Consider the following 110,536-nt stretch of genomic DNA (forward strand, 5'->3'; position numbering starts at 1 on the left):
ACTGGTTTCACACACCCACTGGGTGGAAGACAGTGTTTCCAGTGGTATTTTGGAGAAGCGGCCGGGCCGGCGGGCAGCGGCGAGGAGCATCCTGGACTTGTTAGCTTACACCCAGACTGCAGCTGTGTCAACAGCACGGCCCACGCCACTGACTGATAACGAGTCAGTGTTTCACCGAGGGCAGAGATAAGAGGCGTAATAACAAGTTTTAATGTGGAAGATCAAGTAAGTGTGTCCACAAAACATTAGACTTCAATACGAAATGTCTGGGTATAATTTACTTATTTTTCTTTATCGTCCCCATAAAGTTTGGCAAGTTTTACTTATTGATTTATAGATGGGGTCAAATGTTTGAGTGCCTCCTCCTCAGTTGCCATATGGAAGTGATCTTACTCTCATATTAAAGCGTTAATCTCAGGTCAGGGGTCACTGGGGATATTCCTTATTTGACTGAAAAGCTAATACAATTGATCAAACTCAGCTCCTGTCGTGTTTATCTTCCCAAATCACTTAGTGGCCAGCGTGGCGAAGGTCAGAGGTTAATCCAACAAGGCAGCATGTCCTTGTGTATCTTTAGTATTTCTAGTATTCATTCAAGCCTTTTTCAAATCCAAGTCTGCCAGGTTTTGAGTTTTTTGGATCACATATCCTGTCCGGTCACACATGAACCAACCTCTGTTTGATTTAAGATTTAATAGTCTGATAGCAGTATTTGTGAAAAAGCAAACTTTGTCATTTTGAATGAAATTTCTCAAAAAGTGCTGATTCAAAACTACAATTTGTTGACAAAGACGCGTGTGACGGCCTGCATTCTGGAAACCTTCACCTGTTACGTCTGTCAGGACATCAGCACCAGGCAGCTCAAAGCCTTTAGTGTTTAGAACGTGAACACTGTTGTGTCATGGAAAGTTAAAGATGTAACCATTTCTTCTATTGGAATCATTCATGATAGAAGAAAGTGAAGCTGTTATAAATAAATCAGAAATGACACACTAAACTATTTTAGTGTAATTAAAGAAATAAGCTCCCACAAGCCATTTTTTTTAATTCAAACTAATGTGTAAAACATTATTAATCACAAGAAAGGTATGAACTGGTTAATTTTGAATTAAATGTTTCTATATTTATCCTGAATATCTTCTTTCCCTAATATTTGATTGGAAATGCGTATTAAAATCAACTAAACCAATATATCCATGACATTAAAGCCACCAGTGCTGTCCGTGTACATGCTGACACCACACATGACCCCCATCAGAGGTCAAAGTTCAGTGTTTGACCTGACCAAAGCCATCCAGTGCAGTGTTTTTACACACCAAGGAGGGGTTTTGTAGTATACACAATAGGAAAACACAGTCACAGCTTTGTTCCTTTTACTGCGACATTCACTCTCCATTCACCGCTTCCTGGGCATCTGGTGTTATGAGCAGGCTGGACTTCAGTGTTTGTTTCTCTACAGATTTTCCAACGGCTACAAACACGCGGACAAGGCTGACATAGACAAACACATGAAGGGAAACGCACAGCGCCAGAGCTCACAATCACCCCCCCCCCCCCCCCCCCCCCCTCCCCCCCAGCAGACCTGAGCTGTTATCAGCGCTGGACGAGATCACTCTGGGAGGATCAGGAAACCGGTTAAAGAAAAGAAAATGTTCTCTGAGCAGAGTGAAAGAACACCAGAATCAACCAAACTCAAGTATTAAACACTTCAATTCCTCTGCGATCCATTTATAAATACTTCAGTGAAATATATTTATTGAACACATTCGTCCATAAATATTCACATTATGACATATATAACAATACTTGGTGATAAGTCATGAGAGCAGTAACAAGTCATGTGCACTGTCTGCATCATCATGCTGCTGTGACAGCTGCTCGCTTTTCTGGAAAGGTATTTCACAAGCTTCAGTGGCCTGGAAGAAAGGATTTGTGCTTGCTCACCTTTGAGAGTGTCACCGAGGTCAACCGGGGACGTGAGGTTTTAGATCCAGTCTGCTCGTCTCACAGGATGAGGCTGAAATTAGAACTGAGCGAGTGCTGGTGGAAGTCAGTGTACGTACATTTCCACATATAACCTCCACAAATTCAGAAATCTCTACTTATTCAATAAAGGATAAGATCGTGATAAGTCAAAAGTGACATGTGTGCTTGTAATTTCATTTTCACAAGGAGGTTTTATGCATTGTTTTGTGTTTTACATGCATTATGTTCAGATTTGAAAGCGATAGAGCCAACGAATATTGGCCACTTTGGTTTCTTTAATCTTAGTAACAGATTAGTGTTTCATTGCAAATGATCAGTAAGCTTCACTTTGGTTTCCTATACAATGATGGATTTTAGAAAATAAATGTTTTGGCTTTTATTTCCAAAGAGATAAGCCCTAGTATTTCATGAATACAGAGTCTCTTTGGAGGGGGTTGTAAAATCCCTTTATTGGGCCATTCTGTTTAATTAACAACATTGTGCAGCATACGTATACAAAACCAAAGAAGCAAAGGCTAAAATCAAAAACCAAAAACTAAAAGTCAACTCTTCATCTTCCCCCACTGAGCACAAAACTCCCCCAACAGCCCAGATCTTGTGAAAGTCCAGCAGATTTCCAGTTAATTTATAAAAAGCATCGATTCTCAATCTGGCCTTTAACAGACCCCCTTTGGAGGTGAAAGGTTCACAGACTCTTCATCCACATACCACAAAACTTTAAAGAAAATCTGATGAAGTATAGCTTGTTAGGGTAAGATTATAAATGCAGGAAGGCCCTTTGATGCTTGTAGCAGCAGTCATGAAGTGTTGACAGTGAATCCAAACGCAAATGCAAATGAAGCTACATGAGTCAGTAAGGCAAAGAAATAGAAGAGGGAGATTCAAAACAAGAGGTCTAAAAACAGAAGAGGGAAATAGAAGTCTGAACCAGTAATTGCAGCACAGGACAAGTTGAGAGACAAACTAACAACTGATAAGACTGAAGACACACACATCTAACACAGGGAGTGAACAATAATGAGAAACAGCCGGCAACAATCAAGAATCAGTCAAAGTGAGACACACGGTGACACATCCCAAATGAATTGTGTATTATTTTACCAGATTTAACCTCCTCTTTGCCTTAAAACTGCAATTAACAGTCACAGTTAAATACAATGAAATACAATTTTCATGAGGGAGCTTACAGTATAAAGGACAAACAAAATAATTCCTTTTGTTTGCTTGATTTTCTTTCCTGCTGAAATGTGAAAATAAACAATTTCGCCTTAATTTGATTGTTCTTGTGTGTTGCACTCTCTATATCCAGATGAGCTCTTGTGATCACAGTTGCATTAGCAGTCTGACAGTGTTTTGGAGCAGTTGTTGGTTGAGCCTGCTGCCTCGCCGCCTGAGGCCTGGAACGTGTGCCTGCTGTCTGTCGGCTGGAGATCCCGTCATGTGTAATTAGCGAACGCTGTGTTTGCCGCCACATGTTTTCTCTGTCTGATAGCAGTTACAGTCGTCGCAGCTCTGAGCTGCCCCGAGGAGAAAACCCCTGCACCTGCCTCTGTTTCGGCCTCGTGTAAACAGGATGCACGTGGAGGGAGAAGACAGAGATTATTTTTGATGGGATCAAGTTGTCAGGGCTCGCTGAGGCCGCGGTACCTGAAGAGAGGGGTTGCACTGCCCTGATTAGACTTGTGAGATCAGACGGTTCACTAATGCAAATGTGTCTGAAATGCGTTGGGAGATTACTGTGGATTACACACTGCGTGTTGGAGCAAAACAATATCATTTTGGCATTCCACCTCCCTGGAGAGCCCACCTCTGCGCTGAAGAGAGCCCAGCACCAAACAGAGCAAGAAAAGTTTTATCACTGAAATCGTCTGTGCTGCATTTTAAATTAGATGCAGGGGATGTGATAAAGGGATTAAATTACCATACAAGCTTGATTACTATGAAAAAATCAATAACAAATTAAAAAATGAAATTATACTTATTTTATTTTAATGAATATATTAGTGATTTTCAGTTTTGATAAAGTAGTTCGAAAACTTCAGTGAGAAATCTGCAAAAAATAGGAACCACTTTGGATCTCATCTATGGCAGAACAGAGATTTATGTTCAATTCAGTTCAAGAAGAGACGCGTTGTGATGTGCAACAGAGTCCACATGACCATTAGACTACCACAACATGAAGAGAACTGAAACATGACACTGAATCTCGGTTTTAATGGAATTACAGTGTGAAACTGACCAAACAAGGCAGACAAAGACAATTGGAAATTGGAAGCTGGAACTGTCAGAGCATGAAAACCACTTTGTTTACAGATGCTAGTAAACTTGTTTTATAAAACTACGAACGGTCCTCATCTATTTTGCATCAGTTCTTTACAATAGCACAGTGCTAGAGGCCGTCGCTGAAGAAAACATTTAGATTTCTTTCATATCAAGATTTGCTCTCTCTGTGTCGAGTGATTTTCTGGGTCTCCACAGGCTGTCATCAGGCAGGAAAAATGGAAACCTGCCAAACACCAGGCTCTGATTTGCAGAATCCTGCCTCAGGTTAAAAGACAATGAAGTATAGCAGGCTTTGATCTGAGTTCATATCCAGGCTGAATAACGATGACTCCTTTGGCCAGAGCTAATGATGTGTGCGGCGCGTTAACACACTGCAGAGGAGGATTTGTAGCCACGCCGGCACCTTTGATGAGTTTTATTTGTTGATGCTTTATCCCCCTCCACCTTCCACTCACCTCAGCGCACAGTAATGATGAGGGCGGGGGTACTAGTTAAGAAACATCTATTTCTACACCTTTGTGAGCTAATTATCCGACCCTACTGAGGATCATCTCACAGTTTTACCTAAAGCGAGAGATTTCGGCTCCCCTTCGGACACACGATTCTGTGTCTGCCTCGTTAGTCTAAATTGGTGCACGTCTGTTTTCATGCTTATTGTTATTGAGGATGGAGCAGTTTGATGCTAACGATTCCCATCCACTAGATGCTTTCCCTCTTGAACCCTTTATGGAGCGCTCATTCAAATAGATTGGTAATAGAAAAGTTCACCACAAGCATGTTATGCAAGTTGATTTTCATATTCTCTTTTAAACGTGTGTGATTTAAGACAGACAATAGAACTATACACATATTTCATAAGCCTTACAGATAAAACATATGGTTAATAACAATGTTAAAATTGAACAAAATCACACTTATTCTGCAATTTATGGCCTCAAAAACTATTAGAGCTAAATTTTCAAAACCATTTACATATCAGACCCACATGATCTCATGAATAATATTAAAGGCATCATTCAGATGCAATCATTGGTAGTTATTAATAAACTAATGTCCCAAACAACAGCATTTATGGGGGTTTTGAGAAGAGTGGTTCAAAAAGTGTTGAGCATTTTCATGATCACCTCATATTCCAGAAATCTAAGCACTCGTTTCAAAGTATAGTTGAAGGTACAGCTCTGTGTTGAAATAGATGCAGACCATCAACATGGTTTAGTTCTGTCTTTATGGTATTAAGCCACTCACACTGTATTGAAGGAATTTCTGCTCCTACCTCAGAAGAACCTGCAGATTACCTTCAGTTATTTTCTTGTGAGGATCTCCATCAGTGCCACACACATGCATTGTTGTGAATTTTCAGTCAATGTAGCGTGTAGCAACAGCCACACAGTGCAGTGTGTTGAGAAATTATCTGAGGATCGGTTTATACAACAATCTTTTCAAGTTAATATGGACAACTTCAGTTTCGGGTGCCCGTTTACATGACCTTGGGGCTTGGAGTCACAGAAAACACACATTTTCTAAATCAAAATGGATTTATGCCTGCAAACAGAACTAAAGTAATGTAGTGAGGCAATTTCAAAATTTTTACTGGTGTCACGATACTTTTTCGAAAGTTGAAACTTTGCTAACTTTTGCGTTAATGCTGCGCTGAAGTAAAAACACAGAATCTCTTCGGGGCTCAGCATTGAACTTTAATCCATCTGTCCCACTTCAGAGTAATTTTCACACTCTTAGAAGTCATAATTACGAACGCAGACATCGCCTCGTGTGTGTGTGTGTGTGTGTGTGTGTGTGTGTGTGTGTGTGTGTGTGTGTGTGTGTGTGTGTGTGTGTCTGTGTGTGTGTGTCCTTTAACAGTCTCGGTCACAGCACCTATCTTTGCCGTCGGACCCAGGTCCCAGTCATCCCCTCCTCATTAAGCATATGTCTCATTTTCCATTTCAGACAAGAGATAGCATAGAAGTGCACACAAAAGCACTATTTTCAGGCCGTTCTGCTCATCTCGTCTGAAAGTCTAATGAGAGCAGATCAAATATAACTGACACCGCGGGGAGACAAAGGGAGCCGAGGCCCCGGGTGTGAGATGAAGCGAGGCAGAACAATGGGCCTGGATGTGCCGTCACTGCGGCGGTATGGAGCGGGACCAGAGAATGCAGATGATTCTGTAATGAGGGATTAAGTGGAGGATTATGGGTCTTTATTAAGATGTTTCTGATCCTCATTAGGCTGAATCTTGTATCAGGGCATCGATTCCCCTGCTCACTTGCTGGATCGGCTGCTCTCTGGAGGAAGAGGAGAGAGGAAAGAGAGGAAGACATGTGCTTCTAATATGCTCCACTAAAGTATGGACTCTACATACATATAAATGAGATGGCCATGCATCTTTTGCATAGAATTTCTTAAGATTTTCACTATAGTTCTCAAACTGAAAAGAGAGGGGGCCGATTGTTCTAAACATCTGAGCATATCCTCATTTAACCCCGAACATCTGCTCTTAACTTCAATATTTAGTCTACAGACATCTTGAAAAGTTCATTAAAGCACAGCTCAGGGGCCATTTCCAGTCAATAATTTTTCAGTTAACCATGATTCAAATGTTACCAGACAAATGTAACTGCTCCATGGTTTCATAATTTAATTGCAAAACAGATATTAGGCTTTTGTCTGACCTCTATTGGCCGTAGCAGTTACAACAGAACAACAGAAGCAATCCAGAGGGGCAGAAAAAAAAAAAAAAAAAAAAAAGAATTAAGTAGGAGAAGAAGCACAGGGATAGATTAAGGATGGGCTTTTAACCCACAAACTCCAAAACATGCTTCAAAATGTCATTTTTTTGTATATATGGTTGAAGTTACCAGAATAGACCGCCTGATTGCAGAAGTACCAGAAGGAATAAGCCATAAGATGAACTCTACTGTTCAATACTTCATTTTGTAATGAAAAGCAGAACAATCTGAAAGGACAAGAAAGGAAAGAGATCCAGAAATTGTTGTCAGATAAGGATTGTTTTTTTTAACTCGGGACTTTTAGTTTTAGAACTGTGAGTTTGATAAAGCAGTATGATGTCAGGAACTCTGAAACAAGTGTTGCAGGTTGTTCACTAAAGATATTTTGCATACAACACTGACACATTGTTAAATTAATGATTTCTCATTAATCCAGCCCTGCATACAAAATGCTGGAAAACAGTTTTCTCAGAGTTCATAATGTGCAAACAATTCAAAATTGACTAAAAATATTTACATTGCAGTTCTCTCCTTCACATGACGGCACTAATGTGACAATCATAACAGGGAATCACTCTAATAGCAACTAACAGCTGAACAGTGAAAGATCTGAATCACTTACTGTCTGTTGTTTCTCCAGATCCTGATCATATAAAATCTCTAACTGTACAAATATGAGAGGGGTTCACTAAATTGTATACCCAATTGTACACCAGTACCCAATTTTAAAATAATGGAGAAAGCATCAGTAAAATTTACCCTAAAGACATTATACATGTCTCCACAAAGGTTTTATTGAAATCCTTCCAGCAATTTGGATTTTCAACCAAAGTGATAGTTCAACAAAGCAACCAAAAGCGTTCATTTGATAACTCTCTTTAAATGTTTCCATGCTAGATTTCAGCTTACTCTCATCTATTCTGTTGGATGAGTACAGCTGCAAAAAGATGAACGGTAACAACATTTAGATCTCATTTTAACTCTGAGTGAGTCTGAAGCCAAATGGGAAAAGTGCTAACACACGCCAAGACCCTCAGCTTTACCACAATTTACAGTATGAGACAATGTCCATGTTTACAATTCAGACACAAATATTTAAGCACCTCTCAGATCGAGACTAAACTTCCTCCACTTTGCAGCAACTATTTCAGCTGACACAAGTCTTTTTTTTTTATAACAGGAAATGATCAGTTTGGGTTTTATAGCTGTGCCTTCGCTTGTGCAGCTGCAAGACTAAAGTCTTACAGATGGGAGAACTGCTGAATCTCCTCTGAATGATAAATCTCCTTACTGTGAGAACTCGTAGAATTACGTTCTATTATTGTTGACATTTTACAATACAGTCTAGAAGGTTACAAGTGATTGTAAAGCCTAAAATGCAACCAATACAATCAAAATGGCCACATTGAAACTATCGTATGCCTGAAGACACTGAATGACAATAAACATCCATCCTGCTTCAATAGAAAAAGACAGGGTGCTCACGATAACAAAGACATTTTAGTCAAAGATTGTCTTTACTGACTATAGAATTCAGTGACTAGTATATTAAAGGTTCTTGTTCAGAATCAAATGACGAGAAAGAAAGAAAGACTCAATCACAGACAGTGAATACTTTCTCAAAGTCTGACTTCCTCTTGTAAATTTACAGCAAAAGAAATGTTCCACGACCAAAGGCATTTTTACATTGTCATAGACATGATGCAAACATTTTGAATCTTAAAGTAGAAGTTGGTAGATCCATTTATATATGTCTCCAACTGTCTTCATTAGTATTATGAGTCACTGGCCCCTGGAAATGGAGAGAATCCCTCTGTTTTCTGTGCACTTCTGTGACGTTGCTGCTGGCTCAGGAGGTTTGGAACAAAGAGACAATCTGTGAGTCAGGTATAAAAGGAAAGGGTTAAACAAGGTAGAGGTACAGTTCAGTGCAAGTGCAAGAACAGCAGCAGCAGCAGCAGCAGCAGCCCACTGACCAGCAACATGACCTCCACTGGAATGAACATGATGAGCAAGGTAAGAGTCAATTTCTTTAATCTGGACTGTCTCTGGGCTTATTGGTCCAATCCAGTGTTGGAGTTATATGAAACAACTGTATTTATAATTGTTGGTTTAAGAACAACAATTCAACATCAAAACCATTATAAAAAATGAATAGAGTCCCAGGTATACTTCTCAGCTTTTAAGCTTTTTATATGTTTTCAAATTACATGCCAAAGATTTGGCATGTGATTTGTTGCACAATGTGGAATTCAGTTGTTAGATCACTTATAGTTGTTCTAAAGTTGTTAGAACAGTCAACTGTTCAAAGATGCTTCTTCATCTAATAAATTTAGAGAGTGAACCGAGTAATCTTTGTTCAGCGATACCATTTTGTACCACAAGATGGGATGATGAGATTTTCTGAGATGAACAAGAAGAACTCATACAGATTCTAGTTGATGAAATAGTGAATCAGTGGAAAAGCTTTGGACAAAAGATATTTTGCTCAAATTTGCTAATTAAATTGAATCCAAGTTTTAAATGTCTCAGTTCAAACAGAAGTGAACAGGTATTTCAACCAGTCTTTCCACGTCTCTCCCACTCAGATCATCTTCTACGAGGACAGGAACTTCCAGGGTCGTTCCTATGAGTGCATGAGCGACTGCTCCGACATGTCCTCCTACATGAACAGGTGCCACTCCTGCAGGGTGGAGAGGGGTTGCTTCATGGTGTACGACCGCACCAACTACATGGGCAACCAGTACTTCATGAGGAGGGGCGAGTACGCCGACTACATGAGCATGATGGGCATGAGCGACTGCATCAGGTCCTGCCGCATGATCCCCATGGTAAGACGTCAGGCCTGGACACATTTGCTTTAAGTGATGCATGTGAGCTCCTCTGACATGAAATATTCTTGTGTTTTGCACAACAGCACAGAGGATCCTACAGGATGAGGATCTACGAGAGGGAGAACTTCGGAGGTCAGATGTACGAGCTGATGGACGACTGTGACAACATCATGGACCGCTACCGCATGAACAACTGCATGTCCTGCAACGTGATGGACGGCCAGTGGCTGATGTACGAGCAGCCCCACTACAGAGGCAGGATGATGTACATGAGGCCCGGCGAGTACAGGAGCTTCATGAACATGGGCTCCAACGGCATGAGGTTCATGAGCATGAGGCGCATCACCGACTCCTGCTATTAGACCTGAGCAGACTCTGCACTCAATAAAGTCATCATAAACTGAGATACTGGTGTGTTTTAGTCATTGTTTCCTCGCTGTCTTACCACATTTAACAGCTTCAACAAAGCAACGAGGGAAAAAGTAGACTTCCTTCTAGAGAAACAATACAAGCAGGGAGGTTTTATTGTCTTATTTGCCTCACCTCAGCTCATGTCAGTTTTCTCCAGCAATGTTCAGTTTCATCTTACTTAATTTCAGAGTGACTCGTTGACAGGCCCGTGATCTCAGGTTTGCACAACTCAAGCATGGCTCCAGGGTATCGTAAGCATAACTGGGCTATACTATCTCAGCAGGGGTGTGAAACTGAATCCCTCAAGGGCTGGCATCCTGCATGTTTTAGATGTTTCTTTGCTTCAGCACACCTGAATGTCATGCTGATGTCATTCCCAATATTGTAAAAAGCCCATTCAGGAGCCTCTCATTGAAATCAGCTGTAAAAAGGGTAAAAACTATACTCTTCACAGATCAGCCACTCAGAAGAGATATCTCTTAGCATAGTTGATTTCCCAAAATTAAATTGTGAACAGGTTGAGGCCCGAAAAGCACCCCTCTCAACTGTAGAAATATCAGTCTTCTTTTAAAACTGAATAAAGACCATCTGGCTCTTGCCCAGTATCACTAATTAATTCAGATCTCAAAATAATCAGCAAAGCCCAAGCAAGCAGAACAGAAAAAAAACATCCAGTGACAACCCAAAAGCAGACAGAGTCATCGGTGATATTTTCAAAGAGTTTACTGAGAATAGTCAAATCAGTGCTAAAAAATCCATAACACATTTGGCAAACGCAAGACCGAAAGATAGGCACAAATACCAAGAACTGAATGATCACAAAACACAGAAAGAATACACAAAAAAACATTGGATGTTTGCATGCAAGCCAAACAGGAGGAATAAATACACAGAGGAGGAACTGAGCTAGAAGATGATAGGATAATTGGAAATGCGAGGAGGCAGATGGAAACATACAAACAAGGTGCACAACAAGACAAAGAGTAGGTGAAACTGACGACATACAAGGATTTCAAGGGGGAACAGGTGGAGCAGAGGAGGACCTGATATCCACATCATACACTCTCACCAAATTAGGTTTGTTGAAGACCACCACCCCTCCAGCGATGCATGTAGCTCATTTGATATTACAAAGCACTCCCATTTCAACATACTAACCCCATGATAACCCCTTTAAACGCTGAGACTGAGAAACTGGAAATTTCTACAGGGCAAAATTACAGAAAGTTGGATTCAGGGCAAATTACCTCTTGTGGTGCGAAGCATTGCATGGTTTACCCACGGCCTGTGTTATGACAACTGATCAAACTTGTCCAAGTATCAAGCTTCCATAAAACAAGGCAGGGTCATCCACTCTCTCCCTCTCTCTTTACAATTTTCATCAAACCACTAGAATGATCCATCAGAGAGAACATTAACATGACAGAAATACAAACAGCAAGTAGCAATCACAAAGTATACCTGTATGTAGATGATGTGCTACTCTTAACACAAAATGCACAGACTTTCTTCTAGAAATACTTGGGTTTATAGAAGAATTCTCTTCAATTTCAGAAAATTCAGTAAATTGAAAAAAAAAATCTTATTTTTTCCGATTAGCATCATATTTCAGTGTACATCCAAGACCCTGCTAAAACCAGATAAGACCAAATACCTTGGCTTTAACATGTCTGCCAAACTGTCAGACTCAGTACATTTGAAGCACCCCTGCCCCCATTAAAAGGGTAGGAGAGGACCTGGCTTGATGGAGGAAGCTTTCTATGTTAATCATGTGGATATTTGCAACAATCAAAATGATATTCCTGTTCAAAAAGGAATTACATTTTTTCCAATGATTCTCACCAAACCACCCAAACCCTGGTTCAACACTCTTAATTGTTGAATCTCAAATTTGTCATTGGGAGAAAAAAAGTCTTCTCATATGAGTTTTAAAATTCGACACAACACCGAAGTCCAAGGTAGTATGGCCTTCCATCAAAACACTTGGCTCCATGGGCTTTGATGGGTTCCCCCTTCCCCCTTCAGGTGTGAGTGAGACCCTAGCCCACTCGGTATGGGAGCTCTGGATCCTTCCTGGTCTCTCTGATAGCTTATGTTGGGGCCGGGGGCCCTGTTCTCCTTCTTCTCCTGCAGGCTCTTTCTGGTGTTGGTCTTTTCTGTACTCTTCCTCTGGTACCTCATGGGCTCGAGTTGTGACCTTCTGTGAGTTGATTTGCTCGAGTGTGACATGGTGCTGGGGGCGCGGATGTCATAATCTGGACCTGCTTGGCCTGAGTGTCAGGTGTGTTGTTGTAAATACAACAACAGCACCCTTACACAACACCGTTACAGCACAAGCAGACACAAGTGGTTTTCCTTCAATGTTTTTTGGCTTCTTCGTTTCTCAACTTCACCAAAGCAATCACATCAACCATGAAAACTCATTAGCTCCATGCAAAAGAGAATTGTCTTTAGATCCTCCCTGAGTCCAAACTTCACAAATTTTATAACTCAAAACAGGTAACGAAAAACAAACTCTGAGATTATTTCATTTGTTTGTTTTGCTCCCCAACATGATGTGAAGTTACCTCTCTTCATATAAGAACCAGAAGCTATTATCATATTTCATAATGAAAGCAGCAAAGTGTATACAATACACTAACAAAAACTAACTTAAAAAATAAAAAATTGTTGATAAATTCTCAAATAAATGAAATAATCCAGATGCATGATGATGGCATATACAGGCAGCCCCTCCCACATCAAGTTCCAATCATACTCATCAGGCAAACCACACACGCACGCACGCACACACACACACGCACACACACACACACACACACACACACACACACACACACACACACACACACACACCTTTATCCATTCGTTAATAATATTTGTTGCTGCTGCTCTTTGTTCTGAGACACGACTCACCAAAACTTAGAATTTAAGTTGTGTATCAGTCTTGTTTGCTTTGTTTATTTTGGATTTTTGTTGTTGTTTTGTAATTAATTACAGGTATTAGTCACTTCTTCAAAAAAGTAATAGAGTTTATCATTGAGTGATAATATTTTAAAAGGAACTAATTACTAGGTAAAGTAACTATTGCATCACTTAAAAAAAGCTGTTTGAATATCTCAAAGAATTTGGATCTTCTCTCACTGAAACTTTAAGATGCATGTTCAGTTATTTATTGCAAAGCTGAATATAAGATTAATGAAATAAATGGACTCTTGACAGAATAAATTGCCAACAAGAAATGCTACATTACTCTAAATTATTCAAATGTTGCTGTGTGATAATATGAGACAAGATACCAGTCAAATTTAATTTGTAACTGTAGATAGCATTTCTACATTTGTCCAAGAACAATAAAACACAATGGATGTATGTCAATAGATGTCTGTACACCCAATTAAAAGTTGCCTTTGAATAATCAGGGCTCTCTGTGGCTGTATGTCTGTCATGTCACATGCGCACTTTGCACCAATACCGTTCAATCTTTCTGTATGATGATGTCATTTCTAACTTTCCTGACTGAGCATTTTGCAACAAAGTATCATTTTAAATGACATCATCATGTAATTTGACCTAGATATGCAAATGAGCAACTGTACAAATTAGATGATGACATAATTTAGAACTTTCCTGACTGAGGAGTTGGCAAAAGTGTATCGATTTTAGAACATTGTTGTTATTGTTTTTTTTTTTTTTTTTTTTTTTACAAAACACAATGAAGTGATTAATATTCAATTAAATTATCAGGCAACAACACATCATCAGCAGGGTAAAACTAACCTGTCTCACAAAGGTCTAAACCCATCTCACATTTCCTATTAGTGAGTGAACAATCCAATGCTTGGTGAAGTATGCTTCACAATGATATCCCTGTAGTAACTTTTCTGATGCCTCCTGCTTAAAACCCAGAAAGTCAGAGGAATCATGAAGCCCCGCTGTCTCGGTCTGTATTCTTCAATGGTTTAAGTTGGCCGGGACACGCTGGTATGGATTTCAAAGAATTCTAAAAATGTAAATTGAGTGTCCTGGCACTTCAGTGCCAAGAATGTACCAGTATGCTCACCAGCACGTCTGCTTTAATCCTTCAAATACCTGCTTCACCACTTATCACGTATCAGCCTTCACATGGTCGAGCGCACGTTTACTACTTCATCTTGCAGCGACTTCATTACTCATGCTGCCCTGGGCTTTATGAGGGAAATGTCAACGTGCCATTCAAGCCGCCTTCGGTAAACATGCGAGTCCATCCAAAAGCATACGTGGAACCGTAGCTCTTCAGTTAAGAAAATACAAGGAAAACATTGCCATGCTCTTCTGGCTCAAGCGTCAAATAGAACACGGTCAGAATCAGAGGCAGACTGGCAGACTGACACAGCACCAAGCAAGTCTATTGTTGTATGTCAGACACAAGCTAACACAGGCAGCACTGTTGACACTGTGGACATTCTCACGAGTGATGAGGAGGAAGTATGTGAAAGTTTACAGTTTGGGCTCTGTTAGACCATCCAGCTGCCCTGTAACTCATATACAAAATCTTAAATATATTTTGTTGTATATGTGGTCTGCTAATTGCTGGGGAGGGAATTCATTGACATACATAGATGTCTGTATTTCCATTAAAAAGCTGCCTCTCTATGGCTATATCTCTGTCATGTCACGTGATACACTTGTTTCCTTTTTTCTGTACACAAACTTGATCCTCCACCAGCTCAGCTGGATGACAGCAGGAGAAAAACCAATCTGAAAGCGGTGAGTTATAGTAACGTAACTGTCCCTCATATTACTGCCAGTAACTGTAACGGTGCTGTAATACTTGGAAAAGTAATTAGTTTGATTCCTCGTTACGAAAAATAGTAACGGCATTACCTCCATCACTGGTGATAAGTGTAACACAACCCACACAGACTCTCCCAAAACTGGTGAAACTACGACAGAAATTTGGTCGTATTTATGTTTGTAAAATTAAAATGAACTTAAAGTCAAGTATTAGGAGCCCCCCAACCCCCACCCCCACTACCCACATAAAGTTTTTTAAAAAGATATTTTAAAATCCAAGTATAGCAGGGCTGTCAACTCTCTTGTCTCAAGACTTTACGCTCATATCATCAACGCCACAATTGCTGACACTGAGGACTTTCTCAAAAGTTGAGTAACAGAAATAAATTTTCTGTTGGATCCACGAGTAAAAGCATTTTATTTTTCTAAGAGGCAGAACACAGGTGACTTGAATTTTGATGTAGAAGTTGGTAGATCCTTTTTATATGTCTTCAACTTTCTTCTCTAATGACCTTAATATGTCTTTATTATTATTATGAGCTCACTGGCCCCTGGAAATGGAGAGAATCCCTCTGTTTTCTGTACACTTCTGTGACGTTGCTGCTGGCTCAGGGGATTTGGAACAAAGAGACAATCCGTGGGTCAGGTATAAAAGGAAAGGGTTAAACCAGGTAGAGATACAGTTTGGTGCAAGAACAGCAGCAGCAGCAGCAGCAGCCCACTGACCAGCAACATGACCTCCACTGGAATGAACATGATGAGCAAGGTAAGAGTCCATTTCTTTAATCCGGACTGTCTCTAGACTTATTGGTCCAATCCAGTGTCACAACAGTCTGGATATATATGAAACAATTGTGTTTAAATTTTTTGTTTTTTGTTCAAATATTTCAGAATTTCAAAGGCCAAACCAACAATTTTTGAGTAAAACAAAACCATTTTGAAAAGAAATATGGTTCAACTGTACTTCTCGGCTTATTAGGGTCTTTCACATTTGTACTTTAGTTTTTTGATCACTGTTATAGTTTGGACAATGTTCCATGTGACTTGTTACCACAGTGCGGCAATCACATACCTGCAAGATGGACACAAACATACACACTGGCAATGTGTGTGATCAACCAGTCTTTCCATTATCTCTCCCACTCAGATCATCTTCTACGAGGACAGGAACTTCCAGGGTCGTTCCTATGAGTGCATGAGCGACTGCTCCGACATGTCCTCCTACATGAACAGGTGCCACTCCTGCAGGGTGGAGAGGGGTTGCTTCATGGTGTACGACCGCACCAACTACATGGGCAACCAGTACTTCATGAGGAGGGGCGAGTACGCCGACTACATGAGCATGATGGGCATGAGCGACTGCATCAGGTCCTGCCGCATGATCCCCATGGTAAGACGTCAGGCCTGGACACATTTGCTTTAAGTGACGCCTGTGAACTGCTCTGACATGAAACATTCTTGTGTTTTGCACAACAGCACAGAGGATCCTACAGGATGAGGATGTACGAGAGGGAGAACTTCGGAGGTCAGATGCACGAGCTGATGGACGACTGTGAGAACATCATGGACCGCTACCGCATGAACAACTGCATGTCCTGCAACGTGATGGACGGCCACTGGCTGATGTACGAGCAGCCCCACTACAGAGGCAGGATGATGTACATGAGGCCCGGCGAGTACAGGAGCTTCATGAACATGGGCTCCAATGGCATGAGGTTCATGAGCATGAGGCGCATCACCGACTCCTGCTATTAGACCTGAGCAGACTCTGCACTCAATAAAGTCATCATAAACTGAGATACTTGTGTGTTTTTTTTATTTCATTTTGAATATTATATGTAAAAACTAAAAGTACAATGAATACGGTGAAATGAAAACGCAACATGCTTGAAAAGGAGTATCCAACCCACACTCCAGTCAATCTGTTGCATGCTGTGAATAATTATACAACCAGTTACACATAGATCAATTTAAATAACCACAAACCAAAGAAAACAAGCAACGCATAGCAAAAAGTAAATAACAGAATGTAAAAAAGAAAAGCATAACTATTGCTTGTTCCACCCTTATTCCTCGTACCTGCTGAACACAATTAATCTGTACCTCTGTTTGAATGACTGGATTCTGCCTTAGCTCCCCTTCAACCTACTCCACAGTTTAACTCCTAAAAAAGAAATGCTAAATATATTTTATGACATACGGGCAAAAGGATATTTGAAATAGTTCTCTCTGTAATTTATAGCCCCACTGTCTTTGACAAAAAAGTTTCTGAATTTTCCCTTAGAATAAGTTTTTTGTTGCGCTGTATGTAGCTTGTGCAAATTGAAAATGAACCAGATCAGTGTGTTTTAATATTTTTGACAGTAAAAATACAGTTGTGGGATTATATTTTACAACTTTTTTGCAGTATATACTGTGAATGTAGTGACCATTTGGAAATGTTGCCCCAAAGTAATTTAAATGTGATACTCGTGAATAGTAGAGAATGTTGATTAAATTATGATCAAAAATTGGTGTTACCTCAGTGAGAACTGAAATATGTAGGAGCCATTCATACCTATTGTTGGCAGGTCGTTTAGTTTATTTATTCGTTTATGTATATATTGCATGATTTGGAGACTTGGTGGCAGTAGCTGGGCAGAAGTTGCTGTATATATTAGAGGGCAAAGGTCACATGAAGAGGAGGGCTCAGGTAGTGGGACAACAAACAGTTCCGCAAAGAGAACAGGAACAAACTGGTTGGCAATTAAGAAAAGAAGTTACAACTTTCTATGGGAAAACACACTGTGAAAACACATTTTTATTTTCAACAAATAAACCATCAACTCAACCTCCAGAAAGACTGAGTGGAAGTTCTTTTTGGGTCTGTGCTGGTTCACTCCATACCACTTGAGCTGTATTTCAATTCAATTTAATTCAGCGTTTTTTATAAAGCGCCAGTTACAACACAGTCATTTCTCAGCACTATTAGAAAGAAACCCCAACATGAGCAAGCGTAAGCAACTGTGGAAAGGAAAGACTCCCTTTTCAAAGGAAGGAGCCTCTACACAACCAGGGTCATAGGTGTCGGATTTCTACTATTCCGGTTGGAGTGAGGGGATAGAAAGAGAGAATAGGATAGGACAGCCCCTTGAACACTGGAAAAGTCTTTACAAAATGCTCTGCGACAATTTGTTTTGTCCATCTTTGTCCATCTTTTCATCAGTATGACACAAATACATTTGAATTCTTGAGCTCTCATGTCAATCCGAGCGATCTGTGATGTGACATTAATTTTCGTTTGACAGTTTCCGAATAGCATATTTTTCATTTTGTTTAGATTCAGTGATAATTCATTCTTGTCAAGCCATTTCTTTATTTTACACAGTTCTGCAGGAATTGTCTCCAGTAGTTCCTTAAATCCCCCACTTCACAAAAAATAGTGCCGTCATCTGCAAATGAAAGCAATTTTAAAATGTTAGATAATGAAAATCTCATTTATGGAAAGGATGAAGAGTTTGGGACCAGGCACTGACCCCTGGCTAATGCCACAAGCAATGTTCAAGCATGAAGAAGTAAAGTTTCCCAGTTTCCCAAACTGTTTCCTGTCATTCAAATAGCCACCCAGTGTAACACTATGATCCCATAAGGCTCCAGCTTGTACATTAACATATTATGACTGAATGTGTCGAAAGCTGTTCATAGGTTGATGAATTTTCTAATTTTGTATAGTTTGTGATGTATAGCTTTCGTGGTTTCCTCAGTTGATACCTTTAATATCAATGTTGTTTAATCCAAATTCATAGTGACCATCAGACAGTCTATTTTTTTGTGTGTGTGAATTTGTTTAATCTGCTTCTGAATATTTGTATAGAATTTTTGACAGTTCAGGTAATTAAAAAACAGGCATGTAGTTTGTGATGGAGTCTATCCACAGTTTACTACAGCGGTACAGCTTAAGAAATTTTCGATTTGTTGGGTCATGTGCCAGTTTGGAAAAACGAGTTACAGGTGAAAGTGTGTGGTTATGGATTTCCCGAAATTACCATTTTTCACATTTTTATATCAATGTTAATATACTGGTAATCTGTAGATGCTTTTAGTTTGAATTTATTTAGAGTATCAATGATTTATTTTTCTTACACTGCTGTGAGGAATGTTGAGCTTTGTTTTGGTTGTTTGAGGTTTTCATTCTAGCCCTGAGATGAAAATGGATCAGGGATTTCTTCTGCTAAATTTGGTCCAACACTAAAGAAAAAGTGAATAAAGCTATTAAATACGTCATCCAAATTGTCCTTTTTTTAATGTTCTTATCAAAGAAGTAATGAAAATAAAGATGTCTGAAACCCATAGAAATTATATTATTCAATAGATAGCTTCCATATTACTTTTGTTATGATTTATTGTTTCACAAAGATATTAATTTCCGCTAACCCTTATACTCTAGGTTAACTTATTTTCCATCTTTTTTTTATGTAATTCTGCACCATTCTTTTTTAAAGTACTTTTTATAAAGTGAAATTTTATTTTCGGAAACATTGTTGTTGTCAACCCCTTGAGATCCATGGCCAATCTGGGTATTTTTTTTGTCCAAAAGTCATAGTTTCTGTTCTGTCATACTATATATCAACAGCCTACACCAACCAAAGATGGAAAAAGCAGACTTTCCACAAGGGATATGACATGATTGAAGTTGTAATATGTTACATGCTCAACCACAGCATCTCATCGTTAGAAAAACTTCACACCTCAGCCCACGTCAATTTCTCAAGGAATGTTCAGAGTTTCATAGAAATTCAGTTCTGACTCATTGATAGATCTGTCATCCAACTGAGGTTTGTACAACTCCAACATGCCTCGAAGGTATCAGAAGCATTTAGAAGGTATAAGAAGTTGTATTTGAAAAAAGTATTTGAATATCTAATATGCATGACACAGAAATTGGTTGGTCCTTTTACATATGCTTGCAATTGTCTTCTTTTATGGTCTTATATTGTCTTCATTACTATGAGCTCACTGGCCCCTGGAAATGTAGAGAATCCCTCTGTTTTCTGTGCACTTCTGTGACGTTGCTGCTGGCTCAGGAGGTTTGGAACAAAGAGACAATCTGTGGGTCAGGTATAAAAGGAAAGGGTTAAACCAGGTAGAGGTACAGTTTGGTGCAAGAACAGCAGCAGCAGCAGCAGCAGCAGCAACCCACTGACCAGCAACATGACCTCCACTGGAATGAACATGATGAGCAAGGTAAGAGTCAATTTCTTTAATCCTGACTGTCTCTGGGCTTATTGGTCCAATCCAGTGTCATAGTTAAATACAATTATATTACAATTGCGGTCAATACAGACTAACACATCATATGTGGAGTAACACAAAAAAAAAAAAAAAAAAAAAAAAAAGGATAAAAGACTGACGAATCTGTAATTTTAAATTTTTCAGGGTTTCTGAGCTTGTACTTGAGATTTTGGTTCACTGTTTTAGTTTCAAACTGGCACAGAATTCAACAGAGAATCAACATGTTATCTGTTGAGTGGTGCTTTTAGCTGCTAGATGGATAATCAATACACATTGACCAAAGATGACAATATTCAACACAGATTTTCAGGAACATCAAAACACCACGGAAAAAACACACGTGTGACAACATGTCAGCGATGTGCTCATAGCTTGATGCATCACTGCAGTGCAACAAATTAGCTACTGCGGGTTGAAGTAGAATTTTGCAAGAAATACAACAATGTGCAACAAGAAAACAACAACTTTTAACTGTTTCCATTAAAAAAATAGAAATAAAGCAAAAGTGAACATGTTGGTTAGCCTGTATTTTAACCAGTCTTTCCATGTCTCTCCCACTCAGATCATCTTCTACGAGGACAGGAACTTCCAGGGTCGTTCCTATGAGTGCATGAGCGACTGCTCCGACATGTCCTCCTACATGAACAGGTGCCACTCCTGCAGGGTGGAGAGGGGTTGCTTCATGGTGTACGACCGCACCAACTACATGGGCAACCAGTACTTCATGAGGAGGGGCGAGTACGCCGACTACATGAGCATGATGGGCATGAGCGACTGCATCAGGTCCTGCCGCATGATCCCCATGGTAAGACGTCAGGCCTGGACACATTTGCTTTAAGTGACGCCTGTGAACTTGCCTGACATGAAACATTCTTGTGTTTTGCACAACAGCACAGAGGATCCTACAGGATGAGGATCTACGAGAGGGAGAACTTCGGAGGTCAGATGTACGAGCTGATGGACGACTGTGACAACATCATGGACCGCTACCGCATGAACAACTGCATGTCCTGCAACGTGATGGACGGCCAGTGGCTGATGTACGAGCAGCCCCACTACAGAGGCAGGATGATGTACATGAGGCCCGGCGAGTACAGGAGCTTCATGAACATGGGCTCCAACGGCATGAGGTTCATGAGCATGAGGCGCATCACCGACTCCTGCTATTAGACCTGAGCAGACTCTGCACTCAATAAAGTAATCATAAACTGAGATACTGGTGTGTTTAAGTCATTGTTTCCACTCTGTCTTAGCACATTTTAGCAGCTTAAAGGTGCTGTAGGCAGGATTTTGCTAGTCAGTGCTAATTTTTCTGTGTTTCCTTTGGATTAAATGTTAGAGTATCCATTGATAATCCTTTAGGAGTGTAGTATAACTGCACTACCGCGAGGGCGCAGCGTTTCCATCTGTCTCTGTTCTGAGCTGAAAAGGAATCTTGACAGCTCCAGGTATCTTTGACCAATCAGAAGAGCCCCTGAGGCTCTAACCGTGATTGGTCGAGGGGCGTTTGTCGCATGTTCTTGTGGGAGGGGCTTAACTTGCGTAAGGGCGTGATGTCAGAGAAAACAGGACAGGATTGGCTGTGCTGGGTTTCAAATCGCCATCTTAGATGGGTCAAATCGCCATCTTGCTTAGGTAAACCTAAGCAAGATGGCAGAGATGCCAAATCCTGCATACAGCACCTTTAAACCAAGCAACCAAGGCTTCCCTCGAGAGAAACAATACAAGGGAGGTTTCATGTTGTCTCACATCACACCTCAGCTCATGCAAATTTTTTTGCTTGACTTGTCGACAGACCCCTTATAACTGATTGAGGTTTGCACAACTCAAACGTCGCTCTACAGTAACAGAAGCAAAATTGGGCTATACTGTCTCAGCAGGGATGTCAAACTTAATCCCTCAAGGGGCAGCATCCTGCATGTTTTTCTGTTTCTCAGCTTAAGTACACCCAAATCTCATGTTGATGACACTCTCAAACTTGTAAAAAGTCCAATCAGAAGTCCTTCATTGCAATCAGCCGTTACAACTAGGAGAGAAGTAAAGCCTCGTTTATACAGCACCTTTATTTGGTGGTGCGGCACGGCACAGGTTCTGGTAGTTGTGTGTTTCCATAGAGTAAAGTTATGGGTAGCACCAAGGATAGCACCAAGCACAGATATCACAGGGAGGAGCTGCTGCACCACTGCCGGTGTGCACACGCACCTCTCCGGAGCTGGAGAAGAGTAGCAGTTTGGACGGTGCTGTAAAGGATGAGAAAGTTTTTCAAGCTATATCACAGAGAATAGAGACTTACGGCTTCACGTTCGACTGAGCATCGCTGCTGAGGAGCGACTTCCAGAGAGTGAAGCGGCATGTTGATCGTTGACATCACGTTACCACTTCCTTACGTGGCCGTTCACAACACCGTCTCTCAAACTGCGCTGTGACCACAGTCTGGACACGTAACAGAGAAGCATTATGCAGAGTCATACTGTTGAGGACCAACCTGTACCGTGCTGCACCACCAAAGGAGGTGCTGTGCAAGCGCGGCTTAAAACATGGCAGTATGGCAGGAGGACTGGATTTCAACACATACTGTATTGTAATACTCCCACTGGACCAGCCACTCTTTCGATATATAATATTGAAATTGAAGTTTCCTGTTTGTTTGTGTTTTTTAGTTGATGCAACACTCTTCTTTACAGAATGTTATGAGTGGTAATGAAATAAATAATGCAACACCAACAAATTTTATGTTGTGTAAAATAGCTCACACGGAGCGTCGGGGTGCCCCTTGTACGGCGGCCCCCACCCCCACCCCCGGTACACTGCACCCTTGGCGGCCACCTAGTTCACCTATGCCCAGAACCGGCCCTGGTCACGACCCAAAATGTTGACTCTTATGTAAGTATATGGACTAGAGCCACCCATCTGAAGAAATAGACCAAAGAGATTGAAGCCACGAGAATAAATAAGATGTTCTCCACTGAACCAGTGAAGGTGGACTCAGGAAAATAATAACAGCAACAGATCAGACCAACCAAGATATGAGATGAAAATATACTGGAAAGGCATCTGGGAAAGGGAAGTGTCACACAACACTGAAGCTCAATGGCTGTGAACTGACCACAGTAACCTTCCAGATCAAGAACCAGTGAACATTTCTGTGGCAGATACCCAAGAAAGAGTGTTGAGGTTGAAGAGGTGAAAATTACCTCGCCTCAGTATGGTCAAGACTTGCTGACGGAAGAAGCTGGCTTCACTCCTAGTGAAATTACCGCATAAATCGGCGTAGTTTACTCAGGGTAGAACAGTGCTAATCATGAAGCACCTCCCAGATGGTAACCATACCATCCAACTACTGGCTATACAACATGGACACTCCTATCATTCATCAGAGCAGCTAAGATCAACAGGCACATGACCCAGTACATGCACGAGGCACAGAAAGGAGTTGGCACTAATACCAGAGGAGCCAAGCTACTGATTGACACAACAGCTGCCAGAGACGGCAAGAACAGACAGACCAACCTGTGCACCACCTGGATTGATAAGAAGGTCGATGACTCAGTCAGTGAGGTACAATGAGGTTCTTGACTGGTGAGGCAGAATCAGATTCATGAACTCGACAGAGATACTGGATCATTTTATTGGCAGCACTTAACGGGTTATGTTTCAGATCTCATGTCAGTATTCTTCAGAGACAGACCCCTGTGCCACATAGGTCTCTTCCCCATATTTGACTAAGAAATTCATTCATTGTAAGAAATAAATCAAGAATAAAATTACCAAAATTGTTTCGATTAAATATAAAAAATCCATCCCCCTAACAAGTGGATGGATTTCACAATTTATTTATATCTTAATCCATATTCTATATTTTATTCTATCCATGACAACAAGTGAGGTACTGCCTGCCCTCAGCCATGGTAGAAGGAGCTAATATGTGGTGAGAGGGAGGGGAAACAAAATCAGCATTGCATTGTTTCTCGAGGCCAGTTTTTCAATCTTTGCTTGGTTTTAGCTAAAATGTGGTAAGACAGAGAGCAAACAATGACTAAAACACACCAATAGCTCAGTTTGTGACAGTTTTATTTAGTGCAAAGTCTGCTCAGGTCTAATAGCAGGAGTCAGTGATGCGCCTCATGCTCATGAACCTCATGCCATTGGAGCCCATGTTCATGAAGCTCCTGTACTCGCCGGGCCTCATGTACATCATCCTGCCTCTGTAGTGGGGCTGCTCGTACATCAGCCAGTGGCCGTCCATCACGTTGCAGGACATGCAGTTGTTCATGCGGTAGCGGTCCATGATGTTGTCACAGTCGTCCATCAGCTCGTACATCTGACCTCCGAAGTTCTCCCTCTCGTAGATCCTCATCCTGTAGGATCCTCTGTGCTGTTGTGCAAAACACAAGAATGTTTCATGTCAGAGCAGTTCACAGGCGTCACTTAAAGCAAATGTGTCCAGGCCTGACGTCTTACCATGGGGATCATGCGGCAGGACCTGATGCAGTCGCTCATGCCCATCATGCTCATGTAGTCAGCGTACTCGCCCCTCCTCATGAAGTACTGGTTACCCATGTAGTTGGTGCGGTCGTACACCATGAAGCAACCCCTCTCCACCCTGCAGGAGTGGCACCTGTTCATGTAGGAGGACATGTCGGGGCAGTCGCTCATGCACTCATAGGAACGACCCTGGAAGTTCCTGTCCTCGTAGAAGATGATCTGAGTGGGACAGACATGGAAAGACTGGTTGAAATATCTGTTCACTTTTGTTTAAACTGAGACATTTCTAACTTGGAATTCCAAATTTGAACAAAGCCACCTCTCTCCAGATCTTGCCCTCTGCTGCACATCATTGAATTCACTATTTTATCAACTATATTCTGTATTAGTTCTTCTTCTTGATTGGAGACTCATCACCCCATCTTGTGGTACAAAGTGAGATTGCTGAACAGATGAGTAAATACACTTAGTACAGAAGCATCTTTGAGCTGTTGATCTTTTCAGATTACTGTTTTGCTAAAACAAACAAACCAGAAGTATTAGTTTTAACCTCTACTAGCCAATTTGTGGGCGCTGTATTGACACATATGAAGGCACTTGAGAAATTGCATTTAGAGACTAAAAAGATGTGTTAAATATTCTAATTCATTGCCAGTTAGTATTTTGTATCCACCTTGCAGCATCTTAATGCCACACTATGCTCACAAGTCATGTAGAAATTTTCTGTTGAAGGCAACATTTTGGAGGGTTTTTTTAAATTATTATTATTGTTTGTTGTTATCGAGTATAGGCAGTGAGATAAACTAAAACAGTGACCATAATACAAAAGTACAAATGCTGGAGGCCCTAACTAGCTGGGAATTTCAGTTGAACTGTATTCCTTTTTAAATGGTCTTGGGTTTTTTTTTGTTTGTTTGTTTGTTTGTTTGTTTTTTTACTATAAATACATTGGTTTGGTCTTTAAAATTCTGAAATATTTGAACAAAAACCAAATAAATAAATAAATAAATAAATAAATCCAACTGTTTCATATATATATGAAATATATCTATTGCTGTGACACTGGATTGGACCAATAAGCCCAGAGACAGTCCGGATTAAAGAAATGGACTCTTACCTTGCTCATCATGTTCATTCCAGTGGAGGTCATGTTGCTGGTCAGTGGGCTGCTGCTGCTGCTGCTGTTCTTGCTCTTGCACCAAACTGTACCTGTACCTGGTTTAACCCTTTCCTTTTATACCTGACCCACAGATTGTCTCTTTGTTCCAAACCTCCTGAGCCAGCAGCAACGTCACAGAAGTGCACTGAAAACAGAGGGATTGTCTACATTTCCAGGGGCCAGTGAGCTCTGAAGTCCTTTTCAGAGGCTGTTTCTCGCACAACACAGAGGTCACAGTCGGGTGAAAAGGGGTAACAATCAGAGGTCACACCTTGACACTGTTTATTCAGTAGGACATACATTTATCATCTGAAAAGTTATGGATTTTAGCATGTTTGAGGATACAGCTTTTGTAGTTTCATCATTTTTTCGAGCCTCAATAAAAAAAAAACATTAAAACACATACCATTTTGATTAGAAAGTTGATTTTATTGAAAACAAAAGCACAAAAATAGTGAAAAGTTATTAGCCTAATCTTTAGATAAAATAGGCTAAAATAGGAAAGAAAAATAAGCCTCCTTATCATAAATTAATTGCTAATTTTACAAAATATCAAGATAAAAACAGTCATGTCCATCAGTATATTCCAGTGTATTATCAGTAATCTGTTGATGAAGTGATGCTGTTACTTTTCTGATTTTGATACATTCACACCCGTTTTGTTTGTTACATATTTCACATAGGTTACATAGTTGCACATTTTGATGGGATTTATGTGTGAAAAGAAAAACGTACAAAACAATCCAGCAACTACAAAATGAATAGTATGATTTTTTTTTTATGATAGACCCTTTTATCAGTACCCTAACATTTTTTACTCCCTTACCTTGAATTAATTATTAATCATTTAAGTAATTAAATGGTTAATTCAGTGGTTGATTGCACTCTCGTTCTTCTCTCCACTCTTTTTTGTTTATTTCTCTTGCACTCTCTCTCTTTCTCTCCCTGTCAATATTTTGTTCCAGTATTCAAAACAAATAAAGTAAGAAATCATGTTGTCAAGGGGAACCTTATACTTATAAGCTCTGGGAGATGTTTTTTTTCTTTCACTGCTTTATAATACCACTGGCTGGGAATCAAAACATTTCCCTCTGTGACGTGTTTGAACATCTGGGACATAAAAGCCAGAAACTCTCAGGACTGTGAGTAGTGATGGGGAGACGAATCCTTACTGGAGCTTTTCATTAGTTGACGCATGGGCTGAAGCTTCAAGGTGCTTCATTTGCTCTACTGCGCCATCAAGTGGACTGTAAATGTAAAGCAGGTGGTTATTCTCACTGCAACATGCATTTGGAACCATTTAAGCTAACAAACAAAATGTGCTTGTGTTACTGTGCTGAGGGGGGTATTTATTTAGTTTTATTTGACACAACAGCAGCTTTTAAACTGTGGTTGGTTGGGATTATTTCACCTGCTTTCCTCACCACCTCACTTTCATACCAGTTTTTCATGCACGACACGAGGATGTCCAGCAATGAACACATTTTAATATATTGTTTAAATTTTTATTGACAGACCACTCCTTTGGTTTCAGACAAGGTGTAACAGTCCTTAAGTGAAACATATTGTCTATAGTTAATTACAAATATTGCACATGTATCCTTGGCTGTTTCACTAAAGAAGACACACATTTGAATCATTTCACTTAAACTCATCTGGAACCAGTAACACAAACTGAAAATCAACATAAATTAAAACACATAATAACAAAAGTCATCTGACATAAAAAGTATCTTACATTTTTAACACAATGAAATAAAAAATAAAGTGAAACACAATAAATATTGTAACCAGAACAGGAAGTAAATACAGAAAGTTCTGTGCTAAAGCTATGAAATACACACAAATAAAGATATGTAAATTATTGAGACGGCATCTTCCATGGTCAGTGAATTAGTTTTATTAAGTGTGGTATGAATTTCTGAGCGCTGGAGAAGATGATTGATGAGGCTGGTTTGAATATGCAACTGAAGACAGACGTTATCACAGCTCAGCAAAACCGGCTAAGGCAGTCAAGTTCTGTTCAAACTTTAACACAAAATTATAATAAGTTGAAATGTACGTTGATGAGCAGGGAGCAAATTCAGAACCTCTCATCCAGAAGAATGTTAAACAGCTGCTTTTTCAGGATTGATGCCCTTCCGCCTGCAGCTACTTAGAAGCCTGAAACCTGGCCGTCGACTGGTCATTTTCCTGACTGTTGACTAATGGCGGACTGAACAGCGGCGCCGTCATCGAAGTAGAGTTCGAGACCGAGCTGATGTGAGTGCTGCTTCCCACCGCCATGGAAGCAGTGGCTGCTGGGTAGAAGTGGACGTCAACGGCGACCGTGGTGAGGCCCATGGAGACGTGGTGGGACAGCAGCAGCGGAGAGTTGCCCCTGGAGATGCTGAGGCTGTGGTGGATGGGCGCCAGGCACGGCTCAGCGCTGTGCAGGGTTAAAGAGGAGTGCAGGCCCTCCTCGCGTCTGGACGGTGGAGACGGGGATGGGGAAGGGGACGGGGAACGGGAACGGGAGGGTAGGGACGAGGGGGGAGGCAGAGTGTCGTGGCAGGGGCTGTGGTTATCGCCTCTGTTGCTGCCCCAGTCCTCAGCGCAGTGCAGCTGGATGCTGGGCTGGGACAGAGTGCAGCCCTTCTCCTCCTCGAGGGACGGGTCGATCTGGAAGAAGATCACACCTCTTGATGGCAACAAATCTGTCATTTATCTACATTCATGAGACAAACTTACATCGGACCCATAATTTTGCATTCCACTTATATACAAGTGTTGGCTTCAATGAAATGTTACTGACAGGAAGCAATAGAGTTATACTAAAACCACAGAGATCATTTTCCATGCATAAAATGGGCACAGTGGCCTCCTGAGGGCTCCTCAAGAAGAGTCATTTTCGGCCACTAATTTCTAACTGAAAAAACAAAACAAAACAAAACATTTATTGTAGTTATCGGACCTTGGTGTCAGCAATGGGCTCTGGATACGTCTCTACAGTGACAGAGTGGTTGTCCAGAGCGGGCTGTATGTCCTCCGGATGGTCCTCAGTGGTGGGCTCCATCTGCACCGTGACCAGGCTGGGCCCTGGAGGTCTCGCTCGGGTGTCTGACGTGTTGGGACTCTGCTCAATGACCGCAACACACTCATCATCTTCAAAAGCTCTGCATGAGACACATCACATATCACATGCATACAAAAAGATCAGCTGTAAGGTCTTTTATGCATTGCTTTGTGTAGTTGTGTAAGTACCTGTTTTCATATGTTCGTCCTGCAGTCCACCGTTCAGCGTGTCGTTTGGGGACACCTAGATGTCTCTGGGCTGTCATGGACAAGTAATGTGATTACAGGTTTGATAGTCTCATAGTTTGACCCTCAGATATGAGCACAATTTCATCAGAAGGATAGAAGAGCACTCGTTTTTTTAAGTTTCATGAGTTTAACATTCAGAAAGACCAGTTCGTAAACTTACTTTTGCTTTGGGACACCTACATTAATTTGCAAAAGTATTCATACCCATTGAGCTTTTACACTGACTTTTACATTACAACCACAATTGTACATTTTTTCATTGGGACTTTACATGATAGACCAGCACAATGTGCCACATAACTCTTTGTAGGGTCACCCCTGGCAGCAATCACAGCTACAAGTCTTTTGGGGCATGCCTCCACTACCTCTGCACATCTAGGGACTGATATCTTGAGCTCACACTCAGTTATATGCTTTATGCTCATATGCTTTGATGTAAACCAGTGGTTCTCAAACTTTTCATTGTGTGTACCACCTGAGAAAATGTCGAGCTCAATGTACCACCAGTGTGGTTGATTTGCCACCACCAGGCTTTACAGTGATGATGGGATGTTCAGGGTGATGTGGACTGCTAATTTTCACATTGTGTTTTGCATTTAGTCCAAAAAACGACAGTTTTGTTCTCGTCTCACCAGAGCACCTCCTCCATGTGTTCACTGTGTCTTCGACATGGCAGGATAACTTAACCCACTTTAAACATCTCTACAGTTTCATTCCTGACCTGTAGTGACATCCTTGATCTTCATGACGCTGTTTGTTCACAAATGTTTTCTAATGAACCTCTAAGGTCTTCACAGAACAGCTGGAATTAAAGCCGCAAGCGGCATTGGACGGGACCTCGCCCTCTGGCAAGGTGGCCCCACTGAGGCCGTCCTTGCACCTTGATGACTTAAGTCCAGGCCACTGGGAACCTTGCTCCTCCATAGACTTCCAGCACCCTCTCACCCACTAACATGGAGTTGTTAGCATCCCCCATCCACTGACGTGGAGCTTTTAGCATCTGTCATCCGCTAACATGTAGCTGTTAGCATCTCCCATCTGCTAACAGGTAGCTGTTAGCATCTCTCATCCGCTAGCATGTAGCTGTTAGCATCTTCCATCCGCTAACATTTAGCTGTTAGCATCTCCCATCCACTCACATGTAGCTGTTAGCATGTCCTATCCACTGACATGGAGTTGTTAGCATCTCCCATCTGCTAACATGTAGCTGTTAGCATCTCCCATCCGCTAACATATAGCTGTTAGCATCTCCCATCCACTATCATGTAGCTGTTAGCATCTGTCATCTGCTAACATGTAGCTGTTAGCATCTCCTATCCTCTGACATGGAGTTGTTAGCATGTCCCATCCACTAACATGTAGCTGTTATCTTTTATCCACTAACATGTAGCTGTTAGCATCTCTCATCCACTAACATGGAGTCATTAGCATCTCCCATCCATTAACATGTAGATATTAGCATCTGTCGTACACTAACATGAAGGTGTTAGCATCTTCCACCCGCTAACATGTAGCTGTTAGCACTGAAGTTTAGGTAATCGGGAACCTTGTCAGTACATAAACATTCATTTTCTCTACTTGACCTCATTTTCTATTGTAAATGGGCTTTTAATTTGAAGGAATTTTGGGCTTTTATTTTGGAAAGGTAGTACACGCTGTCATAATCACCGGCTAACCCCTTGGTACTCCATAAACATACATTTTAATGACTCTACCTCATTTTCTGTTGTAAACGGGCTTTTCTTTGGAAGGAATTTTTTGCTTTTATTTTGGAAAGGTAGTACAGGCGACTTCGGTTTTTTGACACCTGGACATTATTTGTAGGTGTGTACATGCTCATTTATTCACTCAGACAAACATCGTGCAGCTCGGAGTCCTTCAGAAGTTATTTAGATCCAACCGATTCAGCAGGGGCCACGGCAATGGAGCTTCCCGCACTGCAGCTCCATTGCCGTGGCCCCCGCTGAATCGGTTGGATCTGAATAACTTCTGAAGGACTCCGAGAGTTACTTTTTACATCGCTGAAACTCTGAAAGAAGGATGAATTTGTTGTAAAGAAGCTTGAATACTATGTTTTAGGCCTTCAGACATATTTCATGTCATATGACATGTCATGTCATATGACATGACTGAAAAATAGCATCATATGTACCCTTTAATGACAGCTGCTGTCGACTGCACTGCATGCCCATATATGGTCAGTAGTGGACTTCCTGTTGGATTTAGGTTATTGGTGTCAATGAGACATTTTTAGATCTCAATGCGGTGAATACGTGAGCCATTGGTTTTATCTCTCCACGACATTCCTACAGGCCACAGCGGCCATTTTTTCAAAAATATGTCTTTTATTTTGAAGGGCTGATAAAATCCACACTGTGTGACTTTTGAAAAAGTTGTGCACATCGTTTGTAGAGACACTTGTCCTCTATCAGGCCATGCTACTCTGACATCTGTTCAACAAACGGTCTTGAGTGGTATAACGTTTTCATGAGAAGTGTTTTTTAATTTGAAAGGGAAATAGCGGACTTCCTGTTGGATTTAGGTCAGGGGTGTCAATGGATGATTTTTAGATCTTGATGATACAAACACTTGAGCAATTGGTTTGATCTCTCTAATACATTCCCACAGGCCGCAGCGCAGGAGTTATTTTTCTCCCAAATTTTACACTGAAAGGGAAATAGCGGACTTCCTGTTCAATTTAGGTATAGGTATGTCTCTGGGTAAATTTTAGATCTCAATGAGACAAACTTGTCCACATTGATTTGATCTTTCTGCGACATTCCTGTGGACCGTGGCAGCTATTTTACTGTTTCTAGGTGGCACAAGTGTGTTTTCAGACTTCAAACTTTAAGGGTTAACAGCATCCACACCCTGAGACTTTTGAAAAAGTTTTGAACATCGTCGGAAGAGAAACTTGTCCTCTATTGTTTGGCGCTACTCTGACGTCTCTGCGACAAGCGGTCTCGGAGGAGATAATGTTTAAATGAGGAGTAATTTTTTGCCAAATTTTACACTGAAAGGGAAATACCGGACTTCCTGTTTGATTTAGGTCAAGGTTGTCAATTGGTGAATTTTAGATCTTAATGCGTCGAACGCATGGGCGTTCTTTTGATGTCTCTACGACATTCCCACGGGCCGTGGCGGCTATTTTACTGTTTCTAGATGGCGCTAGAGAGCACATGGGGTAAATTTTTCCATTTTATAAAATTTTTCGCCAGTCTGGATGTGCCTGCCAAATTTGGTGAGTTTTCGTGCATGTTTAGGGGGTCAAATTAGAGGACAATGTGGTGTCAGTAAAATAATAAACACTACAAAAACAATAGAGGCCTTGCCCTCAGGCAAGGTGGCCTCAGTTGAGGCCACCTCGCCCTCGGGCTCGGTCCCTAACACAGCATACAGGTAGACTCTATTTACTAATCTGGTGACTTTTGAATGCACTTAGCTGTGCTGGATTTTATTCAGGGGATCACTGTGAAGGGGGATGAATACCTTTAGAAAAGAATGCATCATGTTCCTTCCATTTCACATTCATGTGGCACATTGTGTTGAATCCCAACAAGACAATTTCATACTTGTGGTAATGTGACAAAATATGGAAACATTCAAGGTTCATGAACTTCTGCAAGCCCCCGTAAACGACTCTGAACATTCAAATGTAATACAACTTAAAACTGACAGTCTTTTAACTGAAAGTTTGAAAAACAGGTGTTTGAAGTACAGAGGACTTCTTACCTGCTCTACTGGTTGGTGCAGGTTCATTTTTCTGGACCACCGAATAAAAGGTAACAGTAATGAAGATGAAGGCCAGAGATACACCAACTCCCACCACGATGGGAATGTCATGTTTCTCTAGTACAGGCAGCCATGATGGCGAGCGCTGTGTCACTCTGGAAAATATATATATAAAAAAAAGATAATAATAATTAAACACTTCATTTGTTTCTGTTTGCAGTTGATAAGCTTGTGACAACCAGTAATGGATCTTAGCTACCTGGGATCATTGCTGGTCATTGGTGACTGTGAGGTGTTCCTCTTCAGCCAGTCTGCAAGCTCTGTGTCATTGGCTGATTGATCTGACTGTGTTGATTGACCTTTCCCAGTAACATTTAGCTGATCAGACCTGTTAACTTCATGGGCCATCTCAGAGATCAGTGTTGAGGAACTGGATGTTTCCTCTGGAGAAAGGATGGTGGAGAATGACAGCCGTGAATTCTGCGCTGGAGAAGATGTTTGTTCGGTTTGTGGCAGGGAAGAACTGGAAAATGTTGATGAAAGTAGCCCATGACCACTGGACGTTTGGGGTTCGGTGACTGAAGACTGTGTCGGTTTCATGAAGGGCAGATGATGCTCGATCGTTGAAAACTCAAGATGAAAATTTGGCATCAAATTTAAGGTAAAGGATTGTTGAGAATTAATTTCAGATGCTCGTGATGAGGGTGCAAAAGGCAATAAATGAGTTTCCTGGGTGGGAGAAATCTGGATTAAGGATGTCTCATAGTTAGATGAAGGAAGGGGTCTTTCTGTAACTTTAGATAGATATGATTCATCTTGTGAGGTGTGAAAGGCTGAATGTCCCATCAAAGTGTTGGATGCAGGACTCGGTTTTGCTGACATCCGATCCAAATTCACCTCACTGGAGCTTAAGGGTCCATCCACTGGAAACACCGATGCTGATTGAGACATCTCTGTAATTTGACCAACACTTGAGTTGTGAGAATCAGCTTCTGTGAAGAATTTCTCACTAATCTGTTGCTGGGTTTGTAAACCAAACGATGTTGGTTTCAAATGAGATGGACTCTCTGTGGGTCGCTGCTGAAGGGTTGGGCTCAAATCTTCTCTGGTGATGCATCCTGGGCTGTGCGTTACTGGTGGTTGACTGTTTGAAATGAAAAGTGGATGAGTGGTCAGTGCCACTCTGGAGTACAGATCTACTGACTGGAAGTTGGGGTGAGGAGGAGGTGGTAATATAGGAGGCTGCATCTGTGTAATTAATGGCAGAGTTGGGCTGGTTGTTGGCTGATTTGTTCGATGGTGTAAGGCGTGGTTGAGAGACCCTGATGGCATCTTCAGTTCAGCGGCTCCTTTTCCTGAAAACTGGGGAAAAGAAGTCGCCCTGATGTGGGTGGAACCTGGAATAGAATTGACACTATCAGTATCTTATATCACTGAAAAATATTTCAGAATTTGTACAAGTAGTCCTTTGGTCTCTATGAATTACCACACACACATACACACACACACACACACACACACACACACACACACACACACACACACACACACACACACACACACACACAAACCATTTAACAGTCATATATGCCTTAGATAAATTTATTACATTTCATTGGCCTTATTCTCCGAAAACACTCAAATTGGAGTTTCTTTGTTAGTCAAGGTTTTTCAGAACAGTTCTGTCACGGTGCGGAGTGGAAGGACCCAAGTGCAGGCAGCACAGGTTGATCAAAACTCTTTTATTCCCAAAAACACACGAGGATCACAGGGCAGAGTTGAGTTGAGGCAGAGTTGAGGGATGGTACATGGGACGGAACACGCGGACAGACCCACAAGGAGCCGACAAGACAAACAAGGGGAGCAGGACTTAAATAGGGGAGAACACAGGTTCCACACATTAGGGCAGTAACGAAGCAGGTGACCGGGCAGGAGAACATGAGGAGCAGACAAACAGGTGAGACAGGGCAAGCACAAAAACAAAACTGGCCTTAAGCACCCCCATCTGGCTGCAGAGGTATAGCTTATGACATTTTCCTGTCAATCAAAATGTTATTCATCGTACTTTTGCTGCTAAAGCATATTATGCTCCTTTCATCATCACAAATCTTGTTTTCACTGCAGTTTTCACTGTTACTCCACATCTGTGGAAGTGGTGAAAACCAATAAGAGACATCCAGTTCCAGTGTTTGTGGTCACTGCACCAGCTTAACGTCACCATTGAGTTCCTCTCTACATAATTTCTCTTTAATGACTGAAATACCACTGTCTTTAGTGTTGTCAAAAGTCTTGGGCATTATTTTGACCACTACAACGATACCGCAGCATGAAGAACTGTTGAGTCAAATGGAGGAGATGTTTCCTTACGTTGTGCCTGTGCATGTGGAAATTCCCTCTTCAGATGTTGTTCAGCCAGTGAGTCGCTGAGCTTGTATATTGGAGGTTCGTTGCTCACATTGTTTGTCTGTAAAACATCAGTAACAGGTTCAAACAGCCTATAATGACACCATCAGACATTAAGTAGACTCCAAAGCAAATAATAAGCAGGTAATAAGGCACAAATGAGATATGACAATTAAAAGTTTGTACTGAAATTTAACTGATACATCATATAAAAAACTGATTAGCTTCTTCAAACTCTGATTTGGAAACAAAACAGCATCACAAGCCACAACAGAGGTATTAATCATATTACATACAGCAGACAGAATGGCTCCTCTCTGCCTGCTTCTATCAGCTGGATAATCTTCAGTTTAGGACAAAGAAGAGCAGGAGACAGAGAGTCAGCAAGGGAAATCATATATACAAACACTGGATACAAATATGCTAAAGCAATACAATTATATTCTGTAGATGTATGAATTTGTCTCTGTCATAAATATTCTCAGTGAATGAATCCTAAATTCTAAATCCTATGCTACTATATGTAGATGACAACAGTCTGAATTTGGAACTAAAGCCTAGAGTTTCATTATCAGTATAATTAAAGAAAAATAAATGGTTTTCTCTGAACAATCACAACCAACAAAAGTCAGGTTGGGGAAAGACACCTCCTTAAAAGAATACTCCGAAGATTTTGGACCCACGCCCTATCCCTATCATTTACAAAGTGAGATAAGCTCATAAATACCTTTTTTGTTTCTGTTCGTCCAGTGCCTGGCTAACAGCTGTTAGCATCGTAGTTAGCTTAGCTCAACTATGGCAGGTGAAGTGGAGACAGAGCCAGACTGAGAAAGTGGACAAAATACTCCTTCCAGTGGTCCAGGGGGCGGCGTATTAGCACGCGAAGTAAATCCGAATGGTTATAAAACTTTTTAAAAGATGTGTTTTCTTTTCAATCCCTTAAAATAGCGTTTTGACACACACAGATCTGCACAAGCATAGTGCGCTGCGGAAGGATATACCAGGCGCACAGCGGCTGAGTCTATGCTTCTACTGCTGTGCTCCGGTATATCCTTCCGCGGAGCACTGCGCATGCGCAGGTCTGTGTGGATCAAAACATTATTTTAAGGGATTGAAAAGAAAACACGTTTTAAAAAGTTTTATAACCATTCGGATTTACTACGTGTGCTAATACGCCATCCCCTGGACCACTGGAAGGAGTATTTTGTCCACTTTCTCAGTCTGGCTCTGTCTCCACTTCACCTGCCGTAGTTGAGCTAAACTAACTACGATGCTAACAGCTGGGAGCCAGGCACTGGACTAACGGACACAAAAAAAGGTATTTATGAGCTTATCTCACTTGTAAATGATCGGGATAGGGCGTGGGTCCAAAATCTTCGGAGTATTCCTTTAACCATCAAATTTGTCATCTCTACTGTCCAGCAGAGTGGATTCATCTCTCACTTTGAAGCAAACTGCTTTAAGAAATATTAGCTGTGATGTTGATCCCAGATCACTGTTACCTGCCACGGTGAGAACAGCTCGTCTCTGGTGTCGTCCAGCTCGGTTCTCCGCAGTACAGTAATACTCTCCTGCATCCGAGTGCTGCACACTGGAAATGTGCAGAGCTCCATCCTCTGCACATGTAGTCAGAGAGATCAGGCTGTCAGTTCAGTTCAGTTCAGCTTGGATCAAAATATTCATGGGTTTCCATCTCTACCAAGAGCTTCAAGAATTTGTGGCATAATACATTTACAAGATGATTCATTAGAGGTCACACTGACAGATGCAAAAAATGCACACACAATTTTTTTTTTTTTTTTAATTTAATTCGCCTATGTTGATATTGAGTATTGCAGAACTTTTTGTATTTTATTTATTGGTATTGTGCAGTGTGATTTACAATGTCAATTTTACAACACTGCATGTGTCTTTAACATGTTTGAAAAGGAGCTAGAAACTGACTTTTCCTGTAACGGAGACTGTTATTGTGTTGGGAGTCATTTCCTCAGCTGGCTCACCAAGACTTTTATTACAGGAATATTATGAGATATTTTCTATGTTCTACCTCAAACTTCTCAAAATCATCTCTCCTACTGTCATATTTTTTTTTTCAATAAATTCAAATATTTTCAGAAAGGATTCAATTTGTTTGATAACTCCCTTCACCGACACTTCCAACTCCATGGTATTCAGTTTATGTAAATCAAGCTCCCATTGAGAACCTGCCGTGTAATCCAGGTGATCTTTTGACTCACCTCCGACGACTCTGCCTTCTGTGGAGACTATGGGGGACTGAGTGTCTGCCCTGGTCCAGGTGTACGTGATTGGCTGAATCCCCATGGCTCTGCAAGGCAGGACCACTGACGCCTTGAGCCTGCAGGTCACCTGACCGACAAAGGTCACTATGACTGGGCTAACTGAGGGGAGGAAGACACACGGAGAAGGAAACATTAGGGAACATGATCTTTACAAGTCTTGTCTGATTTTCTTCTTCACAGCTTGTTCAGTCCCTGTCTTTACATTTCATAGATCAGTGCTGTCCTGTGTGTTTTCTAAATTCCAGTCCAACACAACTTTCTGTACTGCACAGATGAAGATTTTACAGTGTTACAGCAGTGAGGAATAACAACGAAATGTAGGACTTCAGTGAAAACCTCTAGCTCTATGCTAAATCACCTGTCCCGTCACTTTGAGGAATGATTTACACCATTTTACAACTTAATACTTTTTCAATCTTCTATAAATTAGTTACAAAAATATTATTTTGCACAAGAATAAATAGGCTGTTAAGTTACTTCCAATTTACTACTTTATCCAAATCATTGAGCTAACAGTTTATTACTTTCAGCTAATTCATCCAAAGCATGAGGAACATTCATTACCTTTTTTAACTTAATTACTTTAATTTGATCATTTATGATGTGACTTTTCACTTCTTAAAACTCTACTAATGTGTCACAGTTTTTTTTTTTTTCTTGCTTTAAGTTAACAATTTATTGATTTTTGGGTGATTCTCTGAATTCGGTGCACTTTGGCGTCCCACGCTTTTACCTCAAAGATTTTCATATAAAGTGAATCACAAAAGGCATTTTGAATCAAGAAATTGAAGGATCCATGTGTATTTGCATTATAACACACAAATATATTTTTAAAATTATGTTTAGAACAATTTTATGACTTGTTGAGGCCTAGAGGTCTGCCAAATGTAGATGTCCCCACTTACCAAAGTTACTTTTTCATTGAATATAAACCAAATAAAAATATCCAGTAACTATATATTTTTTTGCTAATATAATAATTTTCTTGTCTATGATTACCTAAATTGAAGAAATATAAGAAAAATACATTAACAATTTATACAATGGCTATATTTAACCATGTCCCTCAGTTTTGTTCAACCCCGTAACACCATATCAACCCTCCCCCTTTTCAAAATAATGGTTCAGCCCAAGTTCTTCAGCATCCAGAAAGTGACATCTCTCATCATTTTCCCGCACATTCTGTTAAGAGAGGAAAGTGTTAGCATACTTTCTTTGTGATATTTAATTGTTTTTAATTGTCAATCTGATATTGACATCGTCAAGCTCAACCTTTCAACTCTGTTACATACATAAATGATACTTACTATTGTTTGAGTAAAAGCAAATAATTGTCTTGGTAAAATACATGAATGTCTTGTTTTCCTCATGGTATATGATGCTCTACACCGTAGCTAATGTGGATGAGTGACTACTTTTAGCTAAAATCTTCAACCCCGTAACATTCAACCCCGTAACAAAAAAGCACTTTTACATGGTTGAAGCGCTGTTACGGGGTTGAATGTTGCACCAGCCAGTCCATTTTAAATCAATAATATTTCACATTCATTTGGATTTCATGCCTAAGGTGGGAATTCCTATTTTCTCTGAGGTTCAAATATGTGTTCATCAGATGCAATTATTAGAAACACAATTTTTTGTGGAATATTTTTCAATACTCAGAGAGCTCAAAGAGCACCGAATTCAGAGAATCACCCTTTTCTTGATGATTAAATGTCAGCTTAACAGTTTCATGTGTTAATTGTAGTGGACTTGATTGTCATGAGCTTTTTGGACTACTTATTACTTGCACAGTACCAACAATCATGCCTTTTGTCTTTAATGTATAATACTTAGCTAAACGTTTATTGATTAAACAATTAATGATTTTACTTTCAATACACTCTAAATGCCCACATTTATACTTGAAATACTGAAGAAGCTAATGAACATGTCAGCTTTTCCTGTTATCAAACCAACACACACGGTCTTGACTTGCCTTGCATATTTTTTTTCAGTCCACCCTGCACTACAGTCAGGTTTCTAAATAACTCACCAGCGACCCTCAGCAGCGCCGTGCTGCGACTCTGTCCCAGGCTGTTGGAGGCTTCGCACACATACACGCCCTCATCGTAGCTCCTGGCTGACTGAATGTAGAGAGTGGCATTTCTCGCACTGAATGACAAAGATGGAAAAGTTCAATTCACAGTTGTAACAAAGATATGCGATCGATCCATCAATCAGGAGAGTACCCTGATGTTATCTTTCCTCCAGTCTGCTTGGAGAGGCCTCTTTTCACCCAGGTGATTGAGGGTAAAGGATGACCGGACACTCGACACTCCAGGACCACCCGAGCACCCACAGGTACCGTCAATGTCTGGGGCCACAACTTCACTGCTGGAGGGGCTGGAAAATGAATCAAATGGTTGAATTTGGTGTCATTAACATAAAATATCCGTGTTGTTTTGCTCTATTGTAAAGTCATACCCAGAACAGTCATCGTCGCTGTCTGAGAGGTCAGAAATCTCTGCAGGTGGATGTTGGAGGCCCTGCAGAGGTAGCTGCCACTATCACCCTCCTGGACACTACCGAGAAAACAGACATTTTACCAAAATGGTCCTATTTTCTGAAGCTAAAATCAGCTCAACCAATACAGACAGGTGATGGGATGAGGACTGTAATGATCACCACTGATGCACATAGTCAGAAAATAACTTGTTCTGGTAAAAGTTTGGCTTGGGTTAAATGGGGGAACTCCATCGTGGAATTAATCATTGTTGGATGACGTTCCTGTCTTTTCATTTGCCCATTTGCCTTTTAAGATAATGAATTGATTACAATGAGTGACAGTCGTCACATACACTCAGCTCCCTCAGCCATTCCCATTTTAAAAACAGTATGGAGTCTGGAGCAATGCCTTTGTAATTTTTGGGGTGCAACAGGTAATGTAGTAATGTGATGGCAAAAACACAAACCTGTGGAAGAAAAGGTCTCCGCTGGGCAGTACAGTTGTGTGAGCTGTGAGGGTGAGGAGCTGGTTGTTTCTGAACCAGGACACCAGAGCTGCTGGTCTGCTGGAAGGAGGTCTGCAGACCATTGTAGCGTTGTCTCCTCTCTTCACTGTCACGTTCATGGGCTGCTGGACAAAACTCCAGTCCATCTCTGAAAACACAACGCCTCTCACTGCTTAAATGCTCGAACACTAGAGCATATCAAAGGAGGAACACCAGAATGTGGTAATAAAGATTTCTGCACATGCTGCCATACTGTACCGGCTGGATGAAGGAACGCTGGTGGTGACTTGATGGTCTCCTCTGGATTGGAGGCTTCACAGTGATACAAGCCCTCGTCTTCTCTGCTCACATTTCTGAAAAATCCAGTCAAAGGTGAGACTTTAAACTGGGTCCAACAGAAGCATAAAAAAATTGCAGGGTTATACTCTTTAACAAACCAAATGCTACATAAAGGATAACATCACAGGTTAAAGTTTGGTTATATTTCATTGAAAAAAAAGAAAAAAATCTATGTGTACACATGCTGAAGACTGAGTGTGTCTGTTGCACGTGCTGTCGGACCTGAACGTGAGCAGCTGTCCATTGTTCTGGAGGCTGAATGAGGCCGAGCAGTTTGTCAGGAAGCAGCCGTCTTTGAACCAATGCACCATGGGAACAGGGAAGCCACTGACGGTGCAGTGCATGGAGACCTCAGTTCCCACAGCAACCGTGATGTTGTCAGGGCCCTGGATGAGCCGCAGCCTCCTCGGGACCCCTGCACACAACAGACACCCATTGATTAGATATGATATCCTAAGCTTCTCAGTGGAAAATACATTAGGAAAAAAAAACTGTTTGGTTCTATTATCATACAGTGAGAACTGTAAATGCATCAGGGCAAAAAGGGACATTTTTTATTGCAAATATTATTGTACAAAATAAACATGTGTATGTACACACCCTGCACGGTTAGCTTAGCCGGGCTGCTCCTCTTGCTGAAATTCATCAAAGCATTGTGCGTGACACAAACATAAATACCGTCATCCTCTAATGATGCATTGAGAAGATGAAGAGTGGCTGAAGTTTTCTTCTGGTGACCTCCTCCGTACTCACCCTGTAACAACAAACAGCAAGATGGCAAGGATATGGAACTAATAAGTCTAAAAGTTGAAATATTATACTTTCTTTTAGGGCTTAGTACTGCTTGAAACTATATAATGCACAGTATATGATGGCTGCGATGAACAGCACACTTAATACTGATACAATTCACACAGGAATGTCCATCTAATGAGGATCCTTGTGGTTCTTATCCCTATGAATGCATGTGTTATCACAGATGTTGGAGCATTTACCACAATCCCAGTCAACACAAGCTTGTCGGGAATTAGGAGTGGCAGGAAAGAGGAACCCCCTCACAAGGTTTTGAATACTTTTGAGGAGCTATTTGACTCCTTTAAAATAGTTTTAAAGAGCTTCGTGACTGTGATTCACCTGAATCTGTTTGCCTTTCGTGACCACATTTCCATCTTTGAGCCAGGTGATGTTCGCAGGAGGTGAACTCTCCCCTGAAACACACTGCAGGAAAACAGCCTCTCCTTCACCGACTGTCTGATCCTGAGGACTGAAGAAAACATCCTCCAAACCTGGAACACACATGACAAATGTGCTACAATAAATACTATATTCTTTTTGAATGCATAGTATACACAGTAGTATAAATCATCCTTATGAGCACATGCACACTTTTTCAGCTTTGAGAACATGCTGATATTATGTTGTTTATGTACTTCAAGCTTTACTTCAGCTCAGTTTCACAGCATGTTGTTCTGCTTCCAGTGCAGTTATTGGTGCTCAGTGCTTTGTGCATCCTGAGCAGATATTTTGCGGTCACACCCGCAGTGAGAGGCGTGGACACACCCAGTGGGGAAGAGGCTGTCAAACCAGACAGGAAGAGCAGGCAGATGTGGGAAGTCATCAGTGGGAGCAAACAGCCAGAGACACACGCTTGCATCCTACTGCAGAGCTCCCTGCTGTGAGGCGTGAGGAAACCGGCATCCAACGTCACCCATGCTGTCAGCTGGGAAAACACACACACACATGTAAAACGTTTACTTTGTGTTGTTTACAATCATGCATCTTGATACATGGCAAAGTGGTTAAATTCTGTTAGAAACAGGGCTCTGCAGGATTAACATAATGAGGGAGACATAAAAGCATCTCATTAAAGAGTTTATTACTTTGGCAGTCATTCATCTATCATTTTTCTGTGTTGTGTTGGTGAAGCATAGCTAACGCAAATATCTGTACTTTAACAAATACAAACACTTGCTACTGGAAATGACTACAATCCCAACATGAAGCCAATTTTAATGAAACCTTCTGGTGCTAAATACAGTGAAATGTCAAATAAAACTCCTCCTCTGGCTGTTGCATTATGTGTGTGTTTACAAAGTCACCCTGACATCACAACTTTGAGCAACAAGGTAACTCACTTTCATGCCAATAGCTCAGCTCAGATCTGAGTCGTGTGTCCACCACTCTTCAGAAATGTGTTTTTTTTTTTATCATTTGCTTGGGGGTTTGGCAGGCCAGATTGGAGTCTCTTGGTCTTATGTGAGACATCTCTGACCTCAGCTGTTTGTTCTTGTCTTCATAAGCCAGTTTGTTTTTGGTTTTTCGTGTTTTTAAGAGCTCACATTAATGGAATTCACAGAGGAGCTTCCTTGAATTAAGGGACATATTGTAACCCTCTGAACTGACTATGTCACAACTACCCTGCAATACTGCAAACAAGACAGCCTAGCTAAAAGGGACAAATAAAACTGTGGCTCAGAGGTCAGAGAAGCAGCGCTGGGATCAGACATTTTCAAGTTTGCTTTCTTTGCGGTATATTGTTAAATTAATCATTGAATTGTTTGCGCTCTGTAAATTGCACCACGTTTCAAATGTTTAGAGCATTGAGTAATTATTTTTTACCCAGATTTTAACCTGTGCAGGCTGTAAGGTTAAGCACTGCTGAACTGAGAAGAATTCATCTTCTCTGCATCCACCACTGCCATTTCTCAGACCTCACTGTTTTTGATCAGTTTCCAAACAATGCATTCACCAGATGAATATAACATCTCGTCCTCCCTGTGCCCCGCCCTCCTCCTCCTCCTCCTCCTCTCTCCCCTTACCTTCATTCCTATTTTGGTTGTGAGGTTGTGGCACCGCAGCGAGCTCAGCTTTGTCCTCTTTAGTTCATTGAATGGGGCCAGCCACTTTATAGAGCTCGCGCCGTGGCCCTCCACTCAATGAAAGTGACATGAAAAGAGACTGCGGAGCTTTGTACTGTGAAGATCAGTTATTGGTCCGCGTGCGGACAGCTCACTTGTCTGATCGTATGGCTTTCATGATCCTCAGTATGGCCATGTAAGGCCTGATCTTTCACTGTTTGAATGCTTCGTGAAATTTCGCTAATGCACTGCTGAAGTTGCGCTGGTACAAGACACTTTTGATCTGGAAAGGCTGATTAAACTGGACAGGCAGTGATGGAGGGCAAAGGGCAAATATGTAATTCCTGCAGAGTGACAACAGTAAGAAATGTAAAAAATTTTTTTACACAGATTAACATTTTTTCAACACAATCCGTGTGTTCTGCTGAACAACAAAAGACAAGTCAAAGAACACTGAAGTTATTGAAAAAGAAGAATTTCTAAAGAGTAATGCAATCGAACCTCAGTTAAACCTCAAGCAGGAATCAGCCACCATTTATTGCTGGTGGCTTTTCTAAATCTTTCTGACTCTGGATGTAGTTGTGGCCTCAGAGACTTAGAGATGTGGACATCCTTCTTTGTTGAAGGAAGTCTTAACAGCTGATCAGGAGCAGTTGGTCACTACCTCCATCGTCCTGCATCAAAACCAACCCTCCTGCAGTCCATATGGAACATTTTCCCCTCTGACGCCATTGCTCTGGTATTGGTTGAATTTGTGTTTCTTTCAAGTCAGATTTGGGTTGACAGTTGGAGGGGAAGCTTGCTCTGAGACAGTGTGTTTGCCTGGCAATGCTTGTTGGGTCAACACTGCGTTCTTTTCAGGGGTCAGTCATGGCAGACGTGGAGGATTTGGTTTACGCCACCTCACAGAAGTTGTTGGACCAATGTACTAGGAATCAGCTTTTCAAATCAGCTGATCATTATGGCTTCAAAATCATATTTAATTTTTTATTTTGAATTTGTTATACAGAGGCAGATGAACATGCCTCTGCTGCAGTTTTACACTGCCTGGTTCTTGAAAGCAGATGTTGATTTCATTGTGTGACCCATTCAGAATAATTCCTCACAGTTCTTGGCCTTTCCCAACCGCGCTGCATGTTTTTCTCTGGCAGTCATGAAATTCAGGATTCCTCAAACTGAAATCCATGATGTTACCTCTGAAGCAATCAGGCTTTCACGAGTGGTCACAAATGAACGCAGTCATTGTCACAGCTCATTAATAAAAATCCACATTTTAAATCACAAATTATAAATTGGAAAAACACCAAATTACGCAAAAGAGACTTTTTTCTCTGTTTTACAACAAACCATCAACCTCTGCATTCACCTGTGGAGATATGAAGCTCACTACCAAGGAAAGCTCATGAAGAAAACAATGCAACATCACCAGAAACCAGACACAAAACAGCTTCATACCATCAAATCCCATTTCAACACTGTCCTCAGGCCCTCGACAGCATACCTCCAGAGGACAAAAGAAAGGAGCTGTCATGATGTGCTTGAGCCAGTGACTAAACCTGAGCAGGACATTAGAGATCATTGTTGAGCTGGGTGAAAAGCTTGCTGGCTTCAGGATGGCTAGTGGCTCGCTTGTACTCACAGGATGCTGAGAGGCCGGGGGTGTGAATTTGTCTGACTCACACCAGATCATTTACACTGTTTAGCATGTCATTAAGACGTTTGGAGCCCACACAGCCACTTCTGTGCTTTTCTGTTTTTCTAACTGACCAATCGTCAATAATGATATTCATGTCTGAGAATCATAACTCAGCATTTGCTTTTCTTTTAATTGGAATCTGAACCACAAGCTACAAACTTCTGGGAATGTACTTTGGATAAAGAAGGTCTAAAACATGGAAAGATGAGTGAAAGGCAAACACCTTGAGACAAACACTCAGCTTCTACAAGGAGGGTCGCACAGGGATTTAAATTATTGTATAATACAGTATTTCATTTGTTACTGATTATAAAAAAATGAGCCTCTAATCAAAGTGATGATCAATCATAAGAACAAAAGACACTAATTCAAAAAAATTACAATGAAGGTTATTTAAAAAAGCAGCAGAATAACACTGATCAAACTAAACAATTCTCAAAGAGTTCAAAACCAACAAATGGTTTCTGATGAAATAATGGTCAACACAGTATTTGTTTTCATTGTTATTTACATTTTTTTGATGAAGAAAGGATCATTTCTTTTGGATTCAGATATAAATGCAGTTTATTTCTACTGCTAATGGATTTACAAATAGGTGATAAACCAAAATATGAAAATAAGGTGAGGTTACGTTGTGCACACTGTCATTAATATACAGCAAACATGTCATACACAATACCTGATGAGAGAAGTGCAGCTTACAGGTACAAGCAATAAAAATAAAACAGATACACCTTTAATACAACTTGAAATGATGGAAAACACTGATACTTACTCTACAGTAGTCCGGCGATTGTCTTAGTGATGGTTTAATATCAATCCATTCAGCCAGATGCTGTGCGTCTGCTGCCTGCTCCCCTCTGGATCTGCATGAGCACACTGGGCTTCCAGAGAAGGAACAAAAGCCTCGCACGTGTACTGGTCAGTGGTCACCCTCCACCCCTCTTTTACTACACTCACACACACATTCAGGGCTTTCTCATTCAAAGACAGCAGCTGTAATAAAGCACAAAAACCTTTTGTAAGGTCTTTATTTAAACAGAAAACTAACTGATCTACTCTTCATGCTCTCCCTGCAAAACAGTAAATTACATAATAAATGCAAATGTCCACTGGTGATCAGTTAAGACAGATTGGATGCATTTTGAACTTTGTCTATTACCAATAGGAAACCAGTGTTTCAAAATGCATTTGCCTGATTGATGAATATGAACAGAATGAGTCTAAATTCTTTTCTTTGAAGCTTCTGTCATTGTAGATGGTTCACAATCTGGAATTTGGGACCTCTGTGAGAAGGTTCCAGAGGTCACGGGGGTCTTAGGCTTCTTGGGCTTTGCAAAAAAGTATTTTCACTTGTAAATAAAACTACTGAAACACTGTTTGGGTGAGAGTGGACTCAAAGGTCTAATCATTTTATCTAGAAACATAAGTTCAAAATAAAAAAGAAATCAATCACGTGTGCAAATTATAAAATACGCTCAAAGCACAAAGTGTAATTACAATCATCAAATTAGATTAAATGAGTGATTTAACTAAATGAAAAACTGTCCATGTATGCTCTCAGATGATGAACCTATTGTTCTTATAGAACTTCCACTCTGTTATTATGTTTGTTTTAAAACAATCACACAATGATAAGTGCCTTCACTGTTTTTGTCTGTTTTACATTCAGATGCTGGTCGAGTCTGTGAATAAAAGATCAGGGGTTCAAACACTACTGCCTTTAAATCTCTCTGGATTATCTATCAATAAGGGAAGCTGAAAAACAATCATGTTTCATAAACATCTATGTGAGGTTCGCTTCATCTTGTCTCTTTCCAAAAAAGGACATAAAAACAGAGGTGTGCATGCAGTGGCTTCTCTCTCTCCCTCCCTCACATAGACATGGACACAGCCAGCATACTACAGGGGGCAGACAAAGTCCTTGCAAATGTAAATTGGCAATCCATTCAGCATAATCAAATGGAAATTAAAGTACAAATGCACCGATTTATAATCTATGCAGGACGGGTCATTTTAATTAAGCAGACAAAGCAGACGAAATGTAACAGTGTTGGATTCAGCACAACATCAAACACAGAATCCACCAAAGGCTGCACAGAGCGTCGGCTCACTGAAAAAAATCTGTGTAAGCACAGTTTAACACAAATCCTGAAAGACACTGACTTTTCTTAGTGCTAAGAAGTGGAAAAATAAATAATCAACCTCTACATATGGACTGACCGATGTAGGTTGTTCAACTTGTTTGTGAACTGTCTTTATCCTCGGAATCAGTTCAAAGGGCCACGGTCTCTTTTCATCAGTTTTGATCACAAGAAAGGTTGGTAAAATATCCAAGTTGTATTTTGAACTACATGTGGAAGTATTACGAATAGGGCCACAAGTCTAGAAATACTTGATGACATTATGAAGAAACTATACAGTAAGAATGACTTTCTTTAAGTAAAAGTATGCTGAAAATATTGCATTGACCATTCTCACCTTACCAGATTGCATGTTATGCAGTGAATGTTAAAAATTGTGTTTTGGGATTAATATTCATACGGAATTCATGTATATCTTGAAAGATTCATTAAAGAATGGAAAGAAGAACCCTCTCAGGATATGGGCTCAAATCACAAACATTACTTTACTGACTTTACTGATATTTTTTTTTACAGAATTGAATAGGTAAATGTAATATTTTTGTGTTTCTTGAGCACTTTCTTCCTTAAAGATTCAAAAATCACTAGTTGCAATCAAAAAGTTATGGCTGTAAGAACAGGAGAAACAAAAAGTGAGAGGATGAGGAAGCCTGAGGCGATGTAGGTGGGCTGTGCGGTATTGTGGACCTCAGTTAAACAGAGGGCTTGCTCCAGCGTCCGATGAGTCTCAGCACTGATTCCTGGAAAAACACAAGAGTGATTGCTGTAGGGAGAAGTTTTTTTTTTTTTTTTTTTTTTTGAGGACTTAAAATGAGGCTGCATCAATTCAAAGTTGCCTTGAGCTCTTACCGTGTTGGGACCACTCCCTCCAGGTGTGCAGAAAGTCAGGATTATATTCCCGCGCCGAAGCTGGAAGAAAAATCCTCTGTTATGAACGTTTCTACGATTTCTTTCAGGATAATAACTCCTCCTACCTCTGGAGTGCTCCATCAGAAGATGCTTCAGGTCCCTGATTGCACGGGTCAGGTTCTCCAGGCGGTGTTGCAGGTGGAGGTTTTCTTCCTTCAAGGTATGGATGGTGTCCTGGAGCTCATAAGCAGAGCCGCTGGGTGAAAACTGAGAAATCAACCAAAACAGAGCAGTGACATGCACAACAGGGAGCATTTTGGCAGCAGCTGAGGGTCCGTTCGTCACACTGATGGTCGCTATGTGGGCGTTCGGCTGTCAAATGGACGTGTGTGATGCACGCTCCGGCCTGTTTCTGTGTCAGAATTGATCTACTGATGGGTAACTAAGTGCTTTTCACCCTGTGAGCCAAACTCAATGATCAATTGTTCTGTTTGAGATCTCAGAGAACCACATCCAGTTGTTTTGGAAGGAATACATCTTTGTCCTATTTTTTGGAGAAAACAAGATGTAATATAGAAAAAAAGCGGGGAATAGGCACTAAATGATGTGCGGTTTTGGTTCTTTTGAATGTGAAGATGTTACGATACGCATGTCTTCTCATACAGGAATTTATGATCAACAGACTATTTTTCCAGTGTTTAACAGTTTGTGGGAGGATCTTGTTTTTTTTCTGGCTTATAGCGATTGTGTGAAAATTAGAAATAGTTTCACTTTATTTATTGTTAAGACTTCAAAATAGTAATTTTTTTTTTGATTTTTTAAAAAGAAAAGGATTTTGTAAAAAAGAAGTTTTATCTTTCAAGTTGCTCAACAACTGGCCATTGAACATTCACTGTGATGAAACAAAGGGTTAAACTCAACATAGCTGCTGTTGAAGCTGCATGGAATAAAACTGGAGGATCCGAGCAAAAGAACAGAGCACTGGAGGATCAGTTCATTATTCTTTGGCATCAGGACATTTTTTCTTGACTTCCACAGAAACACGACCGCATGCCATCTGAAGCAGGCTGTTTCAAGACAGTCTGGCTGCAGAGCTCCACTCTTGGGAACCTTCCTTGCAGACCTCCACTCTGAGGACTCCTCCACTCTCAGGACTGAAAGTTGATATGAAGCCATTCCAAAAAATAGCGAGAATACCAGAAGCATGTATCAGATCCACCTTTTCACTGGATCAGGGTTGCTGTGTGTAAATCTGACAAACAAAAAAAAAAAGAAAAATCTACAACACAAATCATAATAATTCAAGCTTCATTAAATATATATGTTTCAGCATGATGACACTGATCTTGTCACATATGACACAATGCAAAACAAGAATCTTAAAAGTGATTTTAATTGATTTCCATTGCCAAATACTTACCTTATGTGTGTAATAAGAAGTAAGGGTGTCATAAATGAAGTCGTAAAACTATTTATCTGTCATCAACACTGCTGGGCAGGTTACTTTTACAAAATAATTAGTTACTTCTTCAAAAAATTGAATAACTGAGTTAGTAACTGTTACATTATTTAAAACTAACTAATTACTTGGCAAAATAATCATTCCATTATTAAAAACATGTTTAAATATGTCAAAGAATGTGGATCCCCTCTTACTGAAACTTTAAAATGCATGTTAATTATTTAATAAAAACTGAACATATGATTAATGAAATAAATGGACATTTGACCAAATAAATTGCAAACATTCTTCAGATGTTGCTGTGTGACAAATCAAATTTGATTTGTAACTGTAGATATTATTTCTACATTTGTGCAAGAATAATAAAACACAACAGATGTCAATAGCTGTTCTATTTAAAAGCTGCCTTCCAATGATCAGGGCTCTATGGTTGTATCTCTGCCATGTCATGTCGTCGAGCACTTTTCACCAATATGGTTCCTTTTTTCTGTATGGTGATGTCAGTTTAGAACTTTCCTGACTGAGGAGTTTGCAACAATGTATCAGTTTGAAATGACGTCATCATCTAACTTCAAATAGACATGAACAAAAGTGGGTATGTAAATTAGGTGATGACATCATCAACTGGCAACAATGTATCAATTTTTAAGCAATGTTGTTTTTTTAAAAACAAAATAAACTGCATCATATTGAATTATCAGACATTTATAATGTAAATATTATTATTTCACACTATGAGCTTTCACTTAAATTATCATGACATTGTAATATGCATAACACAACTCACCAAGAAGTTCAATTCAGCTTTATTTATATCGTGCCAAGTGAAACACAGTCATTTGAAGGCTCTTTTACAAATAAAAACCCAACAGTTTGACATGAACAAACATAAGTGACAGTGGAAAGGAAAAACTCCCTGTTAAAACTTTACTTTTGAAGGAAGAAGGTGGGGGTGGGGGGAAAGCTAATCGATTAGAAGAGAGATGCAGGTTTAGTGTTGTTTCTTACCTGTGAAAGGTTTTCCTACATCCATTGAACTACCTGTTAGTACAATTAAATGCAGCACAACTCAACATGATTTAAAACCAATATTAACCAAACAAATACCTAATGAAATATCCGGTTGCTTCCTCCGCGAGACATTAATGCCCGGTCCAATATGGCGGAAGCACTCGCGTGCACGTCAACGGGACGTCTCCGTGGTGTTGTCTTCTTCCGGGTTCACTTCCAGTCACAGACGGTCCAAGATGGCGACTCACATGTCGAAGTGCAGGAGCCTCAGTCGGGTTCAAAGGTAACACGTTTCCTACCAACTTTCCTTCATCGTCACCCAATCTGGGCACCACATAGAAACACTGTACACTTGGTACATTCAACACAGTCCACGTGAAGGTTCTCACTCACTCTTGCGGGTTCATTGCGGCTCCATCAGCAGAGATTAGCTCCTGCAGTTAGCATGTTGCTAAGTGTTGGGTTAATGTTACATCACTACTCAGAAATTAAAGTTAATAGGAAGGCAGCCTACACGATGCTCCTCACAGATGTCTTTTTGAGTTACTGATTTCTGTGATACTTGACCACGTGATATGTTTGGGGGTTTACTTGATTAGGGACACAGACAGCATTGGTTTAATGCTGTCTGTGTTAGTTGCCCTGGTTTGGACACTATTCAAGCTTAGTTGAGTTCCTATTCATGTCTTGGCTAAACTGATATAGATATAAACTTAAATGCGACTGAGCTCAGGGTGATTATGTTACTGTAAACAAAATATATGAAGTTAAGTAGGACGTCAACAACACTTAGACACCTGTCATCAATCCCTCAAATGTTATATGCTATCTGTAAACCTTGAAGACAATTTCTTCATTCATTCATTTTCCACCGCTTTATCCCTTTCGGGGTCGCGGGTGGCTGGAGCCGATCCCAGCTGCTGTGGGCGAAGGCAGGGTACACCCTGGACAGTTCGCCAGTCTGTCGCAGGGCTGACATATATAGACAAACAACCATTCACTCACACATTCATACCTAGGGGCAATTTAGGGTGATCAATTAACCTACCATGCATGTTTTTGGACCGTGGGAGGAAGCCGGAGTACCCGGAGGGAACCCACCCACACACAGGGAGAACATGCAAACTCCACACAGAAAGGCCCCGAGCCCCGGCCGGTATTAGAACCCAGGACCTTCTTGCTGTGAGGCAAGAGCGCTAACCACCGCGCCACCGTGCTGCCCAAGACAATTTCTTGTTTTTTTACTAATTAATTATTATTAGTAGTAGTATGCTATCAATTTTATTTCTCGCACAACACATATCTCATATTTTTTGTGAGCTTTATTTGAATTTGACTATTAACAGTGTTTGGAGCTGCCATAATATTGGAATTAATTTGATATGCAAAGAAGCATTGGAGAGTTCTCGTGTTTCTATTGAAAGCTGCGTAATTCCTCTTCTCCACTCTATCATCATTGTTATTGTCATCAATATTATTATTTATTTATTTATTATCATCATCATCACTACTTTTCTGTTGTCCAAGGTTTGGGATCGCAGCATACAGGAAGTACAGCAGTGGTGGTGGCTACCCAAATATCTCCCTGTCCACGCCTCTGCCAGGGATCCCCAAACCGGTGTTTGCCTCCGTGGATGGTCAAGAAAAATATGAGACCAAGATAACAACTCTAGAGAACGGCCTCAAGGTTGCCTCTCAGAACAAGTTTGGTCAATTCTGCACAGTTGGAAGTGAGTTGCGGATTTAGTATGGAAATGATGGTGATTACAACATTCCTGGCTTTGAGTGATTGAAACATGGGTGTCCTCTTTCTATGTTTCTTTCAGTTTTAGTGAATTCAGGCTCCAGACATGAAACAAAGTATCCAAGCGGAATAGCACATTTTTTAGAGAAACTCTCATTTTCTGTAAGTGAAGCCTCATGAATTTTATCATATTCAAGTTTAAGGAGTTGGACCTGTTTGACACAACTCTGAAAATTTTTCGTAATCAGTCCACAGCACAGTACGGGAGTAAAGATGAAATTCTGCTCACGTTGGAAAAACACGGAGGCATCTGTGACTGCCAGACTTCAAGGTATTTCCACAGCTCCTGTATCTGTGTTATAAGTTGTAATGATTGTGTGCTAAACCCTCTGGACGTGAACTCAGCTGGTTTTGTGTGTGTTGTATGGTTATGTGCTGCTGTGCAGAGACACCACCATGTATGCGGTGTCCGCTGAAGTGAAGGGTCTGGACACTGTGGTCAGTCTTCTCTCGGATGCTGTATTGCAGCCTCGCTTGCTGGGTAAGCTTGTCTCACTTCAGGTGAACCATCTAGAACGTGTGGAGGCGTCTCCGCTAAGGGTTTTATCACATTTGATCTCTAGATGAAGAGATCGAGATGACCAGAATGGCTGTGCGCTTTGAACTTGAAGATCTAAACATGAGGCCGGATCCTGAACCGTTACTTACCGAGATGATCCATGCTGTGAGTCGCACCTCTCTGGTTTCCACACTGTAACAGAAGCACATAGCTGAGGGGGAGTTTATGGCTTTTATCAGTCTGTTTTCACAGCAGAAGAAAGCTGGGCTGTTGGGGTGACAGGTGGGGTCACTTGAATCATTGTAAGGCCACTGAAGTTTAATCTTCTTTAACAGAGAGACAAATTGTGAGAGAAACTCTACAGGAATAGTCACAGAGAGTTATGGGTGATAACCTTATTTAAAAAGTAAAGTTTAAAAATTAACTCATCAAGATATTTATTTTCAATGAAACAGATATAAAAGAATAATGCCAATAAAAATTTGTTTCAAATGCTTTTCATATCTTCCCAAATCAGTCATGAAACCAGTGATTTATTAATTCTTGCAAATAGTTTCATTTAACAAGTTAAATGTCACTTTGTTTATTAATAGAGTGTTGATAATACACACATTTCAACTGACATTCAGACTGTTCATTGTCAAATATAGTGTATAGCAAGAAATCTTGATTTGCAGAAGTCTATACCAATGTGAACAACTTATTTTAAAATATTTTAGCTTCTTGCATCTTAAGTTGCAGCTTCATGGATGAAGTGTGTGTGTACACTACTGTGACCGTGCGTCGTTTGCTTCCAGGCCGCATATCGAGGAAACACGGTGGGGCTGCCACGCTTCTGTCCTGCAGACAACGTGGACAAGATCGACAAGAACGTGCTTCACAGCTACCTGCGCAACTACTACAGTCCGGAGCGCATGGTGCTGGCCGGGGTGGGCATCGAGCACGAGCAGCTGGTGGAGTGTGCCAGGAAGTACCTGCTGCACGTGAAGCCGGTGTGGGGAGCGAGCTCAGCGACCAGCGTGGATCTCTCTGTGGCTCAGTACACTGGAGGCATCATCAAGGTTAATGTGAATTCATCCAATAGACAAAAGATAAAATTGGGAGAATTTAGTTTTTGTGTTGTCTTCAAATTGATGTTCATGATTTTTGTCTTTTTAATTCAGGAAAAAAAGCTTATTTTAGTTCCTAATTGGAGATATATGAAGTAAAGAATTTACGAACTTGACCAGGTTGTTTGAAAGGCGAGATCTTACCATCCTGTGTCATGTTGTTAGATGGAGAAGGATATGTCTGACGTGAGCCTCGGCCCCACCCCGATCCCCGAGCTCACCCACATCATGATCGGCCTGGAGAGCTGCTCCTTCCTGGTGGGTCCCTGCACGGTTTTTACGAGGGTCACGATACATTTAAAATGAGAAAAAATGAAGGAAAAAACCCCATTCCCACGACAGGAGGAAGACTTCATCCCATTCGCAGTCCTCAACATGATGATGGGCGGAGGCGGCTCGTTCTCTGCAGGGGGGCCGGGGAAAGGCATGTTCACCCGCCTGTACCTGAACGTCCTCAACAGGTGAAAACCTCGCACAACATCTCACTGCAGCAGTCAGACAGGTCATTCATACTTCAAACTTCTGTCAAACATTTAGTTTGTGGTATTTTCACACTGAAATTCACCTGTTGAGTCAATCAGTCTTACACATCAGCAGTTATTCCCCTCTACCCCCTGCTGTACATGTTAGTAGTGGTGAGATACTTGTTCACAGTCACACATATTTACAAACATTTTTGTATGCAAGGATTTTTTTTTTTTTGCTCTGGGTGTCTTCAACAGTAATTTCTAATGTTACATTTACCATCTGTGTCAAGCATCAGTCCAAATCAATTACAGATTTTTGCTGGTTTCTGGTTTTTAGGCATCACTGGATGTACAACGCCACCTCGTACCATCACAGCTACGAGGACAGCGGGCTGCTGTGCATCCACGCCAGCGCAGACCCCAGACAGGTCGGAACACTCGCATGTTAATGCTGTAAATATTTGTTAAAAGTAGAATATTTTGCCTTTACTCTGTTGTCAGAGAGCGGTCTGTGAGATCAGCCCCTTCAGAGCCGCCTGATTTCATTGATGATGTGCTCCCTCAGTGACTCTATTGATGTTTTTTTTGTGCTTTATGCCATTGGCAGATTTTTTTTCAGGGGTGTAATCGATATACTACTTAGCTGTGCTGCTCATCCAACAAATGCATCCTTCATAAATATGTAGTATCATTTTTAGGGGAAACAATCAGATTTTCCAATAGTCTGAAATTTATTTGAAGTAAGCATTTTCACCACAACGTAATATTGCATTTAACATACAGTTTTTACTTTTTTTTTTATCAGTTTTATTGCCTAAAAAGCTTTGGATTTACATGACACTTATTGTCATGTTGTTTTTATTGCCTTGGTTTGTGGTGTATTTTCAAAGAATTCTTTCTCTTGTAAGCAAGCGATGTGGCTCACACGCTCACTGCTCTTCCTGTTCCTCCTCAGGTGCGGGAAATGGTGGAAATAATCACCAGAGAGTTTATTCAGATGGCTGGCAATGCAGGAGAGGTAAAACATGCTCACACATTAGAAAGTGAATGAATAACAGTTTTACAAGCAACTTTGTGTTCTTTTAAATCAAGCGTTTAACTTAATTTTATGTAATTCGTTGAGTTTTTTTTTTACTTTTATATTTTACATTCAATACCATTATTTTAGTTCAATATTTTTTATTTATTTTCTAAATTTTTTTCCCCTCATTTCAGTATTTTGAAATTTACATTATTTTTTGTTTTTCTATCAAGGCCCTAGTACTTTAACTGGCTCTTTAATTGTCTTAGCTTTTTTTTGTTTTCTTTTTTCATTCTTTGTCTTTTTGAGTGACTTCTTCTGTTTCTAGTGTTTGGCCATTTTAGAAAAGAGATAAGTCTTATTCCTTTTTGCTTCTTTGGCGATTTGTGTAGTTGTGTTTGTGGTGTTTTAATTGACTCTAAAGCACCTCGGTTATTATTTTCCTCACCATGTATTTCCAGATGGAGCTGGAACGAGCCAAGACTCAGCTGAAGTCCATGCTGATGATGAACCTGGAGTCCCGGCCGGTTATTTTTGAAGACGTCGGTCGCCAGGTTCTCTCCACAGGAAAGAGAAAGCTGCCACATGAGCTGTGTGACCTTATAAGTGAGTACTGGAGGAAAATCTCCTGTTGTTTCACACTTATATGTGGAAGTACTGTATACCAACCGGTTGAATGGCTTCCAGGCAACGTGACGGCCGGGGACATCAAGAGAGTGACCACCAAGATGCTGCGCAGCAAGCCGGCGGTGGCGGCCCTCGGCGACCTGACGGAGCTGCCGTCCTACGAGCACATCCAGGCCGCCCTGTCCAGCAAGGATGGACGTCTGCCCCGCATGTACCGCCTCTTCCGATAAGCTCGCCCCCAAAGAAACGTGACTCTTTTACGCTAGCGTTCCCTCCCCACACAGAAGAGGCCCCCCCCACTTCCATGGGAGGGGACTAAGACCTGGGCTCTGACCCCAGTCCTCCTGATAGAGGAGATTCACAAGCAAAGTCACATCGTAGTCTGCAGAACACCTGGAGAGTCAGTATTTATTGTTAATGAGCAGAAGCCATGATGGAGTCTGGATTTAAAGTGACAGTTCACCTCAATACAGAAATTACTGTTCCCTCCAAACCTGTTTTCATGTTCCATAAGATCCTAACAAAGTCTTCACTGTTACTCTCCATCCTTCGTGTTCCTCCTAACAGCAAAATGAACCCGTAAAATATCTGAATATTGATGCAATAGTGGATCGTAATGGCACAGAAGAATCCAGTGCAACAGTTCATAGAGTAATTATAAGAAGCCCTTTGGTAATGATCTGTTACCAACTTTGTGGTTCGACTGAGATTCTGCTGTCTTCAATGTGAAGGCCTCAGGCTGAAGATAAGCAGAGTTATGAGGGTCAATTAAAGTTGGGTATTTTGGCGGATTGTGAGATTGATCCAGTTCATAATTGAGTTTCAGTTGTAACTTTTACTCTTTAAATGAAAGCGAGCACTGCCATGTTGTACCCATACACCTGCGTGATGCAGTAAGAAGAGACTAATTCACTAGATTATTTTTTGTTTTTCTTTGTTTTCCACTTGCTTTCAGGAAGCAAATTCTAATCTGTTCTGTAGACTGCCACTAAAGGGTAATCGCACGGGTCTTTATACAGTTGATCAGCTTGTTGAGTGAACACAATGTTGCGTGAACACTGGATACAGGATAAACAGCGTTTGTACTGAAAAACAAGTTTTGAATGAAAGCAGAATCTCCGCTACAAGCAGTATCAGTCTTCTCATCTCACTCTCTGCCAGAATAGCAATCACAAAAAAGCTTTCTCCAAAGCTTTCTTTCAAAAAAGGCATTTCCTTTGCCTCATTAACTTTTCACATGTCTTTACAAAGCATTTAATTCTTCCTAAAGACTTCAGACCAGTGGTTTTCAGAGTGTGTGGTGGGCCAGCCCAGAGGGCTTCAGAGGGTTGTCAACATCGGTTCGTCCTTTAAATTAGAGAAAACATTTTGCTAAAATCTAGTGATTATTTCAATAAAATACATTTGAGACAAATCATTTCTTCCACACTCTGAAAACCTCCATGTCTGTGGTTCTGACTTCAGTGAATATATAACATGTGTTAATGTCCTTGTACCCACTGGTGAATAAGACTTTTTGTTTTCAACTTTTTATCCCAGTCCGGGTCTCAGGGACAGCAGTCTAAGCAGGGATGCCCAGACTTTCCTCTCTCCAGACACTTCCTCCAGCTCTTCCAGGAGGATCCCGAGGTGTTCCCAGGCCAGCTGAGAGACATAGTCTCTCCAGCGTGTCTTGGTCTTCCCCAGGGGCTCCACCCAGAGGGACAGAACCGGAACACCTCCCCAGGGAGGCGTCCAAGAGGCATCTGAAACAGGAGCCCGAGCCACCTCACCTGGCAGAAACAGCCTGATTCACCAGGATATGGCCTTCCCCTCTGTTGTGGTTAAGCCATTAACCACATTCTGGTTTCTGGTTTTCTGGCCTCCTCAAACTCATCCCAGACCCACGTTTTTACCTCCAGAACTGCGAGGGCTGCAGCCTGCCTGGCCTGCTGGTCCCCGCCAGCTGCTTCAGGAGTCCCATGAGTCAACTAGACTCGACAGGACTCCTTCAGCTTTCTGGCATCCCTTATTTCCTGTGTTCACAATTCGGGGGCTGCCACCGTGGCAGACACCAGAGACCTTGCAACCACGTAGCTTCTGAACTGCTCTTTGCCTGGCCCATCACTCAGGACCTGAGAAGAATCCGAGGTTTTTTTTTTTTCTTAAAAAGGCAAGAAATAAATCCTGAGCAGAAAGTTATGGTATGAAAAAGTGGAAAAATTTGAGGTAGTGCCGATGAGTGGATCAGACCATCTGTGGTCCGAGGAAGGAAAACAATAAACCAGCAATGAGGCCACGGGCTGATAAAGCTGCTTAATGCACGTTGGGGGTGAAGACTGCAGACAAGCTACAGTAGCAAAATCATCTACCGTACATTTTTCAACTGAATTAGAAAATACCTTACAATAGTAGCCTGGTGTTAAGGTGGCTGCTGTGTCACCAACTTGTTACACAGACGGTTTGGAATGTATGTGAAATGCAGAGTAAATAATGGATTCTCTCAAACTATATTTCCCCTTTCCACAATGTTAATAAATGTGTTTCATTTCAGTTTTTTGAAGGACTGCTTCGTCTTTGAATCTCAGAAGCTGATGTCGCGTCCCACCTATTGATGTTGGATAATGAATGAATCGTTCAAAACCCAACTAGCTAGATTGATGTTGACAAAATCCAGATAACAAATGGGCAAGTTTCAGTTTTTTTATTATTATTTTCATGGGATGTTATGCCTTTGGTCACATAAAAAGTTGCAGATAACAACAAGAGGTCCTGATGACATGGAAACAAGACCCACAGGCACTTCTTTAGGAGCAGACTGCTCCTCATGCTGGAAATGTCAGTTCATTCATTAATGTGCTACATACATACAGTACATGGACGGTTTACATGGGTTTACACGACAGCCATGAGAGGTAAGGCATTAAGATTCTGTTGCAGAAGATCACTTGGCCTAATAAAAGCAAAAGTACTTAATTTTACAGTATAAATAAAATATTTTATTTCCTGTGAAAAGAAAAAATGAGTTCCTTTAGGAGTAGTTTAGTGAGAATGCGTTTGATCTCCCTGAAATCAAGCTGTAACCTCATTCCTATGTAAAATGTGCTGCTTTTGGTCTCATAGCCGAAATATGCACAATCAAAGCACCTCTTCTCCCCAAACGCTCAGCTGAGAGCAGATTCAAGTCAGTCGCAGACATCTAAATGTTCTGATGACAAAAAACACAAGGCATGTGAACACTGATGTAGCATTCAGATGATATTTTACGCTGTGTTTCCACCGGACGCGACGTGAATTTCTAAACTTGCGAATAAATAAACTTGTCAAGCGAATTCGCTTGTTGACGCGCCAGGACAGCCTATCAGCGTGGAGGTCGTCACGGACGTGACGGTTTGGAGTGACGTGAGGGTTTTTTGCATATTTGTACCAGCGATAAAACTCGAGCATCATTTGTTGCGCGAGTGAATTCGCGTTGCCCGCTTCTGGTGGAAACACAGCGGTAGAATTCAGGAAGCTTCATAAATACCTACAGAAACAGAAGCGTGCTGTTAAGAGTCTGTAAGGTTACGCCGGTCCACACTGGAGCATGACATGATCCGTGAGACCGAGCCCACCGAGCCTGCCTGACCTCAAGGTCCCCGCCCTCAGGTACAGCCAGCTTCACCGGGACTCGGCCTCCGCCTGTGTGGTTAAGACACCTCTGGTTTCCTTCTTTTGGTCCTCGGGCCGGCTGCTTTTGGCACCAGTCGGACTTCCTGTCTAGGAGACGGAGCAGATGGTGCTGCTGCTTTGGCTCTTCATGGCCTCTCTCCTCTTCATCTCCCTGGTGATCCTCCTCCGGATGCCCTCCAGGTAGAGGCCTCGGTCAAACTGTCCTGCCCCCAGAGGGATGCTGACCAACACACAAAAAAAAAAAAGAAAACACACAGTTACACAGAAAGCTGCACAATCATTGAATATCTCTTCATTATGGCACCAGGTGGGTACATGAGGCAGCAAATATATTTTCATTTTGCTCTGAAATGATGAATCAAATTAATGCTAGTGTTGTATGTAACATACTTGCTTTGCTGTAGTGTGAGAAATGGCTGCTTTATTTTATTTCACTGTACATAAACCATGCTGGTAGAGTTTACTGTTATTGTCTTTATTGTGTCGCAAACATTCACAACTTTCAATTTTCAATTTCTAATCTGATACAATAGAGTGTTCATTTAGTGAAGTCAAAGGCTTAAATTGAACACTACAGACCAATGTGTTCAAGAGTGACACTTTTAATTGCCAATTTTAAACAAAATGTGAGGTAAAACAAGAAACTGATGCAAAGCAGGAACAGTAGTTTACAAAAAAATATCTGCCATATTGTTTTTTCTTTTATGAGGCAATATATAAACATTGAGCAGAGGGTTATGGTGTGGCTCCTTGGGAAATGAAATTGGCAGAATATCAGAACACGGAGTGCAATGCAGTCATCTGGAGCAATAGAAGAACCTACACAGTATCTGGTCAGTGGTCATAATGTCATGGCTAATTGCTGCAAGCTTGTGGGATTTTTTTCTTTTCTCATAGAGATCATTCAGTATGGTTGTGTGCGAGTGAGTGTGAGGAGACTGACTTGTCTCTTCCCGGCCTGAGTTTGACCTGGAAGACTCCGATGACGGGCCGGTGGTCTGAGGTCTTGATGTCGGAGCAGCTGGTGTACTTGACCACTTTGATGTCGTCGGCCTGCCTGTTCCTGAACAGGATCCTGTCCTTCAAACACAGACGAGAGCGTTTTGACAGTTAAAACACTCATATTTGTTCATTTGCCATCCAATATGGGTCTGTAAGGTATCTATCTGGAGTGGGCTGGATCAATAAAATGACACTGTGACATCTTTCTGTCACATCCAAATGTCTCCCTTTGTTCCCATAATAACTTCTAAATTCAAACTTTGAAGATTTTGTTTGTTGTGGCACAAAACCAAAAAATATACTAATATACTTTAGTAAATACTAAAATAAACTACAATCTGGTGCAAAGATACAATAAAATGTGTGTTGTGTAGTGTTTGCTACCTTTAATAAATGTGTTAAAAAAAAATCAATGTTTCTTTGAAAGTTTTACAATTTGCATGGTGGTGTGTGGGCCGGATTGGAGCCTCCTGCAGGTCATAATCATCAAGTCTTTCTGTTTGTTCTCTTGCGTGTTCTCACTGTGTATGAAGGAGTTCTCTGCTTGGACGTGGTGTCGTAGACGTCACAGCCGATATCGAACTTGTACGTGGGGAGAAAGTGGATCTGTGCCTCTTGGAAGCCTTTGAAGATCGAACCTGAGGAGGAACATCCGGAGTGAGGATCAACGGCTTCTGCCACAGCTTTGCTCAGAGTCAGAGTTCAGGTTACACTCATACCTTCCTTCATTTCCCTGGACAGCTGGTCGTGGTCCAGCAGAGAAGCCATGTTTCCTCCGGCTGTGTGATTCAGCATGGTTTCGACGTCGGCCCGGTCTTTACTCAGACGGAAATTAAAATCTCCAAACCAGAAGACCTGATCGAACCTTGTGGTCACGTCAGCTACAGATGAAAAAATTAAAAATTTAAAGCCACTCAAATTTTCATTAAACGGCACAGTGACAAGTCACATAAAATATATTAATTTCATAGGGGGTCTATTAAATTTATAATAGATTCAATACAAAGTGATTGAGAAGGTCTCACATGGTGTGGATCGGTATGGGTTGGTGTCTGGAAGGCCCTTTGGAAGAGCCAGAGCCTCCACGATCTTGTTGTAATCCAGGATTCTCTCATAAACTTTGGCATCTCCAGCTAGAAGAGGAACATGATAACAGCAGGATCAAACAGGGTTTATGTGTTTAACCACAGTTTTCATTGAATAGGTTTCATTCGGTTCAGTGTCTTGCTCGAGTACTTTTGACGCCAGATGGGATGAAACTGGAGATTCACTCAACAAACTCACAAACACATCTGACTCACAGGTAAAGTGGGAAGTGATGAAGAGGAAGGAAGTGCCAAAAAAAGTGAAGGCGATGCCCACAGCTCCTTTGGTCTTGATCTGAGAGATGATCCTGGTTGTGACCGTGGCGTGTTCCACCTCTGTGACGGGCAGACAAAGCAAACATCAGACATGAGGATCAGATACTTCTGATCACAGGTATTAACAGGCTTGATGGACTAGTGCACACACACATTGTCATCCATCATCACTCTGACTTTACTCACTTCATCAAAATTAGGTGAACTGACTTCCTGAAAATAGGTTCTACTTTTAGAGAGTATAATTTACAATGTATGTTTGAGATGTTAATGTGCAAAGCAAATGATTCTGCAAAATTGTTCACTTTGGATCCAGTGAAGCTCTTGTTTTCAATGTCTTTTATAATTAAATAATAATGATAATGAGAACATCAGAGAGTTTATTGAAAGTTGTGTCTTTCTTAACTTCGAAGCTTCTCAAAGCTTCTTCACTATGACTGACCTGAGCAAAACCAGATCAGGTCTCTTCTGATAAACGTGGCGAGATATAAGACACCGTGCGAAGCTGCATACAGCATGACGTAGTACGGTCCCAGAGTCTCCTGAAGACGGATCTCCCACTCCCTCCTGCACACAAACGTTGATACACACAATAAGTCAGACTGAGCTTAAAGTAACAAAGAGTTTTTTGCACTTCAGAATTCAGCCCACCTGTCAGGACAGCCTTCCTGGACCCCAATAATATAAAAGTCCTGTGCAAATTCAGAGTCTGTTGGAAGGAGGAGATCATCCAAATTGGTTGGAAGGCCCTAAAGATGACAGGCACACGGTAAAAAGCCTGAGACTGATGTGTTCAAAGCTGCAGCAGTCTTAACGTTCTCCTACCTTTTCTCCCTGCATGTTCCACGTGGTGATGTAGATTCCCACTCTCCTGCCGGGGAAGTAGCGATCCAGCTCCTCAGCTCCGAGCAGAGCGCCGTTCCCCATCACGCCGCCTTCTAGAAAGCTCCTGCAAGACGACAAACGGAAAGCAAAATCACAGCAGCTGATAGGTTTGATTTGAGCCAGACACTGTACAACATTAACATTTAGATTTTTCTTGAAAAACTGAGCATCAAAACAACTGACAAAGAGCTTTTTTTGTTCCTCCTGCTGTCAAATGCCAGAACACGCGTGTCTTCCTATCCCTGTTTAATCATCCGTCACTGTGATGCTCCTCTTCTCTCTTAAAGATGTGCTGTCTGTATGCAGAGTGAATCCATGTCCCACATATATTAAAAATCACTCTAACTTGAGAACCACACTCCAGATGTGCAGAGTTAATCAGCACCACCAAGAGGGCAGAGCAAGGACTGTAGACTTAAAGTAATTCCCATGCTTAACATACAGGAGGAGCTGAGCTCATTCTAATAAAATCAGCTGTGCATGCCTTCACTTGAACATATAATAATTCAGAAAGTCTGGAATTAATAATTTCATCTCAAAAATGTTCCAAAGTATGCACCTGTTGTCTTATTTGTATCCTTTTTTGGAGACACCACACAGTCTGTGAAACTACAGAGAGCCTGACAAAGCATCTGAAGGTGTGTCTTATCTCTGCTCTACTATGCATACTGTACCTGTTCCGCACATCCTGAGGTCGGATGGGGTTGAGCACGCTGTATGTGGATCTCATGGAGTTGACAGAGGTGCTATCAGACCCCATGTTATCCAGAAGCCGGCTGTCGCTCAGGTTCCTGTGCAGTCTCTCTCCGAGCTTCGTTCTGGCCAGCACGTTATAATCCAAGCAATCTCTGTCAATCCTATTAGCCGCCCTTAAAGTGGTTGATGCAAAGCTCTTCTCCAGAGCAGGCAGTGGCCCCGTGGGCTGCACTGGGGACAGGCGCACCTTTGCGGACCTCCCCCAGTGATCGGTGGGGTCGCTCTGCTGGCTGTGGGGCCTCCTCTCATACTCAGAGAGACTGCTGCCTCTGTCACGAAAGACTGGGGAGCCTGTGGAAGCAGCAGCAGAGATGGGCCTTGTGGCGGAGCCTTGGTGGCACCTGATGGTGGAGGGAGCAGCACCAAGAACAAAGCCACTGGTAGCCGTAACAGTCTGGTCCTCTCTGAGTGAGTCCGTGGAGGAGCCGGTCTCGGCCGGGTCGCTCAGGCTCTCCTGGCTGCTCCTCAGTCTCCTGCTCCTCACAGTCTCCTCTACTGAGCCACTTTTACTGGACAGCCTGGGTATCAAGGGAGGACGAGGCTGGTACGGACTGATCTCCCCCCGCACGCTTCTGGCAGCAGGTTTAAGCTCAGCCCCATGCTCATTGCTGGTTTTGACATCGACGAGGGGGGTCTTGAGTGGTTTGGTGTCAGGAACAACTGAGTGCCCTTTAGCAGGAGCACTGCCAATGTGGTGGAGGGGGCAGTCCTGACCATTCTCAGTCATCCTCTCATTTCTGAGAACAGCTGAGGTAAACCTGCAGACATACAATAGTGTGTCTCAGTGTTAGTCAGAGTTCATCAGTCAACCTGTCTCAGTAAAGCACAGAGTGATGCTACTGTGATTTCAGAAGGTAAACACCGCAGCTAACAAAGCTAACTCACTTCAACTTGGCGCCAGCTCATTAAAATCCTTTCATCTTCAAGCTTTTAAATCACTAAGCAAACCGATCGACTCCGCCTGGCACCAAATTAACGCTTAAATGAACTGTGTTATCTTTATTCAAGCCTGTAGGAAGTAGCGAAGCTATATTAGAAAAAAGACAGCAGCAGTATCAAAGCTAGCCGAGCTAACAGACGGCTACCAGTCTGAATGACAAGCAAACAGGCAAATGGTGAAGTTTCTGTCCACAAGCTGTGGAATTTCTCCACCGTCATTCGCTGAAACATACCTACTTGTGGGAAAATGGTCAGTTTGGAGAACGATGGAGTGGATAATCTGGCAGCAGCTCCCTTACTTCCTTAGCAACGTTTGACAACAGTGATTCTGTTGTCAAGAGAATGAAACTGTGATTGAAGCGTGTGTCACAGCGCCCCTCTGTGGCCCGACGGTGGAATTACAGAAAAACTAAGCCTTTCTGATGGAGTACCCCCCACCCCACCCCCCACCCCCCACCCCATCCCCCGTTTAAAACATTGATTTTATTTTCCAAGACTGACTACAACAGGGGCAAAAGTGAATTGTCAGCTAAAAGCTAATGTATTGTCTTAAAAATGAAGTTGCTCACAGTTCCAGAGGCTCATAATATAACTATTAGGATGAACTGATGGCATACATACATTATCCTGCAGTGTGCAGACAGGAAACAGGAAACATGTATGTGGAAGTCCCTAACATGAGCAGACAGCCTTGATAATGAAAATGCATTCATATATCTATGGTTTGTGGAATGTTTAAAATTGAACAGGACCTTGCATTTTTTCCCTGCTAGCTAGCGCATCGCCTCTCAGCCTTACAGCCATATGATACACACAAATAAACATTAAGAAGTTCTAACAAATTCACGTTATTACATTTTTTCTCCATAAGGAGGTCGGCAGCAATTCTCCACATGACAAGAACAGACGAGAACAAAAACACGTTCACAGCAGTAAATCGCTGCCATTTCGAGCGCTGTCCATGGTGCTGAAGATGCAAAAAAAACAGTCATGTGATATCGTATGAGGAATCAGTCGGTGGTGCTAGCTAGATGCTAGCTGACGTGATTTCAGGTTCAGATGCCACAATGTTGTTGTTTTTACCTTTGTCATCCTCGGGAACATTCGATTTTGATTTTTTAGAAGTATTGCCTGTGAAAAAATCCGATATTCTCTTCTGCGTGCTGTCTGCTATCGTTGTTGTTTGGTTGCGCAGAAGCTGCTTCCGGGCGAGGGAGGAGTCTCTCAACAAACTTAATTTTAATGTCTTTTAAAATAGATTTTTACACATATCACCACAGCTTTGTGTAAATCCATTCAACTTATACTTTTTATATTTTTATAGTTTTGTTTTTACTCAAGGCCAATGTCCTATAGCTTGCAGTCGCCACCAGGGGGAGCTGCAGCCCCGGCAGGACCCCCCTTCCCGCGCTAGTCCAGTTGATGGACCCTTGAGCTTCCAAAAGGTGGATTTGTAAAGTTTGTCATCGAGTCCTGTGTCAGTCACAGGGGAATTCAGTCTTTCACACCTAAAAAATAAATACTTGGAAGCCATCTGCAGATGGCTTCTATACATTTGTCTTCAGACTAAATGGAGGAAGTTGAGGAAATAATGTTTCCGCCTCTTCTCAACAGTTTGTGACATGAACCATTCAAACCACATCTGTAGGGTTGTTCTGGAGAGAGAGAACCGCTGCTGCTCAGCTGTCTCAGCAGAAACAGGGACACTGTGGAATCCAATTATAGATGACTTTAATCTGACTCAGGATGAAAGGTGAGTCCCAAAATATGTTTTCATCTCAAGCTGAAGTGATACTTTGATGACATTTGTTTGCTTTTTTTTTTTTTTTTTTCAGCAGTGTTTAGCTTCTTATTCCTTTGGCTGATCCTCTTGCTGCTGGAGAGCTCATCGTGTGCTCGTGAGTCAAGCGTTGGTAAGTTCACTTTCACTGGTTTTATGATTATTTCATCAGTTTGGGCATGAACTAAAAATACTTTATGGAAGCCCCAGAAAACTCATCATCGATCAGTTACCAGTAATTAAGTTAAAAGTTGTTTTTCTTCTTAACATAAAAAAGCCACTAATAACTTGAGAAAACCACTCCTGTATTACTTAGAATTTTTTTCTTCAGTCAGGAATGCCATCATAAGATGCACATATAACTGCACTGTAGTGTGATGGGTGAACAGCTGTTTTCAGCATTGACCTGAATTCACTCAAAGTTCATTTGAAGTTACATCTGTTATTTAGAGGAAGATGCTATGTGATTTGAATGTCAGTCCTTATTTAAATGAATCTATTTATGAATTAATGACAGAGGAAGTGGCAACAAAGCAGCCAAGTAAAATAGCCCCAGACAGACAGACAGACAGAGACAGTGAAACAGACAGAAAACAGCAGCAGCAGCATCAGGCCAGCCTGCTGAAGGTCTGAAGCATCACATCTACACTGGATACATATTTTCAGATAGTTTTCATGCTGCTGTCAGGACTGAATGTGTTCAGGATTATAGATGGACTCCTCCATCTGGAAAGAAGACAACAGCTTTAATTACTGCTAATGCTGAACCAAACACTGTCAGGACATAGAGAAACAGCGGCTCTAAATTATTATCATGAAATTAATAAACCCACTTCTGTGATTAAAAGTCATTCATCCTCGATCTGATGCTAAAACTGGCACCAAGAGGCAAAAACAATAACTGCAAAAATTATGTACGCATTTAAAATGACTGCTACTATAACTGAGATGAAGATGAAGAAAAGTTTTTTTAAATTATCTATTTTTTTTACCATAGCAAACATATAATATATACCAATAAGAGCCTTTAAATAAATGTTATCTATAATCTCTTCTGCAAAAAACTGTACTTGACAGCTAACAGGTGAGAATTATTTAAAAAGAGATGTTACAATTTACTCTAAAGTCTCTGCGGACTTACATATTCTGCAAAGTTTATTCAGAAACACACAAAAAAATGTTATTGTGCACTTTCCTGTAATACTGATATGTTGAAAGAGATCTATTTCAGATGCTGCTGAACTCATTGGAACGAGAGTAACCAACCACAGACAAATGATATTTTCTCTAATAAGTAGACTTGCTAATTCTATGATTTACCTTGCACTTTAATCCAAACATCTTAAGAAGCATGAATTCATACACTTTCTCACATGAGAAACCTAAACCTATTTGCTTTTCCTGCTGTGTGAGCATGCTTATCTGTCTCGTTATGCTTGACTAATAGAACAACACTGCAGTGCTGCATTATCTGCTTGTCTTTATGTAGGTCTGAAGCGTGCTCAGGAAGTTCTCTGACAGCTTTTCGTTGAAGATATGGGGAGGAGGCTGGGCTGGCTGTCGCAGACACACTGAACTCAATGCTCTTTCTGTAAAGACAAACACTACACACCAATGTTCGACCTCATAAATTACAAGTATCTTTCTATTCTTCAGTGAATCCTTGCTGTTACTACCCTTGTCAGAACTCAGGAGTGTGTGTGCGGTTTGGAGAAAATCTCTTTAAATGCGACTGCACACACACTGGCTTCTATGGAGACAACTGCACTGTTGGTAAGTTTGGACACATTTCCAACTTTATGGGCTGTTAAACCCAAACACTGCACTTCTTATGGTCTTCAATTTTTATTTTCATTTATCAGTTGCTTCTATATTTTGCATCATCGTTGATTGTTTCAGTTTGTAATTTACAAAAATCATTTGGGAAGCCATTTAGATTAATGTAAGATTTGTTAAAAATCAGTTTCATTTCCAAAGTAAATGGAAAAACACTCCATGTTGTTCTAAAGCTGTGCACAAAGCATTGCACTAAAATATTGAAGTTCCCAAACAGAAATCTCAGTAAATCCAGAATACAATTAGACTGAGTGTAAGTGTTCCTTTAAGATGACATAAAAGTGTTTATTTTACTTTTGTTGTGCAGCGGAGTTTGGGACAAGAGTTCGTCTCATGATGAAGCCAAACCCGACGAAGATCAACTTCTTCCTTACTCATTTCCATTGGTTCTGGGACATGGTCAACAACTCTTTCCTTAGAGACGTATTCATGAGATTAGTGCTGACAGGTAGGTGAAATGTTGAAAACCAGAGCATTCCCTAGTCAATACTGGAGATTGGCAGAGCTCACAGTTCAACATATTGGCCTGTGTTTACTTCAGTTCTGTCTTTGATTAGCTGATACATGTGAAAATGAGATGTACTTATGCTAAATGAACAGCTCAGCTTGGTGATGAAACGACTAGAAGAGATCCTGCAAGTCTGGCTGTTTTCAATTCGGTTCAATGCAGTAAATTGGTCTACAATTTCATTCAGTTCAAGTATGAGCCCAATTAATGATATTTATATTTCAGTAATTCTGAACTTCCACCGTAACGTAGTGGGGGGGCTTTGAGCGCCCATATGATCCCAGGAGCTATGTTGTCGGAGGCTTTATGCCCCTGGTAGCATCTCCCATGACAAACAGGTCCTGGGTGACGGGCCAGACTAAGAGCAGTTCAAAAGCCTTTATACGTTACCCAGTATGGCGCAGCCTGGGGCCCAATCTGGAGTCAGGCCTGGGGTTCGGGCTCGTATGCGAAGGCCTGGAGGCCGGGCCTTTGGCCATGGGGCCCGGCCAGGCTCAGCCTGAAGGGATAACATGGGCCTGACCTCGGGTGGGCTCACCACCCACCAAGGAACCATAGGGGCCAGGTGCAGTGTGGATTGGGTGGCAGCCGACAGCCAGGACACAGAAACTAGCTCTAGGGTCATGGAATGTCACCTCTTTAGAGGTGAAGGAGCCTGAGTTTGTGAGGGAGGTTCAGAGGTATTGGCTAGATATAGTTGGGGCTCACCTCCACACACAGCCAGGGCTCTGGAACTCAATCTCTTGCGAAGGGCTGGACTCTCCACTTTTCTGGTGTTGCCCGCAGTGAGAGGCAGAAGGCAGGTGTGGGTTTGCTTATAGCCCCATAGCTCAGCCGCCATGTGTCGGAGTTCACCTCAGTGGTCAAGAGGGTTGCGTCCCTGTGCCTTTGGGTCGGGGACAGGGGCCTCAATGTTGTTTTGGCTTATGAACTGAACAGCAGTGTAGCGTACCCAGCCTTCTTAGAGTCCCTCGGAGGGGTGCTGGACATTGCTCCAATTGGGGACTCCATTGTTCTAAAGTGGGACTTCAACACCCACTTGGGCAGTGACACTAAGACCTGGAGGGGGGTGATTGGGTCACACAGCCTCCCTGACCTGAACCCTAGTGGTGTTCTATTATTGGACCTCTCTGTGCTAGCCAGTTTGTCCATAACAGACACCATGTTTGAGCACAGGGTTGTCCACAAGTGCACTTGGCACCAGGACACCCTAGGTTGGAAGTTGATGATCGGATTTTTTGTCGTGTCAGCTGAACTCCAGTTGCATGTCTTCTACACTCGGGTGAAGAGAGAAGCAGAGCTGTCGACCGATCCCCACCTGGTGGTGAGTTGGATCCACTGGCGGAGGTGAACACCGGACAGATTTGGCAGCCCCAAACGTATTGTGAGGGTCTGTTGGGAACATCTGATGGAACCCTCTGCCAGCAGGGTTTTCAACTCCCACCTCCAGGAGAGTTTCTCTTATATCCCAAGGAAGACTGACGACACTGAGTCCGAGTGGACCATGCTCTCCACCTCCATTGTCAAAGTAGCAACTCGGAGCTGTGGTCGTGGTTGGTTGACACGCCTCTAACATTGCGTGGCAATTCAATCCATCAATCAATCAATTTATTTTTGTATAGCCCAGTATCACAACAGTTGCCTCAGAGGGCTTCAAGATGTTACATTGGTTGGTAAAAATAAGAACAGTGAATAAGCATAATGTTAATATGTCAAATTCACAGTAACGAGACAAAACGAAGCAACCACCGCCTAATGGTGCGTTCACACCGGACGCGTCGCAAGCGTCGTGAGCGGTGTTTTTCTATGCAAAGTCTCCGGTGGACAAGCGTCGTGGAGCGGCGGGTGGCGGGGCAGCGCGTCAGGAGCATCATGAGCGTCGCTTTTCGAGCGTTTCGAGCGTCGACGCCCATGACGCGCGTCCCCAGCGTCAGGAGCGTCGTGAGCGTCGCTTTTTGAGAGTTGGGAAAACTGAACTTTCGATGCGTTGCCGCTGGGTGTCAACCAATCAGAGACGATCCCTCCGCTGCTACGTCACTACGAGTGATCCGAGCACCCGATGTGGGCCAGCCAGTGTTGCCAACTTGAAGACTTTCTCGCTAAATCTGGCGACTTTCCAAAGCCTCTTGGCGACGTTTTTTTGTCAAAAGCAACTAGCGACAAATCTAGCGACCTTCTCCGGTGCTCTGGAGACGTGACAGGACGTCTCGTTGCTGTCGTCAATGAGCAGCGGGTGCTGCCGTGAGCCCCTCCCCCGTCCCAAAGCACTCACAAGCGGTCAGTCTCAGCAGCGCTCCCCGCTGTAGTCAGAGCAGAGAGGAGCAGACCAGCCAATAGCGACTTTTTCGACGACGACGCGGTCGAGCTTTATTTAACAAATAAAGCCAAGCCGCTCTCCTGATGCAATCCGCCATAGTGGGAAACAGAAATCAGCCTCCCGCGCGCCAATAAACTGACGAGTGTCGCGAGCGTCGCGAGCGTCGCGAGCTTTGTGACCACCTGGTGTCAAGCGTCATGCTTGAAGCGTCACAAGCGTCAGCTTCGAGGCGTCCCAAGCGTCGACGACGCCCGCGACGCGTCCGGTGTGAACGCACCATTAGACCCTCACATCTGGCAAGAAAAAACTCCAAAAACCCAGTGGGAAAAGAAGAAATCTTGGGGAGAACCTCAGTATGGAGGGATCCCACTCCCAGGGACAGACAGCTTTGGCAACAGCTAGCATGAGACAATAAGAAGTAAAGCTTAGGACTATGTTGAGTACAGTCCGTTGGACGGTCCAGCACAAGAACCACGGATCCCAGAAGTAGAATCGAAGCCAGTCCGTGGGCACAGCACCGACAGGAGTGTCCTCCCGGTCCGGCCGGAGCTTGTTCGTAGGCCCTCGTAATAGTGGAGTCAGCAACTGAAACTCGAGAAGACTCCCCCTCGAAGGAGGGGACAACAGGTGAAAAGCAATGAACGGACTAAAGGGAATAACATTCAGACATTAGAGGATAGGGCTCAGTGCACCGTACTTCCCACAGCATTCTAGCTCCTAGGGCAGCTTTTAATAATGATGGTTTAGAGTCCCTAGCTGACCTGACCATAGGCTGCATCGAAGAGAAACATCTTGAGCCTAACCTTAAATGTGGAGACTGTGTCTGCCTCTTTGACACCACTTGGAAGCTGGTTCCATAAAAATGGTGCCTGATAGCTAAAGGCTCTTCCGCCTAATGTCCATTTAGAGACCCTAGGAGTCACCAGTAACCCTGCATTTTGAGAGCGAAGTGCTCTGATTGGTTGATAAGGCGTTAAAGCATCTTGGAGATAGGTCGGAGCCATCCCATTTAGGATTTTGTAAGTGAGGAGAAGGATTTTAAATCTAACTCTAAACTCGACAGGAAGCCAGTGAAGAGATTTTAGAACGGGAGTAATGTGTTCGCCTCTTCTAGTTCCAGTTAATGATCTGGCGGCCGCATTTTGAACCAACTGAAAGTTTTTTAATGCACTTTTTGGGCAGGCTGCAAGAAGGGAGTTGCAGTAGTCCAGTCTAGTAGAAACAAATGCATGGATGAGTTTTTCAATTGGAGACACTGTCTCTGGATTGGCAGACCGAGGTGGTGGTTACCATTTTTAAAAATGGGGACTGGAGGGTGTGCTCCAACTATAGGGGGATCACACTCCTCAGCCTCCCCCAAAATATATTCCAGGGTACTGGAGAGGAGGATTCAATCAATAGTCGAATCTCAGATCCAGGAGGAACAATGTGTTTTTCCTCCTGGTTGTAGAACACTGGACCAGCTCTATACCCTCCATACGGTGCTTGAGGGCTTGTGGGAGGTCGCCCAACCAGTTCACATGTGTTTTGTGGATTTGGAGAAGGCATTCGACCATGTCGGGAACAGAGTTTGAAGTCCCTTGTTAAGGGCTGTCCAGTCTCTGTATGACCGAATCAGAAGCCTGAACCACATTTCCGACAATAAGTCAGGCCTGTTCCCGATGCATGTTGGGCTCCATCAGGGCTGCCCTTTGTCACCTGTTCTATTCATAATTTTTATGGACAGAATTTCTGGTTGCAGCTAACCCTAGACAGCCCCTTTGGTAACTTCATAATTAACAATCCTTGAACTATAAAGAAAATGTTGGAAACTTCATGAAATGTGTAACTTTCACCTTCTTCCTGAAGTCAGAAGTTCCCTTATTCCAAGCCCTCCGACATATAATTCCAAATATGGATACATCAGCTGGGAGTCGTACTACAACACCTCCTACTACACCCGGATCCTTCCTCCTGTACCTGAGGACTGCCCTTTGCCCATGGGCACTAAAGGTGAGGCCCAGGCCAAAGGGACCAAAGGGAGCAAAGAGTTGGAGAAAAGCATCACTGGTGTCTTCTGTGCAGGGAAAGCTGTTCTCCCTGAACCCAGACAGTTGGTCAAGAGATTTTTCAGAAGAAAGAAGTTCAGACCAGACCCCCAGGGAACCAACCTGATGTTTGCCTTTATGGCTCAACACTTCACACACCAGTTTTTCAAGACAGACCATGAAACACAAGGAGGTTTCACCAAAGCTTTAGGACATGGGGTGAGAGAGATGATACTTGGTGGTTAGTGGACACAGTTTTACTGAACAGTGAAGCAAAAACAGAGAAATGAGCAAGGAACCTTTTTTTTTTTCCTTATATGTCCAGGTAGACGCAAGCAACATCTATGGAGACAACCTTGTGAGACAGCATCAACTTCGCCTTCATGTCGATGGAAAACTGAAATATCAGGTATGTAAATTGTTTTAAAATAATTTTTCAAAATATTTAGGGTACAATTTACTGATGATTTGTGCACACAGATATTTTGACCAGAGTCATTTTCTCAGCTGACTCCTCATGACTTTGAAATGTGAACATTTTATTAAAGTGTGTGTTGTGTTGTACCTCTTAAATAGAAATTAGATTTTTTTCTGAATGTCATCTATTTCTCTTCATTTTCCAAGAGCTTTGACTTTGAATCAGATGGTGGTCATGGTGTTTTGCTGTTGTTTTTTTAATTTTTATTTTGTCAAAAAAAATGGTACAAAAGTTATCATTGCAAATCTGATTAGACTTTTGTACATTTTTAATATTGTTTACCACCATGCTGCACTTTGATTTACCTCTTCAAAATATGTATCACATTTCCAGACACAGTTTTTCATATAAAACATTATTTGAAGAGAGTCACTCTGTATTTTGTTGTCAATTGATAGCTTTCTTTTTAAGGACAATTGAAAGTATATTATCTCTCCTTTGCCAAGCTGTATTTTGGGATGTTTTAGGTCAACTTGATTCTGATTAGTTTTCACTAAATGTCAGCATACATGAAGAGGATGTTTCAAAATCTAAGATGCATCAAATCAGTGAAGCTTTTGTGTTTTGTGTAATTTGGAAAGCAGACTGACGAGAAGTGTCACTTTTGTGAAAACAGAGTCAAGAAAAATGTATGTCTGACAGATTAGGTTTATTATTAAATTTATCTTCATTCTTCTTTTTCATCCACAGCTGATAAATGGGGAAATATTCCCTCCTACAACAGAAAAGGTCCCTGTGTACATGCAGTACCCTGAAAGTGTGCCCCCTGAGCACCGCCTGGCCATCGGCCACGAATCCTTTGGCCTCCTGCCGGGTCTCACCATGTACGCCACCATCTGGCTGAGGGAGCACAACAGAGTGTGTGACATCCTGAAGGCTGAGCATCCCACCTGGGATGATGAGCAGCTCTTCCAGACCACTCGACTCATTGTCATCGGTGAGCACACGTTTAGAAATGGAAAATGTTGGAAAATTTGACAGCTTTTATGAGGCAAATTCCAGGAACAACAAGAAAAAAATCAGTCAGAGCTTGATACACTATGCTATATTACAAGCACACTATACTGATGCATATTGCACCTAACACTTTGAGCAAACAATCCTTGGAAGACTTGAGTTGAGACGATTGCAGATGTGAAAAAGAATGCATGTTGTTTCCAGCTTATAATGCCAACCAGTCTGAGCAATCAATAGCAATACTATAACAAAACAACCTCTTATTTTACCTGGGTTACAGATGTTGAAGGTTCATAAGTTGGAAGAATTTTGAAATAAAATCAATTGGTTAAATATTGCTATTGTGAAATTTAGATGAATTAAAAACTATGCTTTTGGAAGTGTGGACACATTTCTAAAATTGACTTTTGTTGGTCATCTTCAGTTGCCTGTTTCACAGATGCTTCATCAGATACTGAATTCAATTCATTTTATATGAGCAGAATTTTTTTTGTTGTTACAATCAGGCCAAAATAATCACTTATGTCTGAACATGAGTCATATGAAAGATTTTTACCCAACTGCCATCTCACATTTCACATTTAATGGTGCCAGATGTTTATTAATGAGAATAAGAATAAGATGGTGATAATAATAACATCAATCAATTTTCTCAACAGGTGAGACCATAAAGATCATCATAGAGGAGTACGTGCAGCAGCTAAGTGGCTACAGACTGAAGCTGAAGTTCAATCCAACGCTGCTTTTCCAGGAGCGTTTCCAGTACAGTAATCGCATCGCCCTGGAGTTCAGCCACCTCTACCGCTGGCACCCGCTGATGCCCGACAGCTTTCTCATTGACGGCACAGAATTCACCTACTCACAGTTTTTGTACAATACCTCCATCCTCACGCACTACGGTGTTGAGAAACTGGCGGAAGCTTTTTCTCTGCAGCCTGCAGGACAGGTAATGTTACACAGAAGTCTAATGTTGAAACAAAAAAGTAGTTTTTGTTCTTATTTTAACCGACTTGCACAAAAAAGTTGAAGCATTTTTGTTATATGATTTATTCTTGGACAGCAGTTTCAGAATACGATATTTTATTTGAACACAAACCACAAAGCATCTGTAGAGATCTAGTTTGCAGCACATCTGATCCTCCATTTAACTTTCACAGTAATTTTTTCCTCTTTTTTTGTTCACACCCAAAACAATGTAGACAGTGGAGAAAAGAAGGTGGGAAGCTCACGAGGGGGCATCAAGAGGCAAAAAAAAAAGCATCTTTAAATAAAATAAATGACAAGGTGAAATATCAGGCAGGTTAATTCAGCAGTCAGTCGATACAGTATGTCTAAGCATCTCTTTACATTCATTTTAAGAAAAATGTAAATCATTGAGAAAAAAGTGTGCTTCACTTATGTTTATGGAGATGAAAAGGATTTTAATGTACTTTGATACATTTTGTTTCTGTAATCATCCCATGTAAAACAAAGCATGAAAAGATGCTTTGTTTAAAGGAGTCATATTATGCAAAATTCACTTTAAAAAGGTGTCTTTACAGTCATATTACCTCCCAGAGCCTCTGTATGATCCCCCAGAAGTGAAAAATTCAGTCACCTCCCTCAATTGTGCACTCCACTTTTAAGGAAATATACACTCAAACACGCAGTTCTGAAATCTTACTTTGTCTACATCAACAAGTGGAACACCACTCCCCCCCGAAAGAGGATCCAGCCATTGGGGGGCCACCGGATAGGTGGTTATAGTAGTATGTGTTGCCGTAGCCTCATTAAGACGTTCAAATTTGAAAACTGTCTTTTTCCTCCTTGTCTCGCCACACCACATTTTTGAAAATGAAACTGAAACTTAAGCTGAAACAGTCGAGGGGATGTGCCTCTGACTGTGCCCCCACCGTGCGTGAGAGAGTGGTCGAGGCCAGATGCTTTCAAGTGCGTCCCGGAAAGTAGGCTGTGAAAATCAGGCTGTTCGGAGGAGGGCTCCTCAGAGCCACTTTTTAGAATGCTCAAACTCCGAACAGAGGATGAATTAGGGGCAAACAAACTTATATACTATGTTTTTGGGCTTCTGTGACCAATATGACGTGACTGAAAAATAGCATAATAGGTCTGCTTTAAGTTTCCTCTACTTCAGTGCCGCCTGCTCTTTCAGGGAAGTCAAACGTGTATCTGTGATGTGAATCTTGCAAAATGTAACTGTTAACCACTAAAGACTTTCTGTAATGACCACGCCTAAGACTTCCCCTCGCAATGCTTAATAATGAGTGTACATTTTCTCAGATACAATCTTTCAGCATTACAAAGTCATACTCATGTTTACAAAGAGTTCACATGCACTGCGCAGATCAATGGGTTCTATCACAGAGTTTCTCCTCTTTCATCAAAATCATTTTCTTGTGTGTCTGCTTTTGTTTTTGTTTTTTTTATTGTTTAATAGATTGGAGGAGGTCGCAACTCCCATGAATCAGTGCTTATTGTGTCGGAGAAGGTCCTTGAAGAGTCCAGAGCTACTCGCATGCAGCCTTTCAATGAATACAGGAAGAAGTTTAATCTGCCCCCATACAGATCTTTTTCCGAGTTCACTGGTGAGCTGAGGTCCCATGATGCTTGTTCTTTTGTTATATTGTACTTATATATAAGATGCAGAGGACAATAGAATAGTATTTTTTCTAAATTCTACATGGGAAAATATCAATTGCAAAATATTCGGTGGGTGACATTCTGAGACTTCTCTGAATCAACATGGTTAATCAAACAGCTGTAAGTTTATCTTGCAGCTCGCAGTGATCTGAGTCATGAAGCAGTTCAAAGGAAATTCACAGTGAAAGGATCTTGGTACCACTCTTTCACATTTTGCATTTCTTAGTCAATTAAATTATTAAGCAATTTAAATTAAGCAGTAGGTTATATAACCATCTTCTGCATGATTATGTAAAAGAACAAGGGAGAATTTAAACATACCAATTAACAGAAAGAACATCTTATATCACGGAGATTGAATGTCAGCTGGATCGTGGATCAGGTTGCAGAACATTAATATAAGTTAACTAAATAAATGACGCATTTATATTCATCTGAAGCTGTTTCTTCTAGAAATCATGGGGTGTGTCACCACATAGTAACACATTGCATGAGAACACACATTGAATTGTAACTCTTTGATCATTTACCTTCTTTTACTTTTTCCCAAACAGATGATGAGGACATGGCTCAAGGTTTAGAGGAGCTGTACGGAGACATAGACGCTCTGGAGTTTTACCCTGGCATGCTGCTGGAGAAGCCTCCTCCTGGAAAAATATTTGGACAGAGCATGATAGAGATGGGAGCCCCCTTCTCCCTGAAGGGCCTGCTGGGAAACCCCATTTGTTCCCCTGATTACTGGAAGCCCAGCACCTTTGGAGGAGAGACCGGCTTTGAAATCGTCAAAACGTCCACTCTGAAGAAGCTGGTGTGTCTCAACACGAAGTGGTGTCCCTTTGTTGACTTCCACGTCCCTCCTGTTGAGGAGCCTGGAGAACAGAGAACTCAGTCCACTGAGCTCTGATCACCTGTTAATTGCGCCTCAAAAATCTGCCTTTATTATCACAACAGGGCTTCAATTCGTATAAATCCTGCTTGCAGCCAATGAGGTCCTGCACATGTTAGCAGGTCCACCTCAAGATCATTTGGTTAACGGGCGTGTTAACAATTGATGCTTTAAAAGACATCATCTCTAAAGCTTGAAAAAAAGATACAAATTTTCACTGCATTGTCACTTAACATGGCAGCTGTGTGACTCGGTGCATTATTAAATTGGTGTAAAAAATGTGATTAAAATCCATTTAAATTCACAGATTTCTGTATGTGTGTGATTTATAAAGCTACATCATCTAAGACTCTTCATGGCATTTAAACTATGTTATGTATGTGCTGCAGATGTTATTTGTGGGTCAGAACATGAGGATTTAGAGTGACAGCCCACATTGTTGTTAATGGTGAAACGCATTTTATTGTTGGTTGAAAAGGTGACACTAAAAATCCATAAGTCAAAAAACAAAGTCTTCAAGATCAGAGAACATAGAACAACATAAACTACAGGGACAGGACTAAAGCACAGCAGCACAGCAGCACAGAGACAGAGGAACGCAGACGAACCAGAAGAGACAAGAACGGCCCGATTTACAGCAAAAACACACTCAGGCACAGGCGAAAGGCATCCAGACAGGGGACTGCAATCAAGCACAACTGAAGGGGAAGACAAGGCAGCTGTCTAGGAGAGGGGAGGTCTGGAGGAAGGGCACCTCCAGAGGTGGGGCACTCTGATGACCCCAAAGCCACAGGGCTCTCTTGGGGAAGGGATTAGGACCAACGTCCTCTTTGTCGCTGTTGTCCCTGGGGCGGCCCTGGTTACCTTTCATCAACCCCTGAGTGAGCCTGCACCCTAACCATCTGCACCCACCGGTGGTGTAGCTGGAGGGAGGTGCTGCCACGGTGAATCCACATTTCTAGGATGTATTTCTAGTATAGCTTGTTGATGATCAATTAAAAGTCGAACGTGAACAAAATGTGGAAGTAAAATATAGAAGTGATGCTCGCTGAGCTTCATCTTCGTTCTCACTTTAAGCTCCACCACCCTTTACATCCTGTTATTCTCACATTGCTGCTATAATTAAACAGCAAAACCCTAAAAAAACTGTATATACTGTATCATCCAAAAATTATTTTGTTGTAAATATATTTCAATGTGTCTATGTGAAGCTCTTGAAATGCTGTTAACCTACTGATAACCAATAAATATACCTTCTGTTAGCTGTTCTGGTTTGATGTGGGAAAAGAATAACTGAAGAAACTTTTTGGTCTCAGCTGATGTTTTATTGGCTCGTCACGACACACAGTGTAAATCCAAACTTGACCAAAGACTGTAACTGTTAACACCACGCAAGATGATCGCAGAGCTGCCCTGAGAATGGCTCCAATTACTTTAAACTTCTTGAGGCAGGGCCTCCTCAAACATAGCAGATTTGATCCTCTTGATCAGAAGTGGTCAGTCGTCGCATGTGTCCAGGGCAGGACCATGAGATATCAGAGAACCAGTGTCTTATATCTCTGATGACACATTTAACCTTTATTGCTGTTCACCAACCTGTGGGGGAGCCAGCTCACATATCTGTGCAGTCGTGCTTTCATGATTATAATAAGAGTGATCAAATCGAAACGCTTCATCATTGTGTCGTGAGTGAATCACATGCGATGTGCTTTCTTTCCCCATGTGTTGTACCATGGATCTAAAGCTTCCTTTTCTCCCTATCGATCCACGGAACTCAGAATTCTTTCATTAATGTACAGTGCTGAAGATATTCTGACAATGTGTGTTCCTAAAACATAAAATGATTCTGCTATGGTGTGACGAGTACAAATGAGAAGTGAAAACCACAAATAATGGTAACGATAACTAGAAAAGCACTTGGAGAGCGCAGACCTCCACCAAACAGCTCAGCCCCACCCCCTCTTAATGCAGATCACTCCCAAAATATAACCATTTGTTCCTAGTTCCATTCTGAACGTTTCCTAAAGATTTCAACATAATCCGTTCTTAACTTTTTGAGTTATGTTGAAACAGACAAACAAGCAAAACAAATAAGCCCTACTCAAAAAAATTGTAGTGTTACAATCTAGAGACCTTTCTATGTGTATAGAGAGAGAGAGAGAGAGAGAGAGAGAGAGAGAGAGAGAGAGAGAGAGAGAGAGAGAATGGAAATGTGTTCTTTTGCACAAGTGAAATACTATGACATGTGAGAAGATATGACAAAATGTCTGCAGGATTTATATGCACTGAATTGTAACTGTTATGATAAAAACAGATGTTTTTTCCCATACTGCACAACGTTATGATCATTCTGAAGCCACACATTAAGGTGTAATTACCAGGTGATCAGAGCTCAGTGGACTGAGTTCTCTGTTCTCCAGACTCCTCAACAGGAGGGACGTGGAAGTCAACAAAGGGACACCACTTCGTGTTGAGACACACCACCTTCTTCAGAGTGGACGTTTTGACAATATCAAAGCCGGTCTCTCCTCCAAAGGTGCTGGGCTTCCAGTAATCAGGGGAACAAATGGGGGTTCCCATCATGCCCTTCAGTGAGAAGGGGCCTCCTATCTCTATGACGTTCTCTCCAAATAGGCTGCCACCGGGACGAGCTTTGTCCAGCAGCATGCCAGGGTAAAACTCCAGAGCGTCTATGTCTCCGTACAGCTCCTCTAAACCTCGAGCCATGTCCTCATCGTCTGTTTGGGAAAAAGTCAAAGCAGATAAATTATCAAAAGATTACAATTAAATGTGTTTTCTCATGCAATGTGTTACTATGTGGTGACACACTCCATGATTTCTAGAAGAAACAGCTTCAGATGAATATAAATGCATAATTTATTTAGTTAACTTATATTAATGTTCTGCAAGCTGACTCTAAATCCAGCTGACATTCAATCTCAGTGATATAACAAGTTCTTTCTATTAATTGTTCTTTCAGATCGCCATGTGGGAGGTTCTGATGAATCATCTTTAGTGGACACAATTTGTGTGACATAAAGTTGGTTCAAAATCTCTTTTCTCTAATTGACTAAGAAATGCAAAATGTGAGAGAGATCTCAGAAAATCACCCACCAAGCATTTTGGAAATTTATATTTTCCCATGTACAATTTAGAAAATAATGAAAAGATTACAGATATTTTAATATCCTGTGCATCTTATATATGTGTGCAGCATAATAAAAGACCAAGCATCATGGGGCCTCGGCTCACCGGTGAACTCAGAAAAGGACGTGTATGGAGACAGATTAAACTTCTTCCTGTATTCATTGAAAGGCCGCACACGAGTAGCTCTGGACTCTTTAATGACGTTCTCCGCCACAAAGTACAGGGATTCATGAGAGTTGCGACCTCCTCCGACCTACAAAGCATGAAAACAGTGTAACATGCAGTTAAAACACCAGCACTGTGACAGTTTGAGCAAGATTTGAATTTATTACCCCAATTTTTAAAAAAAATAGTTTAGCATCCACCTTCCTATTCATTACCATTTAATCCACATCCAATGTGCGCTTATTAAAGTATTGTGATGCAATTTATCCAAGCCAACCCAGGGTGTAAAGCATGGCACTTCATAAAGATTTTGTCAGGACCAACACAGCAGCAGGCAATCACCCCGACCTCATATCCACTAACTGACAATTAATGGACTGAAAAATCATGAATGCACATTAATAACATGCAAACTCCAGACCAGATAAAAACCAACCATTTCAAACCAGGTGTATTCTGGTTGTGAGACAATGGTATTGAGCACTGTGATATCCTACTGTGATTTAGTCATTTACATTTCAAAGGTGTTTATCAAAGTCAAAGTCAGCTTTATTTGTCAAATATGCCATACATAAAGACATACAGCACAAATGAAATTACAGTCTTCTCACACCCACGGTGCAACAAAACATATCATAGTAAAAAATAAAATAAATAACTATGAACACAGTATTATTTGTCTCGAAGTACAATTTAGCACTTCAGTGTAACATTACCTGTCCTGCAGGCTGCAGAGAAAAAGCTTCCGCCAGTTTCTCAACACCGTAGTGCGTGAGGATGGTGGTATTGTACAAAAACTGTGAGTAGGTGAATTCTGTGCCGTCAATGAGAAAGCTGTCGGGCATCAGCGGGTGCCAGTGGTAGAGGTGGCTGAACTCCAGGGCGATGCGATTACTGTACTGGAAACGCTCCTGGAAAAGCAGCGTTGGGTCGAACTTCAGCTTCAGTCTGTAGCCACTTAGATGCTGAACGTACTCCTCTATGATGATCTTTATGGTCTGGCCTGTTGGGAAAATTGGTTAAAATCAATATTGAAAAATTATTTAACAGCTGGCCCCATTTAATGTTGAATGTGGCAGTAGGGTTAAAATCTTGAACATGGCTCCACAGAATATGAATTTCATCCTCATCCTTCATACACTGCTCTGAAATTATGTTCTCAAAATTATGTGATTAAAAACTTAAAAAACCAGAAATTCTACTGCTGCGCCTCGATGGAATTTGGCCACTCTATAAAATGCATGGGTATTTGTTGGTACTTATGGGCATCAAACATAAGTAACAAAGCTGTTGAAATGGATCATTTCACTGAACCATGACAGTCCTGAACTTACAGAAATCCATTTTGACATCTGCAACATCTATCAGCTCAGAACTGTTTGTTCGAGGCGTGCTGCTCGGTTTGGTGCTGACAGATGGACGGGGTGGTTAAAAGAAGAAGAAGCAAACTTGTCAGGACTCGCTCCAGCCCTAGTTAAGTTGGTGTGGTATTTCAGTCTCGTCTTTTCGTCGTTTTGAGCACTTTTCATTTCATTATGAAAATCACCTGTCTCCTCTGTGTTTCAGATCACTTGTCTCCCTCTTCCTGTCTGCCTTTCCCTCTCATGGGAGATGTCAGATTTTCAATATTTCCATTTCCAAACTTGAACTCACCAATAACAATGAGTCGAGTGGTCTGGAAGAGCTGCTCATCATCCCAGGTGGGATGCTCAGCCTTCAGGATGTCACACACTCTGTTGTGCTCCCTCAGCCAGATGGTGGCGTACATAGTGAGACCCGGCAGGAGGCCAAATTTCTCATCACCGATGGCCAGGCGGTGCTCAGGGGGCAAATATTCAGGGTATTCCATGTACACAGGGACTGTGTCTGTTGTAGGAGGGAATATTTCCCCATTTATCAGCTGTGGATGAAAAAGATAAATGAAACTTGCTCAGTTATTAATTTTCAATTCAATCTTTTGTGATCATTGTGAACTATAAACAGGAAACTATCACTTATTGTTATGATTGAATCTCAAATAAATGTGAGATGAAATGACACCATGGAGTTGGATGTGTTAAAGAAGATCAATTTAAAAAAAAAATCAAAACTTCAACCCAAAAATAAAAAAACATCATGATCAGTTACAGATCAAGTCAGACTCTTGAGAAATGAGGAGCAACAGAAGAGATGAAGACAAAATACAAGGCCTATTAAGGGGTACAACACAGCAAACATCACAAAATAAAGTTCACGTTTAAAAGTCATGAGGAGCCAGCTGGGAACATGTCTCTGGTCACCATAACAGCTCAGAGTTAGCTTGTCTGCACCTCATTTTCAAATGGAAAAAACAAAACTAAAACTTGAAGGCAAATGTGTTCAATCATAATCAATCATATTGTGACTTCTATAATCAGTTAGCATAAAGTATTTTCACATATAAATGTCCTAAATCAAAAATGTGTGAAACTATGCACATCTAATACAGTTCTCAACTCCACCTGTATGTAGATCTGTGCGTTCATGCAATTAAAAAATTCCACCTGTCTCTTCTTTCACAAAACTTAAATACATCATACCTTCAGTATTTAAAAAAACTTTTTTGAAATGATTTAAATACCTGATATTTCAGTTTGCCATCAACGTGAAGGCGAAGTTGATGCTGTCTCTCAAGATTGTCTCCATAGATGTGGCTTGCATCTACCTGGATAATTGAATTTAAAAACAAACCAAAGTTTCATTGCTCAGTTCTGTACTGCAAAGTCAGATCAGAAAGGCTTTAACTAGGCTTGAGTTAACGGTGTCTTAAATAGTTTTAATGTACTTTATTTACTGTTAAATGAAGCATCATCAAGAGAGTTTGCATAAACAGAATCTGGGTTTGTTAAAGTTGGTAACAACAAGGTTTCCACTCAGCAACCCAATGAATTTTCTTTTCTTTTGTTTTTCCTTTGAGTCACCAACTGGATATCTTTGTGTCGTTGCAAGAAATATGATGACATTCATATTTGTCTTGAGCTTTAGTTCATCACCATGTGCAGATACACTTGCAGCACAAACACTGTTGTTCAGTGAGACTGTGTCCACTAACTCACTATTGTCTCTCTCACCCCATGTCCTAAAGCTTTGGTGAAACCTCCTTGTGTTTCATGGTCTGTCTTGAAAAACTGGTGTGAGAAGTGTTGAGCCATGAAGGCAAACATCAGGTTGGTTCCCTGGGGGTCTGGTCTGAACTTCTTTCTTCTGAAAAATCTCCTGACCAACACTCTGGGTTCAGGGAGAACAGCTTTACCTGCACAGAAGACACCACTGATGCTTTTTCTCAAACCCACAGTCACTGGAGTCCCTTTGGCCTGGGTCTCACCTTTAGTGCCCATGGGCAAAGGGCAGTCCTCAGGTACAGGAGGAAGGATCCGGGTGTAGTAGGAGGTGTTGTAGTACGACTCCCAACTGAGGTATCCATATTTGGAATTATATGTCGGAGAGGTTGGAATGAAGGAACTTCTGACTTCGGGAAGAAGGTGAAAGATACACATTTCATGATGATTTCCAACATTTTCTTTAGAGTTCAACGATGATTAACTACGACGCTACCAAAGGGGCTGACTGGAAGTCTCGGTAGAAAGTTGTATCTGATTCCTTAAGGTTTGTTGAACACCTCTAAGTTTCAGATAAAGGGGGCAACACATTCTATTTCCTCAATCATATTTTGAACTTTTCTATTTGAAACATTTAGAATTTCAAGCATATTTTTAATAGCTTTATTTGTCATTATATGTGTCATCCAGTTACATTACAGGTGCATCAATAATGTACAAAATAATCAATAATGTGCATAAAATGTACAAAAGTACACAAAATATAAAAGTACTAAAATGACCATGAGCAGGATTGAAGTGAGTAGATTATACCTCTAATATCCAGATCAGCTGTTATTCAAGGGTCTGACGGCCCAGAGATAAAATTAGTTTAAAAGTCTGGATATTCAGGCCTTCATCAACCTGTTGGGCTTCCAGAAGGAATCCATTTTAGTGGGTAGTGAGCTGGATGGGACGGGTCTTGGACTATGGCAGAGGTTTGTCTGGCATGTGGAGCTGTAACCTCTTCCACTTTGTTCTTCCTCAGAACTCTGCTTCCTCCTCTGCTGAGCTCTTTTTTTTGTTTGTTTGTTTTAGAGTAGTTTTAATGAAGGATGCTGAAACAGTGTTCCTTTTCAAAATCAGACGTTGAATTTCCCTATTTGATAATGTTTAGAATTGAAACTGCCTCAGTCGCTCAGGAGAATTTTCTCAGTTAAGCTGCCATAGGTTTAGAACCCTGGAGGATGTTATTCCTCTAATTACTCCCTTCATACTTTGCATGTCACGTGTATCAGCTGATCAAAGTCAAAATTGAAATCAACACTGCTCAATATGTTGAGCTCTGTGAATCTAAACTATTGTCTGGTTTTCAACACTTCACCTACCTGTCAGCAGTAATCTCATGAACACGTCTCTGAGGAAAGAGTTGTTGACCATGTCCCAGAACCAGTGGAAGTGAGTGAGGAGGAAGTGGATCGTCGTCGGGCTTGGCTTCATCATGAGACGAACTCTCGTCCCGAACTCCGCTACATTACAAAGGCAACATAAACAGGAGTGCAGTGTTTGGCTTTAACAGCCCATGAAGTTGGAAATGTGCCCATACTTACCAACAGTGCAGTTGTCTCCATAGAAGCCAGTGTTTGTGCAGTCACATTTGAAGAGATTTTCCCCGAATCGCACACACACTCCTGAGTTCTGACAAGGGTAGTAACAGCAAGGATTCACTGCAACAAACGGCAAGGAAAGACAAAGAAACTAAATTAATTTTTTCAATGGAAATTCTCAGCAAATAATAATGTTGTAAGACCTGATTTAAAAGTATACAGTGGGTGTGTCAGCAGTCCTCAGGTGTTCAGGAAGTTTGTTTTGACTCATGAAAGAAGCTCAGATGTCTGGATGTTCTCTATTCTTCCAGTAAATCTGAGATGTCTGAAATAACTGTATTTCAGACATCAAGTCATGGATGGCAATGAATTTCCTACAGCTCAACCAGGACAAGGCTGAGGTTTCAGTTATCGGTCCCGAAGGTCAGAGAGAGAAATTTTTACCAAAATTACAGGATTTTAAACCAGCACAATCAGTTAAAAACCTGGGCGTGATTTTTGACTCTGAGCTAAGTTTTATTCCACACATAAAAAACATAACTAAGATTGGATTTTATCACCTTAAGAAAATAGCCAGAGTCCACCCGTTTCTCTCTCAGGCCAGTACAGAGGTGCTAATGCATGCTTTCATCTCCTGTAGATTAGACTACTGTAATGCCTTGCTCTCTGGTCTTCCCAAAAAGAATATTTCAAACCTACAGCGATTACAAAACTCAGCCGCACGTGTGCTGACGAGGACCAGGGGGCGGAGCCACATTACACCGGTTTTACAGTCGCTGCATTGGCTCCCTGTCCGCTTCAGGATCAATTTTAAAGTTCTCTTATTAGTTTTTAAATGTCTTAACGGCCTTGCGCCTTCTTATTTAACTGACCTGTTTTTACCCTGTCGACCCTCGCGGGCCCTGAGGTCCTCTGGCAGTGCCTTATTGTGTGTTCCTAAAGCCAGAACCAAGACTCATGGCGAGGCGGCTTTTAGCCACTACGGCCCCCGCCTGTGGAACAGCCTGCCGGAGAACCTCAGGACCACAGAGACTGTTGATATTTATAAAGGGAGGTTGAAAACACACCTTTTTAATCAGGCTTTTAACTGACCTTTTATAGTCCTCTTATTCCATCTTTATTTATGTAATTTTATTCTATTTTATTATGTACTTTCAGCTTGTTTTACTTTTTTAGTTTGTAATCCTATCTTATTATTTTTATTTTAATTTCGTATCATATTTTATCATGTTTTAACTGTTTAATTCCAGTGTTTCCTCAGGGGAGGTCCTTCACACCGGGAGTTGGTCCTGGTCCAACGCTGGGGTTACTGTGCTTGGGTCCTTGGGTCCTGGCTGGCCTGGGGGGCTCCACACTTTGGTGTGCGGGTTCCCTTGGTCTGTCGGGGTCAGGGGTCGGGCGCTGGAGCCCCAGTATTAATTGACCCTCGATTTCTCCTGGTGTGGGCGGCCCCACTGGTGGTGTTTTCCCAAGATGCTCAGTGCCATGCCATGTCTCCTCTGTTCTGTGCAAATTAATGGGAGAGTGTGTGCGTGCGTGTGTGTGTGTGTGTGTGTGTGTGTGTGTGTGTGCGTGTGTGTGTGCATGCGTGTGTGGAGCATACTGTTTGATGGCGAAGTTTTTATTCTTTTTGTTTTTATGACTGTTTTTACTGTTCAGCACTTTGCGTTGTTTTTATTAATATGAAAAGTGCTATGTAAATAAAATTTGATTTGATTTGATGTATTGAGGCCTGACATCATTCAAGGCCCCTTTGTAGACTGTAATATTCTCCAGAGGTGTTATGCCAGTGTGTGTAAGTGTAGTTGTAGCTGTGTTTATATATGGAAGGTGTGGAGAACAGGCTTTCTTGTTTTGTGTTTCGTTATCTTTTAAATGTTGTTACATACTGTAAAGCACTTTGTGCTTCTTCTGTTAAATAGTATGAAAAGAGCTATACAAGGACAATTTGACTTGATTTGATTTGATTTCATTTCATTTCATTTGATGAGAAAACAACTTACCGACTCCTGGATCACCTGCACAAGATGAGCTCTCCAGCAGGAGGATCAGCCAAAGGAATATTAAGCCAAACACTATGAACAAAAAGTAAAAGTCATCATAGGGTGGTTTCAACTTCAGGTGAAAACCTTAAATTGTGTAAACTTGCTGAAGAAATAATTGCTGGACTCACTTTTCATCTTTAGTCAGATAAGAGTTAACTATCACTGGACTCCACAGTATCACTGTTTCTGCAGAGACAATCCTCTTTCAGCTGGAAGAGGTGATGAAGTCGTTACCATAAAAGTTTCATATATTTATTTATTAATGAGTAAAAATGAATAAACAATAAATAAATCATGAACATTATTTCCATGTGTCAGTGTGATGGATAAGGTTAGAGGACAACAGATTAAGACTCAGCTCCCCCTGCTGGTACATTGCTGTAAATACATGTACACGTTGAATTGAGATAGAACATTCCACACTACATCAATGCAAACCATCAGAGACCTCTTCACTGTTCCTCACTTTTAAATTTAACTTCTTCAGTCGTATTAAACATTAAATATCTGGATGCAAAGATGTGACTGATCACCTGATCTATGTTCAGTGTCAGAGTCCAACAAGACAGAAGATGAAGCCGTCCTCCGTGAAGGAAAAACACAAATGAAATTGCATCATTATACTCATCTGTTGATTTATTCTGTGTCTAACCAAGAGCTGCAGAGCCCTGCAGCTAACCAGTCACTAACCAGATCATCTGGCAGTGAGGATTTAGCATTAACCACTACTGCACTGTACACATCTACATAAAAACTCTTTTGACTGAATTTTTACCAATTAAGGATTTTTTTCCAGAAGAAGTCATCCACTTAAAAGATGTGCAGATTTGAGGTGAAACCCTCTGTTTATTTGCAATTCGGTAGCTCCTGTATCAGAAACAATGATCCATAGAAGACATAAAGACAGATTTCAATAAAAAATAATCATGACGAGTTTCTTCTAAGCTGTTCAACAGGCGATTTCATTGCCGATTGTAAAACATGAACATGAAGCCAACTTTAAGTCTTCAGGCTATACATGGGCAGATTGACTTCAGCACTCTGCCCAGTATAAATATAGAGTCTGTCCCTCCTTAGTGTGACGTGTTGTTTGAGGCTTCCGCCATATGTGTGGCGAGGCAGGCTCTCAACACTCTTGTGTGTTTCTCCAGGTTTTCTTCAGTCTTTCTGTTTTTTGCAGGGATCTCGCCCGGCTGCATCCTGCTCTGACCTTTGCCCCCAACACTCACAGTAACTTCACCTGATGTTTAAGCGCATATATATTAAGAATGTATGTGCTTCATTTTGATGCCACACTTGAGTTGGAAGTAATGTACTTCCTGATTTGACAAGTCGGATTGTTTATCAGATGAAGACTGATAACCCTGAGAGATCAGTGAGAAAAAAATCTTGACAAAAAAAATTACCTAAAATATTTTTAAAAAAAAAGAAAAAAAATCCACATAATCCAAATCAAATTAAAGGCAATCTGAAGCTGTAAATTGTTGATGTCTGTTGATCTTGTTTGGCTGAGATTCGGTCCTTAAGAATGACTTGATGTCTCTATTTCCGAACAATGTCAAGGAATTAAATGAGTACTTGGTTTAAGCCTCATTTAAGCCTCCAGATTTAAACCTGGAGGCTTAAATGCTGGTTTGATTCCCAGGTATGAAAGACAGATTAACTTACAAAAGCTGATCCTGCAGGCAATAGAGCAGATCACCATACCTGCTGAAAAGAAAGAGGGTTCAGCCGAAAGAATGTTTATCCTCAGAAGCGTCTGCTCCACACACGTTTGAGAACAGAAGTATTGATGGGCTGTGGTTTTATCCCTGTATTGACATACATCATGTCACCGCCTGCCTCTGGCATTGTGCCATCACGGGAGTGGAGCTGCCTTTCAGGAACATCAGATGGGGTGTGTTTGTAATATGTCTATGTTTTTAATGCACTTTTAAAGTCCTCAAATGACCAGAGAGGGAGACTCATGCCCATTATCAATATTTTTCCCAGGAGACAGAGAATCAGAACAAGTGGTTTATAAATAAAGCTGAATGGAATTGAATTGGTTGGGTTGTAGAGTGTGTGACCTTCAGCAGGTAAAGGCTGAGAAAGAAAGAGTCATGTGTGTCAAATCTGTGCTTCAGGTGGAACACAAAACTCACAAAGAGACATAAACACCAATCAAACTTTATCCATGATCAGCTCTTTGGTCACAGTGGCGCCGCCTTGAACAGTGAAAAGAAAGAATAACAACCATTTAGACATGGATGACTGAATGATAGGGGGATAAAACTCCAGTTTTTACAACATAATGAATAAACAAAGAAACTGTTGATTCTTCATCTAGAAATCTTCACAGTTTGTACTTTGGATAATAAACCCAGTGTTTGATTTGGTTGGAAAAGTTGTGTTAAACACACAGTGATTCTGACCAAAATACATTTTTTTGCAGGAAATTAGTTCCACTTGGTGGCAAGGATGAGACATTATGAAAGCGTTTGTGAAGAGTTTCAAAATGAAATTAAAGATTAAATAAAACTACAAGTTGTGAAATACAATGCAATTTTAATAAGTTTCACATTTTCAGAAAATTGTATTACATAGAAATACGATAAGGGGAAAAAAAAAGTCATAAATGTGAAGAGTTAGCTTCTCTAAATGACATGTTATTGGCGGTTACGCCCACTCTGTTAATGTGCACATATAAAAGCATTAATGCAGTCATGTTGGGACACATTAGCAGAGCTGTCATCAAACCCAGCTAAAGTTACATCAGGTAACAGGAAGATGTGTCAGAATCTGCATTTTAGACACTTAAGTCTTACTGGAAGTATCAACAAAGACAAACTACCAGTGTGCAGAACAAACCAGCAGGAATATTTTAAGAGAGTTTTTACATCTTTGTGTTTAAACTGATAATGTCATAATATAGTCAAAAACAATTTTTACAGCCAGAACTGAGTGAGTATTGCAGAAAATGTATCCTTTCGGAATCAATACGATGGCTATCATATCCACTATACCTATTCCTATTCAGCAAACTGTACAAAATCTTTCAATTACTTTTTTTATTTCCAAGAAATGTTTGTGAAATGTTACATTATTGGCTGCAGGTAGTACATTCTTAGTTGATTTTTTGTTTTGTTCCTTCTTTTAGAATGTTCATACTGCTTGGATGTATTCATAGGTGCTGATAAATCAAAGTTTTTTGAAAGTATTTTTTTAAAACCACTTCACATGTAATCGATCATGACTGGCAAAATGTTATTGGAATAATACATACTTACAGTAATTGTTTGACTGACTGTGATTTCCTAAATTCAAATAGCAAGGACATTATATTTTGTAGATTATCTTAAATGTGATTGTGGGATGGGCATCAAAGCTGAATATGTGTTTTGTGCACATTTCAGCCGATATGCCACAGCGTTTCTTTGGTTTTTACTCTTGTTGGATGATTTAGATATAAAACAAAAATTTACCTCATTGGCAACCTATCAATAAACAGGAGTCTCAGCAGCATATTGAGGAAATACACACAGTGCCAACTTTTCCTCCGCTCTATAAAGAACAAAGCTATGCAAAACAAAGTGACCAAACCGGATTTTTTTAATTCGCTCTGAGAAAGAGCTCAGTGAGTCAGCCCTCAACAATATTTCACAACATTACCATTGTTAAAGGTGTTAAATAGATTGTATTCATTAGTAATATTTTATTACTATCAGTTTTAAAAAGGCTTCTGTTGAATTGACGAGTGTTATTTGTGTTGGATGAAGCCTGAACATTGGAGGGCGAGACTCACATGAAACTCCAAACTCTTTAAATGTGTTGTGGATGCAGAGCGGCTGTGTTACAGTGAGGGGGACTCACTGTGTTTTTCTAAGCTGAACTGTGCCAACTCCCTGACAGCTGATGAATGACTCCACATCTGGCTCCTCCCACAGATCTCAGACCATTTGCAACATGTAGTGTAAAAAGGCCAGAGCGCTGGGAGCACCTAAGACTGACTCACACAGATTTGGCTCCAAAAACATGTTAAATTGTGATGGTTCTGATTTAACTGTAACTCCTCATTTATGTTGTAAAGAGGAAAGAAAAGGATTACCGGTAGATATTCTGTACGGCAACATGAAAATACACCAAAAGCTCCAGTTCATGTTTAAATCACGTGAGAAAAGACTGTGACATACGTAAATATAAATTCCAAAGTCTTGTTGTTTTCACATCATTTTTTTAAAGTAGCTCTTCATGGATCTGAAACAAAGGACCCAACATGTTTTGTTTATCACTGTTACAGGATTTGAATCAGTACACTTAAAACTTAACTTTGAATTGACCTGTATGAAATCTTACTAACCTCTGTATTTCAGTTTGTTCCCACATACAGAATTGAGTGGAATATTAGCTACACTTGATTCTTCAGTGATCTACTTACACTGGGTTGTCTTATCTGATCTGATCTTGCCAGACCTGACACGCACACAAAACTCACTGATGACAGAAAAACATGTAAAACAACACACACCATGCATTTAAGATGTCTGTGTGTCCTGTGCTCCACATCAGAAGGAGTCCATACTTATGCAGATGCATTAATGTGACTCACTGCATCTGAAATCCTTTATGGCATGTTGTTCATGACCGTGCCTGTTTTTTTGGGAGGACGTGCTAACCAGCTCAGCCTGTTGCAGAAATGTTGCTGTTATTTTTTCGAGAGACATTTTCACTCCTGACTCTCCACAACTTTCTGAAGATATTTATTTTGTTTCCATTTCTCGGCCTTGCAACTCTGACTCTCCTTGTTTTAGTGCAGACGTTCACCAGTTCTTCTGAGCTGTGGGAAATAAGAAGGCTACGTTTGGTTATTTCTCCTTTTTTTTTTAATTGAACCAACAAGACCAGAACAATTACAGCAACTCCTTCTTCAGTGTATCAGAGTACAGCAGCTTCTCCACTTTTCAGTTCCAAACTGTCCCCCACCAAACAAGTGCAGGAAAGAAATGGAGCAAAGCGGTAGTTCTGACAGGCACGGAGTCAAGCTGCTGGCCGAGCTCCCGCGCATCAGGGGCGGCCTTACCACCTCACATCAGGTGATCAGTTCCCCTCCCAGGCAGATCAGCTGATCTATTGGGTGTGTATTTAAACCACCCCAGTCTACCTGAGTGTCTGGCCGTCATCTGCACGCTGCTCGTACCCACCTCCTCCCCAGCTCCTCCTTGTGTTCCGACGGCTCGTATCTATCTCCTCTTTCTGTCCCTGCACCCAACCGGAATAGCAGAAAACCGCCACCTCTGAGCCTGGTTCTGCAAAGGTTTCTTCCTGTAGAGGGAGTTTTTCCTTTCCACAGTCGCTTATGCTTGCTCATGTGGATCTGTTGGGTTGCGCTGTAAAGGTGTCTAGAATCAACCATGTTGAAATTGGCAACTCATATAAGCTGACTTGAATTGGATGCTTGCTCTGTTCCGGGGGTTCTTGCTGCTGCTCTCCCTCCCTCGTGACCCTCCAAGTCGGCACTTGGAAGGCAGGGGGGAGTGCTCTCCCTGCCTCAAGGCTTTCCCCACAGGCGTGGGGAAGGGGAGGGAGGTCCCAGAACAGAGCCACACCGCCAAGTTCAATTTGCTGCTTAAAGCTTTGTAATTCCTTAGTCATCTTTTACTAACGCTCATTATTGTCATGTTATCTAACGATGGGTTGTATTTATGTTGTGCATATTGTTGTTCCAATGTTCATGCATTCTGGATTGTAATAAAATTTTGACAAAGTGATCCTGGCAGAACTGATTCAACTGATAAATACTCACAAGAAATACACCCTATTACAATGACAGTGATAATGATGTCTAAATGGTGCTGTAAAAATCTCAGTTATTGAAAAATAATGTTTGCCCTATACTGCTTCACAAACATAGATTTAGAAAATAAATTCAGTCAGACAAAATAACCCAAAAATATAACTTCAGTTCCACAGTCTGTTCAGAATCTCCCCCAGTGCTCTTTTATTTCCAATGTGACAATGTCTTAATTTAAATGAAAGTGCATACAGGCAAAAAATGATTTACATTCATTCTTAATTAAATCAAATATGATGCAACTTCATTGTGCTTTGTAAAAAAAAAAAAAGGTTGCTTTAAAGGTACAATAAGTAAGAAATTCACTCTAAAACAGTAAAAATCATTCCCATTTTTCACCTGTCATTGAGGAAACATTCCCTTTAAATCATCTGTCGTCTCCATCAGCAGTGTATTGGTCAAGTTTTTTTCTTTAAAAATGAGAGTTCAGTGAGGAACAAGTCGGATGGGCTCCAGAGCCAAACATATGTGAGTTTCCAAAGTTGGCAAAGAAGCAGAGCAGCAATCTATTTCATGCATGACCGCACAGTCGGCCAACCGGCCGTGCATGCGTAACACACATGCGACGCTGGTCGTGTGTGCACAACACCTGCCACAAATGTGCACGCTGTACACCGAGCACCAGAACTGTCTAAACTCAGTTCAAGTCTCCCAAACTGGTAACCTACGACAGGGGAATACGTTATGTGGCGTAATATTCTTTATTCCACCTTTAAAACACATTACAATGTTGCTAACTGCTCAGTCAGGAAGTTCCAGATGACTTCATCATCTAATTTGCCGAGGGGCTCATGAACATATCTCGGTCAAGTCTGATGATGACATCATTTAGAACCGATACATTGTTGCAAACTCCTCAGTCAGTGAAGTTCTAAATGACGTCATCATACAGAAAGAAGGAACGATATTGCTGTCACGTGACAAGACAAGACAGAACTACAGCCATAGAGCTCTGATCATTCAAAGACAGCTTTTAAATGGAAGTACAGACATCTACTGACATACATCTATTATGACTTATTATTCTTTAACAAATTTAGAAATTCTATCTGCAGTTACAAATCAACTTTGGTTGGTGTCTTGTCTCAAATTATCACACAGCAACTGTCACGGTTGCAGGTGGAAGGACCCGCGCGCAGGCAGCCAGGTGGAACGAAAACTCCTTTATTTTCAGGACACAGGACAAGGTCAGAGGAACAAGCAGGGTTGAGCTGGTGCAGGCCCGGGAGACAGGCACACACGGACAGACCCACAAGGAGCCAAGAAGGCACACCAGGAGAGCAGGGCTTAAGTAGGGTTGACACAGGTGAGGCACATTAGGGCGGTAACGAGGCAGGCAGGACAACATGAGGGCAGACAAACACAAAACAAGACCCCAGCACCCCCATATGGCTGCAGGGGCACAGGGTGTGACGGCAAAATTCAGATAGATGTAGCATTTCCTGTTTTAATTTATTCTGTCAAGTGTCCATTTATTTCATTAATCATACATCCAAATGTATAATAAACAATTGAACATGCATCTTAAAGTTCCAGCGAGACGAGATCCAAATTCTTTGACATATTTCAATATATAAAGTAAAGCAGTTATTTTGTCTAGTAACTAGTTGATTTTAAAATAATGTAACTCAGTTATTGAATTAGTTACTTTTTTAAAGAAGGAATTAGTAACTATAACTAATTACTTTTAAAAAGTAACTTGCCCAACACTGGTGTACATGGTTACTGTAGCATAAGAAGAAGAAGAACAAAAGAAGAACAAACAGCACTTATAAACTATAACTTTCTGTGTGTTTTTATTGTGGATACATTTTAACAGCTTTTATTTTGTTCCTTGACTTTTCATTAAATGTCATCCATTAAACCCTGACATTTTTTCATTTTTTTTCTTGGTTACATTTAACAATCATGATGAATTAAAAAATTAAATATGTCAGACATTTTCACTCAAACTTATTTATTTATTTATTTATTTTTTCAAATTATGGTCAGCTGTGCCTCAGTCTAAACTGCCAAGCTAACTAGGATGGCTGGCATGGTATGCATTAAACCTGCTCTAGGGTTGCATGCTCGTACAACAGAGACAAACATAAAGTTCTGCCACAACTCTCATGCAAATGTATCAAAACTGTTTTTCATTGGGAAAACATTGGAGGCGGTGGTGGGGCAGGGGTTTGGTCTTGAACACTGGTTTGGCTTCTGTCAAACAAACACATGTTCAGAGGCATGAAGACAACACAAAGCAACAAATTCACTTCAGCCTTTAGATTTTCACTTTTCAACTACTAACCCCTAAAGCAACGTGCAAACATACTTCATATTAAGGAATATTGAGCTCTTTATTATATTAGAAAATAACACAATGGGCTCCATGTGGTGGAGTAAAAAGCTCTGCAGGGCTTTCAGGGAGACAAGTATGCCCCTGTGATGAGCTGTGTCACTATCAGACCCTCTCACAACAGTCCCCCCAGTTACATCCAGAAAAATGTTTGATAAAGTGCACTGCAGAGCCAGATAACTTCTTTTAAGGGAAACGCAAGTTACTGACAAAAAGTGACTTTCAAGTATAAAATATAGAGCAGTCCACAGTTAAGGGAAATTAAAAAATACTTTAACCTCTTCTGCTTTTTGTTTCCTTACAACTAACGTTTTGAGTTGAAAAGACTACTTTATTGATTAAGTCATTCATCACAGCAGCTCCACTTTGCAAAGACCAAGGAAAGAAACTTAGAAACTAGAAAATAATCGTTATAGGGAATAGGGGAATGGGAAGACACAACAGAAGTATTTTTCGTACTTCTCCAATGGGACGTTTTAACCATTCAGAGCAGGGATGTCACAGATGGCTCTGTCAGAGACCCCATCTGAGATAACACTCGATGCCCCTCGCATCGAGCCCCCATTGCCGTTCCGTCAGCCAGGTCGGTCCGTTTCCACTACTGGACAGGAAGTCTGCTAATCTGTAACAATATGAGGAGGAACAATATAGTTTTCGTCCTGGTCGCGGTACACTGGACCAACTCAGCTGATAAAAAAATCCATTTAAATTCACAGGTTTCTGTATGTGTGTGGTTTATAAAGCTACATCATCTAAGATGCCGCATGGCATTTAAAGGGCAACTCCGGTTTTTTTTGACACCTGGACCTTATTTATAGGTGTGTGCATGCTCATATACTCACTCAGACAAACATCGTGCAGCTCGGAATCCTCCAGAAGTTATTGAGATCCAACCGATTTAGCTGCACTTAGCAGGGGCCATGGCAAGGGAGCTTCAGCGCGGGACATAATCTCTGCAAAATTGCTCATTTCGGCTATATTTTTTCATCCATCGCCGGTGTTATCATAAAGTCAGCTCGTCTCCGACCCTCTACATCCTGTTATTCTCACATTGCTGCTATAATTAAACAGGACCTAAAACCCTATATGTACATGTATATGTCATCCAAAAATTATTTTGTTATAAATATAATTCAATGTGTCTGTGTGAAGCTCTTCAAATGCTGTTAACCTTAACCATTATAATAATTACTGATAACCAATAAACATACCTTCTGTTAGCTGTTCTGGTTTGATGTAGAAAAGAATAACAGAAGAAAGGTTTTGGTCGCAGCTGATATTTTATTGTCTCGTCACGACACACAGTGTAAATCCAAACTTGACCAAAGACTCTAACTGTAAACACCATGCAGGATGATCGCATAACACCGGTAGCTTATTTCTCTGATGACACATTTAACCTTGATTGCTGTTCACCAACCTGTGGGCGAGCCAGCTCACATATCTGTGGGTCTTTCATGATGATAATAAGAGTGATCAAATGGAAATGTTCCACCATTGTGCAGTGAGTGAATCACATGTGTTTTCTGTCCCCATGTGTTGTACCATGGATCTCATGCTTCCTTCACTCCCTGTTGATCATCAGACCTCAATGTACAGTGCTGAAGATATTCTGACAATGTTTGTTCCCAAAACATGAAATTCTTCTGCTATGGTGTGACTAGTAGAAATGAGAAGTGAAAACCACAAGTAGCTAATGGTAATAATAACTAGAAAAGCACTTGGAGAGTGCAGACTTCCACCAAACAGCTCAGCCCCACCCCCTCTTAATCCAGATCACTCCCAAAATATAACCATTTGTTCCCAGTTCCATTCCGGATGTTTCCGAAATATTTCAACATAATCCATTCTTAACTTTTTGAGCTACGTTGCTGAAAAACAAACAAGCAAACAAACAAATCCTACTTAAAAACCTAGTAGGGTTACAATCTAGAGACCTTTCTATGTGTTGCGAGAGAGAGAGAGAGAGAGAGAGAGAGAGAGAGAGAGAGAGAGAGAGAGAGAATGGAAATGTGTTCTTGTGTGCAAGTGAAATATTCTGACATGTGAGAAGATATGATAAAATGTCTGCAGGATTTATATGCACTGAGTTCTAACTGTTATGATAAAAACAGATGTTTTTTCCCATACTGCACAACATTATGATCATTCTAAAGCCACACATTAAGGTGTAATTACCAGGTGATCAGAGCTCAGTGGACTGAGTTCTCTGTTCGCCAAACTCCTCAACAGGAGGGACGTGGAAGTCAACAAAGGGACACCACTTCGTGTTGAGACACACCACCTTCTTCAGAGTGGACGTTTTGACGATATCAAAGCCGGTCTCTCCTCCAAAGGTGCTGGGCTTCCAGTAATCAGGGGAACAAATGGGGTTTCCCAGCAGGCCCTTCAGGGAGAAGGGGGCTCCCATCTCTATGATGTTCTCTCCAAATATGCTGCCGGGACGAGCTTTGTCCAGCAGCATGCCAGGGTAAAACTCCAGAGCGTCTATGTCTCCGTACAGCTCCTCTAAACCTCGAGCCATGTCCTCATCGTCTGTTTGGGAAAAAGTCAAAGCAGGTAAATGATCAAAGGATAACAATTCAATGTGTTTTCTCATGCAGTGTGTTACTATGCGGTGACACACTCCATGATTTCTAGAAGAAACAGCTTCAGATGAATGTAAATGCATAATTTATTTAGTTAACTTATATTAATGTTCTGCAAGCTGACTCTCAATCCAGCTGACATTCAATCTCAGTGATATAACAAGTTCTTTCTATTAATTGTTCTTTCAGATCGCCATGTGGGAGGTTCTGATGAATCATCTTTAGTGGACACAATTTGTGTGACATAAAGTTGGTTCAAAATCTCTTTTCTCTAATTGACTAAGAAATGCAAAATGTGAGAGAGATCTCAGAAAATCACCCACCAAGCATTTTGGAAATCTGTATTTTCCCATGTACAATTTAGAAAATAATGAAAAGATTACAGATATTTTAATATCCTGTGCATCTTATATATGTGTGCAGCATAATAAAAGACCAAGCATCATGGGGCCTCGACTCACCGGTGAACTCAGAAAAGGACGTGTATGGAGACAGATTAAACTTCTTCCTGTATTCATTGAAAGGCCGCACACGAGTAGCTCTGGACTCTTTAATGACGTTCTCCGCCACAAAGTACAGGGATTCATGAGAGTTGCGACCTCCTCCGACCTACAAAGCATGAAAACAGTGCAACACGCAATTAAAACACCAGCACTGTGACAGTTTGAGCAAGATATCAATTTACACCCCCCTTTAAAAAAAAAAAAAGTTTAGCATCCACCTTCCTGCATTCTGACAATGATATTGAGCGCTGTGACTGTGATTTAGTCATTTACATTTTAAGGGTGTTTATTTTTCTCTAAGTACAATTTAGCACTTCAGTGTAACATTACCTGTCCTGCAGGCTGCAGAGAAAAAGCTTCCGCCAGTTTCTCAACACCGTAGTGCGTGAGGATGGAGGTATTGTACAAAAACTGTGAGTAGGTGAATTCTGTGCCGTCAATGAGAAAGCTGTCAGGCATCATCGGGTGCCAGTGGTAGAGGTGGCTGAACTCCAGGGCGATGCGATTACTGTACTGGAAACGCTCCTGGAAGAGCAGCGTTGGGTCGAACTTCAGCTTCAGTCTGTAGCCGCTTAGCTGCTGAACGTACTCCTCTATGATGATCTTTATGGTCTCACCTGTTGGGAAAATCCGTTGAAATTCATATTGAAACATTATTTGACAGCTGGCCCCATTTAATGTTAAATGTGGGATGGCAGTAGGGTGAAAATCTTTCACATGTCTCCACAGAATATGAATTTCATCCATGTACACTGCTATTTAATTATGTTCTCAAAAATACAGAAACAGATGGGCGGGGTGGTTAAAAGGAGAAGAAGCAAACTTGTCAGGACTCACTCCAGCCCTACTTAAGTTGGTGTAGTATTTCATCTTTTCATTGTTTTGAGCACTTTTCATTTCATTATGAAAATCACCTCTCTCCTCTGTGTTTCAGGTCACTTGTCTCCCTCTTCCTGTCTGCCTTCCCTTCATGTGTGTGCTTACTCATGTTACGTATATTTATTTAGTGTCTGACTGAATTGTTTCTTTCTCCTGGAATATACCTTATAGGGGATGTCAAATTTTTCAACATTTTCTATTTCCCACGATGAACTCACCGATGACAATGAGTCGAGTGGTCTGGAAGAGCTGCTCATCATCCCAGGTGGGATGCTCAGCCTTCAGGATGTCACACACTCTGTTGTGCTCCCTCAGCCAGATGGTGGCGTACATAGTGAGACCCGGCAGGAGGCCAAATTTCTCATCACCGATGGCCAGGCGGTGCTCAGGGGGCAAATATTCAGGGTATTCCATGTACACAGGGACTGTGTCTGTTGTAGGAGGGAATATTTCACCATTTATCAGCTGTGGATGAAAAAGATAAATGAAGCTTGTTCAGATATTCAATTTCAATTTTATCTTTTGTGATCATTTTGAACAAATGAACGAGAAACAGGAAACTTCATCACTTATTGTTATGATTGAATCCCTAATAAACCTGACTTGAAATGACACCATGGAGTTGGATGTGCTGAAGAAGATCAAATCAATTTTTAAAAAAATCAAAACTTCAACCCAAAAAATAACAAACATCATGATCAGTTACAGATCAAGTCACTCTTCAGAAATGAGGAGCAACAGAAGAGATTAAGAAAAATGACAGGGCCTATTAAGGGGTACAACACAGCAAACATCACAAAATAAAGTTCACATTTAAAAGTCATGAGGAGCCAGCTGGGAACATGTCTCTGGTCACCATAACAGCTCAGAGTTAGCTTGTAAAACTTGAAGGCAAATGTGTTCAGTCATTATCAATCATATTGTGAGTTCTATAATCAGTTAGCATAAAGTATTTTGACATATAAATGCCCTAAATCAAAAATGTGTGAAACTATGCACATCTAATGCAGTTCTCAACTCCACCTGTTTGTAGATCTGTGTGTTCATGCAATTAAAAAATTCCACCTGTCTCTTCTTTCACAAAACTTAAATACATCATACCTTTAGTATTTAAAAAAACTTTTTTGAAATGATTTAAATACCTGATATTTGAGTTTTCCATCAACATGAAGGCGAAGTTGATGCTGTCTCTCAAGATTGTCTCCATAGATGTGGCTTGCATCTACCTGGATAATTGAGTTAAAAAACAAACCAAAGTTTCATTGCTCAGTTCTGTACTGCAAAGTCAGATCAGAAAGGCTTTAACTAGGCTTGAGTTAACAGTATCTTAAGTAGTTTTAATGTACTTTATTTTCTGTTAAATATAACATCATCAAGAGAGTTGCCTACAGTTTGTATAAACAGAATCTGGGTTTGTTAAAGTTGGTAACAACAAGGTTTCCACTCAGCAACCCAATGAATTTTCATTTCTTTTGTTTTTCCTTTGAGTCACCAACTGGATATCTTTGTGTCGTTGCAAGAAATATGATGACATTCATATTTGTCTTGAGCTTTAGTTCATCACCATGTGCAGATACACTTGCAGCACAAACACTGTTGTTCAGTGAGACTGTGTCCACTAACTCACAATTGTCTCTCTCACCCCATGTCCTAAAGCTTTGGTGAAACCTCCTTGTGTTTCATGGTCTGTCTTGAAAAACTGGTGTGAGAAGTGTTGAGCCATGAAGGCAAACATCAGGTTGGTTCCCTGGGGGTCTGGTCTGAACTTCTGTCTTCTGAAAAATCTCCTGACCAACACTCTGGGTTCAGGGAGAACAGCTTTACCTGCACAGAAGACACCACTGATGCTTTTTCTCAAACCCACAGTCACTGGAGTCCCTTTGGCCTGGGTCTCACCTTTAGTGCCCATGGGCAAAGGGCAGTCCTCAGGTACAGGAGGAAGGATCCGGGTGTAGTAGGAGGTGTTGTAGTACGACTCCCAACTGAGGTATCCATATTTGGAATTATATGTCGGAGGGCTTGGAATAAGGGAACTTCTGACTTCAGGAAGAAGGTGAAAGATACACATTTCATGATGATTTCCAACATTTTCTTTATTGTTCAGAGATGGTTAACTGCGAAGCTACCAAAAGGGTGGAAAGTCTAGGTAGAAAGTTGTATCTGATTCCTTAAAGTCTGTTGAACACCTCCAAGTTTCACATAAGGGAGGCAACACATTCTCTGTTTCAAAAATCAGACTTTGAATTTTTCTGTTTGAAACATTTATAATTTCAAGTGTGTTTTTAATAGGTGCATCAATAAAAAAATATACAAAGGTACACATAATATAAAAGTACTAAAATGACCATGAGCAGGATTGAAGTGAGTAGATTATACCACTAATATCCAGATCTCCTGTTATTTAAGGGTCTGACGGCCCAGAGATAAACGTTTTTAAAATCTGAACGTTCAATCCTTCATCAGCCTGTTGGGCTTCCAGAAGGAATCCATTTCAGCAGGTAATAAGCTGGATGGGACGGGTCTTGGACTATGGCAGTGGTTTGTCTGGCATGTGGAGCTGTAACCTCCTCCACTTTGTTCTTCCTCAGAACTCTGCTTCCTCCTCTGCTGAGCTCTTTTTTTTGTTTGTTTGTTTGCTTTTGAGTAGTTTTAATGAAGGATGCTAAAACAGTGTCCCTTTTCAAAATCAGACGTTGAATTTCCCTATTTGATAATGTTTAGAATTGAAACTGCCTCAGTCGCTCAGGAGAATTTTCTCAGTTAAGCTGCCATAGGTTTAGAACCCTGGAGGATGTTATTCCTCTCATTACTCCCTTCATACTTTGCATGTCACGTGTATCAGCTGATCAAAGTCAAAATTGAAATCAACACTGCTCAATATGTTGAGCTCTGTGAATCTAAACTATTGACTGGTTTTCAACACTTCACCTACCTGTCAGCAGTAATCTCATGAACACGTCTCTGAGGAAAGAGTTGTTGACCATGTCCCAGAACCAGTGGAAGTGAGTGAGGAGGAAGTGGATCGTCGTCGGGCTTGGCTTCATCATGAGACGAACTCTCGTCCCGAACTCCGCTACATTACAAAGGCAACATAAACAGGAGTGCAGTGTTTGGCTTTAACAGCCCATGAAGTTGGAAATGTGCCCATACTTACCAACAGTGCAGTTGTCTCCATAGAAGCCAGTGTTTGTGCAGTCACATTTGAAGAGATTTTCCCCGAATCGCACACACACTCCTGAGTTCTGACAAGGGTAGTAACAGCAAGGATTCACTGCAACAAACGGCAAGGAAAGACAAAGAAACTAAATTTATTTTTTCATTGGAAAGCCTCAGCAAATAAGAGTGTTGTAAGACCTGATTTAAAAGTAGTGGGTGTGTCAGTAGTCCTCGGGTGTTCAGGAAGTTTGTTTTGACTCATGGAAGAAGCTCAGATGTCTGGATGTTCTCTATTCTTGCAGTAAATCTGAGATGTATTGAGGCCTGACATCATTCAAGGCCCCTTTGTAGACTGTAATATTCTCCAGAGGTGTTATGCCAGTGTGTGTAAGTATAGTTGTAGCTGTGCTTATATATGGAAGGTGGGGGACTGGCTTTCTTGTTTTGTGTGGTTTTATTTTTTTAAGTTTTTCACTGCTATAAAGCACTTTGTGCTGCTTCTTTTAAATTGTATAAAAAGTGCTATGCAATAAAGATTTGATTTCATTTGATTTCATTTGATTTGATGAGATTTGAACAACTTACCGACTCCTGATTCACCGACACAAGATGAGCTCTCCAGCAGGAGGATCAGCCAAAGGAATATTAAGCCAAACACTATGAACAAAAAGTAAAAGTCATCATAGGGTGTTTTCAACTTCAGGTGAAAACCTTAAATTGTGTAAACTTGCTGAAGAAATAATTGCTGGACTCACCTTTCATCCTTAGTCAGATAAGAGTTAACTATCACTGGACTCCACAGTATCACTGTTTCTGCAGAGACAATCCTCTTTCAGCTGGAAGAGGTGATGAAGTCGTTACCATAAAAGTTTCATATATTTATTTATTAATGAGTAAAAATGAATAAGCAATAAATAAATCATGAACATTATTTCCATGTGTCAGTGTGATTGATAAGGTTAGAGGACAACAGATTAAGACTGTGAGGAAATTTCGCAGAGCATCAGCTCCCCCTGCTGATACATTGCTGTAAATACATGTACGCGTTGAATTAAGACAGAACATTCCACACCACATCAGTGCAAACCATCAGAGACCTCTTCACTGTTCCTCACTTTTAAATTTCACTTCCTCGGTCGTATTAAACATTAAATATCTGGATGCAAAGATGTGACTGATCTGTTCAGTGTCAGAGAAGGGAGAAGATGAAGCCATCCTTTATGAAGAAAAAACACAAACAATATTGCATCATTGTACTCATCTGTTAATTTATTCTGTGTCTAACCAAGAGCTGTAGAGCCCTGCAGCTAACCAGTCACTAACCAGATCATTTGGCAGTGAGGACTCAGCATTAACCACTACTGCACTGTACATATCTACATAAAAACTCTTTTGACAGAATTTTTACCAATTAAGGATTTTTTGCCAGAAGAAGTCATCCATTTAAAATATGTGCAGATTTGAGGTGAAACCCTCTGTTTATTTGCAATTCGGTAGCTCCTGTATCAGAAACAATGATCCATAGAAGACATAAAGACAGATTTCAATAAAAGATAATCATGACGAGTTTCTTCTAAGTTGTTCAACAGGCGATTTCATTGCCGATTGTAAAACATGAACATGAAGCCAGCTTGAAGTCTTCAGGCTATACATGGGCAGATTGACTTCAGCACTCTGCCCAGTATAAATATAGAGTCTGTCCCTCCTTAGTGTGACGTGTTGTTTGAGGCTTCCGCCATATGTGTGGCGAGGCAGGCTCTCAACACTCACAGTAACTTCACCTGATGTTTAAGCGCATATATATTCAGAATGTATGTGCTTCATTTTGATGCCACACTTGAGCAGGAAGTCATGTACTTCCTGATTTGACAAGTCAGCTTGTTTATCAGATGAAGAATTCAGCACAATGGTTGATACAAGACGCATTGTTAAACATGAGATCAGAGGTTTGTCATTTCTTAAAGCTTCTTACGGCTCACAAATTGAGCAGCCAGCGTCACGTTTCAGACGTCTGTCAGCTGGTGACTCCTTCAACAAATATACTAATGTTTTTTCCCTCTCTACACGTCTCATATGGTTTCATTTCAATGGATTTTCAAAGGAGTCAATATCTCACTATAAATCAAACATTGGAGAAAAAAAACAAAGGCCCCATACTCTAAGCAGATTTGCATCTGATTTGTGTCTTTTGTTTCAGCTCCCATTAATCGCTTCAGAGCCTCTTGAATTAAACGAGCCCAAACTAATCTACACCTCAACAGTCACATAGCACTGATGACACCCTGACAGATCAGTGAGAAAAAAAATCGAGACAAAAAAATGACCTACAATATATATATAAAAAAAAAAAAATGAAATAAAAACATCCACGTAATCCAAATCAAATTAAAGGCAATCTGAAGCTGTAAATTGCTGATGTCTGTTGATCTTGTTTGGCTGAGATTCTGTCCTCAAGAGTTACTTGATGTCTCTATTTCCGAACAATGTCAAAGAATTAAATGAGTAATTGGTGTGAGGTTTAAACCAGGTGGCTTAAATGCTGGTTTGATTCCTAGTTATTAAAGACAGCTTAACTCACAAAAGTTGATCCTGCAGGCGACAGAGCTGATCACCGTATCTGTTCAAAAGAAAGAGGAAGCAGCTGAAAGTATGTTTATCCTCAGAAGCGTCTGCTCCACACACATTAAAGGACAAAAGTATTGATGGGCTGCGGTTTGATCCCTGTATTGACATGCCAAAGATCATGTCACCGCCTGCCTGAGGCGTCATGCCATCACGGGAGTGAAGCTGCTTTTCAGGAATATCAGGTGGGGTGTGTCTGTTTTGTGTCTATGGTTTATGCAGTTTGAAGGTCCTCAAATGACCAGAGAGGAAGATTCATGCCCATTTTCAATAATAGTCTTTGGAGAAAGAGAATCACGACAACTGTTGGGTTTCAGAATGTGTGGCCCTCAGCATGGGAACATTCTTAACTTGACCTGAAAGAGTCATGTGTGTCATGTGAGAATAACAGCCATTTAGACATAAATGACTTTATGATCGAGGGAAAACACTCCACTATTTACAACATAATGAATGAAAAAGAAGCTGTTGATTCTTCATCCAGAAATCTTCACAGTTTGTACCCTGGATAATGGGGCCAGTGTCTGATTTGGTTTTACAAGATTTGCTAAACACACAATGACTCTGATCAAAATACATGTTCTTGCAGGAAACGAGCCCCACTTGGTGGCAAAGATGAGACATTATGAAAGCGTTTGTGAAGACCTTCAAAATGGAATTTAAAGATTAAAACAAAAATACAAGTTGTGAAATACAATGTAATTATATACCACAGGAGAAAAAAAAAGTCACAAATGTAAAGAGCTCATTTGTAAAGGTGCTCTACATGATGTGTGATTGGCTGTTAGGCTCGCCCTGTTAATGTGCATATGACTGCATTAATAAAGTCATGTTGGGACACATTAGCAGAGCTGCCGGTGGATGGACTGAGCGCCTTGCATGGCAGCCGCCTCCACCGGTGTGTGAATGTGTGCGTGAATGGGTGAATGTGATCCTGCAGTGTAAAGCGCTTTGGTCTCTGCAAAATGCAGAAGAAAAAGCGCTATATAAGTGTAGTCCATTTACCATTTACCATTTATCAAACCCAGCTAAAGTTACATCAGCTAACAGTGAGAAGATGTGTCAGAATCTGCATTTTAGACACTTCAGTCTTATTAGAAACGTCAACCAAGACAAACCACCAGTGTGCAGAGAAAACCAGCAGGAATATTTTAAGAGAGTTTTTACATCTTTGTGTTGAAACCAATAATGTCATAAAATAGCACACACAAAAAAAAAGAAAAAAATTACAGCCACATTTGAGAAAGAGTGTTGCAGAGTATGTATCCCCATTGAATCAATATGAAGGCTATCATATTCACTATGCCTATTTTAATTCAGCAAAATGTACAAAACCTTTCAATTACATTTTTACTTCCAATAAAAGTGTATGAAATATTACATTGTTGGCTGTAGTTAGTAGATTCTTACTTAATTGTTTTTCTTCTTTTACCATGTTCATACTCCTGTCTTGATAGGTGCTGATAAATAAAATGTTTTTTGAAACGATTTTTTGAAACCACTTCACATGTATTGGATTATGACTGGAAAATTGTCACTGGAATAATTGATTAAAAAAAATTATCACACCTTTGTCAAGTTATGATGGGCTTCGCATTACTGGATGTTGCACCTTGAGTCTCACTCAAAAAAATAATGTTGCATTTGCACAAGTACAGCCCTCATTAACCCCATGACAAAAAAATATTCCACTTCCCCTTGAAACATGCAGTACCTACAAACAGCCAGTTAGTGTCCCTATTTAGACTGCATCGACAGTTTCTAAACGGTTTCAGGTCAATTTGATCTTAAAAGTTTTCTGTAATTGCACCAGCAGTACTATGTAGACTCCATACTCAATGTCTGTAATCAGTTCTCACTTGATTCTTCCGTCGAGTTCAGGGACTAGAGATTTGGGACAGATCAGGCCAGCTACTTTTCAACTCTCAGACTAAACCATTGTAACGAGCAGGGGGAGCTGAATCACTTTATACAGATATTTAATCAGTATTTATAAGAGATCTACTCATATGAGGTTCTGATTCTGTAAATAAGAATTTGCTGTCATTTAGATGGTCCTTTGTGTTGGCTTTAAGCTCCTTCTTTTATTTTTCACTACATTTACTGATGCTGTTTTCCTAAATTTAAATAGAAAGGACATTTTTGTTTTGTAGATCATCTTAAATGTGATAACATCTGTTTGAACTATGCATTTGTGGGATGGGCATCAAAGCTGAACATGTGTTTTGTGCACATTTCAGCCGATATGCCACAGCGTTTCTTTGGTTTTTACTCTTGTTGGATGATTTAGATATAAAACAAAAATTTACCTCATTGGCAACCTATCAATAAACAGGAGTCTCAGCAGCATATTGAGGAAATACACACAGTGCCAACTTTTCCTCCGCTCTATAAAGAACAAAGCTATGCAAAAGAAAGTGACCAAACTGGATTTTTTTAATTCGCTCTGAGAAAGAGGTCAGTGAGTCAGTCCTCAACAATATTTCACAACATTACCATTATTAAAGGTGTTAAATAGATTGTATTCATTAGTAATATTTAATTACTATCAGTTTTAAATAGGCTTCTGTTGAATTGATGAGTGTTATTTGTGTTGGATGAAGCCTGAACATTGGAGGGCGAGACTCACATGAAACTCCAAACTCTTTAAATGTGTTGTGCATGCAGAGCGGCTGTGTTACAGTGAGGGGGACTCACTGTGTTTTTCTAAGCTGAACTGTGCCAACTCCCTGACAGCTGATGAATGACTCCACATCTGGCTCCTCCCACAGATCTCAGACCATTTGCAGCATGTAGTGTAAAAAGGCCAGAGCGCTGGGAGCACCTAAGACTGACTCACACAGATTTGGCTCCAAAAACATGGTTAATTGTGATGGTTCTGATTTAACTGTAACTCCTCATTTATGCTGTAAAGAGGAAAGAAAAGGATTACCGGTAGATATTCTGTACGGCAACATGAAAATACACCAAATGTTCCAGTTCATGTTTAAATCACGTGAGAAAAGACTGTGACATACGTAAATATAAATTCCAAAGTCTTGTTGTTTTCACATCATTTTTTTAAAGTAGCTCTTCATGGATCTGAAACAAAGGACCCAACATGTTTTGTTTATCACTGTTGCAGGATTTCAATCAGTAAACTTAAAGTTAACTTTGAATGAACCTGTATGAAATCTTACTAACCTCTGTATTTCAGTTTGTTCCCACATACAGAATTGAGTGGAATATTAGCTACACTTGATTCTTCAGTGATCTACTTACACTGGGTTGTCTTATCTGATCTGATCTTGCCAGACCTGACACGCACACAAAACTCACTGATGACAGATAAACATGTAAGACAACACACACCATGCATTTAAGATGTCTGTGTGTCCTGTGCTCCACATCAGAAGGAGTCCATACTTATGCAGATGCATTAATGTGACTCACTGCGTCTGAAATCCTTTATGGCATGTTGTTCCTGACCGTGCCTGTTTTTTTGGGAGGACGTGCTAACCAGCTCAGCCTGTTGCAGAAATGTTGCTACTATTGCTTCGAGAGACATTTCCATTCCTGGCTCTCCACAACTTTCTGAAGATATTTGTTGTTTCCATTTCTCGGCCTTGCAACTCTAACTCTCCTTGTTTCAGTGCAGACGTTCACCAGTTCTTCTGTGGGAAATAAAAGGGCTACAAGGTTTGGTTATTTCTCCTTTTTTTTTTTTTTTATTGAACCAACAAGACCAGAAAAATTACAGCAAATCCTTCTTTAGTGTATCAGAGTACAGTGGCTTCTCCACTTTTCACTTCCAAACTGTTCCCCACCAAACAAGTGCAGGAAAGAACTGATTCAACTGATAAATACTCCCAAGAAATACACCCTATTACAATGACAGTGATAATGATGTATAAATGGTGCTGTAAAAATCTCAGAAATTGAATAATAATGTTTGCCCTGTACTGCTTCACAAACACAGATTTACAAAATAAATTCAGCCAGACAAAATAACCCAAAAATATAACTTGAGTTCTACAGTCTGTTCAGAAT

The 110,536-nt window shown here is 41.0% G+C and overlaps 9 protein-coding genes across 15 annotated transcripts; 5 read left to right on the plus strand and 4 right to left on the minus strand.

The window, feature by feature from the left end:
• Window positions 1–8,000: 8,000 nt before the first annotated feature.
• Window positions 8,001–10,222, plus strand: LOC115397995 (gamma-crystallin M2-like). 2 transcript variants are annotated; one of them, XM_030104602.1, is made up of 3 exons: window positions 8,001–8,009; window positions 9,587–9,829; window positions 9,916–10,222. In XM_030104602.1, the coding sequence occupies exons 1-3, from the start codon at window positions 8,001–8,003 to the stop codon at window positions 10,192–10,194; spliced, it is 531 nt and encodes a 176-aa protein (XP_029960462.1). In that variant the 3' UTR covers window positions 10,195–10,222. The 2 variants fall into 2 exon arrangements, with proteins under 2 accessions (XP_029960462.1, XP_029960461.1); XM_030104601.1 differs by lacking the exon at window positions 8,001–8,009 and adding an exon at window positions 8,926–9,014.
• A 5,527-nt stretch (window positions 10,223–15,749) lies between these two features.
• LOC115398011 (gamma-crystallin M2-like) lies at window positions 15,750–16,774 on the plus strand. Its single transcript, XM_030104623.1, has 3 exons — window positions 15,750–15,785; window positions 16,167–16,409; window positions 16,496–16,774. Exons 1-3 carry the CDS (start codon window positions 15,753–15,755, stop codon window positions 16,772–16,774), a joined length of 555 nt encoding a protein of 184 aa, XP_029960483.1. The 5' UTR covers window positions 15,750–15,752.
• A 3,432-nt stretch (window positions 16,775–20,206) lies between these two features.
• On the plus strand, window positions 20,207–21,488 carry LOC115398010 (gamma-crystallin M2-like). Its single transcript, XM_030104622.1, has 3 exons — window positions 20,207–20,242; window positions 20,853–21,095; window positions 21,182–21,488. The coding sequence occupies exons 1-3, from the start codon at window positions 20,210–20,212 to the stop codon at window positions 21,458–21,460; spliced, it is 555 nt and encodes a 184-aa protein (XP_029960482.1). The 5' UTR covers window positions 20,207–20,209; the 3' UTR covers window positions 21,461–21,488.
• A 2,898-nt stretch (window positions 21,489–24,386) lies between these two features.
• Window positions 24,387–33,640, minus strand: LOC115397993 (gamma-crystallin M2-like). 3 transcript variants are annotated; one of them, XM_030104594.1, is made up of 4 exons: window positions 33,532–33,640; window positions 29,959–29,971; window positions 24,752–24,994; window positions 24,387–24,665 (listed from the first exon to the last, which is right to left on the minus strand). In XM_030104594.1, exons 1-4 carry the CDS (start codon window positions 33,618–33,620, stop codon window positions 24,387–24,389), a joined length of 624 nt encoding a protein of 207 aa, XP_029960454.1. In that variant the 5' UTR covers window positions 33,621–33,640. The 3 variants fall into 3 exon arrangements, with proteins under 3 accessions (XP_029960454.1, XP_029960457.1, XP_029960456.1); XM_030104597.1 differs by lacking the exons at window positions 29,959–29,971; window positions 33,532–33,640 and adding an exon at window positions 33,329–33,343; XM_030104596.1 differs by lacking the exons at window positions 29,959–29,971; window positions 33,532–33,640 and adding an exon at window positions 25,893–25,974.
• A 17,603-nt stretch (window positions 33,641–51,243) lies between these two features.
• Window positions 51,244–59,076, plus strand: pmpca (peptidase, mitochondrial processing subunit alpha). Its single transcript, XM_030105488.1, has 13 exons — window positions 51,244–51,307; window positions 52,552–52,754; window positions 52,851–52,930; window positions 53,017–53,099; window positions 53,215–53,309; window positions 53,392–53,492; window positions 54,125–54,388; window positions 54,602–54,694; window positions 54,779–54,897; window positions 55,241–55,331; window positions 55,859–55,921; window positions 56,386–56,530; window positions 56,612–59,076. Exons 1-13 carry the CDS (start codon window positions 51,261–51,263, stop codon window positions 56,779–56,781), a joined length of 1,554 nt encoding a protein of 517 aa, XP_029961348.1. The 5' UTR covers window positions 51,244–51,260; the 3' UTR covers window positions 56,782–59,076.
• Window positions 59,077–59,243: 167 nt separating this feature from the next.
• inpp5e (inositol polyphosphate-5-phosphatase E) lies at window positions 59,244–65,470 on the minus strand. 2 transcript variants are annotated; one of them, XM_030105066.1, is made up of 11 exons: window positions 65,379–65,470; window positions 64,125–64,964; window positions 63,391–63,514; window positions 63,217–63,314; window positions 63,008–63,132; window positions 62,506–62,625; window positions 62,230–62,337; window positions 61,924–62,085; window positions 61,727–61,842; window positions 61,146–61,282; window positions 59,244–60,422 (listed from the first exon to the last, which is right to left on the minus strand). In XM_030105066.1, the coding sequence occupies exons 2-11, from the start codon at window positions 64,931–64,933 to the stop codon at window positions 60,290–60,292; spliced, it is 1,932 nt and encodes a 643-aa protein (XP_029960926.1). In that variant the 5' UTR covers window positions 64,934–64,964; window positions 65,379–65,470; the 3' UTR covers window positions 59,244–60,289. The 2 variants fall into 2 exon arrangements, with proteins under 2 accessions (XP_029960926.1, XP_029960927.1); XM_030105067.1 differs by having other exon boundaries at window positions 65,383–65,466.
• Window positions 65,471–66,797: 1,327 nt separating this feature from the next.
• On the plus strand, window positions 66,798–78,837 carry LOC115398352 (prostaglandin G/H synthase 1-like). 2 transcript variants are annotated; one of them, XM_030105068.1, is made up of 11 exons: window positions 66,798–66,898; window positions 66,981–67,058; window positions 68,582–68,698; window positions 69,069–69,209; window positions 73,435–73,578; window positions 73,651–73,832; window positions 73,939–74,022; window positions 74,782–75,028; window positions 75,708–75,994; window positions 77,483–77,630; window positions 78,240–78,837. In XM_030105068.1, exons 1-11 carry the CDS (start codon window positions 66,892–66,894, stop codon window positions 78,587–78,589), a joined length of 1,785 nt encoding a protein of 594 aa, XP_029960928.1. In that variant the 5' UTR covers window positions 66,798–66,891; the 3' UTR covers window positions 78,590–78,837. The 2 variants fall into 2 exon arrangements, with proteins under 2 accessions (XP_029960928.1, XP_029960929.1); XM_030105069.1 differs by having other exon boundaries at window positions 66,802–66,898; window positions 66,984–67,058.
• Window positions 78,838–79,908: 1,071 nt separating this feature from the next.
• Window positions 79,909–90,368, minus strand: LOC115398044 (prostaglandin G/H synthase 1-like). 2 transcript variants are annotated; one of them, XM_030104667.1, is made up of 12 exons: window positions 90,299–90,368; window positions 88,720–88,800; window positions 88,550–88,621; window positions 86,550–86,666; window positions 86,328–86,468; window positions 85,227–85,370; window positions 84,973–85,154; window positions 84,483–84,566; window positions 83,537–83,783; window positions 82,600–82,886; window positions 81,824–81,971; window positions 79,909–81,309 (listed from the first exon to the last, which is right to left on the minus strand). In XM_030104667.1, exons 2-12 carry the CDS (start codon window positions 88,724–88,726, stop codon window positions 80,957–80,959), a joined length of 1,782 nt encoding a protein of 593 aa, XP_029960527.1. In that variant the 5' UTR covers window positions 88,727–88,800; window positions 90,299–90,368; the 3' UTR covers window positions 79,909–80,956. The 2 variants fall into 2 exon arrangements, with proteins under 2 accessions (XP_029960527.1, XP_029960528.1); XM_030104668.1 differs by having other exon boundaries at window positions 90,260–90,349.
• Window positions 90,369–98,050: 7,682 nt separating this feature from the next.
• On the minus strand, window positions 98,051–106,568 carry ptgs1 (prostaglandin-endoperoxide synthase 1). Its single transcript, XM_030104657.1, has 12 exons — window positions 106,464–106,568; window positions 104,641–104,721; window positions 104,471–104,542; window positions 103,884–104,000; window positions 103,662–103,802; window positions 102,626–102,769; window positions 102,372–102,553; window positions 101,872–101,955; window positions 100,948–101,194; window positions 100,181–100,467; window positions 99,809–99,956; window positions 98,051–99,294 (listed from the first exon to the last, which is right to left on the minus strand). Exons 2-12 carry the CDS (start codon window positions 104,645–104,647, stop codon window positions 98,945–98,947), a joined length of 1,779 nt encoding a protein of 592 aa, XP_029960517.1. The 5' UTR covers window positions 104,648–104,721; window positions 106,464–106,568; the 3' UTR covers window positions 98,051–98,944.
• Window positions 106,569–110,536: the final 3,968 nt, after the last annotated feature.

This window comes from Salarias fasciatus, chromosome 12 (genome assembly GCF_902148845.1).
Source record: "Salarias fasciatus chromosome 12, fSalaFa1.1, whole genome shotgun sequence".
Taxonomy (NCBI): domain Eukaryota; kingdom Metazoa; phylum Chordata; class Actinopteri; order Blenniiformes; family Blenniidae; genus Salarias; species Salarias fasciatus.

Bases quoted from the DNA above. Each gene is read 5' to 3' on its own strand.
- LOC115398044 (XM_030104667.1), bottom strand. The intron at 85,155-85,226 runs GTGAGACCCAGG...TCTTCTGTGCAG, and splicing joins TTTGCCCATGGGCACTAAAG to GTAAAGCTGTTCTCCCTGAA. The intron at 83,784-84,482 runs GTATTTAAATCA...TTTCATCCACAG, and splicing joins ATGGCAAACTGAAATATCAG to CTGATAAATGGGGAAATATT.
- LOC115398010 (XM_030104622.1), top strand. From the start codon at position 20,210: ATGACCTCCACTGGAATGAACATGATGAGCAAG. The intron at 20,243-20,852 runs GTAAGAGTCAAT...TCTCCCACTCAG, and splicing joins GAATGAACATGATGAGCAAG to ATCATCTTCTACGAGGACAG. The intron at 21,096-21,181 runs GTAAGACGTCAG...TTTGCACAACAG, and splicing joins CCTGCCGCATGATCCCCATG to CACAGAGGATCCTACAGGAT.
- LOC115398011 (XM_030104623.1), top strand. From the start codon at position 15,753: ATGACCTCCACTGGAATGAACATGATGAGCAAG. The intron at 15,786-16,166 runs GTAAGAGTCCAT...TCTCCCACTCAG, and splicing joins GAATGAACATGATGAGCAAG to ATCATCTTCTACGAGGACAG. The intron at 16,410-16,495 runs GTAAGACGTCAG...TTTGCACAACAG, and splicing joins CCTGCCGCATGATCCCCATG to CACAGAGGATCCTACAGGAT.
- inpp5e (XM_030105066.1), bottom strand. From the start codon at position 64,933: ATGACTGAGAATGGTCAGGACTGCCCCCTCCACCACATTGGCAGTGCT. The intron at 63,133-63,216 runs GTGGGCTGAATT...GTTTGTGTGCAG, and splicing joins CAGGAAGGCTGTCCTGACAG to GAGGGAGTGGGAGATCCGTC. The intron at 62,338-62,505 runs GTGAGTCAGATG...TTCCTCTTCTAG, and splicing joins CATCACTTCCCACTTTACCT to CTGGAGATGCCAAAGTTTAT.
- LOC115398352 (XM_030105068.1), top strand. The intron at 68,699-69,068 runs GTAAGTTTGGAC...TTTGTTGTGCAG, and splicing joins TGGAGACAACTGCACTGTTG to CGGAGTTTGGGACAAGAGTT. The intron at 73,579-73,650 runs GTGAGGCCCAGG...TCTTCTGTGCAG, and splicing joins TTTGCCCATGGGCACTAAAG to GGAAAGCTGTTCTCCCTGAA.
- LOC115397995 (XM_030104601.1), top strand. From the start codon at position 8,982: ATGACCTCCACTGGAATGAACATGATGAGCAAG. The intron at 9,015-9,586 runs GTAAGAGTCAAT...TCTCCCACTCAG, and splicing joins GAATGAACATGATGAGCAAG to ATCATCTTCTACGAGGACAG. The intron at 9,830-9,915 runs GTAAGACGTCAG...TTTGCACAACAG, and splicing joins CCTGCCGCATGATCCCCATG to CACAGAGGATCCTACAGGAT.
- ptgs1 (XM_030104657.1), bottom strand. The intron at 104,001-104,470 runs GTAAGTTGTTCA...CGTTTGTTGCAG, and splicing joins TGTCGGTGAATCAGGAGTCG to TGAATCCTTGCTGTTACTAC. The intron at 99,295-99,808 runs GTGAGTCGAGGC...TTTCCCAAACAG, and splicing joins GTCCTTTTCTGAGTTCACCG to ACGATGAGGACATGGCTCGA.
- pmpca (XM_030105488.1), top strand. From the start codon at position 51,261: ATGGCGACTCACATGTCGAAGTGCAGGAGCCTCAGTCGGGTTCAAAG. The intron at 52,755-52,850 runs GTGAGTTGCGGA...TGTTTCTTTCAG, and splicing joins TCAATTCTGCACAGTTGGAA to TTTTAGTGAATTCAGGCTCC. The intron at 53,310-53,391 runs GTAAGCTTGTCT...TTTGATCTCTAG, and splicing joins ATTGCAGCCTCGCTTGCTGG to ATGAAGAGATCGAGATGACC.
- LOC115397993 (XM_030104594.1), bottom strand. From the start codon at position 33,620: ATGCCAAATTTTCATCTTGAGTTTTCAACGATCGAGCATCATCTGCCC. The intron at 24,666-24,751 runs GTAAGACGTCAG...TTTGCACAACAG, and splicing joins CCTGCCGCATGATCCCCATG to CACAGAGGATCCTACAGGAT.